Source organism: Cucumis sativus, chromosome 7 (assembly GCF_000004075.3).
Source record: "Cucumis sativus cultivar 9930 chromosome 7, Cucumber_9930_V3, whole genome shotgun sequence".
NCBI lineage: Eukaryota > Viridiplantae > Streptophyta > Magnoliopsida > Cucurbitales > Cucurbitaceae > Cucumis > Cucumis sativus.
In genome coordinates, this window is record NC_026661.2 from 9,672,843 (window position 1) to 9,817,021 (window position 144,179).

General features: G+C 33.8%; 8 protein-coding genes across 15 annotated transcripts in view; 2 read left to right on the top strand and 6 right to left on the bottom strand.

Moving 5' to 3' along the window:
* Nucleotides 1–16,587: 16,587 nt before the first annotated feature.
* Nucleotides 16,588–20,533, bottom strand: LOC101218535. 2 transcript variants are annotated; one of them, XM_031889380.1, is made up of 5 exons: nt 19,952–20,533; nt 18,215–18,860; nt 17,704–18,107; nt 17,080–17,142; nt 16,588–16,987 (listed from the first exon to the last, which is right to left on the bottom strand). In XM_031889380.1, the coding sequence occupies exons 1-4, from the start codon at nt 20,262–20,264 to the stop codon at nt 17,129–17,131; spliced, it is 1,377 nt and encodes a 458-aa protein (XP_031745240.1). In that variant the 5' UTR covers nt 20,265–20,533; the 3' UTR covers nt 16,588–16,987; nt 17,080–17,128. The 2 variants fall into 2 exon arrangements, with proteins under 2 accessions (XP_031745240.1, XP_004139847.1); XM_004139799.3 differs by having other exon boundaries at nt 17,729–18,107; nt 19,952–20,527.
* A 5,174-nt stretch (nt 20,534–25,707) lies between these two features.
* On the top strand, nt 25,708–28,214 carry LOC101218770 (F-box protein At-B). Of its 2 annotated transcripts, XM_011660644.2 has the most exons (4): nt 25,708–25,973; nt 26,055–26,278; nt 26,501–26,591; nt 26,723–28,214. In XM_011660644.2, the coding sequence occupies exons 1-4, from the start codon at nt 25,821–25,823 to the stop codon at nt 28,091–28,093; spliced, it is 1,839 nt and encodes a 612-aa protein (XP_011658946.1). In that variant the 5' UTR covers nt 25,708–25,820; the 3' UTR covers nt 28,094–28,214. The 2 variants fall into 2 exon arrangements, with proteins under 2 accessions (XP_011658946.1, XP_011658948.1); XM_011660646.2 differs by lacking the exon at nt 26,055–26,278 and having other exon boundaries at nt 25,727–25,973.
* Nucleotides 28,215–45,183: 16,969 nt separating this feature from the next.
* Nucleotides 45,184–60,917, bottom strand: LOC101216874 (COP9 signalosome complex subunit 6a). Its single transcript, XM_004139712.3, has 9 exons — nt 60,376–60,917; nt 60,181–60,269; nt 57,004–57,097; nt 53,346–53,407; nt 53,173–53,251; nt 52,949–53,041; nt 52,606–52,706; nt 52,435–52,490; nt 45,184–45,743 (listed from the first exon to the last, which is right to left on the bottom strand). The coding sequence occupies exons 1-9, from the start codon at nt 60,698–60,700 to the stop codon at nt 45,662–45,664; spliced, it is 981 nt and encodes a 326-aa protein (XP_004139760.1). The 5' UTR covers nt 60,701–60,917; the 3' UTR covers nt 45,184–45,661.
* A 5,442-nt stretch (nt 60,918–66,359) lies between these two features.
* On the bottom strand, nt 66,360–80,496 carry LOC101219241 (chaperone protein ClpD, chloroplastic). Its single transcript, XM_011660647.2, has 12 exons — nt 79,413–80,496; nt 76,835–76,995; nt 76,510–76,739; nt 75,608–75,716; nt 75,285–75,415; nt 69,271–69,372; nt 68,907–69,188; nt 68,725–68,825; nt 68,313–68,607; nt 67,621–67,854; nt 67,248–67,487; nt 66,360–66,850 (listed from the first exon to the last, which is right to left on the bottom strand). Exons 1-12 carry the CDS (start codon nt 80,114–80,116, stop codon nt 66,557–66,559), a joined length of 2,883 nt encoding a protein of 960 aa, XP_011658949.1. The 5' UTR covers nt 80,117–80,496; the 3' UTR covers nt 66,360–66,556.
* A 20,173-nt stretch (nt 80,497–100,669) lies between these two features.
* LOC101217113 (uncharacterized protein At4g26450) lies at nt 100,670–104,793 on the top strand. 3 transcript variants are annotated; one of them, XM_031888742.1, is made up of 4 exons: nt 100,673–100,921; nt 101,183–103,213; nt 103,392–103,581; nt 103,889–104,793. In XM_031888742.1, exons 2-4 carry the CDS (start codon nt 101,280–101,282, stop codon nt 103,958–103,960), a joined length of 2,196 nt encoding a protein of 731 aa, XP_031744602.1. In that variant the 5' UTR covers nt 100,673–100,921; nt 101,183–101,279; the 3' UTR covers nt 103,961–104,793. The 3 variants fall into 3 exon arrangements, with proteins under 3 accessions (XP_031744604.1, XP_031744602.1, XP_004139761.1); XM_031888744.1 differs by having other exon boundaries at nt 100,670–103,213; nt 103,392–103,668; XM_004139713.3 differs by having other exon boundaries at nt 100,673–103,213.
* An 8,379-nt stretch (nt 104,794–113,172) lies between these two features.
* Nucleotides 113,173–115,601, bottom strand: LOC116405277 (GPI-anchored protein LLG1-like). The gene is made up of 3 exons (XM_031889266.1): nt 115,459–115,601; nt 115,296–115,355; nt 113,173–113,752 (listed from the first exon to the last, which is right to left on the bottom strand). Exons 1-3 carry the CDS (start codon nt 115,550–115,552, stop codon nt 113,397–113,399), a joined length of 510 nt encoding a protein of 169 aa, XP_031745126.1. The 5' UTR covers nt 115,553–115,601; the 3' UTR covers nt 113,173–113,396.
* A 6,867-nt stretch (nt 115,602–122,468) lies between these two features.
* Nucleotides 122,469–124,773, bottom strand: LOC101217351 (GPI-anchored protein LLG1). Its single transcript, XM_004139714.3, has 3 exons — nt 124,524–124,773; nt 124,374–124,430; nt 122,469–122,832 (listed from the first exon to the last, which is right to left on the bottom strand). Exons 1-3 carry the CDS (start codon nt 124,615–124,617, stop codon nt 122,474–122,476), a joined length of 510 nt encoding a protein of 169 aa, XP_004139762.1. The 5' UTR covers nt 124,618–124,773; the 3' UTR covers nt 122,469–122,473.
* An 18,245-nt stretch (nt 124,774–143,018) lies between these two features.
* LOC101217583 (phosphatidylinositol/phosphatidylcholine transfer protein SFH13) overlaps nt 143,019–144,179 on the bottom strand; it is a 6,712-nt gene continuing 5,551 nt past the window's right edge. For 3 of the 4 annotated variants that reach the window (XM_004139715.3, XM_031888973.1, XM_031888972.1), the window contains exon 15: nt 143,019–143,771. In XM_004139715.3, coding sequence (XP_004139763.1) covers nt 143,751–143,771 — 21 coding nt within the window. In that variant the 3' untranslated portion in view covers nt 143,019–143,750. The remainder of the gene's footprint in view (nt 143,772–144,179) is intronic. The other variant, XM_011660648.2, reaches the window with a different exon arrangement.

The window sequence follows — 144,179 nt, forward strand, 5'->3', positions numbered from 1 at the left end:
ATAATAAAAATAGATCGATGATATATTGTCATTGTATATTATAGTTTATTACTGTTATCGGATGACATAGTGTAAAATATGTGTATTATATATGTGTTCTTGTAATTAATGGAATGAAGAATAATTGATAAAAACCATAAGTTTAATGAGAACAAAAGGAAAAAATAAAACTCCGACCAAATATGAAAAGATGAACAACGATATTGAAGGCAACGAATTCTACGAAAAAAAACAAGGTTAATGTGAATGATGTTGAATGATGAAGAAAACTAGAAATTTGTGAATGAAAAGTTATAAGGTTAACGGTATGGAGATGAAGGATTGTCGACGACGAAATTTATGGAAAAAATGAAGGTTAACGTTATGGAGTTTAAGGGTTGCCCGCTACGATTGAAAAGTGGGTGGAGGTTGGTGATGGAGATGAAATAATTTTCACGGTTATAATAAATTAATTTCCATAATCATCCATATTAGATTATATTTTGAATTATACTTCATTAAAAAATATTCTCAATATATTACTATAAAAATAACACACATTTATATAAGGAACTAATGAATATCATGATAAATTAAACGTATTTTTAATAAGAAAATAATTTAAAAATTATTACGAATATAATATATAATTAATATGGGTTATAGGGTTAGTATTGTCCAAAAATTATATGAATTCTTAATTAACAAAATAATTTATATTTTAGATCATCTGTGAAAATTCTTAGTCAAGTTAGATTTTTTTGTCTAAGTCTTTCTTTTTTCAATGGCAGTTGTCATTTTCATTTCAGTCTCTATTATTTCCGGTAATAAAAGTATATGTGGCCAATCAAAATTTAGCTCGAATGTAACTTATATGTAAATGACTATTGATCCAATTCTTTTATCTCCACTTTGTATTTAAATAAAATAAAAACAAACAAAATATCATAGTTTAATTTAAATTTGAACTTTTTGTGTCATAAGAAAATTTAAATAGTACACATAAAAATAACTTAACTTTTTTATCTATGTCGATAAGAAATTATCTCAACTAACACTAATGTATGTTCAAAACCAAAAAGTTTTTAGTTTAAATTCACTCATCTAATTTGTATTAAAAAAAATTATCCATATTTACTTTTCTCTCAATTTCTTAGTTTTTTTAGTTATATTTTTCAAAATTCTTTTAATTATTTGTATTTTTTTCTCTCTCACACGTAATGTGGCGAGTACGAGAAAAAGTTCGTGTAGTTAGTCAAGTATGCAATGACTATTGTGACCAATGAAATAGGTATAAGTGTTTAGAGGTGTCACCCCCTTTGAGATCTTGTGCAATCAAGTGAAGGTGTGACCACTTAGACACCCAACACATATCTCACCATGTGATAATGTGTTAAACGCCTAGTAAGTGAAATTCTACCACAATTATCACTTATTTAACGTGTGTCATTAGACTTAGTTAGTTTTAGCAAAAGATTTCATTTTATGAAACGTTCAGATTCTAACTTAATGCTATATTGTCTAATGTTTATAATGCGTGGATTAATTCCACACAAAGCATACAACATATTCAAATGGCTAACCCATAAAAATATCATTTTAGAAATCTTAAGTAAGAAAGTACACCAAAATCCAATGTTAAAGCAAAATATGAATACAAAATAGTTTGAGTACAAATAACTTAGTCACAAAATATTCCCCTTTCGCCCAACTAATCTACATGTTATGCGACAAGACTAAAGGATGTCACTAATAAGAAGATGTAATGCAACTGTGGAACAACAGACGATTAAGACAACAAGTTAAACACTGGATGTTCTTCGCTACCTGGGGGAGAAAACAAAACATTTGAAAGACAAAATGTCTAGTGAGTGGGGATTAAATTAAACATTTGAAATATTCTTTAACACATTTCATTTAAATAGTAGGTTTTTGCAAACACAACGCATAAATCATAAACTTGAAATTCATTTCACAAGCACAACGTGATTGACAAGAATATGCATTTTAAATCCAAAAACCATTTCAAATATTTGAAATCCACAATGCTTAGTTCACAAAGATTCTCTTTAAAAATTAATCTTTGCCTCTCGTAAATCATTTCAACATAAATCATATAGCGTAAATTCACAACGTATCACAAATGTACTCATCACCTCAGTTGAGATGTCATCCATACCTTCTCATCGTTGAGTTAGGTTGTACAAAGTAATCTCAACGCATCAACATGTACAACCAGTTAACATACATGTATAGAGTATTTTCTCATACCATATCATAAAGCAAATATAGGATAATCTTACACCATGAAACAAATGTAAAGTTTCTTATGTTGGGATTTATGTCATAAAACTCGTAGATTGTAAATATAATCTTTATTAATAAAGTGTTATTATTGTAATAATTGTTATTGATTAAATTATTAGTTTTGTCTTAATAACCCAAATCCAATAAACTAACATCCTAAGCTGTTTAATGAGTCTTGAACAGTATGTAGAGACATACATGGATCAATGTTCAAGATCAGCTTAAAGGGTCTGTAGTATAGGGATAAGATTGGGTACCTTATCCTGGTAACATTATTGATACAACTTATTTTGTATTTGATACAAACGCAATGATCCAATGCGTTCGTGTAGTTGACATGCGAGTGAGGGTATTATATGCAATGAGTTTACGTAAGACCAGACCGCGAAATAATAACCACTAGATGTAACTCTGTTAACTAATTAGATTTCTATTTCACTAGGATGACCTAGGTATCTTAGTCTTAATCCTGAGTGTGTTATGAACTTCTGTTCGCGAGGGATTGTCCTTTGATTTATACGGTTGAGAGTGGTCAGATCGCCGACTCAATAAGCTTATCATTTTGGGAACAAAACCGAGTGGGGAGCTGGAAATATAATTACACAATATGAAATTCACTCATTTTCTACTTTAGGGTAAGTAGATGAGTGTTCCCTTAAATGGTGTCTCTAAGTCTTGAACAAATGATCCTATCCTCTCTATGACACGAGAGGAGTTTCTGTTTATTGGTAGGACCATAAACATGTTATTCATTGGAGGAACACTAATATTTAAGGATTTGAGGTAACCTAGGGGTAAAACGATAAATTGACCCAACTGATGTTACGAACACTCGTGGAGGACTAACTTACTGTTATTGGTCTATATCCGCTGACACATAAATATGTCTATAGTGAGAAGAGTTTAGCTGTGAGTCTTTAGGGGAGTGTACACACAGTTAACGAATATTGATTAATGTGGTTAATGAGTTTAGCTAATTAATCTCAGACCGTTGTAGCTTCTGATCTATAAGTCCATTAGGTCTTCTTCCTAGCTCGTAAAAGGTAATGAGATTTATTTATATTTGTTGAAATTTGAAATGTTCAAATTTATTTTGGGAATTAGTATAATGTATAGTGATATATTATAATATAAAGTTTATCAAACTTTATTATAGAAATTTAATTTTGGATATGATTCAAAATTAATTTATGAGAGATAAAATGTTTGAATGAGTTCAAATATTAATTTAATGTGAATTGGATTCATGTCAAAATTATTGATTATGAGATAAACTTATATTTGAATATGATTTAAATTTAATATAAAATATTTAATTTAGCTATTAATTAATTCTCTAATTAAATAATAGTTTAATTTTATTAAATTTGATTTAATTAAATCTAAGGTATTGCAGATTTGAATGAAATATTAATTAAATATGATTTAATTAATTATTAATTAATTGATTAATAAATTAATAAATTTGATAAAAAGAATATCATAATTCTCCCCTACTCATTTTCCTATTCTAGGAAGGAAAAAAGAGTTATAAATATGTAGAAGAAAACAATTTTCTCAAACGAATTAATCAAGAAAAAAGCTAACGCTTTTTCTCTCTCTACAAAAAGAAAAAAAAGTTTTTCTAAACATTTTCTCATCCCAATTGGTTCCCACAAACTAATCTCATCGCAAAGGATAGGAATGTCTCTGACGGGTGGTGTCTCCAATTCGGTGATTTGTAGATTCAGAGACGTCATCGAAAGTAAGTTCTCATATCTTATAAATTAAAAGCATGCTTAGTTTTATATTTAGATTCTAATTTTGCCAATTTACTAGATTTGAGTAATTATTCTTTAAATTCTTTGGCTGCCATAGGACTTTTTATTTCTTCAATTGGTATCAGAGTCATCTCAATTTTTAATTGGGAATTTTAAAACTTGCATTGGTTTTGGATGAGATTTGTTTTTACATTATGAATGTGGTTTGCAAAATAAATGTTTTCAATTTTGACACCTTAGATTACAATTTTTTCATTAATTTAATTAATGTAAGGGCTCGTTGTTTTGGACATTTTAATTCTGTAATCGAGTATGTAAGTCCATGTCGATGGGATTTGATTCGATAAATACCGTAACAGAAATATAAATTTTGGTGCACATCATCTAATATGTTGACGGAATTTGGGTAGTGGTCGTGGAACCACTCTTAAAGGTAGAGGTCGAGGCTACTAGTTCAATACGATATTATCGCAGAATCTGGTCATTCTTAAATATAAAAGTTATATTTTAGTTAAGTGATTTTCTAAGCATGTTTATGCATTTTTATATATTATAAATGTTATAATATATAATATTAAGGCATGATTTTGAATTTCATTAGTTATTTAAAGTATTTTAATATTTTAAATATATGAAATTGAAAAAAAGATAACGCATAATGTTACTTAGTTAAATATAATCCGTTATATTTAAATTAATGTCTCATGGATGCTTCCTTGATTTATATATATTTTTTCTAATATAAATGTTATATTAATTAAGATGAAAATCAAATTTGCATTGAGCATATTACATCCATAGATTAATATAATTGTTATATTAATAAAATATTTTGCATATTGTATGAATATTTTTTAATTAAAAATTTGTTTTAATTAATTAAACCATAGTATACATATTATAGGACTAATTAAGTAATTTTATAATAGTTATAAAATTTGATAATTAGAAATCGTCGACCTATAATAAGGAGTCGCATGCAAACATTGGATCTTAGGATTAATTTGATTGAATTTTAAATTGTTTAAAATTAAAAAGACCTAAGATCACATTAATTCTAATAGGATTAGAATTATATTTTTAGTTTAATGAAACTAAATAGGACAAATAGGATAAGGTTATAAGGGAACTCCACCGGTAAAGTTATGTCTAAGGCTGGAGGTACTTAAGTTGATGGTTTACGGAACACCTTCTACCTGGGGATTGAGTCGGAACCGGCATTGAATTATTCTTATTCCTATGCATAAGATGTCACTAGGTAAATTAAATGGTTTAATACACCTAGAAACCCTAAGATTGAATAGGATTTTAGGTTATAAGAGAACTCCATCGGTAAAGTTCTGTCTAAGGCTGGGGGTACTTAAGTTGACGGTTTACGAAACACTTCCTACCTGAGAACTAACCCAAAACCGATGTTAAATTAACCTTATTTCTATTGAGAATGAGATGTCACTAGGTGAATTAAATAGTTTAGTGCATCTAAAAACTTTATAGTAAAGTTTTATTATAAGAGTTATAATAAGAATAAACTTAGATAGATTTATTTAGCTAAGCACAACAAACCCTAAATTAATATAACATTTTAGTGGGAGAAAAATGGTATATATGATATATCAATTTTTAGCTCTCACGTCTCTAAGAGTTCACACGTGAGATTCATACTCGCTCTTTGTTGTCTTGGGAGCGGCCTCCCTTTGGAGAGTGTTTGTATGGATCAATAACAAGGTGAATAGGGGAAATGTTCATAGTAAGTGTCAGAAGGACGCGTGTTAACGTATCCTATGGTCTCCTCCATTAGGTTGCACTGTGAGATTTCTATGATCCGCCTGCATGTCATTTTAACGCCACCATCCCTTTGGAGGGCCCGATTGTAGGAGTCAAAACAACGCAAACTCCAGAAATGGATAGAGTTTCTTAGGTTAGTCTTCAATAATTGTTTTTCCTTTCGGTAGCCTGTTGAAGCATACTTCAGGGATATGAAAATGGTAAGGTCACGCTTACGAGATGAATTAAGTTAGTTACTAAATCCTTTACCGAACAACGGTAGCTAAGAACTATATGAATATGAGTTATTATGGTATTAGTTATTAGCTGAGATTGTCTTAATTCAAGAGAGAAAGAGTTGACCACCCTTTGGTGGTTATTACTCTAAACTTCTGAAGTATCGTTGCAAAAACTAAATCATTTGTTTGATTAGGGTTCTTTGATTGCTTGTTTTTGCTGAATTGATTGGATTATTTTAATTGGTTAGGAGAAAGATAACTAATACGGTCAATTGATTGTTTCAGCATGTCTTCTTCAATTATTCAACTACTGAAAAATGGAAAATTAACCGGTAAAAATTATCGACGTGGAAGTCAAACCTGAATAAGATTCTGGTTAATAATGATGTACACTTCATCTTAATGGAGGAATGTCCTCCTTTCCCTACTCGAAATGCATCTCAGAATGTCAGAGATGCATATAACCGTTAGACAAAGGCCAATAAGCAAGAGATGGACGCGGGCCTTGTTATTGGCCTTTGTCCATATAACCGCGTCTATCTCTTGCTTATAATAAGCAAGAAGCACGAGACCATGGTCATTGCACCTTAGATCATGGACTCCCTCCAAGAGATGTTTAAGAATAATAATAAAAAAAAAGGTAAATATAATTTACTTGTCTTAGAAACATGTTTACTAGCTGTGTTTGCTCTTCTTGAAAGGAAATTAGTTCCTTTAACTAACTCAAGAAGGGTGGGATGACTCTCAAGGTTGGAAAGGGAGATGTCATTTCAGCTCGTGCAGTGGGAGATGTTAAGTTGTCTTTCAGAAATAGATTATTGTTTTTGGAAAACTTGAACTTAGTTCCTAGGATTAAGAGGAACTTAATTTCTATTTCTTTGCTTGTTGAACAATTGTACTCGGTTGTTTATTTATTTTTTAAATGAAGTGTTCATTTTAAAGAATAGCGTACATATTTGTTCAACTAAGCTTGAAAACAACTTGTATGTATTAAGACCTAATGAAGCAAAAGCATTTTTAAATCATGAGATGTTTAAAACTGCTAATACTCAAAATAAAAGGCAAAGAATTTCTCCAAATAACAATACCTTTCTTTGCCATTTAAGATTAGGTGACATTAATCTCGATAAGATCGGGAGATTGGTAAAGAATGAACTTCTAAATGAGTTAGAAGATGATTCGTCACCTCCATGTGAATCTTAATAATAATAATAAAAAGAACTAAAAGACCTTTTACTAGAAAAGGTTATAGAGCCAAAGAGCCCCTAGAACTTTTACATTCGAACCTCTGTGGTCTAATGAACGTAAAAGCTAGGGGAGGTTTTGAATACTTCATCTTTTTTATAGATGATTATTCAAGGTATTGTTATTTATACTTAATGGGGAATAAGTCTAAAGCTCTTGAAAAGTTCAAGAAGTATAAGGCAGAGGTTGAAAACCTATTAAGTAAAAAGATTAAAATACTTCGATATGATCGAGGTAGAGAGTGCATGGACTTGAGATTCTAGGGCTATATGATAGAACATGGAATCTAATCCCAATTCTCAGCACATGACACACCTCCACAAAATGATGTATCAAAAGGAGAAATAGAACCTTGTTAGACATGGTTTAATGATGAGCTATGCTCAATTGTCTAACTCGTTTTGGGGTATATAGTAGAGACTGTAATTTATTTCTTATTTGTTGATTGCCCTAAATAAAAGAGAGGTGGTCTATTATTTGATCAAAAGAAAATAAAGTGTTTGTATCGACAAATGCTACTTACTTAGAGGAAGAACACATGAGAGATCGTTAACCACAAAGCAAATGAGTATTAAGTGAAGCTACTAATGAATCAACAAGGGTTATTGATGACGTTGGTCCCTCATCAAGAGCTAATAAAACCAACACAACATGTCAGTCTCATCCATCTTAATAGTTGAGAATGCCTCAACGCAGTGGGAGGATTGTATCACAACCTAACCGTTACTTGGGTTTAACTGAAACTCAGGTTGTCATACCAGATGATGGCGTTAAGGATCCATTGTCGTATAAACATGCAATGAATGATGTAGAAAAGGACCAATAGGTCAAAGCCATGAACCTTGAAATGGAGTTTTTGTACTTCAATTCAGTGTGGGAGCTTGTAGATCTATCTGAATGATGTAGATCTATGTTAAAGTCTATAAGGATTTTCTTGTCCATATCCACTTTTTATGATGATGAAATATGGCAAATGGATGTTAAAACTGCTTTTCTGAATGTCAATCTTGAAGAGAGTATCTTTATGTCTCAGCCCGAGGGGTTCATAATCTAAGGTCAGGAGCAAAAAGTTTGGAAGCTGAATCTATCCATTTATGGGTTGAAACAAACATTTAGATCTTGGAACATTAGATTTGATACGTCAATCAAATCTTACGGTTTTGACCAAAACTTTGATGAACCTTGGATTTCCTAGAATTCTTATCGGTTTGGAAATCAAAGTCAGTGTATCATGTAAGGATCAAATCCATAGCTCCATACACAAGCATGTAGTCTCTCGTTCTTTTAAGATACCTGAGAATAATTTTAACTGCCGTCTAATGGTCTAACCTTGGGTTGGACTGATACCTACTGACTATTCCCACTACATAACAAATGTCTGACTTAGTGTAGAGCATAACATACATTAAGCTATCCACAATTGAGGCATATGGAATACGTCTCATGTCCTCAACTTCTTGAGGTGTCTTAGGACATTGTTCCTTAGACAAGCAAACCCCATGTCTGAAAGGTAGTAAATCCTTCTTAGAGTTTTACATCAAATATTGAACCAACATTTTGTTTTTACGATCCCTTATAATTTGGATCTCAAGAACATATTATGTCTCTCCCAAATCTTTCATTTGGAATTGGACTGCTAGCCAAGTTTTTATGTCAGTTAGGTATCTTACATCATTCCTAATGAGAAGGATATCGTCCACATAAAGTACTAGAAAGTTACTTTACCTTTGTTGATTTTCTAGTATACACAAGTTGTTGGGATTGATGCCCTAAATCTTGTGGTTTTGTAGTTTGTAATTGTATATATTATACAAACATTTTATTTATCTAATAAAATAAAGTGTGTTATTTTATTTGACATTTAGTTGCACTAACCCACAAAACCAATAAACAAACATCCAAGGTTATCTTATGTAACCTAAACATGTATGTGGAGACATACAAGTGGATCATGTTTAAATGATAACCTAAATGGTCTGTAGTAGATGGATAAGGTTGGATACCTTATTCTGGTGACACTACGAATACGACATGTTTTGTAGTTGTTAGAATTGTTCTAAAGTTGTACAAATGATTTGATCCTAATCATTCATGTCGAGACATTAGTGTAGGGGTATTCTATACAAAGAGTTTGTATAAGATCAGACCACGAAATGAATAGTCTCTCTTATTAACACTGTTACTAGTTAAGACTACATTTCACCAAGATGACCATAGGTGACTTGACCTGAATCTTGAGTGAGTTGTGAACTCCTGACTATGAAGGCAGTCATTTGATTTGCATGGGTGAGAGTGGCCTATATCGTCGATTGAATAGGCCTACCATTTTGGGGATTCGTTTGATTAAGGAGTTGGGAACACAACTACACAAGAAAGTATTCGCTCATTCTCTATAGAGAGAGTAAGTAGAGAAATTACTCTCTTAAGGGTTGATTTCAAGGCTTGAACAATGTGACACCACAACCTCTCTTGGCTCGAGAGGAGTTTAGTTATAGTGGGACTATAACTATTATTCATTAGAGGGATTGATGGTACTTAAAGAGTTAGATGTAACTACAGGGGCAAAACGGTAGTTTTTGGCCTAACTGTATTTATGAGCAATTTGTGAAGGGTCATTGCCCTGTTCATTGGTTATATCTAATGGACACAAAAATATATCTACAGTAAGAAGAGTGCAACTATTGGTCTTTAGTGGAATGACTTATAGTAAATGAATATTGATTAATTTAATTAAAGAGTTTAATTAATTAATCTCACATCATTGGAGCTTTAATATGTAGGTTCATAAGGTTCCCTTGTTAGCTCAATAAAGATAAATGATAATCAAATTTATTTTAGTTTAATTTGAATCGTTCAAATTGATTAAAAGGATAAATTGTATATGATACAATTAATATAATGTATTTGATACATTTTAATATAAAATTTTTATGAGAGAAGTTAATATTTGAATATGATTCAAATAATAATAACATGAATAAGATTCATAAATAAACTATAGATTAAAAATTAATATGAATTCGATTCGTATTAGAACTATAGATCATATGAGAAGATCTAAACAATTGGTTATATTATATATGATAAAATATAAAATTAATATTATATAAGATAATATAATTTGAATTTATATTATATTTATATTAATATTAATTTAAATAAAAGAAGTTATTCTTCATAATGGGAGAGGGAGGAAGTTATTTTGATAACTTCCCTCTCCATCTCTCTTCATATCTTTTGGTTAAGATATAGAAGGGAGATGATATATATACAATCTCTCCAAAAAAAAAAAAAATGTCTGCAAATTTTTTTCCCTTTAAAACAAAACAAAAAACACAGAAGCCCCACAAACTCTCTATGTTTTTTTTATCTTGAGGATAACAAGGAAGATTCTGTGGTGTTCTGCTCGTGGTGTTCATTGGGAAGTTCGAGACTTCTTGGGAGGTTCTACAAATGTTAGTTTTCTTTCTTCTTATCCTCCATAGGAACATTTTTAGGTGTTTTCTCTGTGTTTCAAATTGAATTTCTTTTGCACGGCGTTCACACGCTTCCGCTATGGGATTCCATTCCTTCACAAGGTTCATCAATGTTTTGGTTAAAACCGTAAGATTTGATCATAGTATCAAATCTAATGTTCCAAGATCTAGATGCTTGTTTCGACCCATAAATGGATCGATTCATTTTGCAAACTTTTTGCTTCTGACATTGGGTTATGAACTCCTCGGGCTGAGACATAAAGATACTCTCTTCAAGATTGTCATTCAAAAAAGCAGTCTTGTTATCCATTTGCCATATTTTATAATCATAAAAAGTGGCTATGGGCAAGAGAATCCTTGTAGATTTTAACATAGCAACATAGAAAAAGTTTCTTCATAGTCAACACATTCCCTTTGGGTATACCCTTTTGCTACAAGTCTAGCTTTGAAGGTCTGTACGTTCCCAATTGAATCCTACGTTCCCAATTGAATCTTACGTTCCCAATTGAATCTCTCTTTCTCTTATAGATCCATTTGCATCCTATAGGTTTCACCCCTTCAGATAGATCTACAAGCTCCCACACTTAATTGAAGTACATAGACTTCATTTCAAGGTCTATGGTTTTGACCCATTGGTCCTTTAACTACATCATTCATTATATGTTTATAGGACAATGGATCCTCAACGCCATCATCTGGTATGACAACCTGAGTTTTAGTTAAACCCAAGTAACATTAGGTTGTGATACAACCTTCCCACTGAGTCAATGTATTCTTAACGATTGAGAAGGATGACACTGACCTGATGTGTTGGTTTCATCAACTCTTGATAGGGGACCAACTTCATTAGCAACCCTTATTGATTCATCAGTAGCTTGATTTAATACTAAATTGCTTTGTGGTTTATGATCTCTCATGTGATCTTCTTCCAAGAAAGTAGCATTTGTCGATACAAACACTTTGTTTTCTTGTGGATCGAATAATAAACCACCTCTCATTTCTTTAGGATAACCAACAAATCAGATATGAACTGCAGTCTATACTACATACCCTTAAAACGAGCTAGGCAATTGAGCATAGATCATCATTGAGCGAACCATGTCTAACAAGGTTCTATTTCTCCTTTCTGATACACCATTTTGTTGAGATGTACTAGGTTCTCAAAGTTGGGATTGGATTCCATGTTCTATCATATAGTTCTGGAATCTCAAATCCATGTACTCTCCACCTCGATCATATTGAAGTATTTTAATCTTTTAACTTAATAGATTTTCAACTTTAGACTTATACTCCTTGAACTTTTCAAGAGCTTTAGACTAATGCCTCATTAAGTATAAATAACCATATCTTGAATAATCATCTATAAAAGAGATGAAGTATTCAAAACTTCCTCTAGCTTTTACATTCATTGGACCACAAAGGTCTGAATGTATAAATTCTATGGGTTCTTTGTCTTTATAACCTTTTCTAGTAAAAGGTCTTTTAGTCATCTTTCCTTCAACACAAGATTCACATGGAGGCAATGAATCATCTTCTAACTCATTTAGAAGTCCATTCTTTTTCAATCTCCTGATCTTATCGAGATTAATGTGACATAATCTTAAATGCCAAAGATATGTATTGTTATTAGGAGAAATTCTTTGCCTTTTATTTTTAGTATTAGCCGTTTTAAAAATCTTATGATTTAAAATTGTTTTCGCTTCGTTAGGTCTTAATACGTACAAGTTGACTTCAAGCTTAGTTGAACAAATATATACACCATTCTTAGAAATGAACACTTCATTTAAAGAAAATGTTACATTATATGATTGTTTAATAAGACAAAAAATAGATGTACAATTCCTTTTAATCTTAGGAACTATGTACAAGTTTTCTAAAAACAGAAATCTATTTTCGAAAGATAACTTACATCTCCCACTACCCGAGCTGAAATGACATCTCCCGTTCCAAACTTGAGTGTCATTTCACCCTCTTCAAGCTGCTTAAAGAAACTAGTTTCCTATAAATAAGAGCAAACATGGCTATGGCTCCTTAATCAAGTATCCAGGCATTTTGGTCATTTTTCACTAAACATGTTTCTAAGACAAGTAAATCATATTTACCTTATTTTTTATTCTTTTTAAACATCTCTTGGAGGGAGTCCATGATCTAACATGTAGTGACCATGGTCTCGTGTTTCTTGCTTAGTATGTCTCCAATATCTTATAATTTTAAATTTATTTAATTAAATCAAATCAAACTAAACTATTAATTAATTCTCCAATTAATTAATAGTTAAATTAAATATCTTATATTTTAACTTAAATTAAATTTGAGTCATATTCAAATATAAATTTCTCTCATAACCAATAATTTTAATGTGAATCCAATTCACATTAAAGTAATATTTGAATCATATCCAAAATTAAATTTATATAATAATGTTTGATTAAAATATATAAACTTTATATTCTAATGTATTACCATACATTATACTAATTTCTAAAGTAAATTTGAACATTTCAAATTATAACCGATATAAATAAATCTCATTATTCATTACGAACTAGGAAGGGGACCTAATAGACCTACAAATTAAAAACGACAACGATAGAAGATTAATTAGCTAAACTCATTAACCACATTAATCAATATTCATTAACTGTGTGTACACTTCACTAAAGACTCACAGCTGAACTATTCTCACCATAGATATATTTATGTGTCCACTGATATAGGTTAATAACAGTAAGTTAGTCATGTTACCTCTAGCTCTTAAATACTAGTGCTCATTTAATGAACAACTTGTTTATGGTCCAACTAATAAACAAAAACCCATCTCGTGCCATAAAGAGGGTAGGACCCTTTGTTCAAGTCTCGAAGACATCATTTAAGGGAACACTCATCTACTTACCCTAAAGAAGGGAAGAAGTGAATTTCATCTTATGTAATTATGTTTCCAGCTCCCCACTTAGTCTTGTCCCCAAAATGATAAACATATTGAGTCGGCAATCTGGCCACTTTCACCTGTACAAATCATAGGACAATCCCTCATGAACAAGAGTTGATAATACACTTAGGATTAAGACTAATTTACCCATGTCATCCTAATGAAATATAAACCTAACTAGTTAACGGAGATACATCTAGTGGTTACTATTTCGTGGCCTGATCTTATGCAAACTCATTGCATAAGATATCCTCACTCACATGTCACCTACATGAACGCGTTGGATCATTGTGTTCGTATCAAATACAAAATGAGTCATATCGGTAGTGTTATCAAGATAAGGTACACAACCTTATCCCTATACTGTAGACCCTTTAAGTTGAATAACATTTATTTTAATAATAACATTTTATTAATAATGGTCAATGAATTATGTTTACAATCTACTAGTTTTAGGACATAAATCCCAACATTGATGATACATGCAGTAGTTTGAATCATCTACCTTTCCTGGTCGATTCAACAATTGGATAAGTTGTTTCTCTACTAGTTGTTGTAAAATGTTTGCAATATTTGAATCAGAAAATTGGTAAACTTTTTCTTGTCTTTCTTTTAAAGTTAAACGACGTCTCTCACCTCCATCATCTTTCTTTTTAGCTCTTACTGCCTTCCTTTTGAAAAACTTCAATAGGGTCGTTAATGACCATAAATTTCTTCACGACACTCTTGACCATTTCTTGACGTTGTTCGCCTCTTTCTTTTCCTTTGTCACTTCAAAAACCAAGAAATCCTTAGTTCCTTTGTTGCCGATGCTCAACTCTATATCATGAGCACGAGTCACCATCTCTACAACAGACAGTTAAGTGAGTCAATCTTTGTAGTCAAGACTCAAAGCTCTCATGAGTTGATGTAGTTGATGATAAGTTCTCCTTTTCGTTGCTTTGTATTTGTAAGCACCATCATGCTTACGGTGCTGTAAAAATGGTTCAAGAACTCTAGTTGTCCCAACTATCAATCCTTTGAGCTCTAAGTTAGTGTACCACTCGAAAGTATTTCCTTTCAAGCTTCGAACGAACTGCCTAACAAAATGGTCTCCTCTTGATCATGTGTTCTTGTATGTTTCAACAAAATGAACGATGTGCTACTTTGGATTGTCCTTTTCCATCGAACTGCGGGAACATTGGAGGCTAATACCCAAAAGGCATTCTCAAGTTGTCAATTCTTTTGGTGCATGGCTTAGAGTACACGAAGGAAGTATAAGATAAGCCTCCATGTTGAGCTATAATGGAGTTCACAATCATATCATGTAGCTTATGAATTGAGAAGGAAGCAATATAAGTTAATTGTTATTGTGGTTGATTTTCATGCACCACATTCTTTCCTTTGACACTGGCTTTGACATTAGGAGTTTGACTTGACTTAGCGGTTTCACGAGTCTACATTCGCCCTCTCATAGTTGAAATTATTTGGTTTCACTCTTTGACAATTTTTATCAAGAGATTAATTTTTCGCTCTATCTCTACTATGCTAGCCTCGACTGTTACATCAACCATCATGATTGATATCACATCAGGGTGTGATTACCTTCTTAACTTGCTAGAGGTAAAATCAGAGTTATCATACAAGGAATTTTCTTTGATGAAAATCTCAACTGTAAGTGATTCGATCAATTTGTTTGAGGATGCTTTGCGCGATGACAAAAACTTGACTTTGTTTCTGGATTATCTCCTTTAAACGATTGCGAGTAACAAATCTTGTATATTCATCACTTTGCAAAAGTTACTTTGGATGCAACCTTTTTAAGGGCAATTGGTTGGTTTACTGATTTGATGACAAATGAGAGATTAGAGGTGTAGAGAGGTCCCATTAGGTGTGTCAATTTGTTTGCATAAGGTTTTCGAAAGAAAATACTTCGTGGAGTTGAACTTACGTTGATTTGATGCTATGTGGTTCAATCTCTAGTACTCGATCCTCTAATTCTCTATTGGTTGAATGTGGATATACTTCAACCTTAAGAGTTATGAAGTCTTTTTATTGTTGGAAGAATTCTTTATAAGCTCTATAAAATTTTAAAAAAATAATAATAACCCTACAAATGAAGATTACTAATCTATTTATAGAGTTTTCACCTGAGCATAACCAATTGGGTTTGAGTGTTATTTAGTATTTGGGTTAAATTGGGCTTATTTTGGACTCAATTAGTCTTTTAATCCAAACAATAATATCAAATTGGACCAATTAACTTTATTTAATCTAATTGTCAAAATGAAAACACAATGTTATAATAATTACCCCATTTATATCTTCAATTTCAATTTAAGATGTGTCAATTTTTAATTAGTCTCCAATTCAAATATTCAAAACTTCATCGTTAATTTGAAAAAAAAAGTGACAATTTATGATTGATCCAAAATATCTCATTATCTATACCAACCCAATTCACAATTTTGTTATCTATTTTTACCCACACTTTTAGTCCCACCCACTTTTTGTAATTATTTATTAAAATAATGTTATTATAGGAAAGATTGAGAGCAGTAAACAGCCACATTTTCAGGCATAAAAGAAACTCACATTCTGCTTTTCCACTCATAATTATGTAATTTACTCATCTGCTAAACAAACAAATATAAACACTTTTTAAAAATAACTTTTCTATTTATCAAAACCAGTACCACAATTATTCTCTACCTCTTCCACTTCATCTAGTGCAGAAAGACAAACCTTTGATACAAAGATTCAAGAAAGATTTATAAAACAATGTTGATGACTAGATTTCTAATGTATATCTCAGCACCAACTCGTTAAAAAACAAACTAGCACCCTTTTTTCCCTCATTCATCCTTGTCGGACCTTTTGACATGAGTATAATGGGGCAGTGAAAGTTGTTTAGCAGGACGATCATTCAGAATTAAAGCCTAAATTCAACAGTTTGGTTTAGTAAGATTTACACTCAAACATTCAGATGCATAATGTGAAAGAATCAATAAAACAATCTTGAATGTTCTCTGGCAGATTAGTTGGTCTAAGATTGGACAGGGTTGTTACACGTATAATATGAAAAATGATGTTAAGGGAACAACCAACAGTAATTCCAATTATGAAAATTTTCTATTTGGAATGACTTTAAAAGGCGTATAAACACCTTAGCACTTGAAAAGTCATGGAGGTCACCAATCACTCGGGTTAAGATCCTTTTGTGCGGTTTTGGTAGCCATGCACAGTATCCTTTTATCATTTCCTCTTCTTGGCTGCTTTCTTTTTTGACTTCTTAAAGCCTCCAGTGTCCTATAGGCCACAATAAAAGCGTTGAATGTGTAATAAGACCATAAAAGAGCATAAAAAAAAGCCATAGCCAGAGGAATAGGATCTGGATTTACCTGTTTGTAAAATCTATATGCCGCTCGGCCGGTCAACTCTTCCCCACTTTTAGTGACGTATACCTGGAAAGGGGTAATAGCTTATTAAAAATGGCCCCAGCAATCGAGGCAAAGGATGCAATAAGTAATATGGCTATAAGAACCATTTTTCAAGTTATATTGTCAATAAATGATAATGGAATAACAAAAGAAATAAAATACTAAATAAAAGGACAAATATTATCTTTTGGTAGAGCATGTTTGGATTGACTTTCTAAGTGTTTATAAGTGGAAAAAAAATGTATTCATAAACGCTTAGAAAGTCAATCCAAACACCAGCAAAAAATTTAAAGGAATTCCACTTCGGGATTAATTTCTGCATTTCTGCAGCAGATATATAAATGATTGATGACTGAAGAAATTGAAAAGATGCCATTACCAAAACAATAATATTGGACACCTCTACCACCATTGACATAATATAACCATCAGTATAAATCAAAGAAAGCCAGGGAAAATAAAAATAAATAAATAAATGGTTGTTTGTGCAATTATCTCTACAGTATGTGACTAACATGAATGAACAAAACAAAGTATATTGATTCTATTAGCTTATTGTCATGAAAAATCGAGAAATTGACTCACTCTTCAGAACATATTGCTGCCATACCTTCTTCCCTTCTGGGGATGTATACCAGTGACCAGCTGATTGCCCACCAGCATGGACCCTTCTTTTCCCAGCGTCTTTAGGAAGATTAAAAGAGCTCTTTGGATCAATCCAGTTTCCAGAATCCTCCAAGAGTTCGCAGTTCGGCACCCCTTGTTTACTTTTTACATTTCTAGAGCTGTTACCAATTTTCTTTTTTTGAGTTGCTGCCCATTCGGGTGCTCTTTTACTGCTTAATGGTGTAACAGCTTTCTCATTGGCCCAACATTTGGAAGGGATATTCTTAGATCTTTTTGACATACTTGTCGATCTTTTTGAACTTTCCTTCCTAGTAACCTGTGAAGGTCGGCTAGTTGAGGCCTCTCCATTGCTAAACTGTCTCCTGCCAGTGCAGCAAGAAAACATATAAAAGTTAGGACAGAAAGAAAAGTTGCCAATTTTGTCTAAATGAAAAGGAATGATTGAAAACAAGGAATAAGAGTTGCTAACATATAATCAATCACCGATCCTCTGTTGCCATCAACTCCCAATGGCAAAAAGTTTGGTAAGCGATTGCGAACCAACTTTTGAATCCTTGGATCTTCATGAAAAAAATAGTCATGAGCAGGACAGCCGAGCTTATCCATCATTTCACTTGAGCAGCTACTATTGATGGTATGATTATCCATGCAGCTTATATGGCCACTACTTCCTAATCCGGTAGCTGCTTTAACATCCTGCTTCAACTGTGAAAATTCTTTGCAGACTTCATCAAAGGCTGGTGTTGGCAAATGAAAACTTTTCGTTTGACAAAAATCTTTCCATAGATCCTCTTTTTGAGTAATACTCGCTGTCAGACTTTTCTTTTTCTCATCCACAGTTGCAGAGAGACTAACTGTAGCCTTTTGCTTGTTTAAAGATGAAACGACTTCAGGCCCTTTTCTACTTTGATTGTCACAGCTAGAAGGTTCATCTGAATCAGATTCAAGTAACTGGAACTTTCGAAGAGGACTGATGGTTAAATTAGAAAACAATGACTTATTTTGCTTTTCCAAACCAACAGAAGTTGGGGCGTCTACAGTCTGTTTGTCTTCCCTTGCCTTTGAACTACTACAGACAGATTGGAAGAGTGACGATGGATGATGGTCTCTTGAAACTGATGTACATGTCAACAATGTGTTAATTGCAGAAAGTAAAACCCTCTGTTAGCCACTTCAAATAAAGAGTAAACAGCTAGCCCTTTAATCATACAAGTCAATTATTTACGATCGAAGAGTCGATCTGATATGTCTTATTTTGACAACTCTGTAAGTGTTCATTCAGTCAACTATAACACAATCATCATAAAGTTACATCTATACTTAACCAAGAATTGTAGTTATAATTTATAAACAGTGCTCAGTTTGAAATCACTGGTGACAATTGACAATCATGCATATATAACAAAGCTCTTGCCTCTTCCAGTTGATTAGTTTCTTAGATCAAAAGGATGTAATACATAATAACTAGCCAAGAGAGCAGTACCATAAACACGTGGTTAGTTATGAGTGATGCCTCATTGGATCTTAGTGGAAATAATACTTCTTTTGTATTGTTGTATCCAAGCCGACTTAAGCATGACTCAACTAATCTCGTGGCACAATTACAATATTTCGTTTCTTCTAGGAGAAAAGCAAGAAGACATGTCTTTTAAGAAGATAAAACCATACAATATAGTATGTTTTGATAACTTTACCTCCTTCTAAAGCAACTCTGCAACAATTTGCAAACAAACAAAACAATACACATTATCTTCTAAGAAATATATACACAAACATTCGTGAGTGTTCAAGTTAACTTGGGCTCAAGTACAGAAAATAATCATCTTACTCCACTACATGAGATCACAAGGCAAGCCTGTATGTGCATTATATTTAAAATAATAAATCTTAGGTACTAATATGATGTTCAATATAAACACATTAGTTTTTTTTCTTTTAATAAGAAACAGCACAGAATAAACATACTATATAAAAAATTCTGTAAACTTAAAGAAAATAGTGTATGCATAATGTTCGCATGGAGGCAACTACAACTATCCAAAATTTCCTATACTATGAATCAAGTACCATTACCCAGTGCCCTGCGTCTAACACTTGAATCGAAGCTTTGCTAAACTCTGGACATCATCTATATAACTTTAGAGCTTTGTTTCCGACAATATCCTTTTTAACTTACCATTAATAAAAAACGTGAAACAGCTATTACCTGTAGCACAATCTTCTTGGGATGAAAACTGTTCAATGTCATCATCGACTACAGATAGCAAAGGTGATGATTCCCTTTTCTTGGATACCGAAGAACAACGAGCTGGCCCACGTTTGAGCCGCTTAAATTTTCTAGGCAAATCATGCCCAATTTCTCCAATGCAATCCACAACCCCACCATCGTCCTGTTTGGACGAAATATTGACACCCACCGAAGAGCCAGAAGAGGGTTCATCCGGTAAAGGAGTTTGGGGGTTCAAATCGAAATCCAAATCAAGGCCGAGAGAGAATGAGGGAGGTTCATAGTACGCCATAATAAATTGAAAACCCCAGAAGACAGTAAAAAAAGCAGCAAAGCAATCGGTGGCAAAAAAGAGAGTTTAAAAGGCAACATAAGATGTTGATCTATAGTGTACATCTGATGCACATCAAACTTGGACGTCAAAATGAACTCGAGAACCGAGAGGAACGCATATAATTGAGAGGAAATTCGAAATCGAGAAGAGAGAGATGGTTTAGCGGGAGAGGAATTTTCTTCGAAATTTTGCGCGCCTGCAGCAAAAAGAGTGAAAACGGAATTTTGATGACGATTGGATGAGTTCTATTGCGACTTGGCCAGGCTCCCGCCTAGCCTTCAAAAGTTAAAGCCCAAGTTCAACAGGACCTAAGAAATTGTTTCAAGTTTGGACTCAGGTCGACCCAACGTTTATAGGGCTGATCAGAAAATAGCACAGTACAAATTTAATTTAGATAAAAAGAAATTTGTGAGAATGACAAAATAAGATAGTCTAAGCCAGTTTGGAAGACAGTAAATTTAAAAAATAATTTGATTTTTAGCAAAATTGTAAAAGATATATATATTTTTTAGAATTTTTCAACCAATTTTATCCCCGGATAGAATGAATATCATTTTGTTAATTACATTTGTTAACTGTAAAACAATAAAACATAACATATAATTATGATTACGACGTATTTGAATATCATTCAATTTTATAATAATATTAAATAAATATTTATTTTATCTATTGATCTCATTTAACTAAATTATAGATTCATGCCTTAAATTTATAACAGATTATCTTATTGCTTAATTGTAGGTTTCGTGGCAAGATTCCAAAATTTGAATTTAAAATAATATCTTTTACTAAAATTATGCATTTTATATAATAACAACCTCATATAAATGTTGTATCTTTCTTAGAATTATGCATATAGCAATTATTTCATATTCGGATTGATCACATTAATAATAATAAATTGTTAAGCATTATTTTAGGAAATAAATGGAAACATAATGCCAATGCAATCTTGTTATGTAATTATCATTAAATTAAGAACATTTTCTATAGATACTATTTACTACTATTTAAAAATTGATTTTAAATTCTTGTAAATTCTCCTAAAATCGTGTTATTGGATTGATATCTCTAAAATAATGGTAAACATAAATTTAACATTTTTGGATTATTTATATTTCAAAATATTTATAAAATTATTAAATTTAAATTTTGTATTTAAATACCTCCAAAATACTTATTGCACATAACAAATTGAATTTAAAATTTTATCTTCCCTAAAATCGTGGTAATTGGTTTATTTTTATTTTCAAAAAGTTGGTATCGTGCTAATTGGTTTATTTTTAATTTTAAAAAATTGTGTTTATTGTACCAATGGTATGAATAATTATTTTGAGACGTGTTTAAATTACATTAATATCTACGTTAATTTTCATAAAGTAAAAGTCTCAAATTCCACATATTCCAAATACAAATTATTTCAATAGGTCAAAAAAACGAGACATGATATTGAAAATAGCAAAAATTCATTGTATTTTGTAAATAACATTCAAATTTGGTAAATCTTAATTAAAAATGTTATTTTGTACAATTTATTAAATAATACATGATATAGTTTTAATAACAAATTGAATTTAAATTTTAGATCCCTAAATTTATGTCAAATATAATACAAGAATTTTACTTTTTTTTTTAAATATATTTTTAGCCGATTTTACTTGTACAGAGGAAAATTCTTATCCGAAAGATATAGTGTACTTGTGTAGGTTAAAATGATGGAATATGACGGAATATAACCCAGAATCACGAATACATTGTATTTGCACATCATTTAGTTCTGTAAAAATATTAAATAAATATTTATTTTCGAAATGAATTTGATTGAATCAATATCCCCTACATTGAAGCCTACAATTTATTCTAGATTTTCTTGTTTGTAGGTTTCAAATCAAGTAATTAACAATTTATTTAGTTGTGGTTGTTAAAATTAAAATTGTATCTTAGTCCTATAATTATGATGCACTTGATGTATATATGATTATTCTAAGAAAATTTTGATCTTTCTCTATAATTGGGATACTTGATTGATTTTCTAAAATAATGTCAAACCTAATTTCAAACTTTTAGGAATCAATGTTTGTGATTATCCTAGTAATATTATGGATATTGTGTAAGACCCGTTTCTAATTTGAGTATAAGAATTTAAAATCTGGTTAAGAGTTTTGAAATTTTGCGTTTTAGAATAGAGTAGGTGTTTGAAATAAGACTTTGCGTTAAGAAGTTGACATTTGAATAAATCCAGGGAAATGATTAAGCGACAAAGTCTTTTATGTTAAAGTATAAGTTTTGGGATTTAGAAGTTAATTCGTGAGAAAAATTTGAGAAAATAAGAGTTTGCTGTAGGATCTACAAGTCTAAACGCTCTCAATAGAAAGAGTCTTCATGTAAGTTAAGAAGTGAAAAGTTTTGACTAAGTGTTAGACTAGGCATTTTGGATAGTCTTCGCAAGAAGAACCAAGTGTTTCGTGGAGAAGAAGTCTGCGAGGAAGCCTTGAAGTTTATGTTCATGATAAGAATTCTATGCGAGTAAAAGTTGGATAGTTCGCGAGGAAGGTTTCTTGTAGTAAAAATATAACCACGCGATAAGGTTGTTCGCGAAAAATGTTAAGTGGTTGAAGTTATTCGTGGTATGGAGTTAGGCGAGCAGAAAGGTCTGGCGAAGAAAATGTCAAATCTGATTTGACAGGGGTTAGTGTGTAAGATTAAGGATTTACACTACAATAATTAGGGGGAAGTGTAAGATTAAGGATTTACACTACAATAATTAGGGTCTTCCCCAACGTAGGGCAACGTTGCCAAAAACCCTCACAAACGTCGCAGAAGGCTACCGTGATGTCGTACACGACGTCACTGAAAGCTCATCGGGGATACTTTATGCGATGCATCTCGCTCCCACGTCGACGAAACGTTCCCTCGCGTACGAACTAGTACATCACTGAAGCCTTCCGCGACATTACGCGGCGATAGATAGTTAAAATGCATAAAATGGGAAATTGTTTCACCGTTGTTGATTTTATGAAAGCAAACGTTCACAGTTGTCAATGCTGACATTGTAGACGACTAGACGTGTTGAAAGAAATGTTCGCAGACGTGTTGAAAGAGAAGGTAGAATGTTTTTTTTTTTTTTTATATTGTGTTTTAGGTTAAGGAGAAGGGAATTTCACTAAGGGCATAATTGACTTTTCACTATCAATTTGTCCTAAATCTTAACTTTTTTTTTTTTTTTTTTTTTCAACCTCAATCCAAAAGGTCATCAATCCCTCCAAAATTAGCCTATTTTTGGTATCCCAAGAAACTAGAAAAAGTACACATGCACCTTGAACACATGAGTTGTACCATGAATTTGCATATAGTTGGAAGTTCTTTGCCCAGGAAAGAAGTACATTTTAAGAATAGTGTCTTGGTTCAAAATATAACCACAACAAGTTTTAACAAATTTGACCAAAGCATTTGAGGTAAAGCCAATATCCAATTGGAAATCTAACAACGATCAAGCTTACACATTTCATAAGAAATCTCTTATCACATTTAACGCACAACAGAGATTGGGTAAGATTTTTACCACTAAAGGCTTGCATTGGGTTAGGGCTTGGCTACCTAATAGTGAAATCAACATTTGGAAGTAGCCAACAAAGGTCAGCATTTAGGAGCAGAGGTTGTCGTTCGTGTGGAGTACCTGTGTTCGCACTCAGTCATCGTTTGCTTGGAGTGTTGATGTTCATATGAGGAAGAGAGAATAGAAGAATTGATGAAGGGGGAGGAGTGAATGGTGAGGAGATTGTGGTAGACGGTTGTGCAATTTGGTATGGGAGAGATGCGTTTGGGGCACCTTACTCAATTTTTCATCTAAAACCCTAAAAAATACAATATACAAATTACTTAACCTTTATAAGGCGTCAAGTAAAAATAGAAAGGAAAAAATTTGAAAATTTATACTAACATTATCTTTTTTTTTCATTATTCTCGACGTTTTTACACACTACTTGAAATTTTTTTGAAAACATTAAATAATCGTGTTTTTGTAGTAGTGTTTGTCCAATGTTTTTTCAACCATGGAAGATATCTTGCAAATTGAATCTGATCTTAATATCCTTTTTGTTTTGAGAAAAAAGTACTAGAACTTGCACTAAATCTCCCATTGGAAAATGTATATATCTCGTAAAAGAATTTGACAAATAGTCATAAAGTTTTCACCTCTATCATAGACAACGTATTTTTTCCAAAAAAATATACAAAAAGCCTTAGATGATTCAAATTGAAAACTAGTTGTTTGAGAGGAGATGAATGCTCTAAGACAATATAATACAAGAAATAATATTTTTGTTGAGAGATAAGAGCTTAATAATGGGATGTAAATGGGTTTCTATACCATTAAATGTAATGTTGATGGTATAGTTGCAAAAAAATTCACTCAAACATATGAGATTAATTTTCTAGAAACTCTTGCTCTTAATGCTAAAATTAAGGTACTGTTATCTCTTGTAGCGTGATTGACCACTTCACTAACTCGATGTAAAAAATGTATTTATCAATGGTGATTTTGAAGAATAAGTGCTACGAGCTTAGCATTAAGTTTCGAACTGAACTTTGGGAAGAAGAAAGTATGCAACTAAAAATGTCTCTATACATACACAAACAATATCCTAGAGCATGGTTTGAATGATTTGAAAAAGTAGTTACGAGTTTTGGTTCCTTCAAAGTTAAGTTGATCACACGGTGTTTTTTACAAATATTATTTTGCAAATAACAAAATAGTGATTTTAATTGAGTACGTAGCTGCCATTGTTCTTAGAGGTCAGATAAAGCAGAATTGGAAGATTTAAAAAAGACACTGTGTTTCAAATCAAGAACCTAGGAACATTAGTACTTCCTAAGAATGGAGATTGCGAGAGCCATAAAAGATGTATTCGTGAACCAAAGAAAAAATATATTATTGATTTATTTGAAGAAACAAGTTTATCGGGGGCAAGGTAGTTGAGACTCCTATTGAATCAAATTTGAAACTAGAAGCTGCAAAAGATGAAGAGGTAAAGGATAAGGAATAGTACCAAAGACAAATAGAAAACTGATTAATTTGTTCCTTATACATCTAGATATTGCGTTTGCAATAAGCATGGTTCCATGCACTCACCATAATGAGTTCATTTTGGAGTAACATATTGATTTTTGAGACATTTGAAGAAAACTCTCCAAAAAGTTAATTGGTTTAGAGATGAAATCTCATAATATCAAATTAGTATAAGAGTTCATGAACCCAAATGAGTATTTAACCAAATACAAATAAATCGTGATGAACCAAACAGAACCATGATCGAAAACCAGAAAAGATATGGTTAAACTTTCTTGCTTTTAAATTAAGAGGTACAAACAGATGGTAATTCACACAGTGAAGAAGTCAGTATAAGTTCTTAGAAATGAGTGAGAAACTTATTGCTATTTGGGTTATTTGGTGAAATTTTCCATTTCCTTCGTGGTTGAACATCGAACCTAAAAAAGCTCGACCATGAAAAGATGGCTCTGCATAGAATTCCTCACACCATTCTAATGGAGATCCTCCTAAAGCTTGACCTTCAAACCCTTTGCTCCGTCGCATGCGTCAGCAAAAGCCTACATGACGCCGTCGTTGACGCCATTTCTCTCCCCTCCGCTCTCCATCTTCCTATCGTAAGTTCACATTCGTTTGTCCTCTCCTTCTTCCTCTCTCAATTGTATCTACACCAATTGAACGAGACATTTTGTTGTTAGAATTTTCAATTGCAGGATTTCTCTCCGGATTTTCAAACTCTGAAAATCGGCATCCTTGGTCGGTGCCGAGGCATGAGTAGCCTGACTGTTAATTGTCTTCGTCTTCATGATTCTTCTCTCGTGGATTTTTTTGGCCCTCATTTACTCGAGCTGAACTTGTTCTGCTGCTCTTTACTCTCTTATCAATTCCTTGCTGTCACAGGCAAACTTTGTCCCAATTTGAGGTGTGAAAATATTGGATATCTTTGCATTTGACATTCTACTGTGTGATTCGAATGTTTCTGTTCTTGTTTCGTTCTTGAGTTAGGATTTTGCATCTTTTAAAAAGCTTAATTAGTTGTTCGTTCTATGTTCTTTCAGATGTAATTAAAATGCATATGATCTCTTGAATGTATTCATCCTATTTCTTATTGCGTGTTTATGTGATTTGTTCATATTATGTTTAGGGTGCTTGTGCTTGAATTGGTAGCTCAAGATTCTCCTGAGGTATTCAATACAAACTTGGCTGAAATGCTTACAAGATGCTTGTTCTTAGATGTAAGTTGATACAACAGTTTATTCCCCTGGTTTAATTCATCTCTTCTTAACAATTCGCATTTCTTAAACGAAATTACAACAATCGTGAAGTGTAATATATGATGTTCTTCCTCTTTTTGGTAATATTGTAGTCGATATCCCTGAAGATTCGAGGAGCGGGAGATGCTGAGGCTAATTACTTTAGGGGCATTGAAGCATTTCTTCCCAAAACCATGAAGTCACTGAAGTTGAAGCCACTGCTACATCAAGAAGGAATTTGCATCATAAACAAACTAAGAGATTCTGGGAACTCCTTAATCACCACTTATTCCGGAAATTTTGAATCTCCTAAGTTATCTTCAGGGTTAATGTTGCAGTGCTTGTCACTAGCCTTGGATGTTATTTCTAATGAGTTAATTATAACCGTTGCTGAATCTCTTCCTTTTTTGGTAGAGCTTCACTTGGAAGACACGCCGAACCAAGAACAATTGGTGCACCATGACTTGACCAATAGAGGACTTCAGTCATTGAGCACATGTCATAAGCTGATATCACTTTCTCTTATTCGTGGTAGGCATAATCACCAGCTCTCTTTCAAAAAGCTGAATGATATGGGCATGTTTCTCTTGTCGGAGGGTTGCAGAGCTCTTGAGTCAGTGAGATTCTGTGGATTCTCTAAAGTCAGTGATGCTGGATTTGCATCGATCTTTCACTCATGCAATAGGCTGAAGAAATTCGAGATTCGTAATTCAACACATTTCTCAGACCTTGCACTTGAAGGTTTCCATGCCATTGGATGCTCCATAACAGAGTTGAGATTATTATCATGCAACCTTATAACTTGTGAATCTGTGAAGCAGTTGGCGTACTCTACAAGCTTGGAAGTTCTTGATCTACGTGGCTGCAAGAGCATATCAGATTCTTGCATTGATTCCATTTCCACTTTGTGCAATTTATCATCCCTGAATCTAACATCAACTGATATAACTGACAATGGTTTATCTGTTCTTGGTCAGGGGAGTCTACCCATCGTACGATTATCCCTTCGAAGTTGTAAGAGAGTAACCGAAGAAGGAATTTATCGATTGTTTTATGGTGGCGGGACAATAAGCAAGACGTTATCTGCCTTGGATCTTGGACACATTTCAGGAATAACTGATCGAGCAATCCAAATAACTGCTTCAGCTGGTGTCAGGATTACTGAGTTATGCATCAGATCATGCGTCCATGTGACTGATTCTTCAGTGGAAGCTTTGGGGATGAAGAAAAAACTCCAAGGTGAAGGTAAGTTACTTCGTAGGCTTGATCTTTTTAATTGCATTGGTTTATCAATTGGCGCATGGAGATCATTTAGGGGACCTCAGTTTGGTGGGTTACAATGGCTAGGAATAGGCAATACTCGTTTGTGTAGCAATGGAAATGTTGATATGGTCGAGTTATGTTTAAAACGACCTTGGTTGACTTTGTGTTTGGAAGGTTGTGAAGTTGGATGTCATGATGGATGGCAATTCCATAGATCATAGTGATTTTGAAACATTCTTTTAGAGGGTGGAGAATTGTTGTTGATTGATGTTGTTGGTACAAAATATCAGTTGAGTTTTTGAAGGTGAAATATATCATTATGTTTAAATGGTATTTGAATTTCGTATCTAATCTTCTAAGATTGAAAATATTTTCTAATTGACTTCTTACCACTACCAAAAGTTAACCGAATGATATGATATAAAATATAGGAAAATACTTAGGATCATCTTGGGTTGCGGTATCTTTGTGCATTTTACCATTTCGTCTTATGCGCTTCTTTTTAAATATTTTAATTCATTTTGTGTGCGATGGGTGAGATCCACAAAAATGAGTATCTTATAATACACTCAAGTACTACTTTAAAATAAATGTTTAAATATCATTTTGTGTGAGAAATTTGTACGGATGGCAACCCTAATGTCGTGCCGAAAATGCTAAATGACCTACTTTTAAAAGATAAGGCCAGTTGACCCTCCACTGACGTCAAAAGCCCTCACCACTGACGTCAAAAGCCCTCACGTTATAATTTGTTGCTCTCACTATATTTTATATCACTCTTGCTTGCAATTCGAATGTTTGATGGTATGTCAATGTACGGACAATTTGACAAATTTTCTGAAATAAAATTTAATAAAACCCTAAACTATAAACAAACATACAATAGTGTTTTCTTCAAAATTGAGCTTTATTTCAACATTGAATAATTTGTCGATGAGGTTCTTTTCAACGGTTTTTTGTTGGATGGAGTTTTATTGAAGGTGTTTATTAATGCCATAAAGTTTTCTAGGTTAAGATTTTTGAGATAGTCATATGTATAGATACATCAATTCTCTTATTGCGTAGAAAATATTGATCTAGGGAAGCCAACGAAACAAAGACGACTTAATTCCTACCTAAAATGAGCAAAAATAGGCTAAAAGAATATCAGTGGTAAAATGGTAATTCTTGTCTTGTCGGCACTGCCTATAGTGTCGTACCACGGTGCCTCAAACATGAGAGCTCTTAATTTTGACCATGCGGCAACACCTTATTCCCTTTAAGAATGTTTAGGGGTTGAAGACACCTTATTCCCTTTAAGAATGTTTAGGGGTTGAAGACGGTTAAGACAAGCATTGCAACACCCAACCATAGGAAATTGGCAAAAGTATATCACACTTTTGGTTTTTGTTTTCGAAAGTAGAACATTTTTTAAAGCTCGTGAAACTGTTTTTCTTGGTCCATTTCGGGTGAAATTGGCTATTGAGGTTTTTCTAAAATACTAAAATTTTCTAACTTATCGATTGTTTTGGGTTTTTTTAGGGCATCTCGGTTTAAATTAGATCGAGATTCTACCATTTTCAAATATTCCTAAATTTCTTTTATTTATTTTTTCATCTTTTCAAAAAAAATATTCAAATCTTTCCAAAATCTTACTCCAAACCTTAATTAATTATTTTTTTCTTTTTAGAAAAGCTATGCATTTCGATTCATTCCAAACAAAATTGTACTGAAAAAGCCTAAAAACTTGATAATTTCGAGAAAAATTACCGAGAAAGCCTAAAAAAATGATAATTTTGGACTTTCTCGCTAAACATTTTATTCATGATAAACCAAGATCAAGCAAATCTTTTACCTAACTCTTGTCAAAATTTCTATTATAATATTGTCAAATTTTATATAAAATTGTAAATAAGATGTCTACTATAATCGTGTCAATGTCAATGTAATTATGGAATACACAAATGTTAGAATAAATGATTTGAAATATTGTATAAAAAAATTAGATTCGGAGAAAATTAGTTAATATTCGGTATAAAATTGAAAAAGATTATAGAAAAAAAACTAGTTATTTTTAAAATTAAAAATTCACATAAAACTACATTTTTCAAAATTTTAAGGATAAAAGAAGTTAATTAAGATTTGGGAAGATTTGAATATACATTTGACATTAATAAGTTTTCAAATATTCCCAAATCTTAACTAGCTTTTCTTTTATCAGTAAAATTAAATTTTTTAGGCTTTATCAGATTATCAAGTTTTAGGCTTCCTCGACATAATACATTCTAGGAATGAAGTTTTAGTTCTCAAGTGTGAAAAATGTCATTTTGTGGCTAATCACAACATAGTTTTAGATCATTTTGTTTCTGCAAAATGGTATCAAGGTAGACAAATGTCACGTGGTTAGATAACCAACCGTGAGGCACTTGGCTTGACTATCTCGTCCTCGTAGCCAAGTAAGCCTTTAGCAAAGTTAGTGCACCTAAGGCATTTAGAAAACACAAAGGGTTAGGCAAGAGAGTGATGAAGATATTGTAGACAAGGTGTTTGACAAAATGTCAAAGAGAGCCTTTATTATACAATTCGAGGACTTGGAGGTTCTTATTACAAATGAACCCATTTGGGGTATTTATAGATGCTATACAACCAACATTCTAGCCTAAAACCGCCTTACAAGGTCGACAAAATTCTTCTAGAAGGGTCCCGAGCATGTAGGACACTGTGTGGGCATTACTGGACGCATTTGGGAGGTTCTAGAGGCTTCTGGGGCCATCAGGTGTCACAATCGTAGCGTTTCAACCTCGAGACGGGCGATTGTGCGGCACTTGTTCTAACTCGATGAACAAGTCAGCCGATCAATATCCAAGAGTTGTGGGTAACGTCGATGTATGTCGTAACCTTCGTTTGCATTTTAGGGAAATTTTATTTATAAAACGCGGGAAAGAAAGAAATACATTGAAATAGACGTTAAAATAAGCATTAAAGACTGTCAATTGCAAGGAAAAAGGGTTTCTTGCAAAGAGTACAACTAATGCTTGGGCGGGGATTCAACTGGTATGCCTCCCCTATAGTACATTTTGAACATTTTCTTCTCTGGCAGGCTTGCATATGAAAATGCTGAAACGTCACACCCAAGCTTTATGACCTAGAATGAAAAGCAAGCACCTAAACTAGTTATGGAAACTAAAGATGAGATAAACTAGGGGTAATCGGAGCATATAACCAAAAGTAAACACACTTTGGAAAAATATGTCCGTGACACACTCCCCCACTTAAACAGTTGATGTCCCCGTCGACTGGTAAAGTTGGAATCCTTCGATCTTCTGCCTCCACGCTTTACGGTCTTGGTACGTCTTCCACAGGCTTCTTCCATGAGGAGGCTCTTCTGCTTCACCACGAACTTGTGTACCCTCCCCATGGGTCTTCTTCTTCAACTGTCGTTGATTCCTCGTGTGCTCTCACGAGGTGGAGATCTTCGTATCTTCCGAAACTGCATCTGTTCAAGTCGCGACTTCACGATATCCTGACCTTCCAGATGAAGGTCCAAGGGGCGATGCTTCCCATCCGCCCATCTTTTCGGCCGCTTCAAGACTCTCTCTAGATTGGCCCGAATTGTGTTTGATCTTTGCTTCCACTTCTTTGCAATGTTACGAGTCTGAGGCTCATTCTTCATGCAAGGAAAATCAACAGGACGCGACAATACATATTGTCCGTCACCAACACTCATTGTTGGACTTCCGTCAGTGATGATTTCTTCATAGCTGTAACACCCGATTGTGTTGCCTCCAATGAATGACCCCCATTCTTTTGCACTAACTGACCGACCTTCGTCAAACTCCTGCCATCATGAGCGACAGAGTTTTCCTTCGTGGATTCTGTTGACGCGTCTCGTCTTGGGCCATCAGCTTGACAGGCCTGTGTACGAGCCGACACATGTGGAACCCCACGATTGCTCTTTATGCGTTATGACTCGAAATCAAGTTTGAGCACGACTCTTCGTCTCCTTGCTTGATTCGAACTCAGATTCAGTCGAGTACCGAAATGGCAGGCAACGTCGTTGTTCATCTCTCTGACAAACGTTGATCTATGGGAACCTTGTCTCCCATCCCTCAGTCCGTGTGCTATGGCTAGCGTTTCTTCTTCAAACACTGTATGATTGCCCTCGGTGGCACTCTTCTTCTGACTCTCAAATGCGATAGGGTGTCCTTCTGTAGTAGGACCCCACTCAACGCATGACTACGCGCCTCAGCGTTAGCTTTAATAGGTTGGGTCACGCTCATGGACCCAAGAGTTGACCCTCTCCTCGGGGCTTGCTTCAGGACACGGTTGTTGACACACAACCGCCCATTCTCTTCCTCACGCAAAAAGCCTTGTGCTTTATACGGAGCTCCTGCAGGTCTAGCGAATCCTGCACTCGACAATCTCTTTGATTGTCTCCAGAGTCCAGGTGACTCTGAGTGTGCCATACGATGATTATTCTCTGTAGGCGATTCTGGCATGGGCAAACTCTCACGTTTCCCATCTCCATATTTCTCCACGACACACCTTGTGTCTTCTCGAACACGGTCCTCTCTCAGTTGCATGGCTGAGATCGTTCTCAGTCCTTTAGGTTGCCTAGGGTCTGTGTGCACAACGGTGGGGTTAGACCCCGTGATCACCAGACATTTGGCTGCAGGCATTATGATCACTTGATGTTCGAGAAGAAATTCCATTCCGAGAACTACATCAAAGTCATCCATGCCTACAACCACGAAATCAACGAAGCCGCTCCATCCTCCCAACTGTATCGCTGCCCGTTTCACTATCCCAACGACATGTAGAGCTGTAGAATTCACGGCCTTGATTTTTCCCGTATCCCTCTTCCATTGAAGGTTTACTCGTCTGGCTTCGACTACCGTTATAAAATTATGAGTGGCACCGGAGTCAACCATAGTGCTCTTTGCATGCTTTTGGTTGATCCAGGTGTCAACATATATTAGGCCCCCTTTAGTACGACCACCTGTCTCCCCTGCTCTCTTTTGAAGGGACGACAAGAGTCTTATGGCTCCCACTCTAACATTCTGAACTCTTTCTTCTTGCCCAACTTCCTCCTCTGGTTGACCCGACGTGTCATCTGAGTCTGCAGCTAACGAGGCCGGAAAGGCATAGAAGGCAGCTTTATCCGAACATTCCCTTGTCTGATGTGGTCCATTACATATGTAGTAACTGATAGGACGATTCGACGTGTTTGAATTATCATGTCTTCTCCAGGTATCCCCCGTATTGGATTGAGAAGGCTTGCGATCTCTACTGGGACTTCCATTTTCTCCGGTAGTCTTGGGGGAATTCGATCGGTCGTTCCGGTCTCTTCCAGGTGAAGAGCTTTGACGACATCTCGTCTCTTGAGTGTCATCAGATAGATCGAACAAACGCTCCGAGGCTGACGCGAGGTCCTGAACTTTCTGTTCGTATAACTTAAATCTTACCCACGACTTCAACCCTTCAACAAAGCTGAAGATTTTATTTTTTTGGGTCATCTCGGATACATCTAACATCAGCCCCGCGAATTCCTTCACATACTCCCGAATGGTTCCAGTGTGTTTTAATTATCGTAGCTTCCGTCGAGCCAAAATGTCGACATTTTCGGGGAAAAATTGCGAGCGGAGTTCTCTCTTTAAACTGTCCCACGTATCTATTGTGCAACGCTCCTTCTGAATGTCCACATACCGGGATCTCCACCACAACTTGGCATCTTCAGATAGATGCATGGTCGCCAGTGTCACTTTGGCTTCTTCCATATTAGTACTCGTGGCTTTGAAGTACTGCTCAATATCGAAGATAAAGTTTTCCAGTGCCTTTGCATCTCTTGCCCTACAGAAGGGCTTGGGTTCTGGAATCTTTATCTTGCCAACCGTAATTGCTCCTCCAGCTGGAGCTTGATTGGCCAATGCTCGCATCGTAAGGTTCACCTTCGTGTTCACCTCTACGATTTCGTTTCTAACGACATCCCGGGTGGCTCGAAAGTCCTCTGACATGCCATTTATCATTTCCATTATGTCTTTCTGCGAGTTATCTAGCTCCATAAATCGCTCCTCCATCCAGGCAACAGAGCCCGACGAACTGCTCCACACTTATAGGTAACATTTTCAATTCTCCTCATTTGTGACTCTAACGTGTCAACTCTAGCCAACAAATCATGTATGAGTAATGCGTCCAGACGAGCAGACACTGCATCAACAACATCGGCTCTCTTGACAACTTCCTCAAGCCGTTCCTCAATAAATCGGATGGAATCAGGAACTTCCATTAGGTGGAGCATCTGCTCTTCGATCCCCATCAATCGTTCCTCATGGGTCTTACCTGCTCGTTTTGCAGTCGACATTTTTCTGTCCAAACTGTCACTCAGCAAACTTTGGCTCTGATACCACTTGTCACAATCGTAGCGTTTCAACCTCGAGACGGACGATTGTGCGGCACTTGTTCTAACTCGATGAACAAGTCAGCCGATCAATATCCAAGAGTTGTGGGTAACGTCGATGTATGTCATGACCTTCGTTTGCGTTTTAGGGAAATTTTATTTATAAAACGCGGGAAAGAAAGAAATACATTGAAATAGACGTTACAATAAGCATTAAAGACTGTCAATTGCAAGGAAAAAGGGTTGCTTGCAAAGAGTACAACTAATGCTTGGGCGGGGATTCAACTGGTATGCCTCCCCTATAGTATATTTTGAACATTTTCTTCTATGGCAGACTTGCATATGAAAATGCCGAAACGTCACACCCAAGCTTTATGACCTAGAATGAAAAGCAAATACCTAAACTAGTTATGGAAACTAAAGATGAGATAAACTAGGGGTAATTAGAGCATATAACCAAAGGTAAACACACTTTGGAAAAATATGTCTGTGACATCAGGCACGCGTGGGGGCCTTCCAGAGCCTTCCGCGCGCGCGCCATGCACGCCTTACGAATTGTCGCGTGCCTTCCCGATTCTTTTGAAAGCTTCTCGATGCTTCTAGGCGTGGGATGTTCGGATGCAAGGACGTGCATATGTTGGGGCGTGCGCGCATGGTGCCGCCAAAGTGACATTGGCGACCGTGCATCTATCTGAGGATGCAAAGTTATGGTGGAGGTCTCGATATGTTGACATTCAGGAAGGGCGTTGCGTAATAGACACTTGGGACAGTTTGAAGAGAGAACTCCGCTCGCAGTTTTTCCCCGAGAATTTCGTAATTTTGGCTAGGCGGAACTTGCGGGAATTAAAGCACACTGGAACCATTCGGGAATATGTGAAGCAATTTGCGGGGCTGTTGTTAGATATATCCGATATGACCGAAAATGACAAAACCTGAGCTATACGAGTAGAGAGTTTAAGACCTCGTATCGACCTATGCAACAGCTGAGCATTTGTTTGATCTGTCTAGTGACGCTCAAGAGACGAGACGTCATCAAAGCTCTTCACCTAGAAGAGATCGAAACAGCCGACCGAATTCTCCCGAAGATGGCAGTGGAAATAGAAGTCCCGATAGAGATCGCAAGCCTTCCTAGCCAAATACAGGGAACACCTGGCGAAGACCCAATGGTCAGGGGGCATCCCATACTCCTATCAGTTGCAACATATGTAATGGGCCACATCGGACAAGAGAGTGTCCAGATAAAGCTGCCTTCTATGCCTTTCAGACCTCTTTAGCTGCACACTCAAATGACACGTCGAGTCAACCAGAGAAGGAAGTTGGGCAAGTAGAAGGAGTTCAGAATGTCAGAGTGGGAGTCATAAGACTCTTGTCGTCCCTTTAAAAGAAAGCAGGGGAGACAGGTGGGCGTACGAAAGGGGGCCTAATGTATGTTGACCCCTGGATCAACCGAAATCATACAAGGACCACTATGGTTGATTCATGTACAACCCATAATTTCATAACGGTGGCAGAAGTTTGATGGCTAAACCTTCATTGGAAGAAGGATACAGAAAAAAAGGAAGGCCGTAAATTCTACAGCTTTACTCGTCGTTGGTGTAGTAAAACGGGCGGTGATTCAATTGGGAGGATTGAGCGGTTTCGTTGACTTCGTGGTTGTAGGCATGGATGACTTTGATGTAGTACTCGAAATGAAATTCCTCCTCGAACATCAAGTGATCATGATGCCTGCAGCTAAATGTCTGGGGATCACGGGCTCTATCCCCACCGTTGTGTAGACAGCCATTCGACAACCTAAAGGATTGAGAGTAATCTCAGCCATGAAACTGAGAGAGGATCGTGTTCAAGAAAACACAAGGTGTCTCATGAAGAGATGTAGTGATAGGAAACGTGGTAGTTTGCCCATGCCAAAATCGTCAACGAAGAATGATTGTCGTGTGGCGCAGGTAGAGTCAACTAGACTTCAGAGACAGTCAAGGAGACTGTCGTGCGCAAGATTCACTAGACCTGCAAAAGCTCCGTATCAAGCACAAGACTTCTTACGGAAGGAAGAGAATGGACGGTTGGGTGTCGACAGCCGTGTTCGGAAGCAAGCCCCGAGAAGAGGGTCAATTCTTGGGTTAGTGAGTGTGACCCAACCTGTTGAAGCTTACGCTGAGGCGCGTAGTCATGCGTTGAGTGGTGTCCTACTGCAGAATGGACACCCTATCGCATTTGAGAGTTAGGAGAAGAGTGCCACATAGAGCAATTATACGATGTTTGAAGAAGAAACGTTGGCCATAGCATCCAGTCTGAGGGATAGGAGACAGTGTTCCCATATATCAACTTTTTTCAGAGAGATGAACAACGATGTTGCCAGTCATTTTGGTACTCGACCAAATCTGACTTCGAATCAAGCAAGGAGACGAAGAGTCGTGCTCAAACTTGATTTTGGGTTAGAACGTAAGAAGAGCAATCGTGGGGTTCCACATGTGTCAGCTCGTACAAAGGCCTGTCAAGCTGATGGCCCAATGCGAGACGCGTCAAAAGAATCCATGCAAAAAAACTTTGTCGCTCATAATGGCATGAGTTCGACGAAGGCTGGTAAGTTAGTGCAAAAGAATGTGGGTCAATCGTTGGAGGCAAACAACCTGGTGTTACAGCTATGAAGAAACTGACAGAAGTCTAATAGAGAGTGTTGGTGACGGACAACACGTATTGTCGCGTCTTGTTGATTTTTCTGGTATGAAGAAGGATCCTCAGACTCATAGCAATGCAAAGAAGTGGAAGCAGAGATCAAACATCATTCAGGCCGATCGAGAGGAAGCCTCGAAGCGGCCGGAAGAGTGCACAGCTAAGAAGCATCACCCCTTAGAGTTGGGTGTGAGAGACCAGGTCATCGTCAAACGGCGACCTGAACTGGCTCGATTAGGAAGACACCAAGATCACAGCCTCGTGAGAAGACATGAGGGACAAGTAGAAGTTGAAGAAGTCCTTCCTAAGAAAGTGAGGACAATTAGAAGACCCACGAGGAGGATACACAGGCTCATGGTGAAGTAGAAGAGTCTCCTCGTGGAAGAAGCATGTGAAAGCCGTACCAAAGACCTTGAAGCGTGGAGGTAGAAGATCGAAGGGTTCCAGCTTTGCCAGTCGACGAGGACGCCAACTATTTAAGTAGGGGAGTGTATCACGGACATATTTTTCCAAAGTGTGTTTACCTTTGGTTATATGCTCTGATTACCCCCAGTTTATCTCATCTTTAGTTTCCATAACTAGTTTAGGTGCTTGCTTTTCATTCTAGGTCATAAAGCTTGGGTGTGACGTTTCAGCATTTTCATATGCAAGCCTACCAGAGCTGAAAATGTTCAATATGTACTATAGGGGAGGCATACCAGTTGAATCCCCGCCCAAGCATTAGTTGTACTCTTTGCAAGCAACCCTTTTTCCTTGCAATTGACAGTCTTTAATGTTTATCATAACGTCTATTTCAATGTATTTCTTTCTTTTCTGCGCTTTATAAATAAAATTTCCCTAAAACGCAAAGGAAGGTTACGACATACGTCGACGTTACCCACAACTCTTGAATTTTGATCGACTGACTTATTCGTCGAGTTAGAACAAGTGTCGCACAATCGTCCGTCTCAAGGTTAAAACGCTATGATTGTGACATCGCGTACGCCATGCCGTGCCTGGTATGGGCGACCGTTTGGTGGACGTGGGTGCATGTGTGCGCGCCTGGTGGGCTGGACGCCGTGCCATGTGCAGCTGCCTGTGCACATGGGTTGTCTGGGTGGAGTTGGTGCCTGACGCCTTGTCTGGTGTCCGTGTCCATGGGGTGTGCATTCATACACGCACATGGGGCTGTCGTGGGCACGTGTAGCGACATGCATGCGGAGCTCATGGGCTGCCTTCCGTGGGCACATGCCAATGTCATGGGCATGTGTCGTGGGCACATGTGGGCTGTCACATGGTCGTGTTGGGCTGTCGTTCGGGCGTGCTTGGCTCCTCCTTGGCATTCCTTTGGGAATCTTGTAGCACGTTTTGGTTCAAAAAGTAGGGTCGTTTCGCGGGACGTGACATCCTCCCCCACTCAACCTTCGCAACGTCCTTGTTGCGACATTACTACGCGACCCTTTCCCTTTGCGGTGTCTTCTTGTCTTCATAGTTCCTAGTATGACCTTCCCTGTCATTCCTATGCATTTGAGGGGCACCCCCCTCTCCTTGTTGAAAAACTAGGGTCTTCCTTGTGGCATCAACATAGGCATGGGCTTGTTTCATGAAGTCCAACCCTAGGACAATTTTAGAATCATCAAGAGGTGCTAGGAGGAAGTCTACTTTACCTTTCCACTCTCCTATCTTCACCTTGACATTCCAATCCCATCCATAGTTGTGTGTTGGTTCGACATTGATTATCTTCCATTCAAAGTCGTCCCTCCTCATGATCCTAAGGCCTAGCCACTTCGCCTCTTATGGATCTAAGATATTGTTGGTTGCACCTGTATCCAGCAATGCTAAGGCAGCCCGATCGTTGAGTGTGGTGTCCACGTACAATAAACCTCTCCATGTAAGTTCTTTTGAAGAAGGGCCTACCTTCATGGCATCGAGGTATTGCATTTCTCCCAAGTGTGCCTCTTTGGGTGCTTCTTCCTCTTCTCCCTCGTGGAGCTTTGCCACCAATGCACTCAACATTTTCTTTTGTGGAAAGGGCTATAAATACTTGGGGAGGGCCTCATTTGTACCAAGCCTTGCAAACCTTGCAACTTGGCATGTTTTAGCCAAGCAAGGTCACCTTGTCTCACCTAGTCTCCTTGCCCATGGCACCCCATTAGAAGAGACAACATATTTGTACCCAAATGTGTATTTATCTATTCTTGGAATGTAATGTATCATTTCCAACATATTTGTACCCAAATGCATGTAGAGGACACCTTGGTCTAAAAAGAACCGCTAGAATTCTTTTAGAAAGTGGGTTATATTGAAATTACTTTTTATCGATGCTTATGCTTATTGTGAATCATGTGCAAAGTGTCAAAGAACTGGTTCACTGTGAAATTTTATTACAATTAATTTTGAATATGAAATCTTGATAGAGTTTAGACATGCATAGTGGAAATCGGATCTAGAAAATTATCCTAATTGCTAAGATTAACATGCATAAAAATAAACCCTATATTAAATAGAAATTAGAGTTTTAATGAAACTTACACTAAAAGCTCTGATTGATGCTTAATTTTTTGCTTGAACTCAAATGGACCACAACTAGTAGTCACCTACCTATCTTTTGAGAACTGGGTAGTGGGACCCAATAGATGATAAAATCGAGAGAGATGAAATTGGAAAGTCAATAATGATTTTCAAAGGTCAATATTTGGATTTTTTTTTGTGTGTGTGGAGAAATTCTTTCAAAAGCCGGTGAACAAAGATTATTAGATCTTCAAGAGATTGAAGAGTTAAGGTTAGATGACTACCAGAACTTTAAAATTTACAAAAAGAAAATTAAATGTTTCCATGATAGTAAGATTCTAAGAAAGAACCTTGAGGTTGGACAAAAGGTTCTCCTCAAAAACTCTAAGATCAAGCTCATGTTCGATAAGTTGAAATCCAAATGGGTAAGTCCTTTTATTATAACTAATATCTCTCCTTTTGGTGCAGTTGATGTCAATAGTTTAGACACAAGAAAAGTTTCAAAGTGAATGGACATAGACTCAAAGTTCTAGAATTCTATAAGACTCAAAGTTCTACTATAAGAAAAATAAAATTCTAGAATCAACATTACCCACATATGTTAATAAAGATCTTTATATTGATAATAAAAATATAAATTACATTGTCGACAAAGGTTTTACAAGAATCCAATAAATAATAAGTAATACATGTATGGGTCACCTAATCTAATCAAACTAACACACAAATCAACTTAATCTCATGGTCCATGAATTCTTCTTAATAAGCACACAAATGAACTTTCCAAAACAAGCGAAGGTAAAAATAAAATTCGAACTGTAATTGAAGTTTGAAATGTCACTTGCATTAATACAACTAAGCTTTATATCAAACTTTACTGACACAAACAGTATAATCCACGACATAATAACAACATAGATAAGCTTCAAGTCAAAATAAACTTAAAAACTTAAGGAAATGTAGTCAACTCTACTTACATATTAGAGTCAACTTTTATGGATATTTTTGTCAAAAAGAAATAATTATCTTCGTTTTTATTATTATTAATTTGATTATTTAAATAAAGGATATTACTTTAAAATATGGATATTATTTAAAGATAAAATATTTTCTTCATAATATGAATTGTTTATCTATAACTTTGCATAAAGAAGTTATAGGAGATATATTATCGTGATCTTTAATTAGATAAGTTATTGGCTTACACTACTACAAAAACAGGCTCTCTTGACGTTTTTAAACGGTCAAGAGAAGGCTTTCTTGACGGTTTTAAAACCGTCGTTGAAGCCAGCGTCAAGAAAGGCAAAGTTCTTGACGGTTGATTAAACGTCAAGAATAGTGAACGTTGACGTTTTATAAACGTCAAGTATACTTATGTTCATGAAGTTTTAGAACCGTCAAGACTGATATTATTTATGACATTTTAAAACCGTCAAGGATGAACTGATTTATGACATTTTAAAACCGTCAAGAATTTTAATATTCATGACATTTTAAAACTGTCAAGAATGTAATTGTTCTTGACATTTGTAAACCGTCAAAAATGCAATTGTTCATGATAGTTTAAAACCGTCAAGCTTGCAATTGTTCATGACATTTTAAAACCGTCAAACATTTTTTAATTTTTTTAAAAAAATAATTTGTAATTGAATTATGCTGTAATGGAACGATGATTGTCCTGTAATTGTCCAGAAACAGTTTCATAGATATTTGATATTCATCCAATATAGTTTCAAATCTCAAAAATATATAAATAAAATCATTCAGCATATATAATATTCAATTCCAAGACTTTACATATACATAATGAAATAGGCTTTACATTATATTTCATATGGCATTACATTGGCATGAATTCAAATCAACTTACAAAGTCACAAAACATGACAGCTACAACAATAATCAAAAGTATATACAACTTACCCAAATCAAAAGTATATACGAATGAACAAACCTTATACAACTTACCCAAATCTTCGCGAAAGAAATCGAGCAGTAGCTTTGCGAAGAGACGACGTGCGACGACCGTATACAGACGGCCGGAGAGTCGCGCGGCAGTGCAGACAACGGAGGAGAAGGGATCGGCGGCGGCTGGCTTGGACGACGGTTGTGAGCGGCGGACGTGGCGATTACTGCTTCACACGGTGGCTCGGCTTCGACGGAGACAGAACAAGACGCGGAAACGGTTGCAGCGGCGGTGAGGCTGTGCACGGCGACGCAAATCTGGACCGGGCAGCGGCGGAAGGGCAACGGCGCGGTCTTGCGGTGCAGATCTGGACGGCGGCACATCTGGACGCGTACGGCTGCTTTGCGAACTGAAGAGAAGAGGAGAAGGGTCGCGGCGCTCGGCTTCAGTAGGGGAGACGCGGCGGTTTGCGGCAGGGCTGCGGACGGAAGAAGAAAATGGAAGGGAAGGGAGGCGACGGTTTGCGGCGGGGCTGCGAACGAGAAGGAGAAGAGGAATGGAGTTCGGTCGGTGGCGGTTTTGCTTCGCGAATGGAGAGAAGGAGAAGGATGGGGCGGCTGGGCTGCGGCGGAAAGAAAGACGGAAGGGAAGGGCGGAAGGAAAAGAGAAAAGAGAAGGAAAGGAGAAGGGAAACGAGAAGGGAAAAGAGAAGGAAGCGGGGGGGTCGCGGCGCGCGAGGGAGAGAGAGAGAGATTTCTTTTTCCTTTTTCTTTTCTTTTTATTTAAATTAAATATAAATAATAAATAAATAAATATAATATATATATATATAAAATAAAAAAAACAAAATATATATATAACGGTTCTTGACGTTTTAAAAACGTCAAGCAATTTTTACAATAGTCTTGACGTTTTAAAACCGTCAATAATATTTTATAAATTTCTTGACGTTTTTAAAAACGTCAAGGATTTTTTTATAAATTTCTTGACGTTTTTAAAACGTTAAGTAAAATTTTAAATTCTTGACGTTTAAGAAACGTCAAGCATGTCGAATTCATACGCTTCTTGACGTTTTAAGAACGTCAAAAAATTAATAGATATTTCTTGATGTTTTAAAAACGTCAAGAAAAAATTTATTTTTTCTTGACGTTTAATAAACGTCAAGAATGATGTTTCAGAAAAATTCTTGACGTTTTTTTATTAAAAATGAAATCTTTCTTGACGTTTTTCGAAAAAAACGTCAAGAAAGGAAAACAGCAACCGTCAAGAAAGCCTATTTTTCTAGTAGTGTTAGTTCGGTGTGTGCATAAATGAAAATTTAATTTCGGACAAGTTCTCTCTTGAAGAATTATTATTTGGGATGATAGTAGAATTGTCTTTGTTACGAAGATGGATTACTGAAGTTTTGCAAGTGGTATTTACGTTGCACCTGTTGAAAAGAAATATGAAAAAAAACTGAGTTAGTTGAACTGCAGTCAATGAATTCAAGAGGGGTCTGAGTTTATCTTCAAGTAGATTCAAACACAAATTCTGGGGAGCTTGTCTTTTATTAAGTTTTTGTTATAACTTAAAGAGTGTTGTTGGTTACTCATTTGAATCTTAATAATATTTCTTATCTGAGCGGAGAAGCTCCCTAGACGTAGGTGGTATTCGTTGGGTTAACAAAGTCTTATGTGTTATTTATTCTTTTTGTTTCTTTAGCTATTCTCTCAGTTAATTACTTTTAATATAGCTGGAAGATATTATTGATCATCACGTTTATTTCAAACTCGTAGAACACAAATGAAGGGAAATAACATGAGTGCAATTTCGTAATCTTGTGTGCTTGGCATTATTTTTTAAAGGTGGATCACTTTCCATTTTGGACTGTGAATTAGGGTCATTCCTACAATTTTTCTACTTTTGTGTTACAAAGTTAAATTTTATTAGTTTTCCTGTAAGGAAATAAATTAGTATGTGAATATGTTCTCAAAATTTATAGGAAAGTGATAATAGATGATAGAAAAGAAAATCAATTATTAAAAAGTACTAAAGGTGAGAAATACTTTATTTGCTCCTCATATCAATGAATGAGTATAGACAAAGGTTTTCAGAAAATTATTTTAAATAAAAAAACTTCTAAAAAATATTTATAAATACAAAGAACTTGTACTAATCTAGGATTAATTCTAAAAATAATATAGTTGTTTAAAGAAATGACAAAAACAAGGATGAACAAATTCATTCTTAAAATAACTAAGAAAAAATATTGTAAAAGATAGGTGTGTAAACCATCGATCAAGTCTACGATTTTCACCCACGTGACACCAGGTCGCACTCGAGTTTACTATAGGCTGCCACATCAAGGGTGAAATCGTGATCTTCATATAAGATTTATAGATATTCTTAAAGGAAGTTATGATTTATAGATATTCTTAAAGGAAGTTATTGGTCCACTAATTTTTTATATCAATGTGAATATGCCTCATCTTACGTCATCCCCTTTAGTGTTTGGTGTCAAACTACATGTTTTTAATGCTTTATAAATATATATATATAAAAAAACTCCACGATCAATTTAAAAATTTTAAATTATTAAAAAAATTATTGTAAAAACATAGGGGTGAAATTTAAAATTATATAAGTATATTAAAATAAAACAAAAGACAATTTAGTTAAAAAAAATGGAAAAGGGAAAAAACAGTATGTTGCAAAAAAAAAAAAAAAAATGTTGCAACGAATCATACGATGGCTAAAACCAATGAACCAATAACTTCTATATAACATAATAGGTAACAAAGCAAGCATATGAGATGTGGCACCATTTGGATGAAAATCTAGACCTAGTCCAAATTGTTTTGAAAAATCGTGAACATAATACCTATTTTTGTTGAATCTTTTCTTTCTCCACCATTTTTGTCATTATTTATTAAAAAAATGTTTTAAAAAAATTGTACACCTATGCCTTCCATCTCCACCGCACAAAAATTGAGATAGATGCATCTAATTATTGTCATTTTACAAATATAGTAAAACATCATAATCTATACTATGGTTGACCGTCTAGTTGCATCTATCATAATACATATAGTAATCAAAGGTGATATTTTGTAAATATTTTTATTCATTGGTTTATTTAAAAATAGCCTAAATATATTTTAGTTTAAAGTAGTTTAGTATTTTCCAAGGTTGATGGATGATATTTACTCATTTAAAAGAAGAGAGGCCGAATTAAGTCTCAGCTCCTAAATTAAGAGAATGAATCACAACTTACTCCCACAGGTATGGTTAGTATCATTACTCTTTCAAATTTGTGGCAACTCATGGATGGATTATTATAGCATGCAAGCTTACTATTAACTGGTTTTAGTATTTACTAATGGGAAGATATAATTCTAAAATTGTACTAAATGCATGTTTAGGCTAAGATGAATCCAATCCACCATATATTTGATCTCCAAGTCAAATCTTTGAATCGTCCACTTCCTTAACTCATAAACGTTGAGTGGTTCATGTTAACTAATTGTAACGTTTGCAAGATTATTTTCTGGTTCCCCTTTTATTTTATGAGTTCTTGTTGAAATATCATACCATATCCCAATAGAATTTTGGAAAGTGTAGTGAAATTAAAAAGCTCAATAAAGCTCAAGGAATGTTAATGATGTAAGACAAACTAGAAAAGAAGAAAATAAGGAATGAATGTATTATATATTCAATCGTAAATCTCTAAAATACCAATGACCACGATTATCGATTTTACATGATATAAAAAGATAAAATACAAAAGAGGTAATGGAAAATATATTTAGAGATGTGTACTTTATGGACATCGTGATATGAAATAAAATGAAAATGAATGGACCAAGATGATCACTTTATGAAAATGCATAGACCAAAATGAACCTAAATTGAGAGTGAACTATAATAAATATTACAGGGACCAAAATGAACCAAAACCGAACAAAAAAAGAAAAAAACTTTCAAATAATTAATCGCAGATTCAATCGAAATAAAAGTATCATTAAATGAGAAGGCAAGTAAAGTCACTCAAGTGGGTCTACCCTTTTAAACAAGGGTTTCCCCCTGGATTTCTCTCAAATTACTTACGGCATCCTCCTCTATTGCTAAGCTATTCATAGGTGGAATAGATGCTTATGTAGCGGAAGGGGGAGGGGATTCATGCAGGCATCTCTTCAAACCATTTTCACTTCTACACGATCCATATATAGGAATTGTGAGCAAAAAACAAAACAGAAAAGGAAAAGAAAAAAAATCCTATATCGTCCTTCCAGATCCACTCAATTCCCATAGCATTCTCATCAAAATACCTGAACTTTCTGTTGTACAATTGGTCTTTTCAACGGATTTTCATATAAAAACTGTCCGGCCACCTCGTCGACTATGTCGGTCATATGCAGTGTTGAATTTTTCGATTAGCTCATTCATTACACTGCAAACATAGTGGGTTTGGTGTGAGGAAAAAAAATTGTCCAACAGATAAACAAATATTTATGTTTTCAACAAGGAAAGAGAATAGGATCACATCAAACGAAACGCTCGAAATTCTCTCAATTACTATAAACGGAAAGTTCGATAATTGCAGGTGTGGTATGTTGGCAGCACAAAAGCTCCAAATAAAGTAAAGTTAACTTATTTACAAACCAGATATCTTGAAATTGCCCAATAAAGAATGCCAACTCTTGATTTCATTAGAAGATCTGTTTATGCAGTCGTATGTTTCTTTTTCTTAATAAAAGCAGGTGTTAAACTTCCATATGTAAAAGCAAATTCCGTTGGAAGAGATTAACCCTACATGCACACTCATATGCATATGTGATGAAAACCTCTAATTCATATGCACTAAAACCCCAAATCAAATTTATTTCAACCTTACCAATTGGGTTAGACACAAATTGCTTTAATTTCAAAACTCTTGAGACAAAGACAGGGTTTTTGCCCCAAGACTCGAAACACTATGTATCCAAAGTAATAGGATCCAAAAGAGAAGTATTTAGAAGTATCGATATCGATACTGATTTTTTGTCTCACGTGAAATATTTGTACTTCATGACAAGAGAGGATGATCAATCCTACTTGAATGTTCTTGACATGCAATTCTAAGACATAATTGCAAATTAGGATCCAAAAGCATCTGGGCTAAAAGCTAAAACTCATTCATTCAACTTGAAAGAAAAAGTGTAAAAGCTAAAACTAACATCACGATGTATCCAAAACAAGTTGGTGGCAAGTTTTTAGATAGTCTGTCAATAAAACTCTAATGTCACATCATCAATCATACTAAAATTACAAAAATACGCCTACTTAAATATATCATAAAAAAATAAAAATTGAAAAACAATAGAATTATATCAAAATTATTAGATACAAATGTAAATAATAATTTGATGTCCTTGATGCTTCATATCAAGAGCCTTTTAACTACGTAATGTTTGAATCTAGGGATGTAGAAGTACCAACTCTAAGAGTGTCAAGTACATCAAAATTGGACATGCATTTGCAGAAATGCTCAAGTACACTCAACAAGCAAAATCTAGTTTGATATTTTCTTTTATAAATTCTAAGATATTTGAGGTGGACGAAAATGGTATTGCACAGGGCTCCTATTGCTTTCCCTTTTAAAGCCATAAAAGTTTCCTGATTATTTCGTTTCCATTTTTCAGGATTGTGGTATAACATTGGCTTGACTCTTGTGCCCCTTCATTTGGTATTAAAGGTGCTTTGCATTTCGTGAGTTTGGAAGATGATGGAATCTTCGACCCTCTTCAAGCTTGGCAACGGTTCCAGTTTCACTGTTTGGTCCAATCGGTGGTTTGATTCGCTGACTCTTAACTTCTGTTTTCCCAAGGTTGTTCGAAGATTGCTTTCTTACACAACGGATCTTTTGCGCTCTCTTACCCAACGGATCTTTTGCGCTCTCTTACCCAACGGATCTTTTGCTGCACTTTGGGTCCTTTCTTGTTCTGCTTGGTCCTTATTTATCTGTGGGTTGGTGGATTTTTCATTCACTGCAACATGGCCCTTATATATCTTGGCTCCCTTTGTAAAGAAGGGGCCGAGACTATTTTTGAAATTTTTTGTCAACGGCTTCGCTTGCGAAGCTTTGGTTTGGGCATAATAAAAGGATATTTTATGTCAAAAGAAACAGGGTGGTTGGATTGTTTCGATATAGACAACAGGAACACTGCAGCTGGTGCATCCTATGCAAGGAATTTGAAGCCTTTTCTTTGTAGAACTTTGTTTGAATTGGCTTGCGTTTCCACTCCCAGATCGCTAGAAGAACATCCCCAGTCATGCTTACCAGTGGAGAGTAAAGAATTCTGGGCAAAGATTTGTATTGGCAAGATAGTTTGATTGAAGTAGCTGATTGCCTCTTCTTGATGTTCTCTTTCCTTTCATCTTGAAGCTTTTGGTGTGCATTTTTCAGATTATAGTAGCCTATGTTTGTGAGAGCATTTAAGTTTTACTTTGTATCTAGTTCTTTTCTGATGTTTCCAACCTTGGTTGCTTTGAATAGCTTGTTGCTTTATCTTTTGTGATCATTTTTAGGTCGTTTTCATTTTTAGGCCGTTTTCATTTTTTGTTGCCCGGGTACTTCCTTTGTTTCAGCTTTAGGCTGTATTTTCCTTTGTCATTTTGCTCTTTGCTCTTTGTATAATTATCTTGTACATAGAGTCTCGTATATTATTAATAATAAAGAGGCTCGTCTCCGTTTAAAAAAATATATATTTGAAACAAGCGATGGGCAAGTGTAGTAAAGATGTGAAGAAAATATATTAATGGAATTATGCAAACAAAATCCACTTAATAAGACCATGATGTGATGTGTCAAGATGGGGGAATGATTTTGAGATGAGAGCTTTTTGTTTGACTTGTCAGAGCTGTTCTTTGTTTTGTTGGTGCAAAATCCTACCTCCATGGGGAAAAATTAATTTTCTTTGAACTGACAATTAGAATGAGAAAAAAAAGGTCTAAATCTTATATCATATAAGCTTTGGTCAAAATAGGTTTGTGCAGATAAAACTGCTCTAGAAACATACTTCGTTTACCAAGCACTTGGCATTGTCCGAGTACTGATTCTATTTTTATATGTTACAGCATGCGTAAGTGATTCTAATCTGTTAGGCCCCCGATCATTCACACCTACGTGCACAACCTATTCTAATCTTTTAGCACTTGGAAAGGGTAAGATTGTGTCAGGCTCCCAAACACAAATAACTAATAAAAGACCCGACAGTGGCTAAACAGAGTCGGTACTCTGCTATCTTTTATTTATATATAAGCCAAAATATCACAAGCAACAAGATAAATGATAACGAAAGAAAGAAATACCCAGAAATACATACCAGCTCTCTTTACAAGAAGGATACTACCCTCTTGTGGCTACAGCAGCCTACCCTCCTAAAGAAGATTCCAAAAATAAAACCTACCCAACCTATTACAACATTTCCTATTTAAAGCACAACCTATAACAACAATTCCTATTTATAGCTCTCCTAAAATTCCACCCAGTGGGGCCCATTCAGCACGTTCTCCTTCCCTCATCATTCTTTCTTATTATTAGCTGGTGAATTCTCATTTCTGCCCCTCCTCACATATGTATGTATAATTGGGGGTCTCACAATACCCCTCGGTTCCAGATTCACTTTGTCCTCAAGGTGGAATGTAGGGAATTGTTGATTCATCTGGTATACAGCTTCCCAGGTAGCTTCTGATTCAGGCAGATTCTTCCATTTGACTAACCATTCATTCGCTCCCAGCTCCTTATTCCAACGGATTCCCAACACAGTCTCAGGCCTTAATTGTAGCTCAAAGTCCTCTGTCAATATAGGATGATGTTGCTGGACCACTTGTTGATTTCCCAGCTTGAGTTTTAGTTGGGAGATATGAAAAACATTGTGAATAATTGCCTCCGGGAGGAGTTGAAGCGTGTATGCTACTTCTCCTATTTCTTCAATGATTGGATATGGTCCATAAAATCTAGGGGCCAGTTTTTCACATCTTTTGCGAGCTAACGATCGTTGCCTACAAGGACTGAGTTTCAAGTATACCTCATCTCCTATTCTGAATTTCAGTTCCCTTCTTTTTGTGTCTGATCCTGGGAGTGTCCTCTTCATCCCCTTTTTTGGTCTATTCCTCCATTCCATCTTCCTTCTCTTCAATCTCATAGTTGAGTAGTGATAATAAAAACCCTTGATCTTCCTCCTCTCAGGTTTTTTCAATTGTCTTCAAGGAGCATTCTGCTCGGATGAGGGAAGGGTCCCCTTTTAGTTCAATCTGTTTTCTTCCGACCCAAAAGGACATGGTCAATGACAGCCAATGTATTTTCATAGTGTTTGTGATGTCTAACCACTGCATACCTAGGATTGCATCTACATTTCCCAACTCAATTATCAAAAAATCTGCCACTATTGTGACCCCTGTAGTTTCACTTCCAGCCTCTTACATAATCCTCTCCCTTTACAACAAGTTTCGTCCCCAATTGTTACTGCAAAGGTGGTGTCTGCCTCTATCGGTATCTTCATTTCTTCTATGATCTTATAGTGCACAAAGTTGTGGGTGGCTCCACTATCGATCAGCACCACTACTTCTCTTCCTTTTATTTCACCCCTTAGTTTCATAGTACCCTTTGAGGTCAGCCCAGTAGTGATGTTTAATTTGATCTCCTTCTCCTTGTTAAGATCCAGGTTGTTTAATTCCAACACTGCCTCTGTGTTTTCCTTTTTCATGTTCTCCTCTTCATTCCCTTCTTCTTCATTCTTGATGAATAACATCAATTCCCTTTTTTCCTTTTTTTTTGATAAGAGACAAGTATATTCATATAACAAAACAGAACAACCTAAGGGCGAGGGATGAGAGGGCCCTCCCCGGAAGAAGCTAAGGAACTAAGACATAATGGCCTTCCAATTGTTGAAAATCATAGAAAGGCTATAATTACAAAAGTGTTTGGTGTAATTCGTACTCCACCAAGAGGCTGTGTGTTGAACCACAGTCCAAAAAGAATCAAAAGAATTAAATCTATCGTCAAAGATTCTGCTATTCCTTTCTTTCCAAATGCTCCACAAAAGGGAACGCGTCGCACATTTCCATAAGATGTTTCCTTTAGGGCTGTAACCTCTAAAGTTAAGACCTTCAATCATCCATCTATCAATCTTGCTAGGAAGGCAAAGCTCCAAATCGAAAATACCAAACAGAGTGTACCAAGCTTTTCTTGTGAAGGGACAATGTAGAAATAAATGCCTCAGGGAATACTTCTCACTACATTTGAAACATAGCCCTTTGTCAAGTCTGGATCTAAACTCAGCATCTGAAAGGCGTTTAACGGGTGGTTCACTCCTTTGGTAATTACATTTGATGGGTATTGTCACTTGCTTCATTGGAAAGTCAGTCTTCCTTACTACCCCCTTCTCCATCCCCTCTTGAGACCCACAGACCCTTCTCCTTTCTTGTATTCTATCATTTTCCCTTCTGCCTTTGTCATTGTCAACGCCAGGTTACGATCATTAACCAATTGAGCCTCTCTCATGCAATCTTCCAACGTCTGTGGATATGTGCTGACCACTTCCGCTTGAAGATTTGGTTCCAACCCAGTCAGAAAGGCGTCTCTTAATACACTCTCCTCCATGTGGGGTAAAGGTGCTAAGTAGGTGACAAACTTTTTCACAGTCACTGTAAGAACCATCTTGTTGGATTCTGATCAAACGTGCTACTAAACTTTTCTGTCCAGAATCTTTGAAGAATTCAAACATCCTTCCTTTTAAATCTTCCCACGACTCTACCCTTTTCCTATCATGTGTCCATCGGTACCAATCCACTTCATCTTGCCCAAAACTGACCACAGCCACTTTGATCTTCTCATTTTCGGGTAGATTGTTGATTTCAAGAAGTGCTCGGCCCTGTATACCTAGGATTCCGGGTTTTCGCCCAAGAACATAGGCATTTCCAACTTCTTGTACTTACTTCGATCGATTGTGTTCTGATTCATATCGATTGTAACCTCAGGTTCTTCTATTTTTCCCTTGAGCTTCATGACCGGACCATCAGATGTTCCCGACTCATCTTTTTTTTTTTTGTAGTTAGAACTCTCCTGTAACTCATCCGCCATTCTTTCCATTGTTTTCTTCATCTCCATTAGCATTTCCTTCATACCCATAATTTCCTTCTCTGTTCCCTCTACCCTTTCCTCAATCTGTCGCTACGCCATGAGTCGCGTGACCACCCCCAGTTTTATGGCTCTGATACCAAATGTCAGGCTCCCAAACACAAATAACTAATAAAAGACCCAACAGTGGCTAAACAGAGTTGGTACTCTGCTATCTTTTATTTATATACAAGCCAAAATATCACAATCAACAAGATAAATGATAACGAAAGAAAGAAATACCCAGAAAAACATACCAGCTCTCTTTACAAGAAGGATACTACCCTCTTGCGGCTACAGCAGCCTACCCTCCTAAAGAAGATTTCAAAAATAAAACCTATCCAACCTAATACAACATTATAGCTCTCCTAAAATTCCACCTAGTGGGGCCCATTCAGCACGTTCTCCTTCCTCATCATTCTTTCTTATTATTAGCTGGTGAATTCTCATTTCTGCCCCTCCTCACATACGTGTGTATAATTGGGGGTCTCACAGATTGGTATTACACAGAAGACAGCTTCTGGGGAGATTATTGGTAAGATAGAAAACAGTTGAGGGACCCACCTGGTATGTGGGTATAAAAAAGAATGTTTGGGGATTACCAAAAGTAGGTTTTATTTTAGTGAAAGGCTGCTGAGAGCTTTTGGGAGAAGAGAATCACCTTCTCGAAGGAGCTGGGTTCATTGCCATTTCCATTATCGTTCTTTTGTTGTTATTTTCCTTTATGTTGGTATTTTGGTTGTTTGTTAGCTGAGAGACACTTGAGAATTTATATTCAATATATCATATCATAGCACTATATCTGTTTTCTGGCCTTTGTTGGGATTTTCCTGGGTTTCAGGTTGAAGAATCTTAACATTTTGCCATAAATTTTTATAGTATTCCACATCTAAATATGCATAACGTATTACCTAATTTATTAACCAAAATATTTTTATACAATACAACGAGAAAGTACACAATGAGATGAGAAACACCATACCTTGAGCAATTAGTGGACATTGCTAGATACGTAATCAACATTGTGTCATTATATTCCTGAAAGGAGAGGCATTATGAAAGTAAGAAAAACTAATCATAAAATGTGTAAACATTTAAGTTTTTGAACTGCAGAAGAAACTGGGTAAGGAAAATGACATGCAAGTGCACTCACCATCAAGAAATCGTCTTGAAACTTTCCTGACTCAGTTACCGGCAATCTTCTGATCAAACTTGACACTTGTCTTAGTAAGGAATTCTCCAAGGGAATATCACCTAATTCAAAGAATAACAGAGAGAGAAAATCAGTCTCAAATTGAGCAATTTAATCAGAAGTTCACATGAACAATTCACAAGCCTATCAGAAACCACTAAATGTAGCAGCTATAACTTGATGAATGATCAGCAGTCAGAGCCCGATCAGAACTGATTAAAAGAAAGCCAATAACCACCCTCCTTTGTATACTCTAAACCATTTCATCATAAACACTTTGATGAATAGTGAAGAATTGAAGTACCATTTTGCATTGCCAGAAGATAACTGTGAAGTATCCTGATCCTGCTATTCAACATTTTGATGGCACTGTGAATTCCCGCAAGGTGAGCAGCCACTGCATTCAAGACAAAGTTTCTCTCATTATAAACATATATACATATCAAAGCATAATATTCTCCTTTCTCGCAATAAGTACTAACAAGGTAAACCCCATATTGATATAAATAGAGGTATAGGACCACTCACGTTGAGTAGCAGCAGAGCCTCCATCAGATGGTTTCAAATGTGCAACATGATCAACAGAAATTCGCTCAGCTTCTACTGTCTTTGAAAAGTAAAATGAGAAAAATGTGTGAGAAACTCAATAACCAGAATCGCAACAAGTTTGAAGGACTCAAGGAGCGACAGAGCGAACAGACCTCAATAGTGTAACTTGAGCGAACAAAAATTAGCTGGGGGATACCTTCAATAACATGTAGCTCTATATAGTTGTAAAAACCACAAACAAAAAGAAAGAGTTAATACCACCATGCAAACAATCTCTGTGTAGTGGAATATTACTGTGGCATTATCGTGGTAAAAAGTATGTTTCGATGAAATACTTTACCATTCACGTTTAATGAACGCATTAAGAGGAAGACAGGTAAATTTCATTGAGGTTCCAAAAACAAAAACTACCATCCACTTAGGTCACTCCATGACAAACACCCTTCAAAGTCATTTTGGTTAAAGTACCTTTCTAAGGTCCAAACTTAAATAATTTGTACACTGAATTATCTCACATGTCCCCTCTATGTCAAAATCTATTTAAGTCTATTTATCAGATTAATTTAGATAGTAAATACCATATGACTGGGCAAAACGTTGTGACATGCCACATGCTATCATATGCATGTGACAATTTGAGAATGAGATGAAAAAACAAGGTAAAATTGGGTGGACCGAGTGATTAGTGCAACAAATTAGTAAGCCAGAGATCTAAAAAGACCTCGTGATTTAGTTTGCAAATATTTTCTAGTAGTAGTATAGCATGTTATAGTTCTAATATAAGAGATATTTTATTATATATTTGTTATATTTTCCTTTTACGCCATTTTCTTTTTTGTTCACTCTTGTACACTTGCATTTATACATTTCTTTACTGACTGGAATAACAAATTCTGAAACTCTCAAAAACTTAAGAATTTTACATAGCCAGAAAAAAACAAATTCCATATCACCAACATTCCAATATTATCAGAGGCCTCTCTTTTGGCAATATGACCTCTGAATTAACCTATCTCCATTATCCTGATGACACTCTTCTTCTCTGCTCTTGGGAGGATGGCAACCTCTTGGCTTGGTGGACCGTTGTCAACCTCTTTCTTTTGGGTTCGAGGTTATCTCTTAATATCTCTTAAACTTCTCTCATTGAATCAACCTGAAGTCGAGCTTACTGCCACAAACTTTGGGTGTAAGGTGGAAACACTCACATTCATGTATTTGGGCTTTCCTATGGGAAGAAAACACAATGCTGTGGAAGTTTGGAAAACTTTTGAGGACAAAAGGAGAAGGGTATCTCTCTATAAAGGAGGCAGCCGGTAGATTGACTCTATCCCAATTAGTCCTCAATCGTCTTCCATGCTATTTCTTCTCCCTTGTGCAAGCTCCAAACAAAATTGGCTGGAGATCATTATAGACTTTGTTTGGGATGATGGGACCTGCGACACTACCTCCCACCTTGTTAACTGGAATATGGCCACTCTTCCTACTATCTAGGGTGTCCTTGGGATTGGGTCCCTTCGTCAAAAGAACATTGCTCTCCTTATGGAATGGCTTTGAAGGTTTTGACATGAAAAAAATGCTCTTGGGACTTGGGAGACGCATAATTGACGCTATCCATGGTGTCGATGTCTATGGCTGGAGTTCAAATTTGCCTAAGGGAATGTCCAGAATTTGGAACAGCATTTTTAAGCATAAAGAGAAGTTCTCTAAATTCACTGAGTTTGTCATAGGTGATGGGAAAAGGATCAGAGTCAGAGTGAATAGTTGGTCTGATCCTCAATCCAGCACAGAAATTTCCCAACATCCTTACCATTTCTTTAAAAAGAACATTGAGAATGTGGAGTGTTGGTGTGATTCTAGCTACACGGGATTTGGCGCCATAGAAATTTTTTGTAAGAGAGATGAGTGATAAGGTCGTGATTTTCCAAATCTTAAATTCTTAGGTACTTCAAGGTAGTCATGATTGCCTTAAGTGAAAAAAAATATGCCTCTGGGAAGTTTACAATAGGCCTCAACCTATCAATTAAAACAGCTCAAGGGAAGATTTGAGAACTCCCTTACTCTCCAAGGTCTTAAATAACAACAATTACAATTAGCAACATTTTCAATACCCTACTCCACGCAAACTCCCTATATAACGACTCACCAGAGGACCCCTAACAAACAATATTCCTTTGGGCCCACATACACAAACTAACATTACCCCTTATATATTATCCCCTCCCTTCTTTGTGTGCTTCCTTACATATACTTTTGTGACCAAGGCCCTATCATTACCTGCCCCCTAAAGAGCCACCTCGTCCTCTAAACCCTAAACCACCTCGTCCTCAAGGTGGAATTCAGCAATTGATCGTTGATCACTGAAACTAGTTCCCATATTGCATCGATTGGTGAGCCATGTTCCCAATGAATTAATACTTCTGAAACACCATCCTCAGTTGGGGAAAACTGTTTAAAGAGTTTAATCTATCTTGGGTCTTTGGAGCAGATTTTGGTGAAAATGTGAGGGTTTTATTAAGAGACTTCAGCTTGAATAAAGAAGCTACACTACTCTAGGAAAATGCAGTGAAAGCTATCTTGTCAGAAATTTGGTTTGAAAGGAACCAAAAAGTCTTTCATGATAAATCATTAGGCTGTTTTGATCATTTTGATATAGCACACAGAAATGCCTCCTTCTGGTGCACCATCTCAAATCTTTCCGGAAGCTACAAGATGAAGATCTCAACTTAAATTGGAGAGCTTTTATTTTTCCAACCTAATTCTGTTGCTCTTATTTTATTCTGTTTTTTTCTCACTCTTCTCTTTCTTATGGTTACTTTTCTTTGCACTAAACTCTATTAGTCATGACCTAGTAAAGATCCATTATCATGGGTTAGTATTAAGATTGTTTTCTCCTTTTTGCTTTTGTTCTTCTGGATATGATGAGGTCGCTATGGGATGTCACCCTAGTTAAGATATCCGAGTGCAACTGTTGATCCCTAATTTTTTGATAGCTCTTGTATAATCCTCTTGTACTTGAGCTCTTGTCTCTCTTGTATATTAATAAAGATATCCGTTTCCATTTCAAAAAAAAAAAGCATCCTTTCTCCCAAAAGACAAACTCTCCTATCAAAGAGAGAAGAGAAATGGCCAAGATTGTTTCCCCATCAGTCAACAAACGATGAAAACTAACATTCCAATGTGCTTTCCCAAGTCCACAATTTTCCCAGCTTGCTATGTAATAAGCATCTTTCAACCAAAAAAAAAGGAAGGCTTTTTAATAACTTAGCATGATTGAGGTATCCTTAAAAAAATCCTGATTTATTTCCAACTACTTCATTGAAATAAATGTTGAAAGGCAGCAAAGCCTCATAAAAATTGGAAGACTCTCGGTAGAAGCTACAAAAATAATTAGATCCCAAACAGCCTATGAGATTTCTCCAAAGCTTGGACAGTTTCCAATCTCTTTTGCTTACTCCAACACCAATAGCTTTGTTCTTGTCCTTGAACTTGTGACCATCTAAGAAAAAAGAAATTGACTTCTTGGTGCTTCCCAACGTGATAGTAGAATGTGACAAAGATTATTAAAAAAGGGTAAAAAACAGGGCTTAATAATTTGACAATCCCTGAGTAAATGAAAACTAAACTATGCGCACTAGCATACACCCTTAAGGAAATCATGGATGTTATACCTAAGAAGTGGCATTATTAGAGTAGTGATGAAAAATGAAGGATAGTATAACCACAGAAAATTATTGGTAGCCCAAATAAGGAAGAAAATGAACTGCAGACAAAAACCAAGTAACTAAGAAGAAAAGAAACAAGACATATTACCACTCTCGTAAATCGTAACTGGGAGATCCTTTTGGGCATGATTAATTGAAGGATTGAGAAGAACATAGACGGGGCTTTCATTGATATCCATCAACTGTTAAAGTAAGAAAGATCATCAAAATTAACTATCGTACAATTGTAGTATTATAATTTCCCATCCCAAACAAAAAATTACATCTATCAAATGATATATTTCCTTTTGATCCCATAAGAAACTGAATTCCATTATTGAAAGGTAAATGCATAAAACAAGTTATTATCCTCCCAAAGTAGGCTTGGAAGTTAACAAAGATACTTCAATTGGTTTTAACTAAAGTTAGATAACAAGCATGACTTTTTATTTATTTTTTGTAGAAAAAGCATAATTATAAAAGGTATTTGAGATTTCAAACTAGGCAAGGATTGGTCTTATCCCTTGAGAGCTTTCCTTGATAATAGCCAGATAAATAAAAAATGAAAATATTTGGAACTCTTGAAGATAAATAAACTTCCAAACTGTAAAGACGCGAAAAACATCTGCTTTTAATAATATCAATGCTAATAGAGTGGCATGACACTACCTTCATCAGGCCCCCCCAACCCAACCCTCAGCAGAAAGGGATAAAATATAACTGTAGCAAATCCCTTTTGCACAACCTTAAGGATAAGTTATCAAGCAAGGGGTGAAACCTATCACCAATGGCTCTCTCAACCCACGAACTTGTGATTTTAAAGGCACTTGAATGTTTGCTGGACTTTTGGACCATTAACTAATTTGGAAAGGCGACAAAGAGGGAGTTCCAATCAAAATAAAAATACATAAAACTAACTAAAAGTTAGAAATTTGAGTGGTCAATTTACAAAAGTTTTGAGTGACCTTGACAAACTAGAATCCTTTTTAATATAGATTCTTCTACCATTAAGGAAATCTAAAACAAATTCACCTTCTGGCTCGGGTATGCATCTCTAGAATATTTGTTGTTGGTTTGTATTTTCACCCGGCAATTGGAGAAAATTGGGAGTTACTTGAACAACATTTTACCCAATAGGAAATTAGAAATGCTGAGTTTAGTTGAGACAAAACAAAGGTAAGCCAGATAATTAATGTTTTTTTTTTTCTTTTTTCCCTGAACAGTGAGAATTTCATAGAAAAGGATTGGGTTCAAGTGTTCAGTAGATTTTTCAGAGCAGGTATGATAGGACTACGAATGAAGCATTCTTCTGCCCTGACACAAAGAGACTATAGCACTAAAGAATAAAAAATTTAGACTTACTAAAATTTTAAAATTCCTTTTCCCTCGCATAATTCTTCCTCTCCTTTTTCTTTTTTAAATAGAAGCCAACTTCCATTGAGAAAAAAAAGTAAAGAATACAAGAGCATATAAAAAACCCAAGCCCACAAATGAGAGCACTCGATAAAAGGGAGCTTCAATCTAGCAAAATAAATCACTGTGTATAATTACAAGAGGAATTTGTTACTGAAGCTTAAAGAGAAACATGAATTCCACAAGGGTCCAAACATCCAAGAACTCGCTCAATCCTCCTAAAAACCACGTTATTTCTCTCACCCCAAATACCAATAACAAGGCACACACCCCCCGAAATTTCCATAAAAAATTCTCTCAAACGACAGATGGAGGAATAACTCCTCCATAACATCATTAAAAGCTTTTTGACAGGCTACTTAAATACTAAAGTTTCAGATCCTCCAAAAAGTAGTTCCACACTAACTTAGCTAAACAATAATTCCATAATAAATTATCCAAATGGTTAGGTATTTAGTTCCCTGCACTAAAAAAATACCCAACAAGGACAATAACAGAGACAAACTGATCTGATGTTGATATTAGATTGGAAAGAAGTATCCAGATGATACAATATAGTCTCCACACTCCAGTGAGTTAAGAACACAACACAAGTTAAGAATAAAGAAGTAAAGATACAACAAGAAGAACAGCAGAATTTGAGAGCTGCCTCTTCTCTCCCATAAGCATCAAGAGTTCCAAAATATTCACACCCAAAATAATTTTCCAAACCCCTCCCATAAACCCAACACAGATGGTCCCCAGCTCTCTAATTTCATGAACTAACATTCTTTTCTTATTCCTATTTACCCTTTCTTTGGTGCGTATGAATGATTGGAGGCCTAACACAAATCTTCCACCACCCTCCAACAATGAATACAACACAACAACCCATCTCCCAGATACATCTCCAATTTCTACAATTGATGACAAGACCATTACGCAAATGATACTAATTTCTTTTATTCAAGGGATGAGACCTTGTTCTATAACTTAATGTAACTTTAGCATATTTGTTGGAGTTAACGTTGGGCTTCACTCGTGACAATGTTCTTGAATTTTGTATCCAACTCTTAACAAACAACACGATAAATCTATTCTCCAAGATAGACCTCCCATCCCATCTACATTTAACGAGTATTGAACTAGTTCAAAGCCAGTCACTCTCTAAACCCTCTTGATAAATAGAGATCACAGTTGAAAAAGAAGATTGTTCGAGGCAAAAAGCTGTTGGAAGTCAAACTAACGCTAATACACCTGCATGCCTGGTAAGGAAAACTAATAAAAAATGCTACAAATACATTCATCATATTTTCAAACCGTGGTAACATTATTCTTCTAATCATTACACGAGACATGAAGACTTAAAGCCTCATTGTGTTTTTTACAAGGGAGAAAGCATCTTGTGGCTGAAAGGAGGTGTGAGTTTCAAGGCTAAAAGTTAAAGTTTTGTCTCCAGGTGTAAACTTCAATCTAATCATAGTCCCTTTTGTAAATACAATCTTTTTATCCCTAGTACTCCTCCATTTTTTTTCCTTAATGAACATTGTCTTGTCATCAAAAGAATTGGATATCTTTCAATTAGCATTTGGGTCAAAAAAATGAAAACCAAAGCTTAGTTCGAGAAGAATGAAAACACAAGAACATAAAAGTATCCTGCCCCTCGAAGGGAATCCAAACCCTAATTAAGCACGAAAAGACTCCAATATAAAAGAATGAAACCTATCAGAAAATTACAGAACTCCCGGAAATGAGCAATCCCAATTCTCAGGTGTGCAAAGAAAATGCTTTAGGGATAAAGAGTCCGTTTAAAAATTCAACATGCGCAGTATACTTGAGAATGTAAAAATCCTGTAAACTGTGTGCCAAGATAGCAGTTTAAATGGTAACTCACAGCCTTGTGGATATGCATGTCAGACTCCAAGGCATCACTCCCAGTAGAATACCAACCCAAAATGTAGAAGTGGGGAAAAACTTTCTTATCTGCTCCAAACAAGAGCGCAACTCAATTCAATCGTCATAAACAATAAAATAAACAGAAAGCAAAAAAGAGAAAGAGAAATGAAAAGAAATGTCCGAAATTACTAACAGAGTTCTTGCTTCTTCTCAAGGAAGGTGCGGTCGAGTGAGTGAGTTTTGGGGTCATAAAGAAGCTCGAAGCTGTTGAAGATCTCAACCGTGCGGCCCCTTTGAACTCCAACAACACAACCGAAAACCCTAGGTGCGGGAGGAGAAGTTGAAGGGTCGGTAGAATCGGGTGCATCGGCGCCATTACTTAGGGCGCAAGGAGATGCAGCTGAGCAGCTCAAGGACGGAGGATTCATCTGAGACTTAACCCTGGTGTAGTGATCGGAAATGTTTACAATCACAAGGGGGTGCAACTTGAATGTCAACCCGCTGCCAGACGACGCCATGATCGATTGCAACTAGGAACAAACGATCGATGATCCAAGGTTTGGTTAACCTAAAAATTCAAGATCAGGGAGAATGGAACAGATTAGAGCAGATTCAACACTGTCTGTTGAAATCTTCAAGTTGGTTCTTCAATTTTCATCCATACTTTTTTTTTCACCAATCTCCCAACTTTCTGAATGGAAAGTTTCCGTAGCCTTCGAAACTTTACCATTTGTCCCTCATGCAGGTTTTATATATATATATGGAAATTTTCATAAAATAACCCGATAACCAAAACAAAATGGAAAATTGCATATATAGCACTTTTTTTGTTTGATGTTTCAAAAGTATCGAAAACTCATAATTTTGTTTTTTTTTTTTCTTTTTAGTCAATCTCAATCGAGATCAATCCCGATAATCTTTTCAAATTTTAAAAAAACTCTATAAAATTTCCGATCTTTCTTAGTCGAGTGTATCATCAAAATAGTGTGTTTTTTATTAAAATTTTGTAAATAAAGGGATATATCAAATTATCAAAATAGCCCTAGAATATCCTCGACACTTTTCTTATTTTGAATTTTCCTGGCTCTTGCTTTCCCAATTTTGAAGAAGTCATCCTCTAACTCATATCTGTCAAAGTGAATTACTTTGAATAATTTCATAGTCTAAGCGATAGTTTTTAGTTTTTTTAGTTTACATAGATAAAATGGAAAGACAAGAAATCGAACAATGAAACAAGAGACCTTGTGTCACACCCCATCTCGCAAGCACTTTAACGCTTTGTGTTACGCAGTATGACTTGAGCATTCCTGGCACGGTTAAACGCCAAAATATTCGACTTAAGTTCTTAAACTTTGCTTAATTGCTTAGTACCTCAAGTACTCAAATTTGAACTACACTTTAGGCGATAAAACATTACCTTGATATATTTCCTTACTAAACAATTAAGAATCATAACACAGCGGAAGAACAAAAACATAAATTTATTAACCTTTAACCAAATGTTTTACAACACTTTTCAAACAAATAAAATAGTAAACTTAAACTAAACGTTTCACCAAGCTTCCTTGCCTAGTCAACATTTCATCCTTCTCCAGCTTAGCCTTAATGCATTAACATTAAGAACTTTAACATAAGTCAAAAGAATTAGTGAGGTTTTAAGAGAAACTCTTTGGAAATACATTTCATAAACATCATCATTTCATATCAAATCACGTAAACACATCATGTTGCATAAAGACACATTAGTCTTGCATTTCTTTTGTTGAGAATCTGAACCCCATTCCCCACTCCAAGACTCATAACCTTATGTTTAGACTAATGTGATGACCTTTTCATAAACAACATCCAAGAATTTCTTGGTTCGCTCCTCGTTGCTCAGGCTGCCTAACATAATGTACATCTTTTATACATTGGTCGGCTACATTCCACCGTGCATGCATTTTCTACATGGTTGCCTTTAACCTTATGTGCACATAATAGTTAATATTTTTAAAGAATTAAGACTAATGCTTTAAAACATATTTTATCATTTATTTTAGCACCGAACATGACTTTTAAAACATAATCTTTCATTTCAAATGCTTTGAAATAATTCTTTACAAACCTCAAAACATAAACGAAAGCTTAAAATATACAAACAATTTGGAAATATCACTCACAAAACTTGGTTCTCCTTACTGCAGAACGTCAAGCTTTACTTCTTCTTCTTTTTCTTGTGTAGTAATTCCTTGATGGCAGCTTAACACTTTGATTTTCTTACAAATTCTCGTAGCAAAACTCTTAAAACATTATGTCTTCTTCCTCTATTTATATTAATCCTTAAGTTGGATTAGTCATCACAGCTTCTACTTCTACTTAAAGTATTACACGTGTAAGCTTAATATTTCACTTAATCTTTCTTAACTTCCAACTTAACACGTAACCCTTGTCAAGTCAAATTAGACATCTCCTCGCTTGATTCCTTCAGCATGGTACTTTCAAAATGCCTAGTAGTCCTTAAACGCTTGAAACCTTCTTATCTCATGTCATCCTAACACAAACTTCAAAACGCGTGCTTCTTCTCAAAATGTTCATTCAACATTTAGCTAAAATTTTGACCCTTCTATTCCAAACACAGGTCTCACACTTTGGATATTAGAATAATTTTTTCTTACAAACTTTTGTTTCTTGAGAGCATCAACCAGAACAACCTTAAATAAATGGAGATTGTGCAATGTTTTGCTGGGTTGTTTAACGATGTCGTTTGGTTGGTGATTGGATGAAGAAGCCACGAGGTTGAACTCAACTTGCTGAAGAAAAAATTCAATAATTTTCTTCTATATATTGACTAAGAAATGACTAACTCTAAAAAATGTGATGGAGGAGCTTCCATGTTGGTCATCTTTTTTAATGTATCGCTAAGATATTTTCCTAAAAATGACTAAAAAATGTCTAGGTCTTAGTTTTTAGTTCCCATTTTAGCTTTTGTTTTTAAACCTAGGGATATCTCGGGGCAACCTTAGCCTGAAATCATATTACATATGCTTAGGTTCTTCAGCTCGGTGCATCTCAAGGTCACGATGGCCTGAGAACAGTTAACCTAAATGCTTATGTTTTTCAACTCGGGGACTATCGGGGCAAGTTTCAATTTCTAAATAATTTAAGTTACATGATTTCAATATATAAATGATTTTTTGTCAATCTCATTAGAAGTTCTTTAAGCACATCACACTGAAAAGTCATTCAAATTGTAGGATCAAAATCGTTCACTTCTCGATCAAAATTAGCAAAATGTTTGGAGTTTAGTGTTTTTGGAGAATATGTACCATTCGAAATACCAAGGGTATTTTGGTCATTTTATATATCCCTATAGTTTCAATTTTTTTTTATAAAAGCAGCACAATCTCGGCCTAGAGTGACCAATAAATTTTCTTCAAAAAGTTTTTTTAATTTGAAAAGAATCTCGGTCAAGATTGACCAAAAAAAGCAAAATTACTAATTTTTTAAAAGTGTGCTACTTTTGAAATATAAAACTAAAAGACGCTAGTTTTGTCAATTTTCCAAACAAAATCCACATATGTGATCGTCTTTAAAGCAACACGCACATTCTACCATAACTTAGTGGTTTACATGATGTTAATAGGTCATTCAATAAAAAGCTACAATACCAATCAATAAAAGTCATACGTTTATTCAATAAAAAAGCTAAATGGTCAATAAAAAGTTAAAATGATCCTCAATAATCACTTAACAATCATTCAATAAATAGCTAAACGATCATTCTATAAATATCTACACGATCATTTAATAAAAATCTAAATTATCTTTCAATAAATAGCTAATCGATATATCCTTCAACAAGGTGTAAATGACTCTTTAGTTTAAAGCAAACAATCATTTAACTTTTTCTTAATGATTGTTTAATCTAGGTTACAAAAATGTCCAGTAAAATATAAAATACCATTTAGGTCAGTATGTGTAACCCAAAAAAGTGAAATAAATATGTGTCTTCGTTTAGAGAAATCTAGACGATATGCTTCAATAAAGCAAAAAAATACACAGATGCTCAAACGAATCGAAAAATGGACATTCATTATAGAACAAAGAGAAAATATACCTTAAACGAATTTGAAAGGGTCAAAATGGAGATTGAGAGACAAAGCAACGACAAAATTTAGTTAGAGTTAGCTTATTTTCTAGTGTTACGTGTAATTATGCACGCACCATTACTCCTGTCATTTAAACGGAGAAAAATAAGCAACGAGCATGCCATTGATGCATGTGGCCATATGAGTACTATTACTACAAAAGTCTAAAGTTGAGATTCCACCACCTATTAACCATTTCTTAAGGTTGAAAGACATATGAAACACAAAAGTTTTAGATGAAACTTATAATTAACCTTGAGGGGCTGTTTGTTTTACGGCCACTCTAGATTTCCATGGAGTGAGCATCTAGACCACCATATTTGTTTAGCAATATTATAAGATGCCCCGACATCTAGAGATTACGTGGTAGATGCCAATTAATAACAGACATTTTTGGTATTTAATATGTTGGCTATTTTACCGCTTTCTTATATTTTCGAAAAAACCCTATAATAATCTTTATTTCTATTTATATAATTAGAATAAATGGTCAACCATATATAATATAATTGTTTTTGTTACAACTAAATTCTTATTATCTTTAACACGATATTAGATTTTAAATTAAATTAATATTTATTTTATAAAATCTTAATAATTGTGATATTTTATTTTATTGAGAAAAATAACATATGCAAATAATATAAATTGTACTAAAAAACAAATATGTTATATAAGTTTGAACAATATTGTAGATTAAAAAATAGTCACAATAGATTTTTGGAATATTAAGTAAATTTAAGACATTCAAAGTAGAAATGTGAAATGAAACAAACACAATAATCAAAATACATGGTATGCTGTACTTTTTTTCCATTTACATAATTCTTCAATTACATTGTTAAAGAGAATCAATTTTGAGAACAATGTTTATAATTTTAAAATTGTTGATCATATTATCTTTTGCTTGTTGTGTTTCTTGTTTTATTTGTGCATTTAAAAAAAAAGAAAAGAAGAATGAAGATGAAGAAGAAAAGTTGGAAAAAGGAGAGATTGAAAGGGAGTAAGCAATATACTAAGTAGCTATTTGATCTATCTTTTCTTATCATATCATTTTAATCCGTTTAACAATGGTGAAGATGATCAATTTTTTTACCTTTAATACATAATTGTTGTCTTATTTATTTTGTTCTATTCATGCACCAAATTGTTCTTTCTTGATACAATTAAAATAAAAACATTTAGAATAATGTATTATTATAAAAATTTTAAAAATCAAAATTAAAAGTATATTTATTATTTAAGCTTCTTTAACTTTTTAAAGTTACCTTTTCTATGTAGTAGTTCTAAAGATGATAGAAATCGATAAAGTTGCATTAATTGAAGTCAAATAAAATCAAGTTTGATGTGGTAAAAACTTCAAACTACTTCGTGGAGTTTACTTTCATTTACTCTTAGAATGGTTACAAATGCCTAGAATGTTGAACAAAAGCAAATAAATTTGGACTTAGATAAATGTATTTTTAGTTTTAAATTCTTTTATATGTTATATTTAGATTATAATTTATCAAATATCTATTCTAGTCCTAAAGATGGAATGTCACAACCCATGAACCTTTGAAATGTGTCATAGAATATATAGATGTGTTTATTTCAAGATTACTTAAAACTATACATTATGCATTAAAATGGTTTATAGCTTTCTTTTAGCATAGAGCTAAGTTTACTCGTGGCTCTATGCATAGAATCATTCAAACTTAACTTGATCCATCATATTTGTTAAGTGGTTCAAAGATCCAAGGTTGATGGAGCCACAAATTTTGTCTAGTCTCTGATTTGTTTGGTCATCTAATAATACAAAATACATGTTATCTAACATGTAGTAAGAGTTGAGATCTATCTTGATTTGAGGATTTTTTTAGTATTAATACAATAGTCTTGTTTCTCAACAAAGTTAGGAATAGTTAGGTCATATCACCGTTAGCTTACTCATCGAAAGAAGTTCTAACAATCTCGAAAGATGTCTTTCTTAGACTCGAAGTTCCCATTTAAAGTTTAATTTCTCTGTTGTTGATATAGAAACAAAGTAAATATTTAAGAAAATGATGCCTTAAAGTTCTAAGAAAAGTTGCTCTTATTTACTATTTGGCCAAAAGAAAAATATATACAGTTATTGTTTGTAATCTGTATAACATTTTCAAAGAATATTTGTCGAAAATCGACATCACTATACACTAAATATAGACAACTATACAATTCGGCTCTAAATCATTGATTTAACTTAGTTCCTCTATTTCATTTTCTATGTCAAACAAGTGGAAATGCAGTGTTGGATTGGTTTTTGACAAAGGGGTTCCCTGTAGAATCCAAATCAATAACAAAGGTATCACCAGGCTTTGGATCTTCATAAAGCAATGCCTCACTTAAAGGGTCTTCAACTATCATGGTAACTGCTCGCCTAAGAGGTCTTGCCCCATAAGCTTTGTCATACCCCACTTGACAAATGAGATCGATTACTGATTCTGATAATTCCAGATCGATCCTGAGCAGCATCAGCCTCTCCTTTATTTCTTGAAGCATTAGGTTTAAGATCTCGAGCATCTGACATGAAAGAATCCAAACCAATTGTATGGGAACTCAATCAGTGTTGAAAAGATGTCCAAAACGAATAAAATATCAATCAAAGGTCTGGGTTAAGGTCTTCAATATTGATATAATTCTCTAATTTTAATTCATGTTTCAATTTCAATTTTAAACCTCAGATATGATACACGTTAAAAACAAAAATCATTTCACACACATCTAAATAAGTGTTAAAACTAGGCAAATCTTACAAAGACATGAGGGAAAATTGTATCCTGCATAAGAATTCTTTAGTAAATCAGAAGTAATCCAAGTTTGCATTTGAAAGTTTAGTATGCAAACCATTAAACTAGCTGAAGGTGAGTGCGGTCACAGTGTAGTTATTTTGAAACGAAAAAGAACAGACCAAACTAACCTGTGTCTTTTGAAGGGGTTGGAACACAACTATTTCATCTATCCGGTTCAGCAACTCAGGACGAAAATACCCCTTGAGTTCCTCTGTCACAAGAGTTTTCATTCCTGCATATGAACTTGATGTCTCATCTTCTGAAGAAAAGAAACCACCGATAGAGTGATGTCTACCCTTAATGATTGAAGTGGAACCAATGTTTGATGTCATTACAATCAATGCATTCTTAAACGACACTCTCCGTCCCTGTCGTTCCCAATTTAAAATGTAAGACCGCGAAGAACATTTTTCAATTGAAAGAACAGTAATGCATGTCTCCTTTTCAACCATGGTTTGAAAGAGAAACAATGCCAATCTTGAAGTACAATTGGTCACAAACCTGAGAATCTGTAAGGTGTCCATCTTCAAACAACTGGAGGACGATGTTGAAAACATCAGGATGAGCTTTCTCTATCTCGTCAAGCAATACCACAGTAAATGGCTTTCGTCTTATTGCTTCTGTTAATGTTCCTCCATCTCCATAGCCAAGATATCCTGGAGGCGATCCGATTAGTTTACTCACAGAATGACGCTCCATATATTCACTCATGTCCAATCTCAGCATAGCTGCTTCCTGCACGAACAGTGCGTTTAGTATCCAAATGCTAAATAGATGTTGCAGTAATATTCAAGTGGCCAGCTTAAACTCAGCAGGCAAGCTGTGCAGTGCAGGACAAATTTATGAGGGTTTTGAGTTCAACGCATAGGGGTGGACATTCGAACCAAACTTTTGTTTGAGAGTGTAATGCTTTAGGGGAGTCGTCTTAGAAACCTCGAACTTGAATGTCAAAGACAAAGTGAATAGCAGGGATGGCAAGACCATAAAAGTCTTGCTGATCAGGTTCACTGATAATCCTATAAACTAAAAGGTTCTCAATTCCTTTTTAAACGGAAACGTCATCTCAGAGATCAACAACTACTATGGTAAGGCAACAAAACTAAAAAATATTCACTATAATAAAGGTGATAATCGAACAATATACTTCAATATAAATGGTAGAGTGCTAAATAATAATAGTGAAGGCGGTATACCGATCCAAAGTAGCACCTTGCCAGAACTTTTGTTAGCTCAGTCTTGCCAACTCCAGTAGGGCCACAAAAAAGAAGCACTGCTATTGGTCGGTTGGGATCCTTGAGCCCAACCCGAGACCGCTTAACAGCTCGAGAAATTGCAGAAACAGCTTCATCTTGCCCAACAACTCGCTTTTTGAGTTGTTCATCAAGACCCATCAAAAGAATGCTCTCATCAATTGTTAGCTGCTGAACTGGGATGCCTGACCAAAGAGAAGTAACCGCTGCAATATCATCCGGTCCCACCACTACAGGTCTGGAACAAATATCAATTCTAATTAATTCTCTTTTCTGATAAAAAAAAATTGGTGGGCTAACAGAATGTTTTTCATCTCTTTCTACTATTTACAATTATTAGATCAGAGTTTCATACTCGTAATTATCTGATATTGAAGAGAAAGTGGACTCCAAGGCGTTATTCCCAGAAGTATCCGAGCTTTGTACTTCACCATCATTGAGTTTATTGGCCAGGTTCTGTTTGTATCAGAAAGAAGAGATGTGATATCAATAATGATCATGGGTTGAGCAAAAAAATAAAATATCCAAATACGATACCATGTCATGCATAGCCTGAATAGCCTTAATTTCTTGCCAATAATCATCTGGTGATTTAGAGAGTATAGAAGTCTGTAATTCTTTTCTCTTCTTATAGGCTTCCATACGAGCTCTACTACCTGCTTCGTCAATGAGATCAATTGCCTTATCTGGAAGATACCTATCACTTATGTATCTTGCAGACAGATACACAGCAGCGTTTATTGCTTCAAGCGTAAACCTGCAGTTGTGGTGAGCCTCATACTTCTCACGAATGCTTAGAAGCATTCTCACTGCATTCTCCTAAATTTAGGATCCTACCTCATTAAACATTGAAAAATGAATGATTTATCCATTAAATAAAATTAAGAGAGATAAAAATTACCTGGCTAGGCTCCTCAATTAGCACAGGCTGGAATCGACGTGCTAATGCTTTATCCTTCTCAAATTGCTTTGTGTATTCACCAATTGTGGTGGAAGCAATACACTGCCAGCAAGAAATAGTTACATACCAAAAATGATCATGAGCGGCAATCTAAGAAGCATGGACACACAACACAACACGATACAAGCACGGCAACAAGTCTGTTAGAATTAGTGGGCTTGGCCCAAGGAAGGATTTACCTTAATATCCCTTCCTTTTATATCATATGCTGTAATCTATTTATCTCCCCTCTTGTGTCATTTGTTAATATGAGAAATTAATAAGAAAGTAAATCGTGGTTTTTCTCCCAGTACTCGGGTTTTCACGTAATTCGGTGTCTATTTTATGCTTTAACATCGCACCAGACGAGGTAAAGACGAAACCCTAGACACAGGTGTAGATGAAACCCAAACAGAGACAGCCACCATCATCGTCGCTGTTGCCGTCACTGCCACCATGGAAAGCTGCTCCACCAGCTTCAGAAGACGCCGGGAGCCATAGTGGACCTACCATCAAAGTCAGCTGTGCAACCCAACGGCGGAAACCAGCCAAACGTGCTTCAACTGACCACCCCTGCACCACCGCTGCCAGGTGTCATTGTCGTAACTTTTCAAACACGGGACGAGCAATTATGCGGCACTTGTTCTAGCTCGGTGGACAAGTCAGCCGTTTGAAATCCAAAAGGTGCAGACAAACTCGTGGCACGATGTAGCCTCCCTTCACGTTTTGAGAAAATTTGGTTTTATAAAACGTGAGAGAGAAAATTGAAAAACATTGTTAGAGAAAGCATTGAAGACTGTCAATTGCAAAGAAAGCTTGAAGTGCAAAGAGTACAACAAGGCTTGGTCGGGGATTCAACTACTATGTCTCCCCTATAGTACATTTTAAACATTTTTAGCTTTGCCAAACTTGCATATAAAAATACCGAAATGTCACACTCTAGGTTGGCGACAACAAAAGGAAAGCAAATGACTAAACCAAGTATAAGACATAAATATAAGGTGGTTTGAGGATGTTCGGACATGCGGCCATGGGCAAACAATGCCTTGGACAAGCATTCTCGTGACACCAGGCGCGTACCGTCACGCACAGCTGCCCAACACCTCCACTACCCAGCTGGCCTACTCCCACCTCTACACGTTGCTGTGGCCCTCAGTTTATGGACTGCCATCGTATTACACACTGCTGTTCTTTGATTTTTTACAGCAGCCGCACGTCCATGGTACCGGGATTGATCAGGTTCATAATAAATCAGGGTTTGCAATTGGTGAATCCTCTGCGCAATTCTAACCAACCAACTTGCCGATGTATTCCAAGAACACAGTAACTTTGCTCCCTAACTTGTCCTCAAATTATATAACTAGTTCTCCGACACCATCTACAGGTGCCTTCTAGGAGAGAAGCTGAATGGCCAAAATTACTTTTCTTGGTCTTAATCGATCAAGATGTTTCTCAAGGGTTGTCACCAATTTGGCTTTTTAACAAGAGAGGCTCTCCGTCTCCCACCTGGCGATGACCTAGAACGTTTCTGGAGAGGAGAGGACTCCTTTATTCGGTCCATGTTGATTAATAGCATGAAACCACAAATAGGCAAGCCTCTGCTTTATAGAACAACTGTGAAGGATCTATGGGACACGATTCATAAACTCTATTTGAAGCGTCATAACGCTTCTCATTTGTATACGCGAAGGAAACAAGTCCATGATTGCAAGCAAGGAACTCTGGATGTCACCTCCTATTTCAATAAAAATTCTCTACTTTGGCAAGAGATGGACTTGTGGACAGAGACAATATGGGATACTTCAAATGATGGCATACAATATGCTAAACTTGAAGAAGCTAATCAGATTTGACTTCTTTGCATGTCTCAACCCCAAAGTAACATTGTTTGTGGTCGTATACTTGGACAAAGACCTCTTCCCTCCTTAATGGAAGTGTGTTATGAAGTCCTTGAAGAAGACCATACGAATGCCATGACTTCGCTGCCTCTAGTGCTAGATCCTTGACCCATGACAGTGAGAAGAATAATGAGAAACCAATCCCTATCTATGAGCATTGCAAGAAACAGTGGCACACTAAGGATTGGTGTTGGAAACTTCATGGTCATTCCCCAGGAGATAAGAAATGTTCCTCCAATGATAAACAGAATTTAGGGCGTGCTTATATGATTGAGTCTGCTAGCACTTCTCAACCATTTGGCCCACTGTAAACCAAAGGGTCCACCCTCCACTCTAAGAGCCAATGCTCAAACAGGTATGCTTTAGTCCCTTTGTCTTATTAGTGTTGATGGAAAGAATCCCTAGATCCTAGACTCAGGGGTTGCAGATGACTTGACAGGTTTCTCTAAAAATTTTGTTTCTTGTATTTTGTGTGCTAGTAATGAAAAAACCAGAACAACTGATGATTCTTTAGCCCCAATTGCTGGGAAGGGTCAAGTTTTTTCCTTTTAAAGGGTTATCTCTCCAAAATGTTTTGCATGTGCCTAAGTTTTCCTATAATTTGTTATCCATATGCAAGATCAGCCGTGAGTTGAACTACAAAGCTACTTTCTTACCTGAATCTGTTTCTTTTCGGGACTTGAGCTCAGGGAGGTTGATTGGCACCACCCGACATAGCAGGGGACTTTATATCCTTGACAACAATACCTCCAATAGTAGTATCTCTAGGACTAGTTTATTGTCTTTATATTTTACCATTTTCGAACAAGATTGTATGTTGGGGCATTTCCAGTTGGGCCACCAAAACTTTAAATATATGAAGTATTTATTTCCCTATCTCTTCTCTAAAGTTGATGTTTTCCCTTTATCTTGTGGTGTGTGTATTCGAGCCAAATAACATCCAATTTCCTTCCCCTCACAACCATAAGAACCAACCCAACAGTTCACCCTTATCCATAGTGACGTTAGGGGTCCATCCAAGGTCACTACTTCCTTTGGGAAACGGTGGTTTGTGACTATTATTGATAATCATACTCGTCTTACCTGGGTTTTTTTGATAAATCCGAGGTTTTCTTTGTTTTCCAGAACTTCTATCACACCATTGAAACGTAGTTCAATGCAAAAATTACAATTCTTCAGAGTGATAATAGTCGGGAGTTTCAAAACCATACCCTTAGTGGGTTCCTAGCCTCCAAGAGGATTGTTCACCAAAACTTATGTGCTTACACTCCTCAACAAAATGGGGTTGCTGAGCGGAAAAACTATCACCTTTTGGAAGTAGCTCATTCCCTTCTGCTATCTACTTCCCTTCCTTCATATTTGTGGGGAGATATTGTTCTTACTGCATCTTATCTCATCAATAGGATGTCTTCTCGTGTCCTCCACCTTCAGACTCCCTTAGATTGTCTCAAGGAGTCGTATCCCACTACTCACCTCACTTCTAAGGTTCCCCTTTGTGTGTTCAGGTGTACAGCCTATGTCTATAGCTTTGGCCCTAATTAGACCAAATTTACCCTTAGAGTTCAAGTGTGTTTGTTTGTTACGTATCCTCTTCATCAGCAGGGCTATAAATGTGTCCATCCTCCTTTCCGCAAATACAGTCACTATAGATGTCACCTTTCTGTGAGGATCAACCCTTTCTTTCCCGTTAGCCAATTCATGCAGGCTCCCTGTGAGGAACAAGTGGAGTCAGTTAACAGAATCTTGAGATACTTAAAAATAACTCTGGGTAAAGGATTAATGTTCAGAAAGACAGACAGGAAAACTGTAGAGGCCTATACTGAGTCTGATTGGGCGAGTCTGTTATTGACAGGAAATCACCTTCGATTATTGTATTTTGTATAAAGAAATCTTGTAACTTGGAGAAGTAAGAAGCAAGGGTTATGGCCAAAAAGCAATGTTGAAGCTAAGTATAGGGCTATGAGTTTGGGAATATGTGAGAAAATTTTGGGAAATTGACAAAACTAACATCATTTTGGTTTTATATTTCAAAAGTAGCACAGTTCTAGAAAGCTCGTAATTGTGTTTTTCTCGGGGTCAATTTCAGTTGAAATCAACCCCGAGATTCTTCCCAAATTTTAAAAGACTCTTTGAAGGAAATTTCTCGGTCTCTCTCAACCAAGTGCATCACCAAGATAGTGTTTTTTTATTCAAAATTTGAAATTGAGGTTAACTCTTCTCAGGCCAAATTTTCCATGAGAGTCCCTGAGTTGAAAACAAAAGCAATTAGGTTAAGTATTTTGGGGCCACGATGGCCCCGAGATGCACCAGGCTAAAAAACATAAGCAATTATGTCAATGATCCCGGGCCAAAGTTGCCTGAGATGACTTCGAGTTAAAAAACATAAGCATTATGTACTATGTAGTATGATATTGGGCTAAGGTTGCCCCAAAATGTCCCAAGTTTAAAAACATAAGCTAAAATGGAAACTAAAAACTAAGACCTAACACTTTTTAGTCATTTCTAGGAAAATATCTTAGCCATAAAATAAAGAAGACGACCAATGTGTAAGCTCCTCCATCACTTTTTGGGGGGTTAGTCATTTCTTAGTCTATATATAGAAGATTATTGAACTTTTTCTTCAACAAGTTGAGTTCAACCTCATGGCTTCTTCCTACAATAATAGACTTGATTCTTTATGTTTCATCAGATGAAAAGGTTTGCAAAATTTTTTGTGTGAACGTTGGTCTATTAGATCACAAAGGTTGTTGGTTGACTTGTTTAATAGGCACACCATAAAGACTTTAAAGCTAACACAAATATAATGGATTAGTTTAAAGTTCAATTTTTAGTCATAATAGGAAGAATATTGTGGAATTTATTGAACAAGAGCTCCTCTTCATGGCTTCCTCCAGTTGACTGGAGGCAAAATGACATCATCAAACGACCTTGTAAAGCATCAGATAATTCCCATTTCTTTAAGGTTGTTCTTGCTGATGCTCTCAAGGAACAAAAGTTTGTAAGTAAAAATTATTCTAACATCCAAAGTTTCTTGTTACGTTATTTTTTTCTTTGTCTTTATTTTCAAATTTTTAATGAAAAACATACTCTCTCAGTGACCAAGAAATTTCCTTCAAAGAGTTTTTTAAATTTGGGAAGAATCTTGGGGTCGATCTCGTCCGAGATTGACCCCGAGAAAAACAATTACAAGTTTTCTAAAATTGTGCTACTTTTGAAATATAAAACCAAAAAGGTGCTATTTCTCAAAATTTTCCAAAATTTGGCTCCATAAAGTTTTATCTAATCTTCATCGGGATTGTAAGGTGCTGATGAAATTATTCTGTGATAACAAGGCAGCTGTTAGCATCGCCAACAATTCAGTTCAACGTGATAGAAGTAAACATGTAGAGATTGATCGACACTTCATTAGAGAAAGGCTGGATGATGGTAGCATATGCATTCCGTACATTCCTACGAGCCAATAGGTTGCTGATGTTTTCACCAAGGGCTTCTCAGACAGAATTTTGACTTTTATGTTAGCAAGTTGAGTCTCATTGATATTTATGTCCCAACTTGAGAGGGAGTGTTAGAATTAGTGGACTTGGCCCAAGGAAGGATTTACCCTAATATCCTTTCCCTTTTTATCAATTATCATATGTTGTAAATCTTCCCTCTTGTATCATTTGTTAATATGAGAAATTAATAAGAAAGTCAATCGTGGTTGTTCTCCTGGTACTCGGGTTTCCATGTAACTCAGTTTCTACTTTACTTTACCGCTTTTAACAAAGTCAATTCAGCAACTCTACATTCCAAGTATCCTACCATCCGACAAAAAAAATCTGTTCATCGACAAGTTTTTGTCTGGTACTTAAGTATCATGGAGAACCACACTCTAAAAGTCAGCTATTGGAGTGAGAGAGTCAAGTCACATTCTAAACAATGTGGGACAAAGACATCCAATACTACCATGATTCCTAACATATAGTTCACATCACAAGATCATTTAGGTAATATAACATGAAAACAGTTAAAATTTTGCATCCATGTACATTGGATCTGTTCTTTTTGAGTTCGAGAAAACAGCATTAGCAAAGATACCTGCAGTTCTCCTCTCCCGAGTGACGGTTTCAACATATTAGCGAAGTTAAGACCAGACCCTTTACTTCCACCTCCACTTGCACCAAGCTCAGCAAGTGAATGGACTTCATCAATAAAAAGGATAATATTGCCTACAAGCCAAACATAACACAGTTGCGTAAGATTAAAACTAGTTTAATTTTAGATGTTCTTTTGTAAGTTCTGGGGACTCCTTTAGTTGAGTTTCACTTTTATATATCTGTTGTTTTCTTTCATGTTTCTCTGGGTTTCCATGAAAAAAATAATAATAAATAAATAAATTGCAGTTTACAGTAAGCCTCAACCTGATTCAGTTATCTCGTTAATTAGGGATGTAACACGTGCCTCCAATTCTCCCCTTTCCTTCGCACCAGACATGAGTAGTCCAATATCCAAGGACATTACCTGTTTGTTCTGTGGAGAAAAAATTATGTAGTTATTAATGTACTCTATATGTAAAAGTTTCGTATGTTGTTTTAATAAGATAAAGAGATAAAGCACATGAGCAATAAAGGATACAAACCATCTTCGAATTGCAAATGAAAAATCGCTTAGAATTGTGCAAAGGCAAACAGACCTTAGAATTTTAATCTAAGTGGTGTACTTCGTCAGGAAATTTCTGTAGCTATGTTGTTTTGTTGATTTTTTCCAACTTAAAATCCTCATATGTAAGTCACCCTTGTTTGTTTGGACAGGCCTAACCTCCCATGTAATTTCATTTGCTCCATTAAAACAAGTGCTGTTTTCTATCAAGAAAGGATGTCAATTTATGAAGGATCGTCATCCAAACAGAAACCTACAGACCAGGAACCTAGACTAGATGTCTGCCACCCATTCCTTGCCTCAAGAATGACAATAGATTTAAGTAGAGAAAATGTTGGATAATTCTGCACACTACCATCTGCTATCATGATCCCAACAAAAAACAAGACCACAGCGAACAAGCAAAAGATGAGATTACAACACTCCTCAGTTGCCCCTCATTCAAATTTATTTTCTAAACCTAATTTCAATTTTCATGACTGTAAGCAGACATTCTATCTAATCCTCTTTTCATATGTCCGTTAAAAAATTCTATTTATTCCTCTTAACTAATAATTCATAACTGAACAAAACAAAAAAGCATCAAATCAAATCAAATCTTAGTGTTAATGTTAGAAGGGAATACGTTAGTGTAAGAATATCAAACAGAAATTAGAAATCGTACCAACAGTACGAATGGGGCATCTGCCTGAGCAATACTGAGAGCCAACCCTTCAGCAATTGCTGTCTTTCCTACTCCACTCTCACCAATAAGAATGGGGTTATTTTTTGTTCTACGACAAAGTATCTCCACAACTCGTTCAACTTCAGAATCTCGACCAAAAATAGGGTCAATGAATCCTTCACTAGCACGAGCAGTAAGATCCACACAGAACCGAGCCAAAGCACTATTCTCTGAGAGAATATAAACATTTTGAACACCTCTTTTCCATCGTTCAAACTCAAAACAAAAATAGAACAAATATATATTCAACATCATAACCTATTACCTTTTTCTTTCTGAGAGACTTTTGTTGGAAGACCTTTTTTAGAAGTGGATTTTTTAGGCACCCATTGCAATGCACTAGATGGCTCTCTACCATCTTTGGCAAGCTCCCCTTTAAGCCTGGATATTGCTGCATCTACCAACTGTGTAACATTTACCCCTAAGCTGAAATCATTTCAAGATAATAGGTGATTCAGTACCAGTTAAGCACACACGTCTAAAACATGATGCTAATGCTGGATAGTGACATGTAGGGATTGTTGGTGCTAGGCAAGTAGACCTTTTTACTTGGTGAAGAAAGCAAGAAGACGATATTAAGTGCTTCATAATCAGCATTTTGGCATTAAAAAGGCGAAATGATTGAATTCCCCTTGTCGAATAAATATGTCAAAATAAGTTAATAAATAATGCTGATCATGAAATGGTCCACAAAATGATAAAATTATATTAATGATGATATTCTATCTAGGCAGATATACCTATTAAACGGTAGAAAAGAGAAACATAAGGTTTATGTAGAAAACCTTAGGACAGGAAAAAAACCACGATAGAGAGTCTCTTTTATTATTTTCACATACAATGAAAGTTACAAGAGAAGACAACTTTATAGGCTCTAGCAAGCCCTAATACAAAAAGGAAATAAACTTAAGGTAAAGTAAAATACTAAAATACCCTCAGGGCTAAAAGCTATCAACAGAGCCCCTTATTTCCAACATTACCAACGAAATTAAGAAACTAGGTTTCATAAATTTGGCCCTCTGATTTCTTTTGTGCCAAATTCTCCAAAAAACAACATAACCAAATCTGACCATATTCCACCAGCTTGACCCTTTTTGTAACACCGAATTGTTGGCCCTAGGAAAAGCCCAATTGGTTCCAAATATAAATAATTAGCTCAGACAGTAGTAGCAAAGGGGGATTGAAGAAAAAGATGAGAATGATCCTCCCGATCCCTCTAACATGTAATGAACCATCATGGTAAAAGGAAGTACTTGGACAAAATCTTCTTTGGAGCCTCTCACAAGTAATGGGCTTTTCTTGGATATGTATCCACATGAATACTTTGACATTTTTCCGATATTTTGCCTTCCAAATAAATTTTGAAAGAACTACTTTGTGTGAGTTATGTCCTACATTTGGACCAAGGAAACTCACATGAAACCTCCCACCACTGTGAAGAGTTCACCTTCTGGAGCCCTCCTAAAGAGAAGGTCTTTGATGATTGATAAGTTCATACAGAGAGCTCTACTTGTGAATCCAAGGGGATTGAGATTCCTTCAAAGAAAAATGTCCTCAGTCGTAAGCAAAAGACCAGCATTGGTTCACCTTAAAGATTTTGGAGTTTGTCACATTGTAAACCCTTGGTAGCAAGATTTAAGGAAAGAATTTCCAATCCAAAAAACTTCCCAGAGGAGGATTTTGTTACCCTTCCCTGAGATTGGTCTGTACCATTTATCAACAGGATCACGACATTTGGAGATGGTGGGCCACGCCTCTCTGAAACAAACATAAAATTTAGGAGAAGGGTACAAATTTTCAGGGGTGAGAGAGAATTACTGGCAGTCATCTTTCTCAATAATGCGCTTGACTCATCCATGAATCTCTGCTCTCATTAACTTAGCAGAGTAATATTCTTGTTTTAAATATTTCCAAACCCTAAACTTCCATTAATAATCACCTAATTGGAATAGAAACAATACGCCAATAGACCAGATTACTTGTTACTACTCCTCCTTTTGACAGGCCTTTCCACAAGAAATCCTGAATGCTCCCTTCAAGGTTCTTGATTACTGTCTTCTGAGATTTTGGACATGGAGAACCATTTCCAAAATATTCTTTGGTGGAAGAAAGAACCACCATAGAGCAAAGAAGTTCTGCTGCCCGCACAAGAAAAAAGGGAGAAAATGAAGGAATGCTCATAAAAAGGCATGCAAAAATTGGTGTTAATCACAAACAATTGTAATTATAAAAGGAAACAAAAAGGGTACATACACTCACAAAGTGGAGTATATGTGAATCCCACAACTAGCCCAATCTCAAGTCTCAACGCTCTTGCCCTCTCCTCAAATATTCTGGAATTTTCTCTCCCTCAAAATCTCCCATTGTCGCTTTAATCACCAGACCAAATCAATCTTAACTCATGATAATAGGTTACTATTAAACATATCAATTTCTCAGCATCAAATTGAAACTGCTATAGCTCCAAGAACGTGAAAATGTCATATGGTCACCCAAAAATATCTGCTCCGCTAAGGCATTTATCTCCAATGAAACGAATTGGATTGCCTTACCAAAAACATCAGAAGCAAACAGCAAAAAACACTAAGCAGGAACAAGAAGAACAACAGTGACTTCTAACATAAAAAACAGCCATTCGAAAAGAAAATCCAGAATAGAACTGAAGAAGAAGAATGAAAAACTATTCAGACCACATAATCAAGGAAATCTACATGAGCAGAGCAAAAGCAGGCGATATCTCCAAGTTCTTATGATAAAAAGGGGTGAAAAATCCTCCATGACAACATGTTCCAGATCCATGGATATTCAAAAGTGAGAGAAATGAATATATAACGCAACAATACCTCCTCAAAATCAACTGTATGCTTCCATCATCATCAGTAGCAAGTAAAGCAATGGAAAGGTGTTCAGGTCCAATGAAATGATGGCCCATTTGCTTGGAATACTCAACGGCGGAATCAAACACACGCTTGGTGCTGATAGAAAAAGGGACATGAGCCGTGACAGCCGCACCATGAAGACTAGTATCCGCTTCCGCATCATTGTTATGCCAAATCCCACGAACAGTCTCGCGTGCCACATGAAGTGTAAGACCGGAGTCCAAAAAACCGCCAGGAGACTGATTATGTTCTTCCTCAGCAATCAAACCCAGAAGAAGATGTTGGGTAAAAACCAAATCCTTCGAAAGGGCTTTCGCCTCTCTCTGCGAAAATATCACAGCCTTAATCGCTCGTTCCGTGAACCGCTCAAAAATGGCAGAAATGATCGGAATCCTCAACCGCCTCCTCTTCTGCTGGATTCTACCGCTGATGAAACAATTTCGGGACGTAATAAAAGAAGAGGAAAACAAGGATACAAGATTGGAAGATGGGAATCCATTGATTCGCCTTCCAGACAAATGGGAATTCGATAAAACTCCCAACGAACAAGTGGAAGAAGAAATAGAAGCCGGAGAGATCAATCGACTGCAACCATGCACATGGGTCTGTTTATGGCAATCAAACACCGAAGTTTGATTAATCAAACTGGAAGATGAGGCCGCTGGCATTCTTGTTTCAGCAGGGGTACGGGTTCGAATTGCAGAAAAACAAACAAAATCTGAAGATCCCAGAAGAAATAAGAAGAAACAATCTAGGAATCAATAAAAGAATTGGAGAGTTGGGCAGATGAAAAAGGTGGAAGAAGCAAGGAATTGCAGAAGAGTAGCACGGCACGTCAAAGGAGGAAATTAAGCAATCGGGCAAGCTGATAAAGACCCAATTGATGAAGGCATTGGTTTTTCAACGCCGACGTAGAGGACTCGGCCTTGGGACTGTACAATTTTCAGACGCAATCTATAAGAAGACAGTGCTAATGATTTGTCTTTTACAACTTTCTAATATTAAAAGGATCGTTCTTTTCGCCTCTCCTTCCTCCAACCGTGGAAGAAACTATCAAATTCAATTCACCAATGTGAAAATTTAACTTGAAATGAAATATCTACTACTTTCCTGATTGGTAGTATGGTCAAGCTTTTGCCTATTGGATGTGGCAGGTCCAGATTTGACCTTCATTTTTCTTTGTTTGTCTGTTTTCACATGGGAAAGGAGAAGGGAGGATGTAGTAATTCTCTAGTTCTTGTTGGTACTCATGGATGATACCTGTGCAAGTTGCTTATTTGTTATGCTCTTCACGATTTCCCTCTATATGTGCTTATGCCTTATGTTCTCCACGCTCGCGTTTGTGTCCATACATGTATGACGTTGATGGACCTACTAGCCCCTGAATCATAATATCCTAAACCAAATGTTGGCGGCATTGTCATCAGACTTCCATTTGAGACATTTCTTCCACATCATGGCAAACCTTGTTGAGTTCAATTTCTTCCACTTGAGCATGCTCTCTATGAACTGGTGGAGATACAATAGCTACATTATACATATAATGTATCTCCTCCACATACCTCTCTTTATTATTTGATATATCAAGAATCTGTTGTAGATCATTTGCAACATCACAAAGTCTATGGTTGTTCGTTCTACGTGAATTGTAAAATATTTAATTTAGTACATAATTTAAAGTAATTATATAATATTTAAATATGTACCGGATGACTTGCAGTTGTTCTTAGTTGAGTGATATAGAGTCTCGTAATATTATTATATCATTTGATGTATTCTTGAGTTACATCTCTATCAAATTGTTGAATCGAACCTGAACTCATCACAATAAACTTTCTACGAGGTTGTCATCGCATTACCAAATGTATGATTATGTCTAGCCAATCAGTTGTTCTCAAGTCAATGTTTTGCAGAAGTGGCTTTCCATTACAAAAAAATGGACAAAATATCTATTACATTTTTGTAAGACTCCCAAATAATCTGAAATATAACACAATACATAATAAAGAAATACTAATATGGAATATCACACATTACATAATAAATAAATACTAAAGTATAAAAAATCAAGTTCGGTATTGACATAACTTATCATGATGAAGAAGGCCAAAAATGTACTTATATTGACTAACAGAGGTGTTCAAAAAACTTAAAAAACACAACAAACTCGAACTACCCAACCCAAACCGTAAGAGTTGGGTTTGTTCAAATTATATTTTGGGTTGAGTTAGGGAATTGAAAACAAATGGGTCATGTTATCGAGTTAAGAAATTTAGGGTCAAGTTGACCCGATCCGACCTGGTTTAGAGATATTTATATATAAAAAACCCTAAATAACACCCTTTTTATTTTGGACGTCACATTTGGGTAACATCACATTCTGAATCCGTTGGACATCGCGTTTCAGCCCTTACATTTTAGTGACTCATGTTCTGAATCCGCCCCACCCCAAGAACTTGATTTTTTACCTTGTCCTAATAGCAACAGTGGTTACCAATTATGAGTGTAAGGATAGTAAACCATTTTCTTAATCCTAATCAGCTGTAAATAATGTAGCATGCCCCTATAATGGAACCAGTGACATTCAACTCACTCTTTGTCAAGTTTCTTTCTAATTTTACGCTATATATTTCCTTAATTTCCTTTAACTAAATATAAGAGTTCATTGATATTGTGGTTTTTCTTTCTTTGATGTATTAGGTTTTTACCCTTCTTCGTTACGATATAATTTCTTCTATATTTAAATTATTGTAGATAGCTTTCTAACCAGCAAAATTTTGTTGACCTTTCTACATCTGAAGCTTAGTTGATTCCACGGTTTAAAGCTTAGTTGTCCATTAAAAGAAAGTGTTATTAACAACTAAACTAACTCTATGAAATCCTAAAACAAAAGCAACGTGACAGTCACATCACTAAGACATATTTAACATTCTCATCTATAGACATACTTACAATATTCAGATTTAGCTAGTAACTACTAACCACTAGGCACACAAGTGTTAAACAACAAGACTGACACAACAGACTATCAACAACAAATCAAGTTCGAGGATCACGATTTCTTCCTAAAAGTTGGAAAACATTTTAAAAAGGGTGAGCTAAAAAGTCTTGTGAATGTATATTTGAAAACATTTACCTTAGCAAGCTATGTTTGAGAAGACTAAGTAAAATAGTCATCAACTTGAAAGACTATATCAAATAAAACATTTTAAAGAGAAACTCTAATAAAGCATCTTGCTTAATAAAATAATTTTCTATTCCTTTTATAACCTGAAGTAAATTCGGTCATGTTAACTTGACAACTCAATACCACCATGCATAATAAACTTGGTCATGATATTATCATGCTTGAACTTAGTTAAGATAGCATAGTAAGATTGAGACTATCCTACCTGAACTCGGTGGTAGATGGCTAAGTGGTCAGTAAAGCCCCATACCCATGATACTCTGTGCACAATGACCATATATAACTTAGTGTATAGAATGTACATGATTTTAAAATCTATTCATGCTTGTAAGTTTCTTTCTAAAATAGTAGTCAACAATGTTGGAATTTATGTCCTAAAACTTGCAGTTTGTGGTTAAAATTATTAATAAAGTGGTTATTGAGAACTTTAATGAAAATAAAATATCATAATCTTGAATCCAATAAACTAAGATCCCGAGGCTATCTAGAGTAGAATTGAACTTTATGTAGAGACATAAACGTGGATCAAGTTCGAGTATATAACCTAATAGATCTATAGTGTATGAATAAAGTTCGAAGCCTTATTATGATAAAAACACTATGGATGTGACCCACTTTGTAGTTAGTACAAATGATGTATTCCTAAATCATTCATATAGTGACATTAAAGTGGAGATATCTTATGTAAAGAGTTTAAATAAGATTTGAACCATAAAATAATCGCTTTCTGGGTGTTTAATTGGAGGAGAGAAAGGAAATGGTTAAGGGGGAAAATGAATAAGTTTATTCCCCCTTAATCCTTTTTAATTCTTCTATTTCTTCCTCTCAATCCCCCTCTTTCCTTCTCCTAGTCATTCTCTTTCTTGAATAAATACAATCACATCAAACTTTTCTCTTTTTCCAAAATATAAATATATTTTCTTAATAATTATATTTTAACAAATATAATTATCTTTTTATTTTTTCATAACATTTATATATATATATATGTATCCACATATACATATAATTATCAAATTTCTAACCAAATTCGACTCTTTAATTTAATTAAATAAACACCCAAAAATATTTAATTAAATTCAAATTCAACAACACTAACAATCCAAATCTAATGATGAATTAAGGGTTCGTTTGGATTGAATTAAGATCAAAATGGTTTTCAAGAATACATTTAATTTTAAACACTTTCTTGAAAATGAGTTTAAATTTAAACACTTTCTTACATGTTTTGTTAGACATTTTTTTTATAAGTGTAAATGTGAATTTTGTTTGGTTTGTCATATACAAAAGAATGTTTATACTTAGCTCAAATTACCATAAAGGACTACTAACACTATGACCTAATTTCATAAGAAAAAAACATATCTTTTGATTTTTTAAAAAATAAATATACTTTGAAATTAATGGCATGATATCTTGAAATTAATTGTTTTAAAATTTTTGAAATTAGTAAAGTTAAAACCAGACATTATTTTTTGTCCTTTTTTTTTAGATAATTTTATTTTAGAAGTAGAAGCATATTGATATTTAAATTCATAATCAAGATATTTATTTCTTTTTCTTTTCTTTTGAAAAAATAAATAAATATGAGAAAAAGAAATTAATAATGCCACCAGAAATAAATACACACAACTTGATTTATCGTTTCAGTAATTATTCAAAATAAAAGAGAAAAAAATGTGAGATATTTTTCTGACAATACTTTATTTCTTTCAACATCGTAACATTAATAAACTTGGAGAGGGTAAGATGAAGAGTAATCTCCTAATTATTTTATAAATATTATAAAACAAGAATAAATAACCTAAATAAGGAGAATGAAGCAACCAAAGAGAAGAAATAGGGAATGGAGGAAGTAGAGAACAATTGAACTCAATTGTGGTCTATCTTACAAAAGCACCACATACCTCTATTTATAGAACATGTCATGATATGGGTTATACTATGAAATTCAATGCTATGAAAGTTACAACATGGAATAAAGGAAGAGTTATAGGAAGATTGGTAACATATTGTAGGTTATGGATATCTACATAATTATATTTACAATACTTCCCCTTAGATATCCATATTATATAAAATAAATGCATCCTTAAAACCTTACTAGGAAAAAAACCCAATGAAAAAAAAATCGTAGTGAAGGAAAAATAGTACATCATTTTATATATTAATAACTGCCTCATTAAAAACCTTACTAGAAAAACTCAATGGAAAAAACCATAGTCAAGGGAAAAAAAGTGCAATATTTCTATTCATTGAAGGAAATATATATGCTCCCTTTATGAATACATCACTTGAGTTCTTTGAGTCGTCGCATTCCAATGTTGTGCATTAAATTTTCAAAATTTGATGTGGGTAATGTCTTTGTGAATAAGTCTGCCAAGTTGTCCTTTGAAGAAATTTGTTGAACACTGATGTCACCATTTTCTTGAAGGAAATTTTCACTATGTAGGTCTCTTCCTCGTCTCGTCGAGAGGCTTGTTCTGGTCCTTCTTTTCCTGACTTCCGCTACCCGACCGTCCAAGCATGGGAAGGGTGAGCCTGTCCCCTAAGAACCCTTATCTTTCTTCTGACTTATGCGTTGGTGCATTCACTGAAGCAAAGAGGATCAGAATCAGGCACATCCCCCTCACTCATCTCAGATCTCTTTCTGGGAATGAATGAGAAGTACGAAAAGCTTCCATTAGTAATATAGATCAAAATAGAAGTTGCGCTTTCTTGATTCTTAGTAGGTTTTTGGAAGAGCTCTTCAAGAAGCATTCCTTTAAGGGGTAGTACGCCTCATCACATACAATGGGAGTCGGTAACTGAAAGAGAAAGAAGGAGCTTGACTTAGTGGATGGATCGACCTCGTCTCAGGCAAGAGAAGGATGTCTCACATTGAAACAAAAAGACAATGACGGATCGAAGAGAAGGAAGGTGTTTCGAATACAGGCTAGGACTGAAGATTGGTGGATGGAGTCCCGTGGAAGTTTCATGAGTAGAACCATTGGGTGCGTCTGAGATGTTCTTGGCTCATTCTAGAAAAACCATAAAAATACGATGAGTGAGAATATTACATTTCAATGTAGAAGAAAGAAAGAAGTGTGCGAACCCTAATTAGATCTGCAAAGGAAGACGGAAGACTAACTCAAAGTCTCCACGGGCCCGTATACGCCGTATAATAGGAATCGAATCGGAAGAAGAAGCTAGTCTATGAATTCATGCCTTTTGTCTGCCGGCCGGTAGAGCGCCCTCCTTTCGCCTATTCTTGTTGCTTGTTGGGAGTTTTTGTCCCGCTCTACTTCTCAAATTCTTTGACCCTCACCCTAAAAGCAATTTTATGAAATAAGAGTGGTCTTTACTTCTTTCCACTCAAGGCCACCAAGAGCGCTAGTTTGAAAACATCATTCCCCTAGGTGGCTCAGGCATATAGTAGGTCTTTAGCAAGTTCATTCCCCGCTCCGTGGGTTGGGCTGATCTTCTCTTTCAACTTCTGCATCCGCAACTGAAACCTAGTTTGGTGGTCCGATCCGTGAGTGATTGGCCGAAAGAAATCCTTCTTTTCCTGAACCCTTCTTCGCCTATTTTTTGGAATCTTTGAAATGCCCCGAATCTAGAAGCCCACTATGTATAGGTAAGATATCCCGATCATGATTTTCCTTCCTGGCCGGTTGTGGGCGAGGAGGGAACCCCCGAGACCGTGGTTCGTAGCCACGTGCTCTAATCCTCTGAGCTACAGGCCCCATCCCGATCAGTGTGGAGAACTTTCTTTCCTTCTTTCTTTCTCAAATTCTTTGAGCCTCTATGCGCTTCCTCTTTCATTCATATTCGTCAATCTCCATACAAGGCTCACTGGAAGAGTAATCTTTCTTATAAGTTTCCGTCTTGGCTAAGGCCGTGAGGCATATCGGGGAAGAAAGCCCATATTCATCCAGAGAGCTTATGCAAGCTCTTATTCTCCCAGGTAGAAGGTGCGAAGCAAGGCGGTAGTATACCATTAGCAGTGAGCCTAGAATAAAGGTCAAGGAAGAATCAAGGTCTCAAGCAATGAATTTCATATTTCCCTTGTCTATGTCTTCATTCTTCTCATTAGATGCCCACGGAGCGGGTTAATAGACTAATATCAGGGCTTGATCCCGCACCACACTCGCTTCAAGGCTCAGTTTCCAAGGGTTTGACTATCTCTCAAGTCTAGGCCTGCAAATGGTGTACCGCCCCAACCTCTAATCCGCCATTTATTAGTGAGAATCTGAAATTTCCCACTCCTAGGCTTTCTCTTGATTTTCATACTTCTCAAATTCTCAATATTCTTTGTCACGCATATTTTATTGCGCCTCCAGTAATATTCCCTAATGGATAGTCCTTTGGACCTGTCTTACCGCGGAGTGAGCTTAGTCTTGAGCCTAAATTTGATCTTGCTACGTGGGTTAGGAGGCGTCTCCAGTCCCTTCGTACCAGGTGGTCGTATTCCTTATGCCTTTTCATTAATTGCCTGGGGACTGAAGAAGCAGAAACTGAAAAAGCAAGAGCTTCTGAATCTGCCACTGAAAGAAAAAGAACTACTGATCTCTCCTTCCTGCGAAAGTCATAATCAGATATTCATAAGATATAATAAGTATATAAAGCTCTGCGAATGGCGAAAGCTAATCAGAGAAGACCGCCTCAATGAACAAGTCAATGCCTACTACGCGGAGAAACTCTAAGTCTTTTTCGCTGACTCCATCCTTGGTCTCGCCCTTTTGATCGACTGATATAACTCCGTCTCCTTTCCTGATAGCCTCAACTCCTTGGTCTCGCTGAGCTGCTTCGCACCTTTCTTCCGCACCAAGATCCCCTCTCTTTTTTAGTATGTGGGCGAGCAGTTCTTTCAAGAGAATCAGCCTCTTAGTGAACCACTAATGAAATAGGGGGCGCAAACTCAGTCTCGAGTACTGAAACTCCCTCTTCCTCCACTTAAGTGACTCCTGATCCATAGATGTCTTACCGCGTAGTGGGAGATCCGGCTAACCAATCTTTCATGCGCTAAGGGAAAGGTCTAACCTCTTCCGTTGGGGAGCCTTTCCTTGGACTTGTGAAAATAGTTCATTCAAGGTGCAAAGAGTATTGCGTCTTTGCGCCTCATGGATCAATTACGGAATCAGAGAATTTCACATAAATTCAAAGGAGAACAAAAGAAGGATGAAAGAAGAAAGATCGTTAGATCTTAAAGTTCGAAGTCATCCTCTCCCACACTCCTCTTAAGTCACTTCTCTTTTAGAACTCAAATTCTTTGAGCCTGGATTGGACTAGAAATCCATTATTCGAGGGAGGACTATTCAACCTATTTTAGCTTAACCTGTGGAATCTTTTCTACATCTAAAAATAGAAATCTTTTTTTTTTTTTTTTTTGGAACGCATTGCAATATTCTTTGCGCCTTTGGACAAGTCTGGAGGACTATCCATTAGAAGGTTAGGAGTAGTGAATTTATATTATAGACCGCAGAGGACGAGTCTATTGAAACGTCTTAGGAAGTCTTATTCCAAAATCGATCACTTTTCTCAATGAATCTGCTCAGAAAAGAATATTGAAAAAGAATGATCTAAAATTCTTTCTCGAAAATGAATTCAGCCTCTATATATATATTCTTTGCGCCTCCGCTACTTTCAGAGGATAGGTCGGAGAATTCCACTCAAAATCCTCTCTCGTCTTAACCTCCCTTCTCAACGCATATTTCATTGCACCTTGTTCATTGATGTCTTCTTTCTGAAAAAAATATATGAGATTTTGCCGTTAAGCGCGTGTAAAAGGTAATCGATTGTTGGTGCTTTAGTTGATCCTAGTGAGGAAGGGGTCTGACTCTACCAACAGTTAGAGGCTTTCGTGAAAGCCCACTCTGCGGTGCCATAAAATAGGTCCTCTGTTTTAGAGTCCTTCTTCTTCTTTCTAGGAGTCCTTCGTCGGTTAATTACGGATGGTCCTACGGATAAATCCTCCGGACTACGGATAAATCACCTGGACATTTCTTTGATGGTGCAAAGAATATTGCGAAGAACAAGGCTCAAAGAATCCCACGGAGCAGGATCGATATTTCACTGCCTCATTAAAAACCTTGCTAGAAAAACTCAATGGAAAAAACCATAGTCAAGGGAAAAAGAGTGCAATATTTCTATTCATTGAAGGAAATATATATGCTCCCTTTATGAATACATCACTTGAGTTCTTTGAGTCGTCACATTCCAATGTTGTCCATTAACTTTTCAAATGTTGATGTGGGTAATGTCTTTGTGAATAAGTCTGCCAAGTTGTCCTTTGAAGAAATTTGTTGAACACTGATGTCACCATTTTCTTAAAGGTCATGTGTATAGAAAAGTTTTGGTGAGATATGCTTTGTTCTATCTCCTTTTACATACCCTCCTTTAATTTGTGCTATACATGCAGTAATGTCCTCAAATAATACTGTTGGTAGATTTTTCTTGAAAGAAAAACAACATGTTTCTTGAATATGATAAATCACTAAACTCAACCATACACATTCTCTACTAGCTTCATGAATTGCAATAATTTTTTAATGATTTGATGAAGTGGCCGTAATGGTTTGCTTTACAGATCGCGAAGATATAACAGTTCCTCCACATGTAAACAGATAATCGGTTTGGGATCTTGCTTTATGTAGGTCAGATAAATATCCAACATCTGCATAACCAACTAGATCAACGTTTGATTTGTTTGAATAAAACAAACTCATATCAATCGTCCCTTGAAAATAACGAAGTACCTGCTTAACTCCATTCCAATGTCTTTTTGTTGGAGAAGAACTATATCTTGCTGATAAATTTACTGAACTAGATCTACATTACCAACTAGATCAACGTTTGATTTGTTTGAATAAAACAAACTCATGTCAATCGTCCCTTGAAAATAACGAAGTACCTGCTTAACTCCATTCCAATGTCTTTTTGTTCGAGAAGAACTATATCTTACTAATAAATTTACTGGAAATGCTATATTTGGTCTTGTGTTATTAGCAAGATACATTAGTGCACCTATTACACTAAGGTATGATACTTCAGGACCAAGTAATTCTTCATTATCTTCTCGAGGTCGAAAGATGTCCTTTTTCACATCTAGTGATCGAACCACCATTTGGATGTTCAATGGGTGTGCTTTGTCCATGTAAAATCTTTTTTGTATATGTCGATTAATGAATAAAAATTTCATCGGCTAAATGCTCGATTTGCAAGCCAAGACAAAATTTTGTTTTACCAAGATTTTTCATCTCAAATTCCTTTTTGGGATATTCTATTGACTTTGGAAGCTCTTTATAAGTTCACATTATATTTAAATCATCAACAGATACCGCTATAATAACAAATTCTGACTGTGATTTCTTAATAAAAACACATAGACAAATTGAGTTAGTTTGAGAACCTTCTTTCAAAAAATATTCACTTCAGCGATTGTACCACATTCGTCCTGATTGTTTCAATCCATATAATGATCTTTTTAATTTGATTGAATATAATTCTCTAGATTTTGAATTATTTTCACATACAGTCAGACTAATTAAATATCTTAATGTAATAGCATCCACTACAGAAGAATATGTTTCAACATAATCAATGTCCGATCTTTGAGAAAATTCTTGTGCAACAAGTCGTGCTTTATATCCAGAGACCTCATTATTTTCATTTCTTTTACGCACAAATACCCATTTAAATCCCACAAATTTTACACCTTTAAGTGTATGAGCTACAGGTCTAAAAACTTCACGTTTCGAAAGTGGGTTCAATTCTGCTTGGATGGCTTCTTTCCACTTGGGCCAATCCTTTCTATTACAACATTTGTCAACAAATTTAGGTTAGAATCTTCATTTTCTTGAATGATATTATGTGCTTTATATGCAAAAATGTTGTCCACAACTACATCAGTTCTATTACATCTTTTTCCTGTCATGGTATAATTTATCGAGATCTCATTGTTATCTACTTGAGTTTCTTCAACATTTTTACCATTAGTTATGTACATGACTTCTTCTTGAATGTTTCTATTGTCAATTAAGTCATTTCGACTATTGATCACTTTTCTTTTTCGAGAATTTTTATTCTATGAACCTATTGGTCTAACATGATTTTTCCACAACACGGATTTAACAACTTGCTGAATTGAGATTTCAATGGTAGATGGGCATTTGCAACTGGAATATATGACTTGATCACTTTCTTAGTATCTGTAAATGCACCTGGCATTTGATTTGCGACACTTTGTAAATGAATTATCGTTTGAATTTCTAGTTCACATTGCTTTGTATGAGGATTTAAATGAGACAATAACGATACATTCAGGTAATTTCATTTTCTAACTTCTTAATTCCTCTCCCTAATGTTGGAAAAGTTGTCTAATTAAAATGACAATCAACAAATCGTGCAGTAAAGACATCACCTGTCAAGAGTTCAAGATATCTAATAATTGATGGGGATTCAAATCAAACATATATTCCTAACCTTCTTTGAGGTCCCATTTTAGTACGTTGTGGTGGGAAAATTGAAACATATACTGCACAATAAAAAACTCGTAAATGAGAAATATTTGGCTCCTGGCCATAAAAACTGTAGTAGGGAGTACTTATGATAAGATGTCGGTCTTATGCGTATAAGTGACGTTGCATGCAGAATAACATGACCCCATACAAATAATGGAAGTTTTGCTCTCATAAGTAATTGTTTGCCAATCAATTGTAAACGTTTAATAAATGATTATGCCAAACCATTTTGTGTATGAACATGAGCTACAAGATGTTCAATATTTATCGCAATTGACATGCATAATTATTAAATGGTTGGGATGTAAACTCACCAGCATTATCAAGTCGAATGTTTTTTAATGTATAATCAGAAAAACATGCTCTTAATTTGATTATTTGAGCGGGTAATCTTGCAAATGCAAGGTTTTGACTTGATAATAAACATACATGTGACCATCTACTGGATGCGTCAATTAAAACCATGAAGTATCTAAATGGTCCACTTGGTGGGTTAATGGGTCAACTCCCACTTTGGCTGGTGATGGCCTAATAATCAATTTTTCTTGAGAGCAAAGCAACACATGCTAATTCATTGGATTGAAGAATCTTCTGGTTTTTTAGGGGATGCCTATGAGAATTTTCAATAATTCTTCTCATCATTATTGACCCTAGATGACCCAATTGCTCATGTCAAACAGTAAACACATTTAAATTTATGAACTTCACGTTCATGGTTGCACATATTTCAATTACTTGAATATGAGTATAATATAATCCAGAAGAAAAAGCGGGCAATGTTTTCAATATACGCTTTTCATGTGAAACAATAAATGTAATATAAAGATATTATATATTATTTTTATTGCCAAATTCAACATGATAACCATTTTGACGTATATCGTTGAAACTCAATAAGTTTTTTTTTACTTACTAGAGAACAAAACATTACTAATTGTGAATTTTGTTCCTCTAGATAAAATAAAGTTTGCTTTACCAAAACTTTCATTCAAGTTTATAGAACCTGATATTGTAATGACATTTGCTTCAAGCATTATCAATGTAGAAAAATACTTTTACTTTTAAGTATTGTGTGTGTAGTTGAACTATCTGCCAAACGTAAGTCTTCATCATTCACATTTGAGTCAGCCAAAATATGAGAAATGTCCATAACTCTTCATTTAAAAAAAATTATAACAAGTCTCACGGTAAGAAAACAACAAAACTAACATTGAATATAAATAATTTAAATAAATTGAAAAACGTTGAATAGAGAAAAAGAAAACCAAAACATAATGTTGACATTATCATAATTAAAGGAAGTATTTGCTATTTCTTAACATCAATTTTCTCTTCAGGAAACTCAAAGAAGTCAGAAACATCCAAATGTGTTATATTGAAAGGGTCATAGACATCATCTTGACAAGCAAAGCTTACTTCCACATTCTTTCCTTTTTCCTTCAATGAGGCTTGATAGAGGTCGACTAAGGGCTTGAACTTACAACAAGTACGAGTCCAATGACCATTCATCTAGAACGAAAGCATTGATTTTCACTACTTTTTAATTTCTTATTTTGTGGAGTCTTTCCTCTACGATCATCATTTGTAGTTTTCTTGAAATCTGAATTATTATTACCACGAAAAGTATAATTTTTCTTCCTTTAGCACAGTCACGACCATGACCACAACCTCGACCTCGACCATTATTGTTTGAAAATACATAATTCGCTTCAGGGAGTGGTGTTGCTCTAGTTGGTCGAGAGTCATGGTTTTTCATTAATAACTCATTATTTTGTTTAGCCATAAGAAAGCATGATATGAGTTCATAATACTTTTTAAACCTTCTTTCTCGATATTGCTGTTGCAGGAGCATATTCGAGACATGAAATGTGAAAAATGTTTTCTCTAACATATCTTCATCAGTAACTTTTTCTCTACATAACAATAATTTTGAACAAATTTTAAATAAAGTGGAATTATAATCGCTTACTGATTTAAAATCTTGCAGCCTTAAGTGCATCCAATCATATTGAGCTTTAGAAAGAGTTACACTTTCTTTATGATCATACTTTTCTTTTAAACTTTGTCATAGTTTATAGGGATCTTTTATAGTAAGATATTCAATTTTTAGTTCCTCATGAAGATGATGTCGAAGGAAAATCATGACTTTCACCTTTTCTTGACTTGAAGTCGTGTTTCCTTCTTTAGTTGTTTCTCCAAGATTCATGGCATCCAAATGAATTTCAGCATCAAGCACTCATGATAAATAATTATCACAATTGATATCAAGAACTATAAATTCTAATTGGTATGATTTGATATAGTAAAACTATAACAAATAAATTTACTTATATTAGAAATTTAATAAACATGTTAAACATGCACTATAAAATTAAACAACTTAGATAAAGATCATATTATGGAAAATTGTGACAATAATACACACCGAAAATGTTAATTTTACAACATACTTACATATAATATATTAAAACAACATGCTTAGGTAAATTGATAAAAAAAAAACATTTAGATCATAAAAACAATTACAAAACTTATATTAACAAAAAGTAGACAATTAAATTATAGATACAAACCATTAAGAACTCATAAACTATACATAGATCTTAAAATAATTGAAATAAGAACCAAACATAAACAATCACATAAATCATAAATAAATAAAGATGAACGAAACCACAATATTACTATGAACTAACATTATTTTTAACAAACAATAATTTTGTAAACATAATATGTAAAATTACAAAATGCAATAGGTTCAAAAGATTACATTCTCAAACATTTAAATTATGCATAATGTTTATATGAAATAGTTCATGCAATGTTCACAAATACAAAACAAGAAAACAAACTAATACTTTATAGCCTACCTTTTGCAAATGATAAAGGTAGAGATTTGTGCTGATAATGTATTATAAAACAAGAACAAATAATCTAAATAAGGAGAATGAAGCAACCGAATAAAAGAAATAGGGAATGGAAGAAGTAGAGAAGAATTGAACTCAATTGCATGATTTAGAGGTGTACCTACGTTTCACATACACGGTTAGGGGTGTATCTATGTATCACTGATTGTTTATAGAGTGTATACGTGTGATCACTCGCACGACTAGGGGTGTTCCGATGAGATCACTAACACGATTTAGGGGTATTCGTACGGTCTCACTCACTCAGGTGCACTTCACTGGACACACGATGTTATTATTATGTTTCTAACGGAAAGTTTACAAATTAAACTAGCGGGATCAATAGCCAGTTCCTTACCGGGTATATTTGTTAGCCACGCCTAGCCTTTTAAAGGTTTAGGGTTTTATAGCATACATGTGTTTTTCTCTTTTCTAAAGGGCATAGTTAGCCTTCGAAAGGCAAGAAGCCAATCAAGACTAGGTGCTGACCGATGACTTTTTCTTTCTGCCTCTGTCATGCTTAGTCTTTCAAATACTAGGGTACATGAAACATGTGGTCTAATCGATTGAACACTGAGGTTCTCTGACTATATCACTTCCCTTTGCTTTCGAATTATCGACATTTTCTATAGGTATATGATTGTTGTCAACCACTCTTTCCTTTCCCTTTCTAGTTATATGTATCGACTCTACGACTTGTATCCGAGTCTTTTTCTTGATGAAGGTATTGAAAGGATAAAAGCCCTAGACAACAGAAGTTTTCAAAGGACCATTCCACAATTTAATTTGAGAATCTAAAAATACCAATACATTGACAAAATAATACATTAACTAATTTGCTTATTATAACTTTAAGGTTAAGCATGCTTTGTAAGTAGGGAATGAGTGAATTCCATCTTGTGTAACTATGTTCCCAGCTTCCCACTCGATTTTGTCTAAAAAATGATAAGCTTATTGAGTCGGCAATCTGACCACTCTTATCTGTACAAATCAAAGGACAATCCCTCGCAAATAGGAGTTTATAATACACTCAGGATTAAGACTAAGTTACCTAGGTCGCCTTAATGAAATAGAAACCTAACTAATTAACAAAGTTACATCTAGTGGTTACTATTTCGTGGTCCGATCTTATGCAAACTCATTGCATAAGATAACCTCACTCGCATATCACCTACACGAATGTGTTGGATCATTGTGTTTGTATCAAAATACAAAGTGAACCGTATCCATAGTGTTACCAGGATAATGTACCCAGTCTTATCTTTATACTATAGATTCTTTAAGTTGATCTCGAACATTGATCCTTGTATGTCTTCATACTATTCAAGACTCATCAAACAACTCAGGATATTAGTTTCTTGGATTTAGGTTATTAAGACAAAATTAATAATACAATCAATAACATTTATTGAAATTATAATAATAACACTTTATTAATAACAATCCATATATTATATTTACAATCTACGAGTTTTAGGACATAAATCCCAACAAGTATAGCATGTCCTTTCTGCAAAAAGCTTATTTTGCGTTAAGGAGAGCTCTGGTTGTTCATATATTTTCAAGTTTTTGAACTCGGCATGAGCTGTGAAGTCATAATCTGCTTTCATCATTAATTTGTAAGCCTTAGGGTTGAATCCGTCTTTTGTCCGCCTTTGTGGAAAGTTTGCTTCTATCAGGTTTAACTTTATTTCTTGCTTTGTTATCTTAGTCAGTAGTGTAGTGAAGCTTTCTTTTAAGATTTTGACATCACCAACCTTCAAGACTTTTGGGCACTCCACAAATGGTGACTCGCCTTTTCTTCCGCCTTAACTGAGGGACATAGCGTAAGATTGGCGGGTTTGAAGCTTTTTCATCCTTTAAGATCGTATTCCTTGCGGTGCCAATGGATGCCTCACCATTTCTAGAGCTAAAGGTACTTGTACCTTCATGTGGTTCCTTTTTTATACTTGCAAGTTACTTCAGCTGTGAATTATCTTCTCTTTTTATAAGGAAAATTTCTGCAAGCATAACTTCTGAGGTATTATCATTCTAATAAAACTTTGCATCTATGAAGTGAGACTCAACCTATCATGCCTCGTCCCAAAAGTTACTCTATGCGACCAAGTGGAGACGTGACCGCCTAGACATGCTACGTGAACCTCTCCACGAGATAGCACATAAGATGTCTACTAAGCGGAGTGAACACAACATCAAACTTAATGCAAAATGAAAACTCAATTGGAAGAAAAAAGATTTCATTTATATTTGATCAAGAGTACATTTAACAGATACAAGAGTTCCTTCAACTAAAAATATATATAGGCCTTAAAAACATTAAGTCGACTCTACTCGCCTAACTCTACATGCAATGCGAGATGACAGTGACCACTACCAAGATGATGCGATTTTAATATGGCATATTAGGCTATCAAGACGACAAGTTAAATGTTGGTTGTCCTTCACTACTTGAGTGGGAAATTTTGAAAAAATAAATCAAAACATTTGAAAGGTTAGACGAAAATGTCTAATGAGTGGGGTCTTTTACAAACACATTTAATAGGTCAAGCTTTGCCACAATGCGTTGTAATTCATTTCGCTAAATTCATATGATACAATCAATGTGTTTCAATAACAAAGCATTGAGTCTAAACAAACTATTTCAACACAATTCAAATCTTTTCCATAAATATTTATAAGTCACATGGAAATCATTTTCTTTTCAAATTATGCATAAAGGTTCATATCGCATAGAGACACATTCTTTATAACTCATCATATATTCATATCATAGAATCATTTTGCATATTTAATTACATCTTTGTACCCTTTATTAGCTCAAGCGTTTACCACACTTTTTTGTTTGGTTGCTGCTGATGGAAAGCATACAACACAGAGGAAAAAACGGATCACTTTTACTCTATATGCAACTAAACTATTTAGTGATAAACATGCTTGAAAATGCCCTGATTAAAACAAATTAGGGTTAAAGAAAATATAGCTTTGAAACTTTCTGAAATCCTTGATATCTCCTCACAAACATAAACCGAGGCAACCACTAGAGATGGCCCGTTAATCTTCGGACTTAGAACCGGGTTGTGGGACCCGATTGATTGAAGGAACTAAGGGAGATGTATGGAAATTGGATGGTAGAATTTTGGTTAAGATTTTGGAGAATGATTTTGTAATTTCCAAAATTACTTGAAAAGGGCAAAAAATTTTCACATAGATGAAAACAACCTTCCGAGCATGAATCCACATTCATTTTTCTAAAATTCAAATCACATTTAAATATAAGGCCGGTCAAAGTTTGACTTTTCAAAGTAAAAAATCAACATTTTGACTTTTTACAACTTTGACCATTTCCATCAATTCCGAGTTTCTTAGTATGAATCTGTATTCATATTTATAGTATTTAAATCTCATTTAAACATAAAGTTATATTTCTAATCTGAAATCTGACGGCTATATCACATATACTTGTCGGTTTGTTTTTCTTCTCCAAATTCGAACAATTCGACTTATTCCATCACACTATTCTAAGTTTTCCATATGGCATAGCAAAAGAACCTAATAGACCTATAGATCATGAGTTCCAACGATTCAAGATTAAATGGCTAAACTCTTTTAAATCGAGTTAATCAATATTCGTTAACTAATGGGTCATTCCACTAAAGTCCCGTAGTTGCACTCCCCTCAGTATAGATATATTTGTGTCCATTTGATAAAACCATAATTAGTAAGTTAATCCTTCACAGGTTGTTCGTAACCTTGGTCTGGTCAAAATACCATTTTACCCCCAAGACTACATTTTGTTCCTTAAGTTCCACTAATCCACTATTGAACAATTGGTTTAAGGTCCACTAATCCACTAATCCACTAAACCCTATAAACTTAATCCCTCTCAGGCCAATGAGAGGGTGTGGCCACTTGTTCAAGACTTGGATTCAATGCTTAAAAGAACAACCTATCTACTAACACTAAAATGGGTAGGAGTGAATTTCGTCTTGTATACTATGTTTCTAGCTATCCACCTGATCTTACCCTGAAATAGAGGCTTATTAAGCCAACACTGATTAGTTGCTCTCACCCATTTAGATCTAAAGATAATCTCATGTGAACAGGAGTTCATAGTTAGCTCAAGATTAAGATTAAGTTACCTAGGTCATTAATAATCGAGATAATCACTTAAACAGTAAACGGTGTTATAACGTAAAATGTGATTATTTCGTGGTTTAGTCTTATGTAAACATTTTGCATAGGATGCCCCCACTCTCATGTCTCTACATGAACGATTCAGGATTACCTCATTTGTATTTACTACAAAGCGAACCACATCCATAGTTTATCTAAATAAGGCGCCCAACCATTATTCATATACTATAGACTATTTACGCTATATACCTAAACTTAATCCACATAAAGTTCAAGTTTACTCAGAAATAGCCTCAAAATTTAGTTTATTGGATTTAAGATTATAATATTCAATTTCTCAATAATGACTTTATTGAACAAAATATGATTACAAACTACGAGTTTTAGGACAAAAAATTCCAACAACTGCTATGCGGAGTATTCCATCATGGATAGTGTGTCTTCCAATGTGAGGCATCATATTCCAGATCACACAACAAGCAAAGATCATCTCATATCAGATCGCACAACAAATATGAGGCATCATATTCCATATCACACAACAAGTATAAGATATCTCACACTAGAACACACAAGTATGAGAAATCTCATCGCATAAAGTACAAAAGATCGTTTCATTCATCATTCTAATTATTTCAAATCCAAATTATTCATAATTCAAGTTTATTTTAAAGACGTGATATCATAAGGAAAATCATATACTCAATAATTCAATAGAAATGTATTTGAGAGTTCAAAACTAAGAAAAAAAACATTTTAAGAAGAACCACTCACCGGAACATACATACATATATCTATATACATACGTATATCTATATACATACGTATATCTATATACATACATATATCTATATACATACATATATCTATATACATACATATATCTATACATATACATACTATATACACATACACATACATATACATATATACATACATATATATACACACGTAGATATACACACACGTATCTATACAAATACGTACATACATATACATACATATACATACATACATATACATACATATGTATGTATGTATATGTAATGGATGAAAACACTCATTCTCATATCAAATGTTGATTAAAGATCTCATTATACCATGAGACGTTAAGTTTCTAGAGATAGAGAGAACTCTTGTTTAGGAGGGAATGAGAGTCACACAAAAATAGTTTCCACCAAAATGTGAGATCCCTAATTTTTTTTATTAGTATTATTTAAAAATATTATATATACTATCATATCTAAATTTATTTGTGTATATGTTTGAATCACTTTAACCTCCTACATTGGTTTGTGGATATTATATGAATTATTTGATGTATTTGTAATATTGTACACTCTTATTTATGGATAAGAAAATAACTTAATACAAAAGTTTTATTTTATTTCATTGAATAACTTGAAGAATTTTCACACTAAATTACTTATTTAGATGAAAATTTACCGAAAAAAATAGAAGTAACTATTCAAAAATGTTTAAAATACATTCGAGCAGTGTTTAAAATATGTATACACATGTAGATATACACACGTATATATACAAATACGTACATACACATACATACGTACATATACATATATATATATATATATATATATATATATATATATATATATATATATATATATATATATTGCCAATTGAAGCCTAATATAATGGATGAAAACACTCATTATCATATCAAATGTTGATTAAAGATCTCATTTTCACCACGAGACATTGAGTTTCTAGGGATAGAGAGAACTCTCGTTCACGAGGGAATTGGAGGCGAGAGAAAAATAATTTCTACCAAAATGTGAGATCCCTAATTCTTTTTATTAGTATTATTTAAAAATATTATATATAATATCATATCCAAATTTATCTGTGTATATGTTTGAATCACTTTAACCTTTTACATTGGTTGTGGACATTATATGAATTATTTGATGTATTTGTAATATTGTACATTTTTATTTATGGATAAGGAAATAACTTAATACAAAAGTTTTATTTTATTTCATTGAAAAACTTTAAGAATTTTCACACTAAATTACTTATTTAGATGAAAATTTACACACAAAAAATAGAAGTAACTATTCAATTGAATTAAGGTTGATTTGAATTGCGAAAAAAAAGTGTTTCTAAACTTTTTCTATTTAAATACTATAGATAAAAATGTTTAAAATATATTCGAGTAGTGTTTTAAATTTAGATAATTATAGATTAATGAGATGTTTGGACACCATAATATAATCCAAAATGGTACTTTGTTTCTAACTTTCAATCAAACTCTTCTTGAATTGGACATGTAAACCAATGTTTTTACATTTTTTTTAGATGTTTTCGGAGTGGGGATTCATGTCGAGGATCTCTTGTGTTTAGGTATATAAACGTGTTATATGAACTCGGTTCTTGATTGTGAAGGAAGGGTGTTTTAAATAAGTACAAATAATAAATGAGTATTTAATTGTGTTTGGTTGATGTGGGCAAAAGGGCTTTGTGTTATGAGCACTAAGTCCTCGATGGAGGAAAAAAAAAAGGCCTTTTACAATCACCAATTTTTGTAGGTACGGATTAAGACGCTCTATTGAGTAAATCAGCCGAATTGATGGGTTTTGAAATGGTGGAGAAAAGCTGTTGCTAATTTCACGAATTTATTTTTCTCCATCAACAAAACCTAACAAACAAACTCCTCTCCTTACCAAAAATCACCTTCATCTTCAACTGGACGGATTGGTAATTGATTCTTGTTTTAATCAGGTTAGCTTTTACTTGGGTTGTTCAATCGATTATCATTCAGATCCATTCCACTTCATTGCTTTGTACTCTTCAACTTCAGTTGGGGAATTCTTGTGGAATCGGATTTGGGAGGACATGTTTTCGCAGGAACTTTCTCCATTTGGAACATAACTTTCCGTTTTTTTTTTTTTTTTGGTTCATTGTTGGATTGTTTCTGAGGGTTTCGGGGTATCTTGCCTTTTTTAAACCGAGAGATTCTTTTGTTGTTCTTGATTTCTTCAGGAAAACGAAGATTGGGATTCTTCGATCCTTTGTAGTGGAATCAGACAATTATACCGATACCTAATTGTTTCCGGTTGTTTTTTTCTTTTTCGAAACTATGCATCCCCGTCAACGTAATACGGGAAATGGGTTTAGGTCTGGTTCCATGGGAGTGGGATTAGCTTCTTCTCGAATCTCTCCCGAGGGATCGGTTAGGGGCCATGGAGGATACGGGAATGATTATCGAAACTTCAATCATCCCAGTGGCTTTGGGCGTGGTCAGGGATACCCCAAATCATATCAATCATCACAGTCACTGCCTCCTCCGCGAAGAGGTGGAGGTTCTGTTGACATTTTTATGGAAGCAGGTCGTCTTGCAGCTGAATACCTAGTTTCTCAAGGTTTGCTCCCATCTAGTGTTTTGTCTGGTAAATGGCAAGGAGGAAGTTTGAGAAGGGACTCTTCTGAATTTCAGGAATTGGGTCCACTTCGTGAAGAAGGACGAACATCTACTGCTCCACCTCCTCATTCAGGATATGTTGGACCTGACTCTGGGTCAGGTAGGAGGCATCCAAATGATGAGTATAGTTCAACTCCATCACGAAATCATTTGAGAGGACGAAGAAGATCCACATCTTTCCGAAGTACTGGTTCTGATTGGATTGGTCAGGATTATAGTAGGAGCAATAATTGTAATGATAGAGGTAGAGCTTCTCCAGATACAGAGGCTTATGATGACACTGATAATCTTTATGCTTATGGTAATCAACAGCAAACTGGTGAAGAGGTTGGCACTGAATTGCAAGATCTTAAATCTTCAAAGTTAGAACAAAAAGGTGACACGCCTGAGGATTCAGGACCTGAACTGGTTAAGTACCCTTTGCCAGATGATGCAGGCTCAAAGGCAAATAATTCTGCTGTTGGGAAAGATCCTCCATCTGAGCCAAAACTGGCTAAAGATTCTGATGATTTAAGTAACGTAGATTTGGGGTCTGAGGAGGTGAAGCATAGTACCAATATCAATGAAACTGAGAAACACTGTGTGGCTGAGAAACTATCTGGCCAGAATGAAGCTGGTGATGGTGATTCCTTGGTGAAGCAAGAGACCGATCTACTAGCATTCTGCAGATTTACGAAGTTCCCCACCAAAACTCGCTCTGCATTGGCATACAAGGTTTCTAAGGCAGATCCTATTACAACTGTGTCAGAACATCCTTCTGTTATCAACACTAACAGAGATTCTGAAACTTCAATTGACTGTAGCCCTTCCAGTTGTGCATTATCTGGTGCTGTATCAGCTAAGAAACTTGATGTCGAGAATCTAAATTCCAAAAGATCTAAACCCGAAGCTGTTGAAAAAGCTGGAACAATGGAGGAGCTATGTCCTAGATACAGTGAGAAGGCTGGCTCTTTGACATCTCAATCTTTCCAGCATGGACCATTTTGGAACGAGAGCAAGGAAGAATCTTGCCAAAGTCCTGCCGGAGTTGGAAGGAGTGATTTGATGTTTGAAGAAAGGGGTCAAAAACGATCTTTGGATGAGAGTGATGTAGGGGAGGGGAACAAAAAACCAAGAGAATGGATACCGTTGATGACTTCTAAGGAAGATGAATCCTTTGACCTTCTGAAGTTTGATAAAACGAAAGTTAGTTCTGAGGAAAGCAAGCCAGCGTGTGATAATGAAGTTGTTGTAGCTGCTGACTGTGTGAACTCAGTGGATGGTTTTCATTTCATTAAAGGCGGGGGTGAGCAATGTGTTGATTATGCACAAGAAAAACAGCTTTTTCCAAATTCATTTAAGATCTGTGACCTTAATCTTATGGAGGCTTCTGATATACATGATAATCACGAAAATAATCCTCTTCTCATCTTCCCATCTATTTCTGAAACAAAAAGAGAAATAGCACCTGTTGATATTGACTTGTCTATAAGCAATGCTACTGAATTTGGCCAAAATAGTGTGGTGGCTGGCGGTAAAGAGATTGAAATTATTGATTTGGAAGATGACTCCACTGCGGAAGTTGACAAGACCTTCCATAATGCTGAGAGAAAGTAAGTTACCTCATCCTCTAATCAAATCTATTTTGGTTTTACATTTTCCTAAATATGCTGATAACTGTACGTCTGTACCTCGCCTCACCTACATTTTGTTAGTATTATCACTTTTTGAGAGTTCTTAAATTTAAATTGTAAAAAAACTTTGTGATAACTGTATTTATGCAAAATTCAGGAGCGAGACTGTTTTTAATGGATTGGATGGCTTTCCTAACAACGCACAAAATAGTGGAGATATGCCTGATGTTCAAGATGGCTATGGACTTATGATTTCAGAGTTGCTTGGAGCAGAATTCTCCAACTGTGCTTCTGTACAAGGAGACATTAATTCAATACACAATGAAATGCCTCTTTCCAATGGAGAAGTACTTCCTTGCTCATATCCAACTTCGTCATTTATTGAAGATTCTTCTTTTTGAAACTTTGGCTGGCTTCTTAAAGATTATATTGTTGTGAGGTTCTTACTTCGTTAAATGTTAATATTATATATTTTAGGAGTGCCCAATTCTCTATCCCCATCACAACTTACTTCCATCTCCACCCTCTTCTGGGTCTTTAGTGATTTAGAACTATATGAATTCATAGGCATTCCTTCCTGACCTTGATATAGGTTTAATGATCTGCCAAACTTGATTATAGGTTTAATGACCTGTCATTTGCTTATTATTTCAGGGAACTCTGGCGGATGATGATCTAATTTACATGTCCCTGGGGGAAATTCCATTGAGTATGCCAGAATTTTAATTTCTTTTGTCCATCAATATAGTTATGTGATCAATCTACCAAAGGTGCTTGGACACCATTGAATAAGTTTAACTTAATGTGATGGTAGGAGTTGTGTATTATGCAAAAGGGAGGATATGCAGTTGTTTCATGCAGATTGCGAATGTCTAAATTGTATGTTGGGGAAGGAAATAGGTGAATATTGTAAGACAGAATGATAGCTCATGGCCTGTATCAGCCAGTTCTCTTTACTTTCTTCATTTGCTTGCCGCTCAATTAATTCTGGGTCTTATTACATCTCTGTATATCTAAGTATTTTTCTTGTTCTCCATTGATTTTTTTTTTTTTTTGGGGGGGGGGCTCGACTTGAACATATTATATTTATCTTTTCAAGATGAAGGATGGTGTGAACAATCAGCTTTCAGTCAATTGATGGAACCATTTCTATGAGCAGGGGGAAGCGAAATACGTAAGTTTTGGCTTGTGAATTAGATCTTTATAACCACCTGGAAGTTGAGGAGAGGACTTCCTTTTGTCTAGTATCGACCGTGCTGGGAGGCAACAAAGAGTTTAGAGAGTAGGTAATATAGGAACATCCAAATGCACAGAGCAGACAAGGGTGCCGGTTGTCTGCTGCTGAAGATTTTAGGCTCTAGAATGAACTGAAGGTCAGGATTCAGCTGCCTGCACAGATTGCATCACTCTGTTGCTGAGTTGTTGACAATCTTGTTCAACATTTCTCCGGTTTCCTGGTGAGCAATAATTTTTCTTTTTATGCATATCTAAGCAATTACTCTTCTTCAAGAAGTTGATACTATGTGAACAAATGAAACCTTGATCTTTTCCTTCTTCAAGTATTTTTTTGTTCTTTTCTACTTTATCACAAGAAATCTTGTTTTGAAATGGTAGTCAGATTTAGTAGAATTTTTTTAATTATTATTTTTAAACAATCCTTTAAGATGTGACAACTGAAAAAAGAACAAGTATTAAGCATTGTAAAGGAAAGGTATATTTTTGGTTTGCAAGTTTGATACAGGTATTACTTTGGTTTCTAAATATTAAGATTCTTAACACTCATTTTTGTGATTCCGAAGTATCTTTGATTGTTTGTCTTGCTGGCCTTTCAACCAAAATTTGATTGGTTTTTTATTGTTTATTATAATGTTATGGGACACTAAAAATTGGTTAAACACCCTTTGAAATAACATTTTACTCTTTGATCTTATTTTGAAACAACAATCATTGTAATATTCAATCTGGAACGTCCAATTGAAACAATTTAGTTTTTTTTTGCGAAAGAATTAGTTATTACACTTTGAAGTTTGTAATCATAAAGTGTACATTTGTTTGGTAATGACTTAATATTTTTTTAGTTTGTAAAAAAAATTGATTTTGATCAACTTATGGATGAATGAATTAGCAGTTTTATATATATATATATTAATTTTTATAATGATGACTATATTGCTAAAATTGTTAGAGTATAGAAATTAAATTGTTATAGTTAAAAGTTTAGTCGTTAACACAAGTTATCTCATATGTTCCTTTGTGGAAAAATGACATTGTAGAATTTTTGTTTATGGTTGATTTTTTTTCCTTTTTTGAAAAATTCTACGCATCTAGTTTAGGAAGTTAGATTATAAACAAATCTAGGAAATTGAATGAAGATAAAGTAATCGAGCATTGGATTCCAAACAATGTAATTGAAGCTCTTCAAAGTTTGATGAATTGACTGGAACTTGTTTCAAAATAATGGGAATGTGAAAACTAGCAATAGTTTGGGTTTGGGTTAAAATGATATAATTGTAATTGATGGTCATTTTATTAATAATAATTAAAAATATAATAAATTTAAAAAAAAATTGTAAATATAGTAAAATTATTGCGGATAGACTCGTATGATTTATAAATGATAGATCAATATTTACAATATGGTCATATCATTGATAGAATTTGACAAATTTCATTATAGTTGTAAAATTTTTAAAATATTGTTATATATTTAATTATTTTGAATCTAATTGCTAAATTTGTTTGACTAGTTTTTTTTGCAAAGGTAATATAATAAATACTGGGTGAAGATTTGAACCTAGGATCTCTTGTCCTCGTGAACATACAAGCTATTTATTTATTGTACGTGGTTCCACAATTTCTCTTTTTCATTATTTATATATATTAATCATGGACCCAAATTTTCAATTTCAATTTAATCTTTTTCCTTTATATACATATATATATTAAACATCTCACTATTTAAATTTTTTATTAAATTCATCTTTTCTAATTTAACTTGATAGTTTATTAATTAAAATTACACTTATCTTTTTTTCTAATTTTCAAAATTTTAAAAAAATATATATTAACAAAATACGTAATTAAACAAATTAAAATAATAAATTATAATATAGAGAAGTTGAAGCTTACTCCAATAATAATAATAACAATTGGAGCCACTGTTCGCACGAGATTTTCGGAGAAATTTGATTCGTGGTGTTGAACTAGTGTTGATGTTGTATTTTTGTTAATTCGATGCAATGTGATTTTATCTCTAGAATTTGATAATCTGATTCTCTCTCGATTGGATGCTTACACTTGATTTGAGGAAGTAGAGCACGTGCTGTTTTTGAAGTTTGTTGAACGTCTACGCTTGATTTAGAGAAGCGGAGCACGTGACTTTTCAAGTTGGTTGAATGTCTACGCTTAATTTGAGAAAGCGGAGCATGTGATGTTCTTGAAGTTGGAGTCTTGGAAGAAAGTTTGTATCTTTAAAAGAGCTTCAATCTTCGAGGATGATCGGCTTCAGGAGTTAGGGAGTCTTTTAGCTCCTCGAAGAATTCTCTCTAGACCTTCTAGAGTCAAAATTTTCCAACCCTTTATAAATGAGAAGAACTCCTTTATTTATAAAGTTCTCTAGTGACTTTATGAATTTGAGCCTGATTAGTCCATGAACCAGACCCATGGGCGCAACCACATTAATTTAAATTATATTTAGTCTTTTGGACTCAATTAAACTTATTTTTTTGGCTTAATTGAACTTAGTCTAAGTAAATAATATTTAATTGAACCAAATGATTAATTTAATCCAATAGTTAAGATGAAAACATGTAGCATTACTAGAATTGGCCAATTTATATTTTCAATTCTTTAATTTGAGGCGCATGTCAATTTTAATTAGTCTCAAATTTAATTATTTGCACTTTTCATTATTAATTTAATAAATGATGTGGCAATTGTGATTGGTCTCAAAATTTCTTATTCAACAGCCATAAATGCACATTGCTCATGTTGGTAATTGAATAAACAAAATTTAATGTTTATGACAAAAGAAAAAAAACAAGAATCGTGAAATAATTTAAACAAAAATTATGATTCGATAGCAAGTTAATTTAGAAAACCTAACCTAACCAAATCAGGAAACTATCATTAGTACGAGGAATTTATTGTTATTAATTTAATTTTAATACTGGGATGAATATTTTGTTTGAGATATTTTGATATATAGTAAAAATTAATTTGTTTTGATAAAAGTTTTTTTTTTCAAGAAATTAGTTTAAAATGAGCAAATCATTATTTTTAGGTAGTATAAATAAATATATATACATATATTGAGTAAATTACTCATAAATTATGGTATTTTGATCTTGTCTCAAAATAAAGAAAGGAAATTTAATAAAAAATGTTGACTCAAAATAAGAAAAGTGACTTTAATAAAAAAAAAAGATTGAATATTGAATATATATATATATATATATATATATATATATATATATATATATATATATATATATATATATATATATATATATATATATATATATAAAGAAAAAGAAAAAAAATTAAAATTGGAAAGTTGATATTAATTTCAATAAGAAGAGATATTTTTAGAATTGAAATATTTAATATATATATAAATAAAGAATAAAGAAAAAGAAAAAATTAAAATTGAAAAGTTGATATTTGTTTTAAAGGTAAGATATTTTAGAATTGAAATATTTAATATATATATATATATATAAGAGATACTTGCAAATTTAGCACTTAGTTTCAAAATAATTAAGTATATAACAACATTTTCAAAAACTTGCAAAAACAACATTTTCAAAAACTTGTCAAATTCTATCAATGATAAAAATCTATTATCGATAGACCACGTTGCAAATATCGGTCTATCATTGATAGATCATACAAGTTTATCAACGATACAAGTCTATCAGCGATAACTTTGCTATATTTGTAATTTTTTTAAAATATCGCTATATATTTAATTATTATTCATAAAATGACAATCAATTATAGTTAGCCTACATACAATGAAAAAAGAATAAGGTGTGGGACCATGCATAATAAATATAAAAATAATAAAAAAGAGAAGAAGATGCGAGTCACACGCTTAATATATATAAATAATAAAAAAGAAAAAATTATGGGCCCACATGTAATATATATATAAATAATAATAAAAAAGCGGTGAACCTAAAACTATCATATTTTATCAATAGTTTTGCTCCGACCTATTTTTTTACATTACTTACTACCTTCCCCTGTTTTAGAAAATGTTCTCTTTTTTCTTTTTAAAAGAAGAGACTTACTCTGCTATGAGAACTATATAAAATAGCTCACATAACACAAAAATAAATTTATTGATCAAGTTGGTTGCGAATCGGGCTAGAGAAAAGTAAAGGAAAGGCTAGAGAAGAAAGCATAAATTAATTGCAAAAGGCTTTCAAATTTAGAGAAATAGAACTTTGACTGTAGAATTTAATGACCAAAGACTAGTTAGCTTGTAGACATTTTTCCAAGACTCTATCCAGCTGATATACTTGTCGTTGAAAATTGCGTTGTTTTTGTCCAACCAAATGTCCACAAGACTGCCGCTATAACATTAATGTTTATTATGTTTTTTGTTGTTGTTGCTTTTGCTCTTGCACATGGATTTAGCATATGCTTCCAGCATCTCTTTGCCAATGATCAAATAAACCTCTTCCATAGTTCTTGGGCTTTTTGGCACTGAAGGAAGATATATGATTTATATCTTCACTAGCTTTTTTGCAGTACGTGCACCAATTTGGGTTCAGGTATGAATTTGGGTTTCTTTTCTGCATCATATCCATGGTGTTGATATGCTCATACAAGATTGTCCAAATAAAAAACCTACATTTCATGGGGATGTAAGCTCCCCATAGGTTTTTTAGAAGAGGCTGGTGGATATTTGTAGGCATCCTGTTTGTTTCTTCAAACAGCGCTAACTTTACCAAGGCAATGGTGAAAAAACAGCTTCCATTTAAGTTCCAAATAGGCTTACTTGGATCTCCATTTACATTTATATAGGCGGAAGGGAAGCTTTAATAGAAAGCCATATGTCCTGCTCTCTCTCGTTCGACTGTCTTCTCGGTTCCATGTTCCAATTACAACAAGTGCTATCCCAAACTTCTTTTATGGTTGCATTCTGATTCTTTCATAATGCGAAGAGCCTTGGAAATTTTCTTGATAAGGGAGGGTCACTACTCCAAGTGGTTTACCAGAAAGACAAATTGACGCCATTATTGATTCTCCATTTGAATTTTGTTTCGAACCAGTCCTTTACCCTTAGGATGGCTCTCCATGGTGCTTTTGTGGTACTATGTTTTTCTTCTCGAGGGTATTCACCAGGGATAGTTTTTTGTATACTTGGCGTCTACCATCTTTTTTCACAGAGAGTTTTCTTCCATATGATAAAGTCAAAGTCATTTACATAGTAAAGCGAAATTTGTATCTTTTACCTTTGTGAGTCCAAGTCCTCCAAGATGCTTTGGTGCTGTGCAGATGGACCAGTTAACAAAGTGTGAGTTGGATTAATTATTGTTTCCTTTACATAGGTAATTTCTCCAGAGTTTTTCTATTTCTTTGTAGAAGCGGTTCTACCATGGGGTTTTCCATTGATAATAACTTAATATTGGACATTGCGAAGGCAAACTTTCATCCAATTTCTCCATTTTGCAGGGTATAGTTTTTCACCATGAGCATGTAGTGGATAAAATCCCAATTGATTTTGTCGAAAGCCTTTCCAATATGGAGCAAACAAAGCCTTTTGTCTTTTTTTGCCCTCCCAATAGTCAATGACTTCGTTTGCAATCATGATAGCATCTGTTATTTGTCTATCTTTCACAAAAGCCAACTGGTTTTCTACAATTGTTTCTACTAGAGTCTTCTTCAAACGAGATGCCAAAGTTTTAGCAATAATATTGTACAGGGAGAGGTGGTTAGGCTGATTGGTCTGTAATCCAAAAGTGACTTACATTTGTCTTTTTTGTCAATGAGAGTTATGTATGTATTGTTAATTATTTAAACTTGCCAATGAGAGCTATGTATCCGATAAAGTTCTCTCTTATATTCAAGAGAATTGAATGTATGTACATATTTACATGGGCAAATATCAATTTAGTTTTGCTAATTGTATCAATTTAAATATGAACTCTCGGTTGTATCAATTTAGAATGTAAACTAATAATTTTATCAATTTAAATCTTAAACTTTTACAATTGTACCAAGCTAAACTTTCAATTTACATAAACATATCAATTTAAACCTTCAATTTTCATAATTGCATTTCAAATAAAACATACGGAGGGTTTGTTTTGATACAATTATATAAGCTTGGGTTTTAAACTGACACACTTATAAAAATTCGAGTTTAAATTTATATAATTATTAGTTTGAGTTTAAATAATACAAATCTCTAAATTGAAGGTTTAAATTGATATAATTATTAGTTCAATATCTAAAATGATACAAATAATCCATGGATTCACGGTGTAAATTGATACTTTTCCTATTTTTAATTTTGATTTTGCACCACAAACAGGTTGAAATTTATACATTTTTGCAAGTATGTCTTAACAAGTCAAGTTATATTTTGGTGAAAACATTTTTATTATTTCTTTTGTAAAAGAAATCTTACTCAGTCTCAGTAAGAGGAAGAAAAACAGGAAAAATAAGGCATAAAAAGCTAATGAAGGGAAGCAGAATTATTGAATTTGCTATCATTTCTTCATAGAATGCCATACAATCATTTGCTTTGGAATTCATTCTCAAAAACATATTCTTGTCTTTAAAGCTCAGCTTAAGAGAATTTTGAGAGATTCAAGTACGAGACTTCTTTTTTTTCTCTTCATACAAAACGTAAATTCGATTCTAAAACATAAGGATGAAAGAAAATAATTCAGTTTCTATTGGTTGTGGACTTATTTGAATTGATTTTCAAAGTCTTCAAAAAATTCTACCTAAAACATTTTTCAAGCATTTAGAAAGTCAATCAAAATATGCTTTTTACAAGTGAGTTTTGTCTCATGTAACTTTTCCATACATATTATAACTAAATAGGAAACACGAATTTGCACTTGTTTAAATGAGACAATAGATAAAATATGAAACATAAACTTATACTTGCCCTTGTGACACAACAAGCTGACTACAAAGCATAAATTCATACACATTCTAATAACACAACATGCATGGTCATAAAAGAGTATTCTTTTAACTATCTGTCGTATCCTTACATGATTGTAACATATATAACACTCGAATCAACGATTCACCTCTATCATAAGTCTAAATGCGTGTGTTAAGAGATTTTGTTCAAACACAACATGCATGACCTCATAAAACAGTATTTTTTCTTTTCTTTTTTGTGTGTGAACTTGTTAAAGCAAGACTGAATCACGGATCTCACTCTCTTTCGTAGTCTTGTCCGAAATACAAACATATCTTTTAATTACCATAAAATAAAACATGTGAGTGTATGTGAACTTGTTAAAGCAAGACTGAGTCATGAATCTTGCTCTCTTTAAAACACTTTGTGGCTCTGTCTGAAATGCAAACATATTTTGCATTTGTTGCAGAATAAAACATGTGTGTGTGTGAACTTTTTAAAGCAAGACCAGGTCAAGATTTCTCTCTTTAAGACATTTCAAAATGCAAACATATCTTGAAATTGTCATAGAATAAAACAACCAACTCGATCAAATTACCAATGCCCTTTAGAATGTGCTTGGAAAACAAAGAAAGTATGAAAACATAGAGAAAGTTGAAGTAAAGAAATCTTTGTATAGTGTTATAAAAGTGATGAATGGCCAAACGGCTAGTGGTGCATATCTTATGCATTTATAGATCATACGTATTTGGAAAGCATAATAGAAATTATATATCTCGATGTTGCAATGAAATTATCTTTGGATTTAAATACATTGGAAATCCTTTTTGTTTTTTAAAACACTTTAAAGAAGAACCACTCAATCAATGTGCTTTCTAGGCCTAACTCTTTAGCTGGGAACTTCCTTGCACTTCCTAATTGCTTGATTCACGCTCGTGAGAAATCTTTGAAAATCTAACTCTTTCAATTCTTCCTTAAATATGCTCAGGGTAAAAGCAGTTTCAAAATAATCGACTTTCACTTATTTATAAGTCTTTTTAGTGAAGTCTCCTATACCATAATGATTACTTTTGTCCGACGGTGAGAATGGTTCAATGTTAGAACGCACATGACACTGCCACTTCCTTATCCTGAATTTTGATTGGACAACAAAGTAAAATCAATCACCGACTCTCTTACACAAGGATGACATGACTACTTTTTGTTGAAGTAAGCTCAAAACGCAGAACAGTTCCTAGTGTAGCCTTCATCGCACAACCTACTCTTACCCTGCGAAATCTTATCACATAAGGCAAAATGCGATCAGAGCCTCACACTTAATTTTTTGATTAAACAGATTTTCTATTTCATTTACGAATAATTATTTAAACTTGTCAAAGAAGTCACTTTTATTTTTTAGTAGATATATAAAAGTTTAATTAGAACAATCATCAATAAAAAGTAATGAAATATCTTTTACCATTCTTAGTCAAAACACGTGTTACTAATGATCGGTTTATTAACCTGACGAAGTGAAGAAAAGAATATATAATAAATAAGTAGAGGAGTGATTTTTATTAGTTTCAAGATTAAGAATGTACATTCTATCTGTTTGTACCATTTTCCCACAAAAAAAACGCTATTTTTGGTAAGAGTAAATAAGTCGGCTCCTCAGTATGTTGTGGTTAAAGGAGTTTAAGTTCTTGCTTTGAGAGACACACTCAAGGAGAGTCTAAGCTAGCCTTTTTCTTTTTCCCCTTTTTCTACATCAGCTATGTGGGTAGAAATTTGAACTACTAACAGGTATTAGTTTTATGTGTAGGTTGATGAACACATTTTGGTTATTTATAAAATATTATAAATAAGAACAGAAGTAACAATGTAGCAATAAAAACATATATGGAGTTTGTGGAACAGAACAACTTTTACATAGCTCCAAAGTCCAACCAGCTATGCTTAGTAAAGAAGCAAGGAAATCATTTTGCCATACCCAACTCCATGAATATGAACTACAAAGAATTGAGAGTCTTTTCTTGGAGTATAAATTAAAACAAGCACAAAACCTGGGTGTCACACAAGCGACAAAAGCAGAAGTAGAAGTCCAGAGGCATTGACGATTGAAGGAGAGGAACGTTTTAAGAGTGAAGCTGACTTGGAGTGGGAAGGAGGTGGGCATGGAGGGCAGGCAAGACCCTCGGCTCCTTCGCGACATATGCTCGAGAAAAGGCCAGGTGGATACTTTCCATAGATGTTAATGTAGCTAAAGATGGTTGAAGCACAATCAGTTGTCATGTCATTTAAAGCATCAACATAAGGGCAAACAAGTTGTGTTAGAGCTGAACAACACAGCTTTGGAGAATATTGAGGCCCTTTGCATTTGCTTGTGATGATTGTGTAGTTCAAAAATTCAAAGCTAATAGGGCATGCTGTCAAAATTTAAGATGTCATCAAACACAAGAATGATAAAAAAAATGAAGGTAAAATTATTCTTTAAAAATGAAAGGAAACACAACCATTTAAATTACTTTTTGTGCGTAAATTATTTTAGTTTAATAAGAAAGTAGTAAACAATATAGCAAATAATAAAAAACATTATGAATATCAAATAGTAAATACGGTAGCAAATGAAGAGTTTTGAAATAGTATTTACTGTAGCTAATTAAGACTTTTAAATAGTATTTTCTATAGCAATAAGTGATTATTATATAGTCCTAGATATCTTTACTCCAAATGGACCTTGGGTGAGGATTATGGACTATAATAACAACTAAATACTACTTAACAAGTCTTCAATTAGCTTACAGTAAACTATTGCAAAACCCTCAATTTGCTACGGTTTTTACTTTTGGACATTCATAATTTTTTTTATATATTTGCTATAGTGTTTATTATTTTATTCTCAAACTAAAACAATCAACGCCACTACACTACAAACGCATACTATTATTACTTAAACTAAAATCATATGTGCCTAAAACACAGACTATTATAACACAACTGTAATAACTCACTTCTTACTTCGAACGCCTTAATTTAAAAGTTAATCCAAACAAGCCAGAACCTTAAAATAGTTTCATTTATAATGTCAGTCTAGTTGCATAAGAGCAAAGTTTAACATGTCAATGCGACCGATTTTGTATTTGGTAGATATTTACGAAAAATTAAAAAGAAAATTAATTAGTAAATAAATATTTTGCTATTTATATATAAGTAATAGATATTATATTTATATTAGTTACATTTTGATGTGTATTGTTTGTATTTTGTAGATTTTTGTTGGAGGATAGTATTATTGATATATTATATTTATATTAATTTGAATTTTTCTACCAAAGTAATAATGCCCCACTTCTTGTATTGAAACAACGTACATAAATAAAATAAATTCAAATTTATGTTCGTTCACATTTTAATTTCTCTAAAAAAGAAACACTTTGTAACATCTATAGATTGTCAAACATACAATTTAATAATGTATGTATTAAATTCATGAGTTCCAAATAGATTCATTAAAGGCTATATACTTAAAGTTATTAGATTTTTACTAAACATAGTTTGAGGTATTGCTGGAGGAAAAAAGGAGTAAGGATTAACTTGTAATTTGACAAAATAAATAAGAAGATTAAAGATTTTCTGTCTTTGAAAGTTAAACTTACAATCTCTATTTCTATCCTCAATACTTTTCAACCAAATCACATTTGGAAAACTTGCAAAACTGAAAAAAGTGTTTTCAAAAACTTGATTTTAGTTTTGAGAACTTCTGTTAAGAGACTATGAGAAAAGTACCGTATTTTTTTAATTTTTCTGCTCCATATGGTTGAAGTAGTTTACAAAAAACTCTTTAAAACAAAAAAACAAAAAAAATGGTCAACAATTTAGAAATGAAAAAAATGAAACCAACCTGAGAATTAGGTAAACAATGGAGAAGGGAAAGGAAAGGAAAGGAAAGGAAAAGAAAAGAAAAGAAACCTTTCTTAATTTGGAGGAGCCTCCTTCCCATTGTTGAAGCATGAGATTCAAAAATTTCATCTACAAAAAGAAAGAGGAGGACTCAGAAGAGACAAATACAAAAGAAAAAGAGAAGAAAAAAAAGGAATGAAAAGCATTAAAGAAGAAGAAAGAATATATATACCTGATTTGAAGGCTGAATGTGTAGATGAAACTTCAAACAACTGAAGAAGAAGCATACAGAAAGTGCAGAAGCACCAATTACAATTAGAAACCATAATCTCTATGGGATTTTGAGTATTATTAACTTTTGGGCTTTATAAATATTCTGTTTTCAGCAACAAATGAATATATATATTTGGGATTTTAGAAATGAAGAGTTCAAAATAAAACCAAGAAGGAAATTGAAAACAGAAAGAGAAAGGTAAATTAAGTAGGGAGAAATAAAAGCAGAGTAAGTTACACATTATATTTAGAAAAGTTGGGTTTCTTAATTTCTCCATTAAATGCTAATCTATTTATCACAAACTATCACTTCTTTTCTTTACTTCTCTCTTCTTCTTCTTCTTCTTCTTTTCTGTGTGTGTTTTCTTTTTTCTTTTTCTAATATCTTTTAAACTACAAATTTAAGCTCACTTGGTTTCCCGAACATGTTTAGTTCTAATTTTAAATTTTGAAATTCAGATTTAAAATTTAAAATTTGTGTTTGACGAAAGATTTGAAAGTATGTACAACAATGTATCACATCTTCACAATTTTTGAAAACAACATCTAAAATCAAAGAAAACTATAATTTATTTCTTTAAAAAATGGGCTATATTGCGTGTTGTTTTTTAAAATCGTTTTTTGAAAACAAATATACTTAACACATTTTAATTTTTTGCTTTTTGTATTTTGTTTTAAAACGTAAAAATGAAAATGAATCACGAATCAAATAGGGTTTTAGCTTTTCTTTTCATGACACAAATTTAGTTTTAAATGTGGATGTTTGTGTTTATTTGGTTTATGATTTAGATTTTAACTTATAGATACAAAATTGAAAATTATAAAACAACAAATTTTTTATTTTTTATTTTTGTTTTTATCGTACGTAAACAATAAAAAATCGTTAAATAAATATAAAAAGTTGTTTATATACGTTAAAAAAGGGTAAACTTGTCTTATTAAAAAATTGCAAAGAATTATTTATCTTAATAATAAAGATTTTACATTTAGAAATGAATTGTAGTAAATCATCGACTATCTCAATGAATGAGAAAGAGACAATCTTCAAAATGGTAGGTTTGTTGAGTCTAACTTCAAAAGTCACTCATCCTTACAAATCAAATGGTTGTTTTCATAAACATGGAGTTAACAACTCACTCTAAATTGAGGTCAGGTCTTTTATGATCATCCTGGTGAAATATTGATTTATATAATTATCAGTGTTATAAAAAGAAACAAATTATTTCTCTGTTCAATCTATGTATAAAATGATTTATATAGGATACTCTCACTCACATGTTTTCAAATAGACAATATGGTTCATATTGTTTGTAAGATTTACATATCATGTAACAATTATAAAGTAGGTCGTATTTGCAATGTTATTAGGATAAGGCACACAACTTCTATCGATTTACTACAAACCTTTTAGACTATAACTTAAACATGAACCACTTGTATGTTTTATTCAAGTAACATTATATAACCTTAGATCTTAGTTTATTACATTGAATTAATGTTGTCTAAAAGTCAAATAAAATACCTTTGATTTTAATAAACAAATAATTTGTGTTTAATGCAAAAACTAGAAACCACGATATTTAGGACACCAGTTCCACAATCCACATGCCTAATACATATCTTTCACGAGCCCTAGATTATATAATGTGCATATCTTGTAGACCTAGACTCCCTAGATAATCCTCGAACAGTTTTACTAGAGAGCCTTCATAAATGAATCAACAAAATGTTGTGCTTCGAAGCGATCTTTGTGTATTGCACAATTTCTCATATTAGGTGATACTTCCTCTCAATATACTTTCCTTGTTTGTGGTTGTGAGGTTCTTTAGAGTTTGCCACTGCTCCACTGCTGTCACAATATAAGGTGATGGAAAAGTTTATGTTCAAAATGACTTCCTAATTATCGCTTAGGATAACTTTCTAACCCAAAAGTAATGCTTCCTTGGTTTCTAACCCAAAACCAAAATAGGTGATGAAAAAGTTTATGTTCAAAATGAGGTTGTTCAAGGTGAACGTTGGTTCCTTCATGGATTTTCTAGAATCCTTGTCATTTAAAAATCAGAGTCAATATAAGGATCAAATTCTTAGTACAGTAGACCAAATGTAGTCGAAGTTGTTCTTCTAAAATTTTAGAGGTTTACACATTTTTTTATCTTTTTAATTTGTAAATATATGCACACCATTGAGTTTATTTTACTGATTTTAGAACTTTATTGTGCTTTTCTTTCTTTCAAAATGTTGCAAGTATACACCAATTAGTATGTGACATATGCTTAATTAAGACAAATGATAATATTTTACGGTTTTCCATCTTCATAGAGAAAAAAACAACTTTTTTTGTCTGAAATTAAGAAAATACCCTTGCAAGATTTTAAAGTTTCACAGATAGAAAAAATATTTTCGTTTGATATTAAGATGATAATCAAATCATATTTTATAGGAGAAAAAAATGAAACTATTCATAAAATATAGCAAAAAAAAAAACATAAATGAGCTACAAAAAATTTGATAAACTTTATTATATTATATTTTGTAAACTGTTCTAATTTGTTGTGCTATAATTGAAAAAATGTAAAATTCTATCAGAAAAAAATAAAGGTCACAAAATTTGAAAAGAAGAGAAAAAGTATTTTCAAACTAATAACATAATAAAATTAAGAAATCAAAATAAGAAACAATCTCCTAAATTTGATTTTTTTTAGTTTGATTTATTTCAAAATTTTGATTTAGATATAACTTTTATTATTATGTTATGTATTTATTGCTAAATTTTAAGTGACAGTTTGGGGGAAGGAAAGAAATAAGGGAGAAAAGGAATAAGAAAAATAAGGAATTCATTGGAGAAAATTATTATTATAATCTTGTTTTGGGGAAGGGTTAAGTGGAAGGAATACGAAAAATTATTTATAATCCTTGTTTGGAAGAATGATCAAGTAAAGAGATTATGGATGATTATTATAATCCTTGTTTGAAGGTAGAATTATGACAAAAAAATTTGTATTTTTTTCCTTTGTGAGTTTTTTTATTTGTATGTTAACCTCGATATGAGAAAAAAATACATAATTATTATTTTCGTGAGAATAAAATTCTTGTGTTTTTTTTTTTTTTGAATTCAATACAAAATGAAAGATGTGCTAATATTTTTTCGCATTTGTGTAAATTCCTTAAAGTCTCTACAAAAAAAAATGTATTCACATTCATTTTTTAGTTAGGTTGTATCGTAATTCAAGCGTTCACAAAAAAATTGTATTGTTTTTTTTTTTTTATTTTGTATAAATATTTTTTTTACTGGTAACATACACCTAATACAATTTCAAAAGTAAGGTTTTTTTTTTTTTTTCCATTTGTACAATAATTTTTTCTTTCTTTTTTAATATTAAATCTAGTCCACAAAATAAGGTGTATTAATTTTTTTGTGTAAAATATGTTTATAAAATTTATACCGTAAATTCAATTCACACCGAAATTGTATTATTCAATTTGTAGTTTAATTTGATCTGTAAATTTAATATATTAAAAAATATGTTTTTTTTTAATTTATGGTAAATATGTGTTTTTTCTACCGCAACCCCATATGAGAAAGAAATTGAATTAGATTTTTTTCAATGTGTAAGAAATGCTTATGGAATGTTTTCCATAAACCAAATACATTTTTTTGTTTTTTTAAACTTATTGATTTTGTTCGTACTGTTTTCCAAAACGACGAAAATTTGTATTAAAATAATGTTTATACTTCATTTCTACTGCAACCCCAACTCCCAACAAATATGTATTAATTTTTAAGTTGATTTTGTATAAAAAAAATTGGACCGCATACACACAATACACAATACAAACAAATTGTATTATTTTTTTCATTTATGTAAAATATGTTTGTTCAAATTATATCATAAATAGAATACAAAAAGAAATTTTTATTTTAAGTTTGTATCATCGACCCTATACAATAAAAAATTATATTCCGTTGTTTTTATTATTTTTTTTTTCAAGATTTCTTTTCTTCATGAGAACGATAAGCAACATACTAGTGAGGATGCTTAATTTGTTTGGAAATGAGGAAGAAGAGAAGAGAAGATGATTAATTTGCTTGAGAATAAGAGGATTAATTTGGAGAGAAAAATAAATAAATGAGAAAAGAGAATAAGAAAGAGAAAGATTATGTTTAGAAATGGAAGAATTATATTGAAAAATGAAATGATTAAGTGGAGAAAGGGGTAAAAAATGAGTAAAGAGAATGAATAAGGTAGATTAAGTTTAATACTTTCTCTCCCGCTTAATTCCTGGGCGAAGCAACGAAAGTACTAATTTCCTTTCCTTTCCTAAAGGGTACTAAAATTTTATAATTATTTGATTTTTTAATTTAAAAAAGAAATATTTTTAAAAATATATAGCAAAATAAACTAAAATATTTATCACATATAACAAAATTTTATTATTGTTTATTAATATGACTTATAGAGCATATCAGTATCTAGAATTTGAAACTTTGGTATATGTGATAAATATTTGATCAAATTTGCCATTTTTGACAATTCTCCTTTAAAAAGAGCGTTTTTTAAAAAATATAACAAATCAACAAAATATTTACACTGTACTATTTCGAAAACGGAAAAAACCCACATGTTCATAATGAAAAATACAAAAAATGGTTCAATCAACACGCGATTAATTGATCACTTACATAAGTTATATATTTGACACCCAATCGTTTAGATTTGACAATCCAAATTTAAAACGATTTCTTTTCAAGATTTGTTTGCTACACGATCTTCAAATTTGGCTAAGCGGTCGTGTAAATTTGTTACACGATCGTCCAAATCTAAACGAGTTTTTTGTTTTTTTTCAATATTATTTAGTACACAATCGTTTAAGTTTGAGTATGAATAATAATAGTAATAATGACTAAGGTTTTAATTTTTAAAAAAGTAAATTTTTTGTAATAATTTAAAATCTTATAATAATAATTTTTTAAAATAAAAACTTTTATAAAAAATTAAAAATTAAACCTATCATTTTAGGAGAAAAAGAAAAATCAATTTTATATTAGACAATATCTAATTTGATTTTATTCCTATTGAATTTTCGTAATAGATACAACAATAAATTTTTGATGCATAATTTGGTTAGATTAGATTTTCTAAATTTAATTTGAAATCGAACCATAATTGTATTTTTTCCAGAATGTTATTTGTTTCAAGATCATGTACCAAATACAAAAGATTTGGAATATTGATACACGATCGTTTTAAATCTAAACAATCGTGTACCGAAGACATAAGTCTATCAATCTAAAATTTTGCTATCGATAATAAATATTTAATTTTACTATTTAAAAAAAATGTCCCATCTGTAAACACACCATTAAGTGAGTTTATAATAATCCATCACTTTTACATGCTTTTCTACTCTTTTTTTTCTCTTTTCAAATTTGTTGTCAATACACAATAATTCAACTCTGTATAGTTTTGAAATAGATATAATATAATAAGTTTTTTTTATTTCTAATTAAAGTGACAGATTTTATTTTAAAGTTTTGTTTAATTGTAAATACAAATATTATTTGTTTGTTTTCCTATTATAGTTTTTCTTTTGACTTTTGTTTGTTTTCATTCCGAATCTTACAAAATAGTTTAAAATTAAAACTTATTTGGAGTAATATGATTTTTTCTAAATTATAAAAAAAATGAGTATTGAAAATAAAATATATAGAATGCAGGTTAGTTCTAACCCGTGAATATAAAAGACATTCTAGTTTTCGATTGTATTTACTTTATAGAAACACATAATTATTTTTAATTTCATATTGATTTTATTACAATTATGCTTTCAATTCATTACATGTTTATAAAAGTAAGTTAGTAACAATTTTAGCTCTCAACTTTAAAAATAACAATTTAGTTCATAGGTAACATTATGGTCATTCTGTTCATTTTTTTTGTTAAATTGGTAACAAAATTATTATTATGGATCATCACCAATGACGGATCTAGAAATTTTACATAGGAGGTACCGTGCACTATATAATAAACATACTAAAAAATGTTAAAAAAATATCTCGACGTTTCACTGATACTCCAATAGCATTCACTTACGATTTAGATTTGAACTCACAACCAGAGAATTGTGCATAAGAACAACTACTATAGCATAAGCAAAATTTAGATAAAATGAAGCTTAATTTAATATAGTGTAATATAACCCTTCAAAACTAATATTAAAATACAAAAACCGATAATGTGAAAGAAGAACGTATCCCATGGCCCCTTAATAAATCCGCCCTTGGGCATCACACGGATAAAAAAACTCAACCAATCCCCCCTTCATTCGAAAAGTTTAGAAGAAATTGTTATTATAAAAGTTCATGGATCATCTCATTCTTTTATTACATTGTAACAAAAAGAAATACATTATATTTTAGCTCGACTTTTAAACTTTCTTTTCAGATCTAAGGATGATTTTAACATGACCAAGACAAAAACATTAATTATAGCCACGAATATTTAAGATCTTAAATGGAAGTTCATCACTTTCTTGTTGAGAAGTCATATGCATAAGTTAATAGTATTGTATCACATCAGCATGCATTTTAATTCAAGAAAATAAAGAATAATTTTTATATGAACAAAAAGAAAACTAAAATTTCAAATCAACCATAAATGAAAGTTTAGTAATGGTTCTATATTACATCACATGATAAAATGAAACATGTCGCAAACAACTCTATATATGATGATGACGATACACCTTGACCAAATAAAAACATAGAAAGGACCTCAAATAAGAACTTTTGCAGTTCAATCTCATGAATAAGAACTCGCTTTCCACAGCTATCAAAGTGGTAGACAGATAAAACAAGTTTAGCCTATGAAACTATTATAATAAATACATGGTAATAAAGAATTGCAATTTTTCAAGTATGTTTAACGTACAGTAACAAATAAGAAAAGGAAAAAATGGAAGGAATTTGGACCTTATCATAATAGCCGTACAAGCAGTACGAATCCAGTCAAGAGAATCAGTGAATACGATGGTAAGCTTGTTTTCGAGCCCCAACTTAGATCAGCTGAAGTGGAGGGTGGGAGTGCAGGGCACTCTAGACCTTCCTTCCCCTCCTTGCACTCGCTAGAGAAGAGACCAGGAGGGTATTTTCCATACAAGTTAATGTAACTGAACATGGTCGAAGCACAATCATTTGTTAAATCATTGAGATCTTCGACATAAGGGCAAGCAAATTCTTTCAAAGCTGAACAACAGAACTTGGGAGGGTATCGAGGCCCCTTGCACTTGCTTGTGATGATTGTGTAGTTCAAGAATTCAAAGTTCACTGGACAAGCTGCATAAATTGTGCAACGTTACATGATTAGATCAAGTTAGTTTTAGAGTAGCTTCAGAAAGTAGAAATCACTGGTAGGGCACAGATAATGTAAGCAAAAATACCACTACAAAGTTTTCAAACTTCTATTTGAAATCTGGAAAGGTTAAGCGTGATGAGTAATAAGCTAATATGATTATGACCACTAATAACAAGTGGGCATTTAGCAATCTAATGACTTTCCACACAAAATATGTAGTCATCAAATTCTAGCAATTTCAAAACAACATCAAGAGATCCTTTTCTCCTCCATGAAAGACAGAGGTATGCACCAAAAACTGCTCATTCCTCTTGAATACACTCATCTAAAAGATTATCAATTGTCATATGCTTAATATATGGACAAAAGAAATGGAACATAAAGGGAAACGTGGCAGATCTCTAATCAAAAGCTAAATAAATTATCGTTAGTTCTTTAATTTGTGTCCAAGAGAAAAACATCTATACACTTGGATAAAAACTGCACATAAACTAATTATTTCATTTTCTAAATGCACATGCACATAATATGAAGATTTCTGGGAAGAAAAGAAAAAAATTATTCAAATCTCAAAATAGTTCTTCTACAAACCTATGCTATGTAACACATCACTAATACAAAATTAAATTAAAAGCCAAAATCTAAACAAACAAGGCCGGCAGGAGGTATAGACAACAGAGACCATAGAATATAACTTTTTAAGAGGCTACTTTTTTTTATCTTCACATACGTATTAAGTGATAAAAAACAAAGAATATTAATTTCTTAATCAATTTAGTTAACCAAATGAATGTAACAAAATTACTATATTGGACTTACATTACCTTATAATATAAGTTATAACTGTACTTTATAATCCAATGTATAGATAGAACTTTTACAACATACAACTAGCTCAACTGACCAGATACGAAAATGTTAAAGCCATAATCCCAGATCATTCAACTAACGATTCAGTTGTTTTCTCATAAGAAAGTAATGAGACGCCAGATTTAGAATCTTCATCTTCAGCTGGCTTACCATATGATGAGAATCCAACAGTATTAAAACAGAATGAACATCAACTAATCTTTAGGAAGAAATCAAACAGTTAATACCCACAATTTTTGCAACTTTATGCAACATACTTTTTTTCCTCCGTTTTAATGTTATTGAATCAGAGCGTAAATCACGGACAGATCAACCCAATACGATAATAATGAAAATTAAAATTCAGTCACTATTTCGGCTGAATTTCCTTTTTACAGAACGGTCGTGAGTAGTGGAACAGGAAGAGAAAACAAGAGAATCAAATGGTCAAACTGAAACCAACAGAAGCGATATCTAGTAACCCCCAATTCCACACAACCACGAGAGAGAAGAAACACAGATCGGGAAGATCTTATAGAAAGAAAAGAAGCATAAATAAAATAGAGCTTTCAAAACCTAACAGCTGAAACATGCGTACAACTAAACTAAGCTAGACAAAGAAGTCAGAAAAAAGAAAAGAGAAAAAGATGTTAAAGAGAGGAAGGGGTGGAACCTTTTTTAGCCTGTAGGAGGTTCCGACCGATTGAAGGGTTGGATTCAAAGGCATGTCCTGGAAAACATAAAAAGGAGGGTCAAGGAGAGAAATAGAGAAGAAGAGGGAAAATAGAGAAAGTGGCGGTGATTTTGAATCTGGTGAAGTTACCTGAAATGAAAGCAGAGGAAGAAAAAGTGAAAAGCAGTGAGAGGAAGAAGAGAAGAAGCATTGTTAAGTTGAAGAAGGAACGGTGGGAGAGCATAATTCCGGCGAGAGAGAGAGAGAGAGAGGGAGGAGTTGGTTGTTTGATCTCCGACGAGAGGGCAAAGACAGGCTGTGGAATTGAATTTGTTCCACTTAGAATATGTTTTTGTATTTTTATTTTAATTCCTGCCCACGTCTGAATTGAAGAAAGAAATAATAGTGTTATTTGATTAATAAAAATACAAATATATAGATAGCATTTGATTTAGGCAAACACAACCAAGTGTATTTGGAATACAGCTGAGCTAAACGCGGAAACTGGGTTACCCTATCTACCAAACCGGGTCGGTTCAGCTCGGTTTACCCACTTTTTAAATATTAAATTTTTAAAAAGGAAAACAAAATACCCCATTTTAGATATTAATCTATCATAAAATAGGGCTATCAATTCCCATTTTTGGCTTTAAAAAAAGTTCATTTCATATTATTATCTTTTCATTCACGTTTTTACATTTTTATGACAGTTTTTTTTTTTTTTAATCAAACAATATACTAAAATAATTAGGAAAATTATAACAATTTTTTTTTAAAAAAAAGCAGCTCTTATCACCTCGTTTTTGTATATTGCAAATATAACAAACAATTAGATATATCATAGAACTATCATAGGGTTATTCGTTTTTAAATTTACTATTTTTGAAATTTAAAAAATGCAGTGACATGTCCTTGTTATCATAATCTTTTTACTCTTTTTGCAAACTTCCACAATAATTACATTCTATACAACATTTTAAAATTTGAACAAAAGCTAGATTCGATTATATATAATTACATAAATACCTTTGCAATTCCATGCGATTAACCTTCACACCTTTTCGTTTTCATCTGTTCTTCTTCTTTCCTCTAAGATTGATAGAGATAAAATACTTACTTTTTCTTTGATTCCATTCTAACGAATAATTCCAATACAATACAAATTAATTCAACACATATATTTGCATACGATCACAATTTATTCTAGATAGATAGTATCTATCACTATCTATAATAGTAACACTCCCAAATTAAGAAAATTTATAATTTAATTATTTTAATTTTATTTATGTTTGAGTTGTTATTGGGTGTTATTTTATTTGCAATTGAAGTTACGTGGCTCTGGTGGAATTGAGATTAATCAAGTGTGTGTCTATATATATATATATATGAGTATGTATATTTAGGGGCATTTTTAAAATAGTAAAATAAATTAAAATATTTACAAGCTATAACAAAATTTGGGATTCTATGACTAATAGTCTTCTATCACTATAGCATATCAATGACTATCAGCGATAGAATTTGCTATAGATTGTAAATAATTTGTAAAATCTAATATTTTTAAAATTCTCCTATATTTAATTAAGAATTTAAATTTTTGGTGGAAATATTATTGGTTATATATATATACAAGGGGTGTTTGTAAAAATAACAAAAAATTATGATAATAAGGCCCATGTCACCATATTTTCTAAATTGCAAAACTGGCAAATTTGAAAGTGGATAATCCTCTAATAGCCCTTTGATATGTCTAATTACTTGTCATATTTGTCATATTTGCAATATGCAAAAAGAAGGTGTTTTGAGTTTGTGAAGTGTTTGACAACTGATCACTACATCCTTTGTGGACTTAGAAGCACCGTGGTTTCTTTAAGAAGTTTGAATATAGTCTTTGTTATTATGTAGTTTTCTTGTTAAGGCTCATTCAATTTCCCATTTTAATCATTTCACTTAGAATTGTTGACCACTTGCATCTTAGAGTTATTTTGTTTCAAATTCTTGATTGCATATTTGTTGGTGCAAGTGCTGATAAGCAAATCAAGATTTGGGACGTATCTACTCGACAATGTAATATAACTATGCAACATCATACATACAAGGTAAGAATCTCAATTGTGTTGATACATTAATAACCTTAAAATTGGCTTATAGAATTGTACTGAAGGTGTAAATTGGTTTCTTGAATTGTTCTCTATCCCAATAGAGACGATTGACTTATAGAATTGGTTTCTTGAAAGGTTTAAAATTGGCTTATAGAATTGTACTAAAGGTCTAATTTGATCTCAATGTTAGCTTAATATTATTGCTTCATTTATTGACACAAAGGTCATCGTTCCAGTTTTGAATTTGGTTAAAGTTTGATTGATTTGTATATAAGGTCAATTAAGTATTTTATGCTTGAAATATATATTTTGATGGTACATATGTCATTTCAAAAGTATATTTACTATATTAATTCAATCTAAATGTTTTTTCAAGTGTGTTGTCTTGCGATAACAGTAAGCTTTAATGATGTGCAACTTTATTCATACTATCTTTTATTAGAAAAATGAAAGAAGACATAGAAATGAGCTCGATAACTTACAACATTCTTGTGGGTGGATTTGCCAAAATGAAAAATAGAGAGTATGTAATTATTATTAAATATGTGCATGCATAGGTTCATAAAATTTTCATTATATATATACATATATTTCTTTTGCATATATAACGTTATAAAATATGATCACGGACGTGTTGCACTCATAGAAGCATATAATCATTATGATGCTATTGTGGATGGAGCAAATGTTGGCCTCTATCAACATAATTTTGCAGATTCTGGATTTAATCTTTCTCATGTTGTAAAGTATATATTTTGGTCTTACATAGCCAGCCAAGCTAAGCGACTATAGAGATTTGTTTAGCATTTTATGAGAATGGTGATGCATTAAAGATTTGCTTTTATTGAAATCTTGATCCTTTTAATAAAGATGTAGCACTTCTTTTCACATGCTATCTGTCAATGCTCATCGTATATTAATTTCTAACACGCACATCCTATTACTTATAAATTGATGCATATGTTGCTTTTTATGCAAGGATCAAATTTATTTTGTAGATATTTATGTTTCTTTTTTTTTTTTGGTATAGCTATTTGAAGTGTTATGTGAAGCACAATATCTTCAGAATGTGATTGTTTTGGTTTTCGATTGAAAACAATCTTGGTAATTAATTGTTTTTAATCGTGTTTTATTTTATCTTTTAGTTAATTTTAGTAGTAAATGTTTTTGTTTTCTGTAGTTTAGTTTGAGTATTAGTCTGGTTTGATATATTTGTAGGTTGCACCTATTTTTCCATATTATTTGTCTTTGATCAATACCTAGCTAGTGGAGTCTCTTCTTTTTATGGGTTTCTTTATATTCCATGTTCTTTTACTATTTGGGATTTTCACCTTCCATACATGAAATTCATTTACTATTTTCATTTGAAAAGAAAAACGATCCAATAGGAGTTTGTAAGATTATTTATCATCTCCATTGTTTCAACTTTCTCTATAAAAACAATGTTGTTATTGATGGGTAAATTTATACAATTAAGAGTAAGAAGCCTCTAGACTAGCATTGCTAAATTGAACCTTCAAACTTTGCTTTTAAGTCAGAGTCGAGAATGGTATAATTATTCTTTAGTTGTATTCCTCTTTTTATTGTAGATCTTTGAAGAACCAAATCAGATTAATGGGTTGTTTGATAAAAGCTGATTTTCTTCTTTATTTTTGCAGCACTCTTTTAGGTTGTCATTTCAACCGTCTTCTTTGTTGCTGCTACATTATTTACTCTACTGAAACTTTGTGGTAATTTTTATTTTTTCACATTTAGGTTGCAATCTGTTTAGTTTGATTTTAAATAATATGTACTAATTTTACAAATTCTAGATTTAATCTTCCTCAGGTTGTAAAGTATCTTTTGGTCTTAGATAACTAGCCAAGCCAAGCTAAGCGATTGTGTAGATGGAAGCGATCGTTAAATGTTGAAGATTGTGAAGGTGTTTAAGATTTCTTATTTAAGTCTTGTATTGGGATCTAATTTCATGTATTATTGTAGAATGTATATACAAATACAATATTAAGATTTCATTTTCTGTATACAAATGTAAAAGAAAAATATTGTAGTTTCTAAAATAATATTAATTTTATTGATTTGTTGGAGTGAGCAAAAAAATATTTATTTACACGTATCTAATGTCAGTTTATAAAAAATAGACAACAATGCAACAATTACATAAAAATAAATTTTGTAAAAATAGATCCAAAAACAAGATTTTAATGTCAGTTTAAAAACGACATAAAAGGCAAACCGACACTAAAGGTCAACAATAAAACACATAAAAATTGTCAGTTTAAAACCGACATCAATGACCATTAATGTTGTTTTTAAACCAACATTAATGATGTCTTTGATGTCGTTTTTAAACCGACATCAAAGCAAAAACGACATTAAAGGCCTTTAATAACACTAGCATAGATGTCAGTTCTGAACACACCAAAGGTCATTAATGTCGGTTTTAAACCGACATTAAAGGAAAAATTTCTTCTAGTGCTAGTAATCCATCTCAAAGACAAGAGTCATCCCAAACACAAAACCAAGATTTTTCTCTCTTTAAACATAATAACTTTGAACCATCCGAAGAGGAATAACTTGATCGGCTTTCCCATGTTATAATTCATCTTACCTTTCCTTAATTACTTTAATTACTTGGCCGCAACGCTTGATTACATGTGTGAAACCCCAAACTTTCTAAGACCCTTGGAATTTGTTAAAACTTGGTAAAGATAAGATAATTTGTTTAAGATAAGGAAAAGTTTGAAATTTTGGTTGAGTGTCAAAATGAGGTGTTTAGAGGTTATCTTTATGTTTTGTGTATGGCCGAGAAGAGTAGGAAAAACCTCTAAGGTTTGGTGTTTTGGTTGAGGGCTAGGCAAGAAGAGTAGTTTGAGAGGTTATTTTGGTGTTTTTTGTAGGAAAGAAAGCTTGGTTAGAGGTTGGTTGTCGAGAAGACTTAGTGTAGAGGCATGACTTTAGAGGTTTGCGACAAAGTCAAGAGAGGTTAGTTGGGGTTTGGGCTTGGCGTTTTGGACTTGTCAAGAGACTTAAGCATTTGTGTTAGGTGACAAAGACTATGTAAAATGGACATGCAGGTTATCTAGGTGTTTGAATGGCTTTCCAAAAAGGCTTAAGAGGTTATGTGGCCAAGAATATGCTAGATAAACTATGAGGTTAGCTATACGTTTTGGACATGCATGTGGCAAGCTTAAAGCAAGTGGTTTAAAGTTAATCAAAGTGCCTTAATATTATTAACATGCATTTTAGGTGGAAAGGTAGTAGGAGGTGACTTAAGGAGGAGGTGTCAAGATAATTTCATGCAAGGCTTTCTATAAATAGCTAACTTCAGCAAAGAGTTTCTCACAACTCACTCGGATATTTTCACTCAAATTGGTCTTCAAAGTTCAATAATTGAGTCTAGTTTATGAGAGAGGTCTAATAATTTTTTTTTTTGGATTCAAGGAGGTTTGCGTTTTGATAAAGAGAAGGTGAGAAAGTCATTTAATGGGTGAAACTGAGCAAAATCTATTCCAAGTGAGCTACATGACCCGTCGTTTGGAATTTGGTTTTGAAATTTGAGAACAAGGAGGATTAGAAGGAATTTTCAGCCAAGGATATGTACAAGTATTGTGAGTAACATTATGATTTCTAAAAGTATTTATTAAACATGTTTTCAAGTTCTACAAGCAATAGCTTTTGAGTAACACATTGATTTCAAACTTATTTATTAAACATGTTTCCCAGCTCCACAAGCAATAGCTTGTGAGTAACACCATTATTTTTAAATGATTTATTAAGCATGTTTTTAAGCTTACAAGTAATAGCTTGTGAGTAATAAAATGTTTGAAATGTTATTTATTAAAGATGCTTTCAAGCTCGACAAGCAATAACTTGTGGAATGATTTATGAATATGATTTCCAAGTTCTCATTTCAAGTAATGTTTTATGATTAATGTTTATGATAAGTTTCTAAAGTATTTAAGCATGTTTTAGACTATACCATACGATTTTTATAGCAACCCTTTGGGGATATTACCTGTGCATAGAGATTCCTTTGGTGAAGGTTATTCATAAGATACCTAGATTCTTATCACTCTGATAGACTAATGAGATGAGGGTTCTCCAGATGGTTTTTCATCTCTTGAGATGATGATCTGTAGGTTCCCAACTCAAGTAGCTATAACGAGATGGGGCACTACTGGATGCCTGAATTCTGCCTCGTTAATATCATATAACAAGATGAGGACTGTCAGAGGGTCCACCTTGTGAACAAGATGAGGGCCGTCAAAGGGTCCACCTTGTGTTTCATACGATATAGCAAGTAAAATGATTTATTTATGCAAAATATCAAGTTTAAAGATAATTTGTTTTAAAAAGTATGTTTTATAAAATCGTTACTCACTAAGTCTTTTGACCTACCCTTTCAAAAATGTCTTCCCACTTGCTAGGTATAGATTGTGGATCTTCGCGTGTTGAATATACTACTGCCAGACCAACTTAGTTTTAAACCATAAAAGGAATTGTTTTACTTTAAAGCATTACCGTATTTATTCAAGAATTTATACTTCTATGTTTGATATATTTTTCACTTGGTTTCAATAAAAAGAATATCAAATGAGCTACACTACAATTTTAAGTATTTCAAGTTGAAAGACTTTCACTATGATCGATTGTTTCACGTTTCCATGTCATGTGTTAGTTGAGGTTGTTCTAGAGACGAACGACTTCGTTTGACATCACACAATGTCTCGAGATGAGCAAGCATGTACCTTAGCTAGAGTGTGACAACATGGGGAGGAGAAACTTAAACACGTAAGTCAAATACTTAGTGAGCGAAAATTTTAGAAAAACATTTTGAGATTACAAGTCTGGCACAAATCATTTTCTTTTCTCAAATGCATCTTCCAATTCCTTATTTCATAAACCACAAAAATCTCACATTAACTTCTCTTATTCTTTTCTACCAAAAACATGAATTCTTTCCCTTGCCGAGCCTACTACTATTCACTCTCGCCAGTTTCTTGGGGTTGAGCTACTGTGATATTCACTCCATCTACACCATCTGGGAAGTTTTCTAATTCGTTTGTGTTGCATCGACCGTCCACACGATGCCATTTACATTATGTGTACACTATATAATCACTGCTCATTTTATAAAGACTAAATGGTTTGCACACATTCATCACAATCAACACATAGAAAGCAATAGTTTTCCTTTTTCAAACAACAAAAACAACAATAATAACACAAAAAGATACCAAATATGTTATGCATAACTCAAACCCGAAAGAATGTATTAAAAAAACATTACAAATCACCCTTCCAGGAGTGTTTAATATAAGAAAGTCACTTATGTAGAAGTGTTTAGTTTATGAAAGTCACTCATGCTAATGTTTGATCCCTTTCTTCTCTGAACGCCTCTCCTCGCCTATAACTCTCTCAGCAATAACTCAACTTCTTGCATTATTTCGACAAAACTTCCAAATAACAGAACATCTCTTAGGCCTTCACCCCTATTTATACTAATACTTTGAACCAATTACTCTGTTTGCCCACCAGTTTTGAATTATAACTTTTCACGTATTGCCTCACCGTCTCGTCTCACCATGCAACCAAACCAAGCTTGACACGTAAGCCAACGATCAACTCTAAATTAGACATTCCCTCGCGATGCAAACTTTATCTTCTTGGAAAGGCAAACTCTTCTTTAACTTATTTTCTCAGGGAATTAAACTCTTTTTCCTACCTTTTTCTTCCTTGCTTTTCTCTTTCTTGCGACAAATATCAACCGCCTACTCCTTTTCTGAATTTTCTTCGAATTACTTCACCAAATCACCTAACTCTTCTTGCGATAGAACTCCTTTGCTGCGACAACTCTGCCTCCATCGCCCTCTCTCAATCTTTTCTTCATTCCCTTCAAATTTTATTTTTAGAATCATCAATCTTTTCATTTTAGAAGGATCATCTCACTCCTTGGCACCTTTCTTCTTTAATAGGATTCTCTTTCTCAGATCTGAGCCTCCTAAAAACTTGTACACAATTGACAGACCTTTAGAAGTGTTTACACCATTTGATGCATGACCTTAGCCTAAAAGCCTAGTAAAGTTGCATATTTAGAGCATTAATGTCATATCCACAATAGTATGAGCATGAATGCATACACCCAAACGAGCATGACTCACTTTGTATTCGGTACAAATGATGTGATCCTGAATCTTCATATAGAGACATGGAAGTGGGAACATTCTATTCAATGAGATTGTCTAAGATCAAACCATAAAATAAGTCAATTTTACTTTATAACATTGTTTACTCTTTAAAACTCACTATTTTAAATATGATGATCTAGGTAACTTGATTTCAATCCTATGCTAACTATAAACTCTTATTTATTTGGGTTGATTCTTAGATATGCATAGGTGAGAGCAACTTAATAGCTCTAACTCAACAAGCCTCATATTTTAGGGGTAAGACCAAGTAGTTAGCTGGGTACTTAGGGTGCTGCTTGTCGTAAAGTCAATCCCATTCAATAGTGTCTAGGGGTGTACATAAGTCGGGTTGGTGAAAAATTATGAACCAACCCAAAGTGTTTAGATTGACAAAAAATAAACCCTACCGTTTCACTGTGTAGTCAACCCAACCCAACCCAAAAAATCCAGGTTGGGTTGGTGGATTGGTCTTTTTTTCTTTTCCATCTTCATTATTGCTCTAATATAATGAAAAATAATGGTTTTTCTTGGCATTCTTCTATTTTAAATTATTTATGCATTATAACTATTTCTTTTTTGTCAGTAATCTTTGATTTCTCCCTTCCTAGCTGCAGACATATCTATTGAAAATAAAAATAAAAATTGCTATAAGAGTCAATATACAACATATTCAGATTGAATTTTTTTGCTGAAGAACAAACCATCACCATTTTCATATATATGTTTTTAATTCTCCATTACTATTTATTTAAAGATTAAATAATTTTCAATTTATTCCAAACAAACCCTAAATTTCATCTAATACCTCATCAAAACTAAACCCAAACAAATCATGAGTTGATTTCTATGAAAACCAAAGAAGAATATTCAAGATCAAACCTTAGATATGTTTAGAGAGGGACAAATGACCGAGAGACTGCGAGGCGAAGGCAGAGAATGAGAGATAGATGATCGGCGGGGAGGCTGGCTGAAGGAGAGGCTATGAGGCACTACTACAAAAAAGGGTTTACTTGACTCTAACTACTTTTACATACTTGACGTTTTATTATAAAAAACGTCAAGTATTGACCATTTTAAAAAAAAAAACGTCAAGTATAGTTTCAAAAAAGAGAGTTTTCACAAAAAAATTTGAACTATTTTACGTTAGCTTTTACTTAACGTTTTTTTTCACGTCAAGTATAAGGGAGATTTTATTTGACGTTTTATTCGCATCAAGTATAGCGAACTTTTACTTACCTGAAAAAACGTCAAAAATAGTTTGAAGAAAGCAAAATTTTCATAAATTTTTTAATTATTTTACGTTAGCTTTTACTTGACGCTTTTATATTCACGTCAAGTATAGTGCAAAATTTATTTGACGGTATTTTACCGTTAAGTATAGTGCAGATTTTACTTGACATTCTTTTCACGTCAAGTATAGTTAATATTTACTTAACGAGGAAATAATGTCAAGTATATTTAACATTTTTGATTTGTCAAGTATAAAAATATAAAAATACTTTTTATTTTCCTCATTTCATTAAATAAATTTATTAAAATAAACTTATTAAAGGAAAATTTTAAAAATAGTAGATTTTACAAAATATTTACAACCTATAGTAAATTCTATCAATGATAGTCATTGATATGCTGCAGTGATAGAAAACTATCTGTGATAGAATCCAAAATTTTGTTATAGCTTGTAAATATTTTAATTTATTTTTTCATTTTTAAAAATGCTCCTAAAATAAATTTATTAAAATAAACTTATTAAAAATTATTTTATTAAAATAAAGTTACTACAAATGTTTGTCCCTTCTCTTCCCATTTTATCTCCCCTTTTTCTCTTCGAGTTGCATTGAGTTTTATGATCTTATTTAGCTTTCCCTGTTTAGTACCAAATATATATTAATTCAAAATGGTGTGATAGTTCTCCATTTGACTTGGAGACACGTTACCTTTGGCTTCAATCGGTAACCTTTTTTTTTAATTCAAGCCATATATTTTCACCTCCATCTTTTTTTATTTAGTATCTATATTTTACCGATTGTTTAAAAAACCAAACCAAAAATTGATAATCCTCTAGGGTTTGATATCCTTAGTTCTTTGATACTGAGACTATCTTAAACCTTAATGCTTCAAACATGGTCATCCCTCACGTGTTACTTTTGCAAATTCTTCTTGGTGCTTACTATGTCATTGTCTCTTATTGTAGTGGAAAATTCATTCGTCAGTTTGTGCCTGATGATAAAGTTTTAAAACCAGATCTCCTTTGAATGCTTAACTCTAGTTACTTGTTACTGGAGTCTGTATTTGATTGTGCATGGAAGAGGAAGACGAACTCCAAGGCTACGAAACTTTTTCTAGAAGGTAACATTTATAGTCTCATGTTCATTTGGTGTGTTATTCTATGGTACTTACTTTTTACATTTTGGAGCTATTTAGTCAATTAATTGTAAATTCTGATTGTAGTCAAGGATACGTATGGAAGATATCCAAATTCGACAGAGGTCAACATCTTTGGTGTACCAGCTGTTCACTTGCAAGCAATTTCTTCCTTAGTCTTGGTATACCACACGTGTTTTTGGTTATATAAGATAGCAATTATTATTGTTGATTTTGGAATAGGCCACGTATAGAAAATTTTAGTTGACTATATTAGATTGAAATTGTGTAATTGTTGATGACATTGTTGAGATTAATGAAATTATTATTGGTTTATTTATTGTACTAAATTATTTGTCATTGTTTGTTGTGTAACTACTAATTGTAGAATTTATTTTATTGATATATATGTTTTATTGAAGCGAATGTACATAATGCCGAAAACAGAAAATGGAATTTTTTTATATTTAATATAATAATAAATTGTATACATGATGTTAAATACATGTCAAGTATACTATCTTACTTGAATCAAATATACAATTTTACTTGATAGACAAATAGTGTCAAGTATACTATCTTACTTGATGGGCAAATAGTGTCAAATATATTATCTTATTTGATGGGCAAATAATGTCAAATATAATATCTTACTTAACGTGTAAATAGTGTCAAGTATACGACTTTACTTGACACGTAAAAGGCATCATGTATACAACCTTATTTGACACGTAATAAGCGTCAAGTGCCATAGATTACTTGACGTTAATACAGTGTCAAGTAAATGTATATTTGACGGTTTTTTAGTGTCAAGTAAGGTGACTATACTTGACAGTCAATTACTTAACGCTTTTAAAAACGTCAAGTATACGTTTACTTGATACTGTATTAAGGACAAGTAAACCAATTTTTGTAGTAGTGAGGTGGAGAGAGGAGGTGAACGATAGAGAGAGGAGGCGAATGGCGAAGTTCTTTTGAAGGAGACTGTTGTGTGCATTTGCAATGACGAAAAGGTTGAAGGAGAGGCAGGCACAAAGTGGGCTTTTCATTTATCTAGTTTAGGTTTTAGGTTATATATATAATGAATAACCAGGTCGAGTTGGATAAGCCGAGTTATCGATTTTTTTAACACTCCTAATAGTGCCAACAACTTGACTTGATTGGTTAACTCCACAGACTTAGGAAAGTAAAATGTAATGTCCTGCATGCGTATCTACTTCTAAGCAACAAAGATTTAAGACTTGGGAAATAGTGCTATTGCTTATGTTGATGTTTCATTCTACATGATGCGTCATTGATCAAGATCATAACATGCCAAAATGCTCGATAAAGATCTCTTCATCATGTACTTCTAAGTCCTTGTTGTGTACAAGTTTTCCTATTGCTTGTCCAAGTGTAAGCGAAACAATCGGTTTTCCTAGATGATCTAGGGTCGAACATAGGAAATTGATATCAAAGCTTTGTTTTAGAGTCTACTTGTCAATCAAGCAGTACAAAAGAAGTCTATATAGTATAACAAAGTATAACATTGAATTATATCTACTTATGTACACTAGAGAATTTTGTAAAGATAATTTAATGAAGGTGATTGTGAGAATGGGGTGCAAGCATGAACTAACTTGTAATAAGGAAGAGGGTGAAGGAATAACTAGTGCTACCAGGTGATTAAGCCCTATGAAAGCCTTGAAGTGATATAACTTGCTTAACTAGCTTATGGTTAAGGCGAGCACCTCTCAGTGTCTTTGAACGCCACACTTGCTCACCTTTCGGGATCGAAGTGACTAAGCCTAGCTAAACTAAGTATATCTAAAAGCGTTCACTTATAAGACTTATAGAGCTTCACATTTAAGGGTAGAAACCTCTTGACGCCTATTGCCCACACTTGTCCTCCTTCCGTAGGGACACAAATGATGGAAGTTATCTTGTCAACGTGAAGTTTATCTTTGAACTCCTCCTTATACGCATATCTATATCCTTGCTACTTTCTCTCTCAGGTATAGTTGGTGATATACACTGACCAAATGATAAAAATAGCTTAACTAACGCAATAAGAATTATAAGTTAATCTTCTTATCAAGAACTTATCACCAAACCTAAACTATGAACAACACATTGACAAATGAAAAGTAAAGATGTGATGGATTGAAAAGTTGTAAACATGTAATATATATTAAAGAATGTAGGCCTTCGACCACTGTATAATAACATATATTACACATAAATACAAAAATGGAAAGAAAGGAGAATGGAAAGATTACAAGTTAGGGGGAGTGGAACATAGACTCTTCTTTACTCAGACTTTAAGTTCTCACTTACAGGCTGACCGAAGAATAAGAGGGAAAACGTCTCTTTACAGGGAAAGGCTAATCCTTTTCACCTCTCTCTTAGGGGTGGCCCATTCAAACCAGGTTTTGTGAATGTGTAGGAGGCTTTTTATAGGCAGCTTTTGAATGAGAAACTATTCTTCTGGATGTGTCAGCGCCAAAAGCAGCCTCTGCCATTAAGTCATGACATCAACTCCAACTACCACTTTTGTCTTCTAGTGAACCTCTTCTCCCATTCTGATATGGTTTTCTCATCGAGTTTGCACGAGAGTTCCTTCTACGATTTGCTAAATTCTTCTTTTGTTCATAAATCTACGTTGAACACTAAAAACACGGTAAAATGGGCATAGAACCTTATATAAAGTGCATTTGTTAATATTTATGGATTCCAACATAAGATACACATTTTGACACTTTTACCATATGTTTTGGTCTCATTATTCTTCCTAGAAGGCTATAATAACTTGTATTTCTATAAGTTATCAGGTGCAAGAAGAAATTCACTCCTACTTGCTTCTAGGGTTAGTAAAGAGGTTGTTCCCTTAAGTGTTGACTCCGAGTTTTAAGAAAGTGGCCCAACCCTCTCATTGGCCCGTGAGGGATTCAATTTATTAGTTCTTCATTAAAGGATTAGCTGAGACTCAAGGAACAATAATTTCGGGGACAAAATGATATTTTGATCCAATTGTAATTACAAACAACCTATGAAGAATTGACTTACCAATGATGGTTAGATTAAGTGAACAAATATATTTATAGTGAGGAGAGTAAAACTTCAGGCTACAGTGAACAATTTTGCTAGTTAGCAAATGTTGGTTTAAAAGAGTTTAGGGAGTTAATCTTGAATCATTGAAGCTCATAATCTATAGGTCCATTAGGTCTCCTTACTCGATCAAATTAAATTAACCTTAGAACAACGATTTGATATTGAAAGAGAAATTATATTTAAATAAGATTTAAATATCTTAAATACAAATAGGAATTCCAACAAATGATCTCATTGGATAAGATTATTTCCTATGAGATTTATCTTTTGATACTTTGTCACCCGAACACTCTCTTCTTTATATGGTCCTTCAACTTTTTTATGTTGGAATTTATCGTGATGTGTTGGACTTTGGTGAACTTGGACGTGTCATATAGTTGCATTTAAAATGTTTATTTAAAGAAAGCTTTTTCAAATTGTTAAAGACTTTTTACTCTTTAATTAATTTTTTAAAAATTTCTTCACCAAAGAATTTTTTCTCCCAACTCTCAACCTTAAGTTCATTCCTCCTAAGTCCATCTCTCTCTCTCCTTCCTTCATTCACATTGAGTCCGACAACCTAGTTCTTTGTCTGAAGAATAGAAGGTCAACACTAGTGGTGGTTCGAGTTTGAGATCGGAAGAAGATTACGAGTAATCGAAAGCTTCAAAGGTATGTTCATCCAAATCCTAGTTTTGATTTAATGGGTAATATAATGCAGGTTAATTTCTAAATTGTTAGATGCAATTAGAGTATAATTGATTCGAATTTTGCTACGTGTGTCGATATTTCCATCACTTGACTCATTTTCATCTTCCTTTTAACTACCTTGAAATAATTGAGATTGAGAAACAACATCATACACTCCTCTTACACGTACCCTAGCCTTGTGTTCCTTTATACCCAATGCTTCAGTCAAAATATCTTCACTGTCATTTATTGTAGCTAATTCATCCTATAAACACTCAATTTTTGCACCATATCTAAGTCATCAAAAGATTCAACCATTATATGTAATCATAATGTTTGCACAATATTAGCGCAAATTTGAGTGGCATCATCAAAATAAGTATTATTTTTGCTTTCCATGCTTCGTTCCATAGAGTTGAACGATAGAAAAAATCACTCGGTAGTTAACATAAACATATTGGAATAATATACGTAATTTAATTAGAAAGACATAAATTCATACACAAAATTTGCATATCCCTTGTGATAAATGTTTTGATTATAGACACATTTCAACCTTACTTCTCTCTAAAGATGACTAAACTCTTAATACAAAATTTATTGGTAGAAGTTACCTATCAAAACAATGTTGCTATTAACATTTTAGTAGAATTAGTTACCTCTCATTCCTTACTTAGTCCATCATTCACAAATGATGTCCACTTTTTTTTTTATCCCTAGGAGAAGCCTACAAGAGCAATAGTTCATCCTTTTAGTCAACAACATGATCTAAAAAGTTCCAAACTTTCTCTATGCAAACATAATCTACATGATATCACAATAAAAAGTAGTAAAAAGTAAAATAATAAACGACAATGCACATGACTTAAAATGATTGAACGTGTATCAATATACAATAAAAAAAAACATATTTTTTTAGCTCTTTTGGAAAATTTTCCAATATTTGTATGCCACCAAAACTTGTTGTTGAACAAAAACTATAACATAACTCTTATTTGTGCCAATTCAAACATTAGTAGTTTGACCACGTGGAACAAATATTCTTTATCTTTGTTGTGGGATCATACTTCTATCATCTTCATTACTACTACTTGAATTCTCCTTTCTCCATGTATGAATTTGCAAAAAAAGAAAGAAAAAAAAACACATAAATACATTATTTATATTCTATCGTAAATGACATATAATTTGAAGTATAGTAAATGACATAACATATTTAATACATTATTTATCAGCTCATCTACTCTCAAAATCGTTTCTAAAATATGTGGATGTCGTATCATCAATCTTGTTCTATGCATCAACATCGAACCTCCTTTGCTTGACTCCATAGTCACACTCTAGAAACATATCTCATATTTCATCTTCATAGATATCATCTTCAAGTATTCTTTGTGGAGACGTTAAAAGGAGTCATCAGCCACGATTTGCAGAGTTTTTAAATTGGAGACTTTCTTTTGCTTGAAAGACTAAAATAAATCAATTTAGTTTATGCTCAATACAATTAAGGCCCAGAATAGTAAACTCAAATTCGTTTGTTTTATATTTCATTTCTATTCTTAACCCAATCACATTTAAATAAAATAAAAGATAAACCATGGTAGTTAAGCTTTCATATATTTCTTATATTACACCATAAAGGTCACATCTAACATGAGAGGGCTTTTATTTTTAGCACAAGAGACTTGCATTGTAGTAATTATATTAACTCTACTATTATGAACTCTACTACTACTATTATGAATAATCAACTAGTGTAAAATAAGAATACCATTGATATTTGCACATACTAGTTAATATATGGAAGAACATCATCTACATTTTGAATACTAATTAACATATGAAAGAACGTTCATCAACATTTTGAATGACATAAAGACGAGTTTGATCCAACTATCTTTACACAATCCGACAAAAGAGAAAACTAATGGAAGATAATAAATGATTTTGAATGATTCTTTACAAGATATCTTATAACTGATTTACCTAATATAAATACAAATCTTTGTTATGTAAAAGAAATGCGAGAAGAATTTTGTGTAAAGGGAGAGCATGCAGCTTATCTTCAGTTGTAGCCATCTAATAAATGATCTTTCCTTTTTCGTGGATATAGGTTGTTCAAACTGAACCACATAATGTCTTCATCTTCTTCTCCTTCTTCTTTACTTGATGCATGCGTCAGAATCTTCAAGTTGTTTATGCAAAATCTCGATAGAAAGTTCAAAGAAGTTAGAAAGAACTAAGAGTATTTTTTAGCCCAAAGAGGGAGAGATTTTTCATTCTGAATTGAAAACAAAAGAAATTCATTTTGAAAGTCAAAAGATCTCACCTCTCACTTGCTTTCTCTCAGTTGCACCATGGAATGTCTTCTCCATATATGTCACATACCATAAAGTCATTTTAGATCAGAACTATTCTCAATTTGGGCTTCCAAAATTCAAATAAAAGCCCAACACAGACCATGGATCTGTCCATATTTGAATCTACTTTTAACTTCACATATAAACTCAGAGCAAAACTCTACGGCCTCCTTGACAATATAATTTTCCCAAATACATCTTGCTACGCTATTTCTATTTCTATTTCATATCTAAGTTTTCAAACACTCGTTCAAAACATTACATCCACCTCAAATAAACAAGTCAACAAAACTAAACTTCTCTTACCAGATGCTCTGCAACATGTAGCATTATTGTTTTGAATGATGATCCAAAATACTTCTCCAACTAGAGTGACAATTGTTAGATGATGGTATAATTAAATTTGTCTATATCCATTATGTTATATTGTTCCATTAGGGATTTAATATGGTATCAAGGCAAGTGGTCTAAGGAGGTCATCATGTATTCAAATTGATGCATTTTTTATTTCCTTCCCATTAAAATTTGATTTTCACTTGTAGTTTTCATCATATTTCAAGTCCACAAGTGAGAGAGAGTTTTAAGTATTATATTAAATTTGCATTCACCCACTAGCTTAAGCTTTTTGATCAATCGGTGAATTGAGAGCAACTATATCCTCTTGCATACCTTCTAACTGAGTTGAATTAATTGTCTGGCTACATATAGCATAAAAAAACGCATAGGCAAATACTTACCGGTCTTACATGTTTGAATAAAACACCACAAATCGCCATAGGTAACCATTGTTGCATAAAAGTGTGATGGTCATATGCATCAAGTTTGTAAAGTTTCGAGTATATCAATGACACAAACTTTACAAAAAAAAAAAGTAGTAATAATAATTATAATAAAATCATTTTTGCTAAAGACACTTCTTCAATCACTTCCACATATGTCATAAAGCATTGGCATTCAAAATTAGCTTTGATGGTGTATTTGCAATCAAGATACAGTTGCCTTTTAAGATGCATAGACAAATTCAATTATTCTAATGATGTAATAATGCCTCCATCATTCCTTTCTATTTCTTGCTCCACTAAATATTTGAAAGAATGATACACACAAAGTCATTCCAACATCTTTTTGAAAGATAGTTGCAAAGTCACGGTGTAGGCTGATAGTAGCTTCAATTCAATAATGCACTTCAACCTTCTTCCTACTTTTATCAACCACAATTTTTAGTTTTTTTCAATTCTGTGTTCTTTAATTAAAATATCATTTTTGCCTTTTCTATTGTCCTACAATTTTTTTTTATTTTAAATACCTAATAGTTGGCATCTCACAAGAAATGATTATAATCTATTTTTAATCATTGCAAAAAAAAAAAAAAAAAATCAAACTCATAATAGGAGTTAATTTTAAGATTTAGAGTTAAAAAGTGCATGAAATAAAGTAAGACATTTGAAATTACATAGACTAAGTTATGCAATGAAATTCATTTAAAGTACAATAACCACCAAAATGTGTCAAAAATGTCTTTTCTTGCATGATAATAGCAATTATTAAAATTGACTTCAAAACTAACCCTAATAGCTAATTTTAAAGCTTTCTTCAAAGTGTGGAGAATAAATTTAGAGATTTGAAATAAAGTAAAACAAAATTCCAAGTACAAATGTTCAAGAGTATGTATTTATTCACATGAAAACAGTAATTAGTATTATAATATAATCAATTTCGGTTTAAGAAAAAAGAATTACTTTCACCAATAATAATATTTAAAAAAAAAAAAAAAAACAATTGTCTGGCATTCTCTCACACAAACCCCCATCTTGAATCCTAATAACAAGTCGTAATGTAGTATAACAGTTTATCTCAAAAGTGAAGGAATGAAACAAAAGAGTAGAATTAGATTAACCATATACAACAAGAGAGAGAGAATGAGAGAGAGAGAGAGTCATATTTCATTCTCACAGAATGGTAAGAAGTTGGGATTATAGGGCATCGTCTAATCTAATGTTCTACAAGTACATCATCATGATTCATCTTTTAAAAACCAAAAAGAAAAAAGAAAAAAGAAAAAAGAAAAAAAGCATTTAAAAAATTACTTGGAAGTTGGAAGAAGCTGAGTGTAATTGCAAATGCAAAGCCCACATTACGTTATTCACCCTTTTCCTTTCTTTTTTCTTTCTTCTGTACTGGGAAGTGGGAACCTCCAAACCCTGTACTCTCTACAGGAAACATTACCCCCACCTTTTCTATACATTTTGTCAGACCTTTGCCTATATATCTTTTCTTTTTTCCTAAAAAAGATATATTTATATATAATATTTATATATATTGGAAAAAGTAAAAAGAAAAAAAAAAAAAGTAAAAAAAGTAAAAGGGTAGAGGTGATTCCAACCAAAAGAAAGAAAGGGGAGTGAAAAAGTAAGAGTTCTATACTTTGCTTCCTTCTTTCTCTATCTCTGTTTTAGCTTCTTATGTATTTGCCGCCACCAATCTAACATTGGATTTTGTAATCCCGCGTGCGTCCTTTGTCTTTCTGCCTTTTTTTCCTTCAACTCTATTTGTATAGGCTTTGTGACCCATTTTTACATTTCACCCTCCCATTTTGCAATCCTAACACAAAAATCTTCTCTGCTGCGCATACACATCACAATTTACAACATTTTTTTTAGTAATGAAGCAAACTATTCTTGCCTTCTTTCAATTTCTTTTCAAATGTATTTCAAATTTTAGTCAAATCGGACAAGTGTAACAAAAGGTTTTGAAGTTTTTAAGGTTGGTATGAACAAAGAAATACATAAAAGGTCGGTTTTTTAAAACTGATAATAACTAAAACCAGTGACCCCCTCCACAATGGTTTCACTTTTAGTTTTCTAAACCCTTGAAATTTTAGTCAAATTTCGGAAACAAACAAGTTTTCTAAAACAGCTTCTTCTAATTTTTAAAACTTTATAATGTTAGACAATGAATGAAAAAAGTAAAGAAATTTAGAGATATGAGAGTAAACTTATTTTTCAAAAACATAAAGTAAGCATACTAATG

Bases quoted from the DNA above. Each gene is read 5' to 3' on its own strand.
- LOC101217351 (XM_004139714.3), bottom strand. From the start codon at position 124,617: ATGCTCTCCCACCGTTCCTTCTTCAACTTAACAATGCTTCTTCTCTTC. The intron at 124,431-124,523 runs GTAACTTCACCA...TATGTTTTCCAG, and splicing joins TTCCTCTGCTTTCATTTCAG to GACATGCCTTTGAATCCAAC. The intron at 122,833-124,373 runs GTTCCACCCCTT...CAATTTATGCAG, and splicing joins CCTCCTACAGGCTAAAAAAG to CTTGTCCAGTGAACTTTGAA.
- LOC116405277 (XM_031889266.1), bottom strand. From the start codon at position 115,552: ATGGTTTCTAATTGTAATTGGTGCTTCTGCACTTTCTGTATGCTTCTT. The intron at 115,356-115,458 runs GTATATATATTC...TTCTTTTTGTAG, and splicing joins ACATTCAGCCTTCAAATCAG to ATGAAATTTTTGAATCTCAT. The intron at 113,753-115,295 runs GTTTCTTTTCTT...AAATTTTGACAG, and splicing joins GCTCCTCCAAATTAAGAAAG to CATGCCCTATTAGCTTTGAA.
- LOC101216874 (XM_004139712.3), bottom strand. From the start codon at position 60,700: ATGGCGTCGTCTGGCAGCGGGTTGACATTCAAGTTGCACCCCCTTGTG. The intron at 60,270-60,375 runs GTTAGTAATTTC...TGTTTGGAGCAG, and splicing joins TGAGAAGAAGCAAGAACTCT to ATAAGAAAGTTTTTCCCCAC. The intron at 53,252-53,345 runs GTCTGTTCGCTC...TACTTTTCAAAG, and splicing joins GCTCAAGTTACACTATTGAG to ACAGTAGAAGCTGAGCGAAT.
- LOC101218535 (XM_004139799.3), bottom strand. From the start codon at position 20,264: ATGGCGTACTATGAACCTCCCTCATTCTCTCTCGGCCTTGATTTGGAT. The intron at 17,143-17,728 runs GTATGGCAGCAA...ACCCCTTTCCAG, and splicing joins CATCCCCAGAAGGGAAGAAG to GTATACGTCACTAAAAGTGG. The intron at 16,988-17,079 runs GTAAATCCAGAT...TGTGGCCTATAG, and splicing joins CATATAGATTTTACAAACAG to GACACTGGAGGCTTTAAGAA.
- LOC101219241 (XM_011660647.2), bottom strand. From the start codon at position 80,116: ATGCCAGCGGCCTCATCTTCCAGTTTGATTAATCAAACTTCGGTGTTT. The intron at 75,717-76,509 runs GTACGATTTCTA...TTTTCTCCACAG, and splicing joins ATGCCCCATTCGTACTGTTG to AACAAACAGGTAATGTCCTT. The intron at 68,608-68,724 runs GTATGAAACTCT...TATTTGTTCCAG, and splicing joins TCAATATCAGATAATTACGA to ACCTGTAGTGGTGGGACCGG.
- LOC101218770 (XM_011660644.2), top strand. From the start codon at position 25,821: ATGGCTCTGCATAGAATTCCTCACACCATTCTAATGGAGATCCTCCTA. The intron at 25,974-26,054 runs GTAAGTTCACAT...TTTTGTTGTTAG, and splicing joins CCGCTCTCCATCTTCCTATC to AATTTTCAATTGCAGGATTT. The intron at 26,592-26,722 runs GTAAGTTGATAC...GTAATATTGTAG, and splicing joins CAAGATGCTTGTTCTTAGAT to TCGATATCCCTGAAGATTCG.
- LOC101217113 (XM_004139713.3), top strand. From the start codon at position 101,280: ATGCATCCCCGTCAACGTAATACGGGAAATGGGTTTAGGTCTGGTTCC. The intron at 103,214-103,391 runs GTAAGTTACCTC...TGCAAAATTCAG, and splicing joins TTCCATAATGCTGAGAGAAA to GAGCGAGACTGTTTTTAATG. The intron at 103,582-103,888 runs GTACTTCCTTGC...TTATTATTTCAG, and splicing joins TGCCTCTTTCCAATGGAGAA to GGAACTCTGGCGGATGATGA.